Below are 141,807 nucleotides of genomic sequence, written 5' to 3' on the forward strand. Positions count from 1 at the left end.
AACACAGTTTGGTACCTCAACCTTGCTGTGGCCGACTTCATCTTTGTAGCATTTCTACCCCTCAATGTAATAAACCTTGCTTTAGACTTCCACTGGCCTTTTGGCAACTTCATGTGCAAGCTCAACACCATGGTACTTATTCTGAACATGTTTGCCAGTGTCTACATTCTGGTGGTGATTAGTGCAGACAGATGTGTGACTGTGGTGTGGCCTGTCTGGGCTCAGAACAACCGAAATGTACGTAAGGCCTTGTTTGTGACTCTGGGTGTTTGGGGAGTGGCTTTGATGATCGGCTTTCCATATTCCATCATCATGGACACAGAGCAAGCGTGTGAGAATGAAAACAAAACTCTCTGCTTAAACAGCTACGCTATTTCTGATGACTATAATGCAGAATCTCCCAACATACTGCGACAATTTCGTTATCCACCGATTATCATCGCCCGCTTCCTTGTGCTTTTTGCAGTCCCATTCTCTATCATTGTCTCCTGTAATGCTGTAATAATCCATCATCTCAGAAGAAACCACACACTGGCAAGGAAATCAGGTCGCCCCTTTAAGATCATTGTTGCCATTATCATCACATTTTTTCTGTGCTGGTCTCCCATTTATATTATGGATCTAATTGTGCTGGCGAAAGAAATGGACACTTCAAGTGGTGTCATTGGGATCCCTTTGGCCACCAATTTGGCCTTTCTCAACAGCTGCCTAAATCCACTGCTGTATGTGTTTGTGGGCAAAGATTTTAAGAAAGAAGTCTGCAAATCCATTCTAGCTGCAATGGAGACTGCCTTCCAGGAAGAGGAGAAACGCTCTCAGAGTTATACTAAGTCAGTTAGCACAAATACAACTCAGCTTTGAAAACTGATGTGTAAGGCTGTTAATGACACAAAGAACCATAAGGAAACAATATTACTTCAGAGAAAATCTTTCTAGACCTGTGTTGTTTGAAATATGTGAAAAGGTTTAATAAATATTTATGCCCATTTCACTGATCTTACAATGTTAATTTAATGGAAATGGCTAATGTCATTTGTTTCTTAAGTCATACATTAAGTTTGCATTAAGTTTGTACCATTACAGAGCTGAAAGTGATTGTAAAAGGCCTGGAAAAAAAGAGCGAGTCAGTAATTTCAAAATAAGTATTACATATGTTTCTGTTTCCTGTTCATTTTACTGGTTCTTTTAACCTTTAACAAGTATGATTTGGTTAAGTGGAAAGTGACACTTTAAACACTATCAGTGAGTATAACGTATTTGGTCTGTATGTACATTTACAACAACACCATGTGAATAATTCGATTTTATGGTAATTATTTAGCATAACAGCTTATCTCCTATTAATGTACTGTATAAGATAAATGATATGATGTTACGTTTAACAAAACTGCAGCTTTGTATAATTATTTAGTCTTTAGTTTTATATAGGCATATTCTTATATACAAGTTAAATCAAATGCCATGTCTTCAGTTCCTCTCCTCACATGAATCTCTTCTTATATTTACATTTATTATAAAATATTTACTATTATATAGGACAGGGAGGTTGAACCAAAGTTTCTGGGTTCCAAGATTAACACTATGGCTGTGCTGTTGGGTACAATGAGACTAATACAGTCTGAGGAATTCAAGGAATTTTTTGTCTAAAGATAAACATTTAGTGTCCTAGTTACCATGGTGCTGGCTTAGAGTTTAGTCCTCTTTCTTTAGGTGTCTTTTGGCAACAAAAAGAGCATGTGTTTCCCTCATCTCAGAGTTAATGTTTTTACATTGTAGCCAAGGTTCTTGTGGCATGGCAGTTATGTTTGAAAGAGACATCACCACCAGCATATGGCTCCCATGTACACTCAGCAATGTGCCCATTACCACAAGAAGTACTTACAAATATATACACATCCAAAGTATTGGAGCAAGACACTATAAGGGCCAGATACTGAGATCACCTGACACTGGGTTGAAAGCTGCCAAGCTGACATACCAAGATACTTAGGTACCATTAAGGAAATTACATCATTCTGAGCCATCCAAGCCATAGGTGGTCTTGGAGTCATCGTCTTTTCTGCACTTCTTGAGATCAGCATGTATTCAATAAAATGACCCACGGAAACCACTTTCATGCAGCAGAACCTGATAAAAGAGGATGGGTTAGTCCAAGGGGTCGCTGTGCTCATCTCTAAGAAGGATGTGAAGCACCATAAAACCCAGACCCCTTTATTCTTAATTTAATTTGTAACTTAAATTATCTAAAAACTTGATTGATTACCAGTACTTGCACTATAATAACAAAGCATCAATTCAAATTTTTAAAGGAAAGAAAAAACATAGTATATGTCAGTAACTTGAAGTACTTATTAACTTTAGCATATTTTAGAGCATAGGTGTCAAACTCTGGCCCACGGGCCAAATTTGGCCCGCAGCCTAATTACATTTGGCCCGCGAAGCCATACCAAATTACTATTAGAGCTGGCCTACTGGTATTATACAGCTAATATATATATTGTTTAGTATTAAGCTTTGCTTGTTCCATATTCAGTTTTCCAGCAAAACTTATTTGAGTCCATAAGAAAAGATTCATTCTTATATCTGGAGGAAGATTTGTTTTTCAATAAATATTAATGTTAGCCCGCGACTTTGTTCCAGTTTTGAATTTTGGCCCACTGTGTATTTGAGTTTGACACTCCTGTTTTAGAGGAATGGAAAATGTGTCATCATGTTACATACAGTTATTTTTTAGTGGATGTGATAATGATTGGTAATTTTGTTGCCCCATATTTGTCATGGTCAATGTCTATGTGTTTTGGGGTTTTATTAATATTCTTTGATTTGGTGTCATTCATTGTTTTGGTTCTCTTAGTTGTTTTCTGCTTATGTTATATTTACAGTTTCTATCTTTAGTTTTCTGTCACTGTGCCTTCCCTGTGTTCCAGGTTTCTTGTTTAGTTACTTTAGTCTCCATGATCCGTGTTCCCTTTCTGTCTCCCCAGTCACTCATGTCCCCTTGTCTGTTTCTTTCCTGGTCACAGTCTAAAGCCTGTGTGTCTTTGTTTTTGTCCTCATGTTTGTTGTGCTTCCTGTTTTGTGTTGACACTCTCTCATCATGTGTTCATTGTGTTCAATTTTGCTTCCACTGCCCTGTTATGTTCAGTTCCTCCTGTGTTCCCCAGCTGCCTCATCTTCCCTGATTATCCTGCTGTGGATTTACAGTGTAAGTTTCCCTTTGTGTCTCACCTTCATGTTCCATGTACTTAGTGTTTAGTTGTTTCCCAGTTTTGGTTTTGTTAGTTTATTCTTTGTCTCCCTTTTCTTTGAGTTTGTATTTTATGCAGCCAAAAATAAAAGGCTTGTTTTTTGTTCTACTCCGTCTCCTTAGTCTGCATTTGGGTCCACTCTCTCCTTTCTATGCGGTCTGCCAGTGCAGACCTGACAATATTTGGTCAATTCTTTTGTTGGAGCAATTGAAATTATGATTATATAGCACAAATTTAACAGGAAACACACAGTCACAGTAAAGAAACAGAGTCATTTGTCTTCAACTGTCCCATGTCACCTTTTCTTTATGTCTGATGTCCCTAAAAACTGCAGTCTCCAATCTGTAACAAACCTAGCTAATGGTGAAGCTTATTGATTTTGAGTCTGTGGTTTATGAAATACCTGCATAAACCACAGGAGTTCCTATTACAGACTTTCCAAAAAGTCATTCACAGAATCTCTTAACCTGATAAGAGGAAGCCATGTTTTATTAGACGTTCCGTTCCATTACGTTCCAGTTGTTGGTTTTCTTGAGAACTAATAATCACGTTTGTATTGACTGTCATAAAATGAAGTAAAATGTCATGTCTCATTAGGTTTTAGAGAGAACGTGTCCATCCACCATGTATGCCCTATGAAATTCCGAGTTAACTTCTAAATGTTTACCAAAAACTATAAAAAACTATATTGTGAAAAGGAGACAAATTTGCTTGCTTACGTTAGTATTTTGTTTAATTGAAACTGTAATTATTATCGTTTTTGATTTTGTTCTGTGCCCCGTCTTAATCATCACCACACATTTAAGACGTTTTTTCCTGTTCTTGATGTTGAGTTTATCCAGCATTCAGTATAATCATTTATGTTCGAAGTTATTTGGCATATTTCTGTTTTTATCATTATTATTTTTATTATTATTAAAAGTTACTGGAAAAGAAACTGCCATGGCTCCATCATTATAAGACCACATGAACCTATGTCCAGCAGTTTTTACTGGTATTTGCAGATTGTTTTCTTCTGGCTTAAGCCATGCAGGCGTGCAAATTACTGTTGCCAAACCTTTGCTCAAAGGTAGCTGAGCTGGCTGATTGTTGGGGATCGAGATCACAACTAAAGGTGACTGTTGTTGTGATCTGGTGCTATATTGAAAAAATTAATTCAATAGAATTGAATTGAAACTATGTTAAAAAATAATATAATTCTAAGAAAAACATTATAATAATATGATTTTAATATAAACTGGAGAGACAGTATAGCTAGAAAGAAAGATTGAACAAATAACTGATCAATTTCATCTGATGTAAGCAATTGAAGGACCTAGAGGAATTATTACTTTGGCAAGTACACACTTTGGATTTGTGTTTAGTAACTGGGAGAATTTAAAGTATTTAAACCTGATTGCTGGATTGTCTGATCATAACCTGATACTGAAAATTAGAAGAATTATCTGGAATCCCCCAAATGGAGTAAGAATGCTTCCAAAATGCCATTTAGAAAATTACTTAGGATAATGTGTTACTAGTTGATTTGGATGAATGCAGCCCACATTTTTCCAGACCACAAGAGAATACTACTGATATTTTTTCTATAACGTTTGAATTAGAAATGTATTCCTTTGTTAAATGACAATTTATTGGAATTGATGAAAGAACTGATAAAGGATTGAAACTGATGAAAAATCGAGATAATACACCAGATAATAATTTCTAATTATCCAATAACATAACACGCACTAATAGTACTGACCAGCAGAGGGAGCTGTTTATATGCTAAACATTCCACAAATAACAGACCTCAGTCCTGTCAAGTAAAAATCAGCCCAGAATTGCAACTTCTAAACTTCACCTAAGCAGTAAATCAAGAGTTTATATACACGCGTAATTGTGACAGTTTTGTTCTTACTTCAAACTTATGTAATTTAATGATTCAGTGAAGCCAAATCATTCTGAATCATCAACATTTTGCAATCTGTTATTGTTATTATTATTAATATATTATTTCCCCGGAGACACTCAATGTGCCTCAAGTAAGAAGAGGTACAGTGAGATTTTTGCTTATCTTTCTATAAATATGAAAGGTTCTAACTCCATTGGTCACATATATATTGGTATACTTCTGCATCTCGAAACAATACAATATCCAGCATGGCTTTCAAAGTTGCTTAAAAATATACTGTATAACAGCAGTGGCAGCAGTAAAGTATTGACAGAACATTTGTCAATGTTAAGGTGACCTGTACTATTGTGCACCCTTCTCCCACTGGTCTGTGGGTGCTTTCCAATTATCCATTTTGCTGAGTAAGGTCCCTAACTTAGAGCTGGAAGTATCTGTGTGGCAGCCATTATAAGAGCTGTTCCAATTTTCCAAATACTAAGTAAAGAAGTAGCCAACAACTATTCATGCAAACAATTAAGATGAGAAACAAAGTTGAGCAGATCATATAAATGTTTATTGTAGCTGTATTTTCCATTCCACGCCATAACCTCCTGATATATTTATAGCTTTTATAAATTTAACAAATGCAGTTTGTTAAATTCACCACACTGCTGGAATAAAATCTGCTTCTTGTTGAATTGCTTCCCTTGATAACGAACGGAGAATGCTATATCAGCTAAAGATTATGATCAATTCAATTCAATTCAATTCAATTTTATTTATATAGCGCCAAATCACAACATAAGTCGCCTCAAGGCGCTCAGTGTTCATTAGTAAAGTCCTTTGTTGTACTGCAGTATTTAGGATTAATTTTTAAAATGAGTACAGGACAGCTAGGATAAGTGATGGTTGGAGTGAATTTTATTGCTGTCATTGAAATCTTTAAGGTCAAATCCTTAACAACAGGAGGAAAGGAATTACACAGGACCCCAGCAGTAAAATATTTTTTTTAAAATCTATTAACTTTATATGATATTTATATTAATTTGATCTTTTTTTTCTTATTTTTACATTATGCTCTAAAGTAGTGATGTGACGTTCTGTATCGAGGCTGTATGTCTGTGAAGGTTCTATCGAGGCTTCAAAGCTTGTGAGTAATGGAGGAGGCGTTTCCGCGATGCGTATTTATGGGAGGAGCTGAAAATGGTGACGTCCGAAGCCTCGCTGCCCGGCTGTACCACGTGACTGGTTCATGAAGTGGTTCGGACTTTGCCGCGAGCTATGACAGCGATATATAAACCCCTCAGACTCAGAAGAGAATGGAGCCAGCTAAGAAGAGGAGGATGTCCTCCCCTGTGTGGGAACATTTTGATCTTATTCCTCCCAACAAGGTATGTAAATTTCTACAGAAGATGTATTTTCATAATACTGATGGTGCAATACAATTTATGTTAAGCGGCTTTACTTTTGTACAGGGTGAAGTGTTTGCTATGTGCCAGGCAGCTGGGATATAACAACTACACCTCATCCATGCTTAGGCACTACAGAGCTTTGCATGAGAATAAGGGGAACACCGATTGTGGCGTAAGATCAGGTGAGCCATGAAATGCCATGATAATATAGCATGCAGTAATGTTACTAAATGATATAACAATATTATACAACTGTAATAAGTTACGTGTGTGATATTTATATTTGTGCTTTGTTTTTGTTGTCTTTCCTCAGGAGAACAATCTCAAATAGATGAAGACCTGGTTAGCATGGTGATTGAGGACTCCCAGCCATTTAGCATTGTGGAGGACAAAGGATTCAAAAGATTTGTTAAATCATTAAAGTCTACCTATGTTCACCCCACTAAAAAGGTCATAAAAGCAGTGAAAATTTAGTTTTTACAGAATAAAATGTGGGCAGGATTGCAGCTCAAAGCCTCAGTGTGTAGCTGTCCATACCTCAACGTTACAAAAGCACAACCACTGTCCACACCCCAACCACACCTCACCTCACAGTAAATGATCATTCCCATTTTAAGCATTTCCAAATGATCATTTTCCATACTGCCAGTATAAATATACACAGTATACTGCCATCACTACAATATACATGTTTTACACACTCCTTTTGTTGTTGACATTTACAGGCTGTGTGCAAAAGGCCACACTCTTCAAATTCATGCCAACTAATATATTTACGTCCAGTGGATGTCCTACTAGAGCAAATGAAGCTTCAAGATGCTTTGCGCTGGGGTGAACCAATTGGATGAAAAGCTACAGTGCTTCATGAAGCGTCATCTGCCCATCACTACCTGTAATGCATGACAGCACTAAGCTATAGTTAAAATGGTGGCATAGACTCTGTTTTGCATTGTTTGGTATTTTATATGGGTATATGTTATACTATATTTCTGTTCTTTCTGAGTTACCTGGCCTCCGCTCCAGTCCTTCCTGGTTTGGCTGAAACAGGAGGCTGAGGGTGGAGCTGGTTTAAATGCAGAAGCCAATCAAATGGACTGGACCATCTATTGTGATCATGTAGGAGGAATGGGGTTCTTCTTGAATGATGGTTAGCTGTTATCTCTCTAGTTTTCACCTTTGGTGTATATAATGGTTTATTCATTTGCTATATAACTGGAGCTGTTTCTCATTTGGGAGGTCAGTTTGTTGAGTTATGGTTTGTTAAGTAACTTTTGAGTAGTTTTGTCAAGTTAACTTCTTGTCATTTTGAATTTTTATAATCATCTTGTCCTTTTTGGTATTTAATAAAACCCATTTTTTTAAAGTTTACATTTGTACCTGTGTGTTCCTGGCTGCTTGGTTTATGGTACACGGAAAGAATCAAGATGAGACACAAAAAGCATAGAATGCATGAACAAGAGGGACCTGTAGTACCGGTTAGCAGACAAACCGGTGGAGAGCAAATGAAGCCGCTGGCCTTAAATACTGCTGGCTGGTAATCCCTGGATTGCCGTCAGTTGAGCCTACCAGCTGCGTTGATGAGAGCCTTGCCCAAAAGGTGGGACTGTGAGTGAAAACAAGGGAAAAAGCAGCCACTTACCCAGCCTATGACAACTGAAGCCTTTCATTGAACTACCAAATAAACAAAATGGTACTCTCTCTCATGGCAGCACTGCTATAATTTTGTTCATATTTAATAAAATAAACATGTAGACATAAGTGGATACATTGGTTTTGGCTGCTAGTGAAAATTGTTTTCTTTACAAATAACTCTCTCACTGAACTAACACAGCCAGTCTCTCAACATGCTTGCACTCTCTGCTCATATTGCCTTCATATTAAATACATTTTTGCTTTTTAAAGAATTTATTTTAAGATAACAAACACTCCCTGGATACTCAGCTCAATGACTCAGCTTCACCAACAGTAAAGACAGCTGGAGGAAAAAGAAAACACCAGAAATGGAAAAGTAATATGATAAGTGTGTGTTCATTTCCCATCAAATTCCAGTTTCTCCAATTCATCTGCTGCAAGCTTTGAGTCTTCAGTGAATGACAGGAAAAAGAGCAAGAAGTGCCACCGTTTGGCAAATGAAGTATGCTATCTAGAACAGTTTTTTTTTTTTTTTTTACTCAAAAAGAACATTTCAGACTAATTTGGTGATGCATATTATACAAATGCATGTTACAATGAGGTCTGTCTTGTATGACCACTCTTTTGGCTAATTTAACATTTCCAGGCATTAGGAGTGTAAATGTTAGAATCAATTCAACACATTTGTACTTGTCCATGCCACTGCATGTGTTGTGATTGTATTTCTCTCTCTGATGTCCTTGTTTAGAAGCACTGATCTTCAGTCTTTGCTGAAACATTGTACTACATGCAGTTAGGCTCCTTCGCATGCTTGCTGGTTCACCTTGTACTTGAAAGAATACTTACCCGTTGTCTTTGTTTGTGCAGATTCTCTTTGGAATGACTTTCCCTGGAGAGGGATAACTCACTGCCTGTTAGCTTATCAATGTTCATGAGCGAGGTTTTGTGGAGTCATTTGGACCTGTGGGGTTACATTTTAAGCATGTGCATGATTTCTTATCTCTCTCTATGCCATCAGCAGCCCCGAGTCTAAGCTGGGCTCTTGCACTTGCAATTTCAACCTTCTGCAGGTATTCTGTTCTGTCAGCCATCAGCAGCCCCACACCATTGAAGCTCTTATTTCCTTTCTGCATCTTTCAGCCTCCACAGCTCTCTGCTCCCTTGGCCATCTGCAGCGCTGTGCCTTAACCCAAGCTCTACTTCTCTCCTGGCCTTGACATCTTCTGATCGAATGGCACTGGAAGGTGGCCACCAGGCCCAACATTCATGCTGATGCTCCAGACAGTCTGTTACTCAATCCAGCAGACTCGCCTTTAGTCTTGTTCGAGATCCTTTCAGACCTTCCCAGTTTCTCACTCTTCTCTGTGCTTATGCTTGCTATGCCTCTCAGTGCTATGCATTACTCCTAACGTGCAGGCCAGAACTGCCGAGCTTTCTTTCTTTCTTCGGCGCCCTGCTCTAATCCCTTTCACAGCTGAGGTTGCATTCCATCGAGAGGGGCTATCGGAGTCTAACCGCCAAACACCTCTAATTTCTGTTAATCAATAAACCATGTTCATTCTTTCTAGATCTCTCCTTATTGAAATGCTAGTTTTCCATTTAGCTAACTATTACCTTCAGGTGTGTTTAGGCTGTGACTAAGTTATTGTCATTAAACATATTAAACAGTGCAACTATGGTCATTTCATCTACGTCAGCTATTCTGTGATTGTTGAAGGGCTGATCAAGTCATTAGTGTGGAGGGAAAAGAGAAACTGACTCAGGACACAGCCCCGAGGTTCTCTGGTATTGGAGATGGCATGCCATAACATCCTGGGTCTTTCACTTTGGACAGGAGGAAACTGCTAAGGGTTTAGCTTTGGTCTGACATAGGAAACTGTCCATCCATGCATTCATTTTCTTCATCCACTAAATACTATGACATTAAAGTTGAATTAAGATTAAAAATAAGGTTAAAACTAACCCAGCAGTTTTAAGATGCATGTATATAATCTAGTCTTTACATTGCAGTAGGCAGACAAACTTCTTTAAATTTACTAATGATTTAGTAAAATCTAAACGGATGTGAATTTAGTTCAGGGACATCAAAATAAAGCTCACAAGTAAGCTTTAGATGGCAGAGAAATATCTTTGGTCAGTTAAAATCTGATGTGGATGCTCTTCATAGCAGAAACATCCGGAACAGATGGAACAAGCTAAATGGTATGTTCTACTCTATGCTATTATGTCTTATTGGTTGTGGGTTTCCTCAAATTGATTTTGTAACTTTACACTGGTCAAAAACCAAAGCGAGACAGCTAACTGTCAAAGTTATATGAGCAAGATTGCAAAACAGGATGTTAGCAGCCCCACACTGGTCCCCTCTCTTCTGCTTGTAGTAAAAATTCTGTTTTTTTATTTATTTATTTATTTTTTTAATTTTAGCTTGTGATGGGTACATTGACTCTTATTTTGTTCTCTTATTTCACCTTTCCTTTTGTTCTTTGTTTTTATGCAGTTTAGCTTGACTTATATTAATCTTTCATACTTTGTTCCAGGATTCTTCAAAAGTGGCTTCATCCACACCAACAACAGAGCTTTACTAAAGTTGTGTAATCTTTCTTTGATAATTTCCTGTTTTGATCTTGGAGAATTGTGAAATCATGCTGACATAACTCTGGTCGAAATAATAACATAGGCTTATTTATTAAGATTATATAAGTTAAACCACTGTGTTTAACAGAAAGTGTTGTTTTTGTGTGAGCTCGGGAGGGAAGTGTGGCAGTCCGTGAGCAGGAAGTCCGTGGGGATAGCGAATGGGCCAGATGATGCACCGAGCGATCTAGTTGAGCCGGAGGACAGGCAGGTGGCAGACGCCGAACGCCGGGTCGAAACCTGGACACAAGTAGACGGATTAAACACAGTTCCAACCAGAAGTGAATGCACGCTTTCGTGGAAGTCTAGTTACCACTGTGAGGTGATTAACGGACTGGCGTGGAGCATCCGTCAGCGCCGGGTTAAGTAGCTCTTCATGTAATCACCGCGATGGAGATCAGGTGTGCCGGTGATGGCCCAGCCCGGGGGTGTGGCTACCCGAGCATCACGCATTCCACAGACACAGGACCACGGACCATGACACTACCTGTGAGAAGCTGGGGACACATCAGCTCAAAATCCACAGTGCAGCTGCTCATGGCGTCCCCATGGCGTCCCCAAGCCTGGCCATTGATTTCTGGAATATGTTGTCACTGGCATTATTACAATTAAGTAGGGTGGCCCAATTGATAGGATAGTGACTTAAAGTAATTCACAGTAAGGTTCCTGGCATATTTGTAGCTTCTATAAACCGTTTGGTCAATGTTTCGTTTTTAAGACTGTGACTGATTTCGTCCATCTATCTGCAACGTCAAAAACAAAACACCAAAATCAAGCTTATGGTTAAGTTCAATAAAGAGAAATTCTATTCACCTGTCTTGCTGTATGCCTGCTTGTCTATTCTTTACATTATTTCCACTTTCTCACATGGTAAAACTCAGAGCTGACATCATTGCTCAAGTCAAACGATTTTATGCTTGCCTTTTGTGAATCGATCAGCTTACATTCTGCATGTCTTAAATCTCAGTGCTTTTCTGTCAAAAAATATTTTCATTATTGATTATTTAATTTGATTATTTTAGTATTTCATTATAAAATTTTAGTTTCGATAATACTCTTTGTCCTAGTGGATTAAAAAAGGGATCTTGTTACTTTTCAGTCAAATAAGCTTGTTCAACAACTTCAGTCTTAAAATTCACCCGCTCATCTTAGGGATTTATTCAAAATTGAAGGTACACTGAACCAGCATGGCTACCACAGCATTCTGCAATGACACCTGGTTTGCATTTAGTTGGACTATCATTTATTTTTCAACAAGGCAATGACCTTAAGACAATGGCCCCAATCAGAGTGCAGTGCTGTCAACAAAGCAACGGGTGGCTACTTTCAGGAATCTAAAAAATACGACATATTTAGTTATTTATCCATTTTGTGTTTGCTACATAATTCCATATATCTTGCATCATGTAATTGATGTCCCCACTATGTATCTACAATGTAGAAAGTACGAAAAATAAAGAAAAACTTTTAAATGAGAAGGTGTGATCAAACCTTTCACTGATAGTGTGCATGCACATCTGAAAGAAGAGCTTTGAAAAACAGACATTACAAAATGATTTAATTTTGTTGTTTCTTTATGTCATTCTTAAGACAGTGATGGAGACGACCAATGACTCATTTGATCTAATCGGTACAACTGCAACTGCAACTGCACCTGATATTGGCAATGATATTGGGCTGATAGACAGTTTGGTACCTCAACCTTGCTGTGGCTGACTTCGTCTTTGTATCATTTCTTCCCCTGAGTGTGACATACGTAGCTTCAGGTTTCCTCTGGCCTTTTAGCAACTTCATGTAAAAGCTGAACACCACCATCAGCTTTCTGAACATGTTTGCCAGTGTCTACGTTCTGGTGGTGATCAGTATGGACTGATCATCAGTATGGACTGATGATCCATACTGTGTTTGTGATGTGGCTCAGAACCACCAAAATGTACACAAAGCATCCTGTGTGAGTCTGTGTGTGTCCCTGATTCGTGCCACCACATCATGATTTGCTTTAGAGATATAAAGATATATGAGTCAGCGTCGGCGATGTCCCTAAACCCTAACCATTACCTTTATTTTTTGGAGAAAAGGTCATTTTTGATGCATGTTAGTAGGAATCGTTACATTCTTTGCTGACAACGCAACAATTTAGAAAAAGCAAAACTTCGCGTAGGGTTAGATTCCTCAACAATGATGGCTCAGAACACACAGGCTTAAATATTACGTTAAAAGTAACTGTGGTTGTGAAAACCAATTCTGGTGAGGCAGAGTGAGTAGGATGAACGTCATCCTGTGAGATCATAGAATATTTTAGAAATATTGCATTAAAAAGAAAAGCAAACTGACATTATTACGGGAAATCCTTCACATTTGTCCAAATCTGGTTTTGATCTGTTTGCAAAGGTTTATTTCAACAAATCTTTTTTTTTTAAGTTTAGCTTCAATCTAAATTCTTATGTTTCCACTAGAATCCGACCTTGATGCTGTTCATGTTTTAGTCACACGTTACTTTTTGAAGACACACAAGGTGTGTCAAACTTGTTTCACTACAGCGTCTTTCACAACTAATAAAGAGACGTCATTTAGATTAGAAAACAGGATGCTGACAGAAAACCTCTACGGTAGCCACTGGAAAATACAGATGATCTCATTTTGGTTTCAGACTTTTTCTGAAAGCCAAATTCAGCAGCGGTTTTTTTTCTCAGAATGGGTTTATATATAATCAATGTGTCACAGTTTGATCAGTGATTCTTCTGGAGTGGATTCATCAACAACCAACAACAGAGCTTTACTAAAGGTAAACAATATTTATTATTTTGCTGCTGTAAAATTGTCAATAATACATTTTTTTTTTTGGTTTCACTCTGTCAGACATAATTGCTCAACTTCTTCTGAATCTGTCTGAAACCTCACCTTATCATCCAACAATAGTGTTAAAAATATGACGTATGTAACTGCCTACAAATGCCATATTTTGCACATATTCACGTTAAAGTACAGAGGGTGACACTAATTAATCTTTATTAAAAAAGTCACCCTGTGATTCTTAATTATTTTAGCTAACTGAGCGCTGACTTCTCATGGTTGTCAGTCAACACAAAGCAACAAAACTGACAAAGTTATAGATGCTGCTTCATGAGTGATACATCATGGCAGACAAAGAAATACAAAATGTCCATGACCTCATTTTCCTACACCTCTCACAGACTGATAGCGTCATTAGTGACTTTCAGTTCGTATATGTTAATAGGAATAATAAAGTAACAACAAATCGTCCTCTTTTTAGAAGTATAAGTCATGAACCTATCAAAACCAAACATAAAACTATCTAAACTACCTCTTTATGTGAATTATTAGTCTGCAAAACAACAGCTGTGCATCAAGAGTTAACATATGTTATAAATGTAGACAACAGTTAATCTGTGTATATAGGTCAAACACAACTTGAGCTTTTTAGTCAAATACTTAACATAGTGACACCATTGAATATGCTATCCCAGTGTATATATGTCATAAAAAAAACACTACCTGCCATCTTTAGTAGGCTTGATTACTGTAACAGCATCTTTACAGGTCTACCTAAAAAATCAGTCAGACAACTACAGCTCATTCGGAACTGCTGCTCGAGTCCTCACTAAGACCAAAGAAGTGGACCACATCAGCTCAGCTCAAAGGTCTTTACACTGGCTGCCTGTGCATTTGAATAAAGCACCAAATCCACACTGTTTTATTTTTAAGCTTAAACTTCAAAACTTACATTTTAACTACTGGTTTTATCTACTTTTACCCCCCCCCCCCCCCCCCCCCCCCCTTCCCTTATATAGTCTCGTAAATGTATTATCTTCACTCTTTAATTCTTCCTTTTACTTAACTCATTACTACTGAAGTCTAGAACTAATTCATTTTCTAAATCTGTAAATGAATTAGTCACTGTTCATGCTCTTCTATCAAGAAATAATCTATACCAAAACAGCCAACTACAATTTTTTTCACATGTTCTGCTTTCATAGCCTTGATTATACCTGAGATATCTGACTTACAAGTGACCCTTCACTGCTAAATGCAGTCAGTGTTTAATTGAAGCAGTTAGTGTTTAAGATTTGTTTACAACTAACTAGACATTAAGTAGCAATTTAAAAAATAACTGAGTATCATTCAATGCAATTAGTTATAACAGAAAGAAAAAAATTGAAAGATGAATTTTACATAATGCATTTATATATTTATTTTTTTTGTGATACCACTGCAGGTCCCAAGGCAGTGATAGAGATGACCACTAGATCTTTTCATCAATTCAACACAACTGCTGCACCTGTTTACCAGTATGCTGAGTTGAGACATTCTCTGAACACCATGTCTATGGTTGTGTACTCCCTGGCTTTTGTCCTCGGTGTGCTCGGGAATGGAGTGGTTATCTGGGTGACCGGGTTCAAGATGAAGAAAACTGTTAACACAGTTTGGTTCCTCAACCTTGCTGTGGCTGACTTCCTCTTCACTGCGTTTTTGCCCCTGAGTGTGACTTACACAGCTTTGGATTTCCACTGGCCTTTTGGCAACTTCATGTGCAAGCTGAACACCACTATCAGCTTTCTGAACATGTTTGCCAGTGTCTACATTCTGGTGGTGATCAGTGTGGACAGATGTGTGTCTGTGGTGTGGCCCGTCTGGGCTCAGAACCACCGAAATGTACGCAAGGCATCCTATGTGAGTCTGTGTGTTTGGGTGGTGGCTTTGATTCTCAGTGCTCCATACTTCATCTTCAGGGACGTCGGACCATCGTACCACAATAAGGATATCATCAACTGCTTCAACAACTATGCTCTTTCTGGTGACGAGGACACATATAATGAGACTCATCAGGCCATGATTATCACGCGTTTCCTATTGGGATTTGTTGTGCCCTTTACTGTCATTGTCTCCTGTTATGCTGTTATAATCCATCGTCTCAGAAGAAACCGCACACTGGCCAATCAGTCAAGTCGCCCCTTTAAGATCATCGCTGCTATTATCATCACTTTCTTTCTGTGCTGGGCTCCCTTTCACATCATGGGTCTAATTGAGATGGCAAATCACATGCCAGAATATTCAAGTGAGATATTAGATGATATCACCATAATTGGGTTACCAATAGCCACCAGTATGGCCTTTCTCAACAGCTGCCTGAATCCACTGCTGTATGTGTTCATGGGCCAGGATTTTAAGAGTCAAGTCCACAAATCTATCCACAACATCTTGGAGACTGCCTTCCAGGAAGAAGTTCCTCGCTCTTATATCTATACAAATGCAACCACTCAGAACAATAAGAAGTTAGAGTCTGACACACAGTTGTAATGCGATTAAAGAGATAAATACATTGTACTGTACATAGTGACTTTAACTGTGTCTAACAAATTACCTTTTCTTTAAATTCATGGATCCTCTCAAATTATAGAGTTAATCTCTTAAGATTTAATAATATTAATTAATTAATTTTAGGAATGTTGATCAAAAGCATTCTCTTTTTTAACTATATTATATATTATTACTGTGATATTGTACAGCAAGTTAACATTTCTGGGGGCATTTGAAACACTTTGGAATGCTAAAATATTTTAGTGTAACTTCTTAACATTCTTAATCAAAAAACAAAATAATGCAATGCCTATTACGCACAGTATTCTCCATATGTACCAAAAACAAGTGAGAAACACATAAAAAGTGACAAACAGGAGCAACTTGATATATCCATCTATACTACCTGCGATTGTCTCAGTCCCTGTATCTTTTGCCCAAGTTTTTATTTTCGCAATAATTTTTGTATTTGTGTTTATTTATATTGGGTTTTGTACTTTTATTTACAAATTGTGGAAATGGATTGTTTTCTTTCTGGTTGTCTCAGTTTTGTGTTTATGTTTTCTTAGTTTTACTTATTTTAGAACCTAGTTTTCTCTGTGTCCAAAGTAGAGATGGCACGATACCACTTTTTTGTGTCCATCCATCCATCCTCTTCCGCTTATCCTTTTCAGGGTCGCGGGGGGCGCTGGAGCCTATCTCAGCTGTCATAGGGCGAAAGGTGGGGTACACCCTGGACAGGTCGCCAGTCTGTCGCAGGGCCAACACATAGGGACAGACAACCATTCACACTCACATTCACACCTAGTGACAATTTGGATTAATCAATTAACCTATCCCCACAAGCTGCATGTCTTTGGACGGTGGGAGGAAGCCGGAGTACCCGGAGAAAACCCACGCAAACACGAGGAGAACATGCAAACTCCACACAGAAAGACCCCGGCCTGATGGTGGAATTGAACTCAGGACCTTCTTGCTGTGCGGCAACAGTGCTAACCACCGTGCCACCGTGCTGCCCTATATATATACCTATATGAATCCGATATAGTGTATTTTTTAATCAATAAAATATCTTGCTGCATTTTGTATAAGTTCATACTCAAGTAAAAAAAACAAACACTAAAGCTATTCTGTTATGCCTGTATGCAAAAACTATTTTATAGTTCAGCAATACTGATCAATCTAATAAACGTAACCTACACGATCCTCCCTATTCTGGTATTTTAAACAGTACTTAGCAGAAATATTAAGCAACCTAATTAATAGGATTGCCACCAAAAAAAAATAGGGAACCACCCCCCACCCTCCGCTTCGTGATGCATTAATCGACATAATCAACTTTAATTTAATGCACGTGTAAAAGAAAATTCACAGAAATCAATTATTTTTCCACAATAATTAAATAGATTCAACATCTTTCTTCAACAGAACTGCAGACTGCACAGATGGTACTGTCCCAAAGGAAAAAGTACTATAGCTTACTAGAGTATATTAGACTTAATAGTTACTATATACAGTAATGGACTTCTATACATTTTACAAGAGATTAAAACTTTGGGTGTAAGATTCAGATAATTATTTATTAAAAGCTAGCTATTTTAAATGAGATCTCCACTTCATTTTTCATGGTGAACCGCCCCCCTTCCCCGTTAATGCCCTACCTGCCCCCCTGGCAAAACTTTGCTAGACCCGCCCCTGCACAGTTACCAGCTGTCAATAAATTCTAACAACAGCTTATCAAGCTTAAACGTGCTGCTGTTGTTTAGCAGCTGGTTTCCTCGTTCTGGCGCAAAGTTGATCAAAAACAAACAAGAGACGGGAGCCGATCAGCTGATCATTGATCAGTTTCATGATTGAAGTAGCAGCAGGAGAGGGAGGGGGAGAGAAGAGGCAGTCGCTCCATATATCGGTTGTTAAGCTTAACGTGGGAATGCTTTAGAAACATTCAGAGATGAACGTAAACACTTGCTTTACTTCTCTCTGGGATAACTTCCTCGGAGATGAAATGCTGGTTTGGTAGTGAGGCTTCAAATGCTCAACCAAACCACCGACAGGTCTTGCACTTGCATGACGCATACAGCTCCCACGTGCTAAGGTTATGAGCTGAGTTACGCCATGTCGCAAATTTTCTGAGGTGCTTTTGTGATATTTAATGGATCGGATTAATTTTTTTATTTCTCTCTGATATCCGATCCAGTAATTTAGGTCAGTATCAGACCGATACCGATACGTAATATTGGATCGGTCCATCTCTGGTCCAAAATTTGTTCATTAATTGTAAGTTTATCCTGTCTCTCCTATTTTCACCTTCCTAATTTCAGAACTCTGTGTTGTCTCTGTGTTTCTTGTCTTCTTCCTGCTTCATTTTGATAGTTTTTGTGCCTTCTGGTTTTCAGTTCAGCCCCCCACCCCCACCGATTATCCCCTTACTGTTGGCATATAACTGCGTTTTCTTTCCAGCGGTCTTCCTTGTCCCCCCCTTACTCCTTTATTGGGAACTTGCTGGTTACTTTGCTGTTTCACGGAATGGACTTTGTTTCCCTGGACTCTTTTATTCGGTCTATGTCAGCCTGCCTTTGAGTCTATCTGCGTCCCACCTGCGAAACATGAGAGTGGTGCTTCATTAGTTCTGATGGTGCTTCATTGGTAGTATCGTTTGTCACAGATGTCTCTCCTGCCTTAGGTGCCACATTTTTCTTTTGTACAGCTGACTCACATCAGCAATTAAAGGTATTTAAAGGCAGAGAAAGGTGAGTAAGCTCTGGTGCCAGAGTGCCATGTGACGGGTTTTATCTAGTGAGCTGTGTGAGTGTTTGGTGGTTGCAGCTAGTGAGCTGAATCTTGTGATTGTTTGCTCCTGCTTGGTGGAGAGGAGTGTGTTTGGTTACTAACCCTTTTCTGACTTACTTTTCAGTTTACTGGCCGACGCTTGAGTTTTGTTTTGTTTCTTTAAATGGTGATAGTGGCTTGTCCATCTCTTTTAGTTGAGTTATTAATAGAAACTTTAATAAAACTCTTCAATTTAATCATTTTGCCTCCATGTCTCCTTTTTCCGACCCGGACACTTTTTGTTACTCTCCCTAATCGCCTGGACCCTTTTAGGGGAACATAACAGCTAGTTCTACAACTCATTTGATGAGAAATCATTAAAATCACAGAAAACACATTACATATACCAGCAGAGGGAGCTGTTTTATATAAATGCTTCAGTGTTAAAGGGCAGCAGTCTAAAGAGGAAAACTGCCTTCGGGTGGCTCTGATTTATATACAAAAGGTAGATACGGGAGATGTGAGTTCTGCTTCCTTTATTTCACTTTGTTAAACAGAATTTCCGTATTTATCCTTTATGCTCATGTACACATTCTTTTATCTTTTTCTCCACAATTATCTCGTAACAAAAACCACAACATCAAATCACACTGTTAACCCACGTGGTTACTTTGTTTTCTGTCTATGAATATACAAAATAACTGCGTTATCGCACAGAGTCCTTTACAAAAACGTTTCTGAGTAGTATCATTAACACTCTGATCAGTTTGCTTTGAATCCTTTTCTATATATCTTAATCAGCAATTAGTTACTGATTACTTTTTTCAAGTAACTTGACCAACACTGCTCCCCACTTATCTGTAAGTGATCATGCACCTGTTCTTGGAGCAACTTCAGTGTTTGCCAGTAATGAGCAAAACAAGGCTTTGAGGAAAAAAATGACACATTCAAAGCCGTTGTGCAAAAGTTTCAAAACAATCTGAAACCAAGCTTGACAGTGACACCTACTGGCCACTTTTGCTATTGTCACATCTTGATAATACTCCCCTGTGAAATAATGATCCATTGCATTGCTAGCAATACAGAATTCTCAAGAATGATTTATTATTATTATTATTATTATTATTATTATTATAATTATTATTATTATTAAATATACCAGAGAATCAACAATTGTGATTAATGCATGTTTTGGAGAAATACCCATAAAAACAAGGAAGGAAAAATGCTGAGACTGTTAAAGAAAAGTTGTGACTGTAACATACACGTGTATTCTGGGATCTGGCAGCATATTGTATTGACTAGCAACTAGATGTGAAATAAACAAATTCCCCATGTTTTTCGATATCCCAGGACTGTGGACTTCTCAGTGTCAAGCAGTGTGCACACCCAGAAGTCCTGTACAATTCGTAACTAAAATGATATATTCAAAACAGAAAATACTTGTGATTGGCTATCAATGGAGAGAGGCCATGGTTTAAACTTTAGCCCTCCCTGGTTAGTCCTGTCTGTACCTTGCTGCGGTATCACAAATACAGGAGCACCATCCTCCCATAACCCCCACACATTCCTAAGGCAGCCGCTCCTTGGTTATGCTCTGTGTTAGTGTCAGGGTGTACCAGTCTACCTTCAACACCCCCCTTCACACCAAGGAGTTGCACTGAAACTGCACTGAAATGTGTTTCTAATAGTGTCTCATGTGTAAGTAGGTTTTGCATGGCCGCTTGAAAAACCTCTTCAAAAATAGATAAGGCAAGAAATATATAACTACTACTCAAACATATATAACAAAACACCTATTATCTAGTTTGCACATAAATCGGACTGGAAACTTGTTGAATAGGGGATTAATCAAAACCTGAGAGTTCAAAGTTCTTCGTAAAGTAAACAAGTGAAAAGAAAAGGTTACATATCCATGTGACTATGAGAAGGGAATTCATACAGGCTAAACTAACTTGCACACACACATAAATACAGACATGCAAAACAACATGGATCAAGAAGCCACATGTATTGAGTAACTGTGGTAGTTCATGATATAGTTTTGGTTTTGGTTGAACTCTGTAAGACCTAGTGGATAAGAAATGGGCATTTTGTTTCTTTATTTCATTCTTATTTGATGGGAATCATAATTTAGTTTTACATTCATTAACGTACATTTGCTCAGCTGCTACACGGTGATTATTGGACTGAACTTTGTCACCCAACTCCGGGCAGCGACAACTATTATGATACACATAACAAATGCCACTTTGAGTGAAAGGACAGGCAGTTACACTTCCATTTTTATTAAAAACACATTTTTAAAAAAGAAAACAAACAACTGCATTGTCTTATTTTTGTTTCTAATAGTTTTATGAATACCACCTTCTCATGGTTCAACTCCACACAGAAAGGGCCTCGGTCACACAGTCGATCTGAAAACAGGACTCTCTTGCTGTGAGGCAACAGTGTTAACCATCATGCTACCCCATATTTCAAAACTGTTATTTCCTGAAACCTTTGGTGTTCCTTTTTCATGTTTATTTCCAAACTGAAAGTCACAGTGACATCTGTGAGATATGTTACCACTATTAGGATCAGCACACAAATGTTTATATTCTTTTTTTTTGCCTGTCCTGTTTGGATCTTTAGCCATCAGAATTGTTGTCTGAAGGCTAAGAAAGATGCCAAGCGATTTATTTTACCAATTGCATCATCATGGCCTTGCCATATTGGTCCATTTGATTGACCTTTATTATAATTATGCATTTATTTGATTTGATATTTGGTTGTTACAGACGGGACAGACATGACTGGGGATAGGAGAGGGAGAAAGAATGAAAGAATGAGAGGGAGAGATGAGATGGTGAGAAAGGGGGGAAGAAAAAAAAAGAAAAACAAACAAAACACCTGGATCACCTGTATGGGGATAAGAAAAAATAGAAGAGAAAACAAACAAAAAAGAGCAACATACTAAATACAACACCATCACAATAAACTAGTTAACAGTAGATAACAGTAGATACTAAATATTGCATGTTATTGTGCAGTACGCAAGATTGACAGCGCACAATGTGCTTTGACGTAGCAGCCAAGAAGGGTGTAGTTTGTGTCTGTGAACACCCGTGTGTACACCTGTGTGCACACGGGTGTGGATCAGCACGCTTGTTTATATTCTAATTTTTCCGTGCCTCTCATGAATCGTAAAATTCCATGAACTCTATGAATCAACATGTCTTTACTTGCGGTCAAGGAAAGTAAATAATCATTAGTGAGCTATAATTATTAGTGATCTGTATGCTTGGGCGGCGGTTTTAATTTTCTAGAGATATTAATTTATGATAACTTAATTTATGATAGGCGACATTTTACTATTCATGACAAAAATTGGTTGTTGTTGTTGTTTTTTTATTTAAGGGCAGCAACAGAAAAGTTGGGACAGGGTAACAAAAGGCTGGAAAGTAAGTCATTCTAAAAAGAAACCGCTTGAGGAAACATTTTGCAACTAATTGGGTTAACTGGCAACAAGTCAGTAACAAGACTGAGACAAGATTACCTTAAATAGGCAGAAGAAGTAAAGATGGGCAAATGAAAAAAAAAGGCTATATCAATAAACTGTGGAATGATCTCAGAAATTACGAAGACTATGAATAAACTTAAAAATGGGCTTTAAAAAAAGTTTTGATTTTTGTGAGCAAAATGCTCTCATGACTCATCGAGTGAAAACTACTAGCCAGCCAATCGGTGACATGCAGTCTGACAACGTCACAATTTAGTACCTGGTCGGATCGCTTGGAACCCCAGCCGAGCAGGTTCTAAAAATGTACCTGGTATCAGGTTCTATGGCCTAATGGAAAAACCTGAAAACCATGGTGAACCATGTCAAGTCAATCTGAGTAGGTACTAATAGAATTGTATTGTACCAGAGTCTACTCTAAATGTTTGTCAGTGACTTTCTGCTCTACTTTGATTGTTGTGTCTTTTTTGTAGTTTTACTTTCCCTGTCATATTGGGTTTGGGTTAGTTTTCATGTCATACTGAATACTGCCTGCTTGTGTTTGACTTTATATTTCTTGGATTGCTTCATATATACACTACCAGTCATTAGTTTGAACAAACTTTCTCATGTAATTCGTTATTTTCACTTTCTACATTGTAGATACACACTGAAGACATTAAATATATGATAAATAAATTGATAAATATGTCTTATATTTTAGATTACTCAAAGCAGCCACTCTTTGCTTTATTGACAGTGCTGTGAACTCTTGGTCTACTCTCAATGCGCTTCATGATGAACTCCATCAGTTGTGTTGTGCAGAAGTCAGGTTGGTACACAGCTGATAGTCCTAAAATCTATTGAATCCAAAATAATGAATCACAAAATCATAACAAACTCAGCAGCTTTGGTATATATTTTATATTACCATATAATTTAAACTTATTTATGAACACTTGACAAAATGTTTTTAGTTGTTTTTGTGAATAACATTTCGATCAATAACATATTTTTAGCTTAACTGCTTTCCCACTCATATTGTAGGTCTACAGTTTACATTCTGATCACAACACATAAGGTGTTTCCACAAGCAGTTTTACAATTCCTTGCAATGTCATGGAATTATTCCATGACATGAAAAAATACAAGAAGTGGACAGTTGACTTTTAGAGTAAGAAGTAGAGTTAAACAAGACTGCAAAACAGGATGTTGATAGACAGGGAAAAACAGTTTTCATTCTGATTTCTGTTGCTCAATGCTCGATTTTCTTCTGTTGTTGGTCCCTTTAGTTATCCACCTCCTCTGCACGTCTTAAAACCATCTCAGCCTCACCCCCTTAACTTTATCTCCAAATCAGTAAACCTGAGCGAACCTAACAACCTCTTCCTTTGAAAACTTTTCCGTACTTCCACACCAGCGGATTCATTAAACACCTTGTTCTTTCTCTGCCCAATTCAGTTGTACTTTCCTAGAGATCTGGTAAGTCTTTCCTTTATGCTTTATAACATTTAAAGACTTTTTATAGGTGGTGACTTTATAGAGGTAATAATTATTCTGTAACCTAATTCAGTGTGAATGCTCTTGAGTAAAAACAAGGAAAGAAAGAAAGAAACCCATTAGGAATGTAGGTACAATGAGCTGAAAGGTTCATGTTTTACAATCTGTACTGTTTTATAATATATGCCACTGACTGTGGAAATACCTTGGTTTTCCTCAGATTGTTTCATAGCACAGCTGCCTTAGAGCACTGGTTCTCAAGCTGTGGTATGTGAGCTCCCTCTAGTGGTATTAGGATTTGACAAGTGGTATTATCACTTGTCACATCCTGTTTATGACAGTTAAAATAAATAACATTTATATAAGAAATAAAATTGTCTCGTGTGAACTGTATGTGGTGTACTGCTGTACTTTAATGTCGGTCATAAGGGTGGTACTTCAAGAGCCATATATGTCATGAGGTGATACTCATTGTGAAAGGTATGAGAACCACTGCCTTAGAGAGTTAAGAAAGAAACTGGAGGAAAATGGCAAAATAAGATAGTGATACTAAGGCCATGCTGAAGACAATGCAACAGTGCTGTCTCTCATTTTTTCTTTCTCTTTCATTTGTCTGCAAACTTTTGCAAACTTCCGGTGGATCTGCCTTGTTATAAATGGCAAAATACGACCCACAAATTAGTCTCAGTTATAATAACCTGTCAGAGTTTGATGAGGCATTCATCTGCAGAAGATTCTTCAACAACCAACAAGAGAGCTTTACTAAAGGTATGCCGTCTTTGTTACTTTGCTGTTGTACGATTGTAAAATCATCATGTATTTACTTTTTAATAGAAAACCTCTGACACTTAAGACTTTCCCAGTTTTTAATTACTAAGTCACTCATGATTAATACATTTTCAAGATTCCGCCCCCAAAAATTCAGTTCCCTGAATATCTATATGCATGCATGAATGGATGGAATATATATTTATACATATATAAAAAAAATTAAAAAGAAGGAAATTCATTTTTTACACTATTGCATAACGTAGAAACACTGACTGCTGGGATAGTTATTCACTGGAAGTGTAGTGTTAAATAATCAAATAGGCTAATTTCTTAAAATTAAGTTAAACCACTGAACTTAAGAGACAGCATTACTTTCATGAGGGTAGTGACTTTTAAAGTAATTGCCGGTAAGGTTCTTTGCACAGTTATAACTTCTTTGACCTCTTTATTCGTCAAAATGTGTTGACTAATACATCTAAACCAAGCTGCAGGCAGACATAAATGTAGGCAGCCAAATATAGCATGGTGCAAGCAGTTAGAGTAACTGCAGAAGTTTGTTATCATCTGTCAGACCTAGAGGTTAAGTAAAGGTCTTTTTCACTGAAGAAAAACAAGCAGTAATTTAATTTGGGGTTTTTTCCAATTCCATTGACATAGTGTTGCTCAACAACTGCACAGTGAGTATTAAAGTCCACATTCTCACCCAAACCCACACAGCCATCATGACCATTATGATGGATGTAATTGCCCAACGTTTAGTACATCAAATGGACGATTAGGTAAACCTGTGATTGGATTGTCAAAAACCCTTTAATAGTTATTTTATTTAGTAAACTGAGAAACCACTTTTCATGGGTCAGTCAACAAGTGGCCAACAAAGCTGAAAAATATCACCTATCATTTAAATGATCTTTTTTAATTGAGCATATTAAGTTTAATTGAGCATATTAAATACACATAGTTTAGTCTAGGTTGTATTAATGTGTCACAGTTTGTTCTGATATTCTTCTACTGCACATCAACCCACACCTGACAGAAGAGCCATACATATTTTCTTCTTCTTAAGTGTCTTATTGGATGGCATTGGCATTTAGACTAGATGCCCGCTCTCTCACACAGTCCAGCAACTCATTTGGTGTTTTCTTCCTTCGGTCTTGTATTCTGCCAGTGACGGTTTCTCGCCTTCTGCCTTGTCTTTGTTCCCTTCAATCTTTTCCAGATTTAATTCCAATTGTCCTTTTTCAGTACTTGTCCCAGAGAGTCTTGCTTGTCTCTCTGATGTTTTATTTAATGATCTTTTGGTGTGTGCGCATTTTAAAACCTCTTCATTAGTCGGTCGTTCTTTGCTTCCATACATGAAGATAGGTGTGATGTAGACATCTAGGACTCTCTTTCTTGTCTTGAAGGAAATTTGTCAATCAACTGTAGTCCTTGCAGAGGTAGCTTTCTTTCCTTTTGCAATCCAAATCTTGATTTTACGTAACAATCTTCATTACTCACAGTAATACCCAAATATTTAAACTTATTGCCTTGTTGTGTGGAATTCTTTAGTATGATGTTGCACTATATTGTCTTTCTTTTTGGAAATGATCATTGTCTAAGTTTACTTGAGATTCAAGAAAATGAATGTGGGACTTAATGTCCGTCCCACTTCTTCACTCTTCTTATATACAATAAGTATTTGTTTTCTGTAGATGTTGAATTGATTACAGTGTCGTCTGCACATCTCAGGTTATTAATGAGGTGCCCATCAACCACAATGCCTGGCACTCCTTTAATCTCGCAAGATATAATCACTGTATAGAGGAAACAGATCAGCTGACAACACACAACTTTGCCCTACACCACTTCTGAGTTTGACAAATTTCGAAACCAGAAGTGAAAATTTCTTTGTCACTTTTGATTGCCACAGTTTGTTCCAAGTGCATGTTCTTCATAATAGGTCTTTTTTTGCCATTGTTCAGAACTAATAATAACTATTAGATTTTTGTAGCTGATAGTGCTGAAGGCTTTCATGTCATCAATAAAACATGAGTACAGATATTTTTGAAGTTTAACTGCTTTTTCTGGGACGCTTATCAATATAGCATTTGTTGTTCCTTTGCGTTCTACAAGTCTGAATTGTTTTTCTTCTAATTCTGTTTCAATCAGTTCCAACAAATAAAAATTTATACTTTTTTTTTGAGGACTGCAAATTTTAAGAATAATTTAAGTTTTTCTGAAGTTCTTGGTCAGATATTTATTTTTTCGTGTTTGCGTTCAATTGTTGGGAAATTACGGTGACATACTCTTTTAGTGTTGTAACATCATTGCTGATTTGGACACTCTTCAGTTTCCTGATAACTGTGACTACATGCATACATTATGCTCAGCAGCCAGTTAAGAATTTTCATATCACATTGTGAATGTTGCTGCCACAGTAGTGCAATCATGAACTGAAGTAGCCATTAACACTGAATGGATGGATTATAATCTAATTTGAGCTGAAAACAGTGCTCTCAACTACAAGTGATGACCTTCACTGCTAAATGCATTTTATTTGCTGTTCATTTTGAGCCTTTATTGTCTAAGATTCATAACTAACTATAAATTAAACATTAATTTAAGAGTAATTAATTTATATTTCTGTGCAATATGTGAAGACAGAATTATTATCAATATCAAAAATGACTTTTACATAAATTCATGTTTTTTTCTATGCAGATCTGAAGACATTGATGAAGATGACCAACAACTCTTTCGATCAAATTAATACAACTGCTGCACCTGATAAAAATGACTCTGTGTATGGTGACAAGTATGATGGGCTGAAACAGTCTCTCAACACAATGTCTGTAATCCTTTATTCCGTGGCCTTTGTCCTCGGCGTGCTCGGGAATGGAGTGGTTATCTGGGTGACCGGGTTCAAGATGAAGAAAACTGTTAACACAGTTTGGTACCTCAACCTTGCTGTGGCTGACTTCCTCTTCACTGCATTTCTTCCCCTGAGTGTGACTTACACAGCTTCAGGTTTCCACTGGCCTTTTGGCAAGTTCATGTGCAAGCTGAACACCACTATCAGCTTTCTGAACATGTTTGCCAGTGTCTACATTCTGGTGGTGATCAGTGTGGACAGATGTGTGTCTGTGGTGTGGCCTGTCTGGGCTCAGAACCACCGAAATGTACGCAAAGCATCCTATGTGAGTCTGTGTGTTTGGGTGGTTGCTTTGATTCTCAGTGCTCCATATTTCATCTTCAGGGACACTGAGAAAATGTCTGAAAACCAAATCCTCTGTTTCAGCAACTATGCTCTTTCTGATAACTATACAGCACCATCTGTGATTCAGTTTCGTCATCTAGCCATGACTATCACTCGTCTCTTCCTGGGATTTGCAGTTCCCTTCACTGTCATTGTGTCCTGTTATGCTGTCCTAATCCATCATCTGAGGAGAAACCGCACCATGGCCAGCCAATCAACACGCACGTTTAAAATCGTCACTGCTGTTATTGTCACTTTTTTCCTGTGTTGGGCTCCCTTTTACATAATTGGTGTAATTGAACTAGTGAAATTCACGTCTGCTACTCAGAGCAACACATTAGATCTTGTCATAGGTGTCGGGATGCCTCTGGCCACCACTCTGGCCTTTCTCAACAGTTGCTTCAATCCACTGCTGTATGTGTTCATGGGCCATGATTTTAAGGACAAAGTCCGCAAATCCATCCGAAATGTTTTGGAGACTGTCTTCCAGGAAGAGGAGACACGCACTCGCACTTACACAGGGTCAGTGGTCACCAGTCAAAGCAAAAATAGCTCAGATTTGAATACTGAGGTATAAGAAACCAAATAATTAAACTGTAAATGGCAGACAATTGTGACAACTATCTTAAAAATGATTCTAAATGTTTCAAAAATATCTTAAAATGCTTTGGGGCTTTTTTACTAGCCATAGCATTAATCTGATACATGACTGCATGAATCTATGAATCACAGCAGTCCATTCAGGTTACTTTTTTATAGAACTAAAAGCAGTTATACAATGTTATTGCTTCCATTATTGTTGCCTTTTTTCTGGGCTGGACTCCCTATCATTCAGCTGATAGTATTTATTCCACCAAATGAAAAAATTCACTATGCCATTCAATTGGGATCTTTGTTGCCAAAAATTTGGTCGTTCTTCACTGCTGCTTGAATCCACTGCTGTATGTCTTCTTGAGACAAGATTTTAAGGCTGAAATACGAAAATCCATCCTGAATGTGCTGGAGAGCCTTCCAGGAAGAGGAGACACACTCTCCCAGTGACATGAAGTCAGTGAACACCAGGCAGAGCAGAGAGAAGTCAGATTAGATTACTGAGGTATAAGGCTGTATATGAGGTACATAAACATGTTAAAACCTTTAATAGAAAATTTCTTTGAGACTTTTTACTAGCTGTAAACATGACTCCAGAGTAAATCTTTATAAATCTTTATAAACCTTTAATGAATGAAATTTTGTTTAATTTTGTTCCAATAAACAAAATTTCAAATAAACCCCGCTCATAAAATTATGGAAACAGCTAATGGTACAAATGGTACTGTGATGTATTATTTCTGTGCTGTGTTGTTTTTCTTGCCTCTTTGGCTCACAGCTCTGCATTAACTTTGTGCTATTATTATTATTATTTATTTATTTTTTTTTGCTTTAACTAACTCATGAAGTCTGCCATTCATTTCCATGTATTAATAATCCGTGTTATGTTTTATGTTAATATATTATTATGAGCTGACCACCATTGAGTTTTCATGTAAACATTTACATTTTATATTAAATATTTGACATTCCTACAGTTCCATTAGTAACATATATGTCTATATCAGACAATCTCACTGATAGTTTCTCTCTTTTAAAGTTTTTTAACCCCAGGGACGTCAATAAATAGTGACAGTAATGATCCTCATTTATTCACTGTTCCTGTATTGTTTTATTCGCTGAACAAAAAGTATTATATTTACTTACATACATTTTATTTTATTTATTTATCAGCCATGGTGTGAAAAACAGTATGGGCCATTATCACAAGAGGTTATTGTCTTAGTTTGTTAAAGTTCTCTATTCCCATTCTGGTCAAATTTGGTTTCATCGTTTGTTTACAGTACAGTTACAGAGCCAAGTGACAACAAATCAAAAGACTGCTGCCTGTCAGTGGCCAAGAGCAGCCTGTATTCAGTTTGAATACTGTTATGAATTGAAACAGAACAGTTTATAACTTTATTAGTTTGTAAATAGTGTTTCACTGTTCTATTTAACTTTTGGTGACAGTAGAAAGACTGAATCAGGGGATCGTGTGGGAGAGAAAGGGAGAAAGCTGGATGAAGATGGCAAAGAGAGAGAGTGCAACAGAAATAAGTAAAAGCAGACATGTAGTCAAAGTCAGCAAAAAATTTAAAAGCCATGATCACTTCCATCTAGTTCATATTCATTGATGATGATGTCACATAACTGTATTCTAGGCAGTGTGTTACACTGATATCTAATGCTCAGCTGCAGGGGAAGAGTGGGGCAGTGGGTTGTCAGGGGAAGCTGGTAGACACAGCATATGACAATTGTCTAATCATGCCCCACCACCCACCCCCAGCACAAGAGAAATAATGGTGCAGCTGAGCTGAGTGACAGAGCAAGCTGAGCAGTAAAGTAAACATGAATATTGCAGTCTGACAGCACACTGTAAATAAAACAATTGAACTAATCACAAATCTGTGAGTGTGTGTATTGTACCCCCCCTTCTAAGAAGTATTAAAGTATACTTTAATACTTCTTAGTGTTTTTTAATTTTTAAGCTAAAAATAAAATAAATAAAAATTCAAAATGTAATACTGAGAAAACTGTGGTGGAATATGACTTGAAAATATATTGAATTAAATGGGGTTTTATACTTTAACATTGAAAGACAGCAAGAAAGAACAAAGTTTTGCTTTTGATCAGATCTGCTGTGGATTATTATAAATTTTCCTATAATATGTGTAGAGATGCATACACATAACAGCATTCAGTTGAAATATGAGCACTTTAAATATAAAGTAGCATACATACCTTGAAAAACTAAATTTTAGTTTTTAAACTCATCTTGATTTTGTAGAGAAGGTGATCAGGCTGTTTCTTCATCACCTGAGACCAGCTACACTGGATCATCACCAGCTTGTATCTTTATCCCTTTTTCACTCAGTGAAGTCTTTCTCTTTTCATGTGCACTGGTAACCAAAGCGTGTGATATTTGAAATAACCTGCTCGCCTTCTCGCACACCCCATACTAGTAAGGCAAACTCACATACAGGCTCAGGGGGACGGGGTGAATCTATATACAAAGATGAGATATTAACACTAAGAACACAAAGGAATACTCTGAATAATACAAGCTAGGCTATATTAAGTAATGTAATGTATGGCACCATGCAGACATGTGGAGAGCATGCAAACTATACACAGCAAGGTCCTGGTCACACGGTGGATTAGAACACAGCATTTTCTTGCTGTGAGGCAACAGTGTTGACCACCATGCTGCCCAGTATTTCAAAACCTTTGGTGTTCTCTTTTCATGTTTGTGTCTAAATCAAAAGTCAGAGTGACACACTGTTAGGATCGACACACAAATGTTTATGTTTACATCTTTCTGTGCCTCTCATACATCGTAAACTTTATTAACAGTATCAACAAATCTTTACTTGCTGGCAAGTGAACTCTGGCATGTCTCCACCGCGTTACTGTAATCTGATTACTTTTTTCAAGTAACGAGTAAAGTAAGGGATTACTATTGCAAAAACGGTAATTAGATTACCGTTACTTTCCCGTAGGAACGCTGCATTACTGCGTTACTAAAACCGTGATTTTCTGCGAGAATGTCTCATGACAGTGACGTAAGCGAGTGCGCCGTTGGTGACAACAGCTGTGTGCAGATCAACAGTGGATCATATATCGATTGTGGGAGAGAGTATGAGCGTGCAGCGTTTAAAGCGTGGAAGTACTGACCTTACTTTGAGTTTGATTCCATAAAAAGTGACAAAAACATTAGCGTCCATGGTGCGTGGGAAGAAAACTTCTTTTTACAGCGAAAAAAAACCCTAAACTTCCAAGCAAGCACCGAGTGCGCTATGACATAATGGGAAACTCACAGAGAAACTCGCGGATTCTTCAACTGACCGCGGCACACCTGCACCAGGGTAAACCTCCGCCTACCCTAGTCCTGCTTTACAGGTGAAAATAGAGCAACAGGACCGCTGAGTCTTTGACTTTATTTATTTTCTGCTGTGTTTTACTTGCATCTATTTGAAAGAGTGAGTGTAAACACAAAAAATATTTTATTTTATGTGCTGGAATGTGCAGAAAATAGGTTTCAATGTTAAACTAATTTATTCAAGTCAGAGAATGTTGCATATAATTAAATTTTTGCTTGATGCATAAAGTTAAAAGATTAAAACTGATAAAACAAGTTAAAAAAAAGAGACTTTTCCATTTGATTACATTTTGTATGATGGATTATGCAGAAAAAGTAGAATTGGGCTGAAAGATCTATCACTTTATTACCTATTCAGGTTGTAAATCGGGTTTTTAAAAAGTAACTAAGTAACTAAGTAATTAATTACTTTTGAAAATAAGTGATCAGTAAAGTAATGGGATTACTTTTTGGGGGAAGTAATCAGTAATTAGTTACTGATTACTTTTTTCAAGTAACTTGACCAACACTGGTCTCCACACCTGCGGGCAATTGAGCTCCCAGCATTTAAGATTAGCACTCAGCACTACTCTTTGCCAAGTGTTCTGCTAACCACAGTTAGTGCTGGCCGTGACAGCTTTTGCTTAAAGAGAGATTGTCATAGAAAGAAACTTACCTCGTGTTTTTCTCTGCAGCTGCTCAGCCGATTTCCACGCTACATCCCAGACAATACTCACCTTTTCTCCTGTCACTGGCCTTAGGCTTGGCAGCTCTGTTCTCCTCAGCTCTGGTCTGCTCAACTAACCTGCCCTCCAGCCGCCCTCATTGCATTCAACAGATTCTCTGCTCTTGGAACCCAGCCACCTCACCCGGAACTCCTACCTCCCCTGTCGCCAGTTCTCCACCTGCAAACTGTAAGGCAAACCTGCTTTGATAATAACTCCTCTGGATCGTATGGACTCAGTCACTAAATGCACTCTACTGTGCATTTAGTGGCTGTGTGTTGAGAATCCCGTGTTGAGAATCCCGCTTGCATTCCCTGAAGGCTGTGGCTTTCCTTCATGCCCCTGAGCTTAAGCCTCTGTAGTCAATGTAACAGCATCTTTACAGGTCTACCTAAAAAATCAGTCAGACAACTACAGCTCATTCAGAACTCTGCTGCTCGAGTCCTCACTAAGACCAAAAAAGTGGACCACATCAGTCCAGCTCTGAGGTCCTTACACTGGCTGCCTGTCCGTCAGAGGATAGACTTTAAAGTTCTGATGCTGGCCTATAAAGCTCTGAATGGTTTAGGACCAAAATACATCAATGACCTCCTGACCCAGTATGAACCATCCAGATCCCTCAGGTCATCTGGATCCGGTCTTTTATCAGTTCCCAGAGTCAGAACCAGACACGGAGAAGCTGCATTCAGCTTTTATGCTCCTTATATCTGGAACAAACTCCCAGAAAGCCTCAGATCAGCTGAAACACTCAGTTTATTTAAATCCAGGTTGAAGACTCACCTGTTCTCAGCTGCATTTGAATAAAGCACCAAATCCACACTTTAAGCTTAAATTTCAAAACTTACATTTAACTACTGATTTTATCTACTGTTCTGATTTTATCTGTTTTGATTTTATATACTGTTGTTTGTTTGTTTGTTAATTAGTTAGTTAGTTTATTTGCTTGTTTTATTCAATTTTAAATCATGCTTTTTATTTGTTCTTGTTTCTAATGTCTCTGTAAAGCACTTTGAATCACCTTGTTGTTGAATTGTGCTATACAAATAAACTTGCCTTGCCTTGCCTTGCCTTGCTCATGTTCAATCCAATTATGTTTGCTTCTAATCATAGCTTCACGTTAAACTCAAAGACTTAAGAAATCTTTGTTCATAGTTGATGGTCTAGTTGTCCTGGTAATGTAATTGTGTTTTGTTTCTAGTTATTGCTTTACATCACCTTTACAAATGTAATAATTCTCAGTTCATAGTTCACGGTCTAATTTTCCTTGCAGTTTAGTGCTTTGTACAATAAAGTTGTGTTATCATGCTAATCTGTGCCTCCATGTGATTTTGTCTATTCTGACATCGGCCTTGACAGATTTGAAGGTCACAGGCAAGAGGTCAGAAACAGATGGGGCATACAATTATTTAAAAGAGAGAACCCCATAGTTTCAGAACATATTTTCTCTGTTGAAGAATTTGGAAAAACAGCATCAAATGTTCCCTTCTGTGAGCAATTAAAAAGAAAAACCACAGGTCAAGTGCCACTTATGTACAGACCATAACTGCTGGTTTTACAGAAAATTTGAAATGATGTTAGTTGCATATGTTGTATAAAGTTATCAGCAGTCTTGGGGTATTTTATTTCCAGTTAAAAACAAGAAAATAGTTTTATTCCTTTAAGCATTTTTATTGTGGAAGACAGAAACATTGAGAAATTTGATGGGGGGGGGTTAAGTGCACTTGATGGATCTTGTTTCAAGTGGCAGTAACACATAACGTGATAAAGCAATTGAAGTAAAAGGTACTGTCATGTGACCGAGTGTGAACCCAGATACAGGACTCAGCTGACTGACATAACTCAAAGTCACAGCTTTACTTAATGCTGGTAAAAAAAATAATAATTCCAGAACAAAAACTCAAAGTCCTGGGTCAAAAACTCAGGACCATAAGATATACACAGTGTCGCTTATTCTCCTTCTGTTAAAGTTTCTCTCATAGCGATTCTTTCAAGAAGAGCATCCACATCCAATTTTAACCAGAATTATTATTTTTTTACCAGCATTAAGTAAAGCTGTGACTTTGAGTTATGTCAGTCAGCTGAGTCCTGTATCTGGGTTCACACTCGGTCACATGACAGTACCTTTTACTTCAATTGCTTTATCACGTTATGTGTTACTGCCACTTGAAACACCTTGAATTTCCTCAGACTTCTTTCAAAACTTAACACTGACCAAGCACAAGAAGAACATTGATGACTGTAAGAGTTAACAAGAAATTTCAAGCAAGATGGCAAAACAGGATGCGGTAATTTTTTCTAACACATTATAATTGTTATAACAAGTTGCATGGTACATTAATGACAACACAACAATCATTTTTCTGTCTCTGTCTCTTTAGAGCGGCTGAGAATTTCTCACAGTTTTTGAAAACTTTGAGTGGATATGAGTTGTTGGGGGTGGGGGAGCGTGAACATTTTTCTTGTAAAACACAGAGGGTCATAGCAAATACAGTTTGGGAACCACTACCTAAGGCTAAGGTAGGGAAGGTGGATGGCTTACAGGCAATGGCAGAGTGTCCAGGCCCATGAGCCTAGTGTGCAGGCAGTTTGACTCCCCTGTAGCCTTGCACCAGTGGTCCCGTGCCTGCAGGAGATTTCCTTGCATGCCTAGCCGAGAGCAGATTGCTTGGGGCTTGCCCCCAGTGAATCCGCCCCTGGCCCGTCTGGTCGCCCGCTCATTTCCTAGCCAGGACGCTTGGGTAATGGACACCATGCTAGCTGGGCTACACAGCGCCGTTGCAATTCAGGCCTGTCTATCTTACTCTTACAACAGGCCATTCAGATGCAGGTATGATCTGGGGACCCTGGCAACGCAGGCGAGTTCCTGGCTGCTTCCAGTCACCTAGCTTTGCTCATGAACGAGCAGGCCTTTTCCACAAGTAGCTCCTTGGCCTCTTTCTGGGTGGTACACGGCCACCTCTGACTGACTATCTCAATCCCAGCTCTGGCAGCACAATCAGGACTGCCTAATGAGGCTGCCAGTTGAACCTACAGCAATTTTGGCCCAGGGGCAATCCAACTTCTGCAGGAAGTTGGAGTAGTCACTGTGATGGTCAGGACATGTTGAGGGCCTGCTTAGGCATTCTCTGAGTGTAATTAGGCCCAGGGCTTCCGTGACTTAACCTGCTCCCAGGCCGTGGGAATCTCAGGCCTCAGTTGGATATCTTTTGCAGATGCAGCACCCACATGCAGGGCAAAGGTGGAGGACGCGTGGCCAAGGCTCAGCTGTCCACCACCTTCCGACATTTCCATAGGCCAGGCCACCCAGCTCCCTCTCCTGTCTGCTGTGGAATGCAGGGTGGCCTGGTCGGCTCTGGGGGCAGACCCTTAGGTGGTTATTACCATGACCCAGTGCTACCACCTGCAGATTTTCCGCAGACCCCCCCCCCCCCCCCCCCCATCACAACCATCACAACCTTCACCTGAGTTAGCAACTCCCAGCAGACCCTCACCCTCACAGGTGACATTGACCCGAAGGACGAATGCTTCCAGATCCAGATCCAGATCTGGCAGGGGCAGTAACGTTTCTTACAGTTTTGAGTCCTCCCCTCTCTCTCGCACCCCAGATGTTCACGCCATCCTTGCTCCTATGAGGCGGCAGGACCTCAGGGTCCTGAATTACCTGGACGACTAGCTGGTCTGCGCCATGTCAGAAAAGCAGTGCCGCAACCATGTAGCGCTGCTGGTATCCCATGCTCAGCCTCTAGGGCTGCGCCTGAATCCCAAGAAGTGTAAACTGTAACTGTCTCAGATCACAGCATTTCTGGGTATGTCCCTGGACTCCATCAGAGCTTCCGCATCTCTTCCTGCTGAACGGTGTCCGGTTCTCAGGGCATGCCTAGACCAGTTTGGTCTACCCTCTCGGTTAAGCTTGGGGCTGTACCTCCACCTCATGTGCCTCATGGCTGCCACTGTGCGCTGCTGGACCAGCTTATAGGTGTCCCACCATATCAACATGTTGGAACAGGCTGTCCTCCTGATCTGTCACTCTAGCCGTATCTGCCTCAATTTCAGGGAGTCCATGTTATCATCAGGACAGAGAGTCCCTTAGAGGCTACAGTGAATGCAAACCCCTGTCCAACTCCAGTTGTCTCACTGGTTTTTAGAAGGCATTCTGCAAGCTTATGCCTCTGCAGGGATCCCCCCCGACTCACATTTTGCCACATCATGGACATTGTGGAGGGGCATCTGCCATTTGTGCAGAAGCAACATGGTGACAGGGTTCAACCTTTACTAGGTTCTACCGCCTGTATGTGGTAGCCAGCCCCTCTTTTGGAGAACTCATGCTGGGTGCCCCTCAGCAGCAGCCTTCATCTCCACAGTCATCTCAGCATCTTGCAGGCCGACCATAAGCAGCCCGCTCTGTTGCGGTCCTCGCAAATTGTGGGACTCGTTCAGGCCAGTCTTGCATCTGGCCGACTGGTGAAGCATTCTGATTATTCCATCACCGCACAGCTGTTTTATAGGTAAGCTGTGGGGCATGGCCGGGCAGGCAGGATTATCTTAAAGAAGTATCCATGCACCATGACGAAGGGGTGTTATTCCCTGTACATATAGAAAATATAATGGAGTGGAGAGATATTTAAGTTTTAAGTTAAATTTACTTTAAAGAAAATTGAAGAAATTAGGTATTGTTAGGCTGTGTTATTGTCAATAAGCAATGCCACACGGTGTATATCTCATGGTCCCAAACTTCTTTCAAAACTTAACACTGACCAAGCACAAGAAGAACATTGATGACTGTAAGAGTTAACAAGAAATTTCAAGCAAGATGGCAAAACAGGATGCGGAAATTTTTCGCTATAACAAGTTGCATGGTACATTAATGACAAGACAACAATCGTTTTTCTGTCTCTGTCTCTTTAGAGCAGCTGAGAATTTCTCAGTTTTTGAAAACTTTGAGTGGATATGCGTTGTTGAGGGTGATCACATATTCCCTTTTTCAAAAAGAGTGAAAAGATTTTCGCAAAGGAATAAAAACATAACAACATAAACATGTCAGTCTGCCCCAGGGCAGCTGTGGCTACAACTGTAGCTTGCCTCCACCAGTGTATGAATGTGTGTGTGAATGGGTGGATGACTGTAAAGCACTTTGGGGTCCCTAGGGGGGACCAGTAAAAGCGCTATACAAATACAGGCCATTTACCATTTACCATAAAAAATCAAAGGATGACAATATCCATATGAAATACATAAACCAATTTACATAAAGACTGATAAAGGATACTTTGTTGGATATTAGAATTTTGTCATAGAAAGTTAATGACAATCAGTTTTTGAAAAGGGCTAAAGGTACCTTTGAAAAAAAAACACAAAAACAATGGCAACAAAAAGAACTATGCAGAATAGTGATAAAAAGAGCTGTATCCAAACCAGGAATATATGCAAATATTTTCTTATTGTTTTGGCAGCATCTAACTGCAGACATCAGTGACACTCATCAAGGTTGTATATTGTGGTATATGAGTGCTTATAAAATATTTAAAATGTTTACAAAATAGGCTTTCTAAATTTTTGGTCATCAACTTGTTTTCATACTTGCATTTTAATGCTTGTGTCTATGTTGTGAAATTACACCGACATGCTGTACAGGAGGACAAACAAAGAGAAAGTGTACATGTTTTTATTTTCTTACTCAAAGATGACTTCAGTAATATCATACGTCACTGTTTTAACACTGTCCCCACATGTCCCACACATGTAAATCACTTCGTAGCACACTCCTGTATTGTTATTTTTCATCTCAAGAGTGAAAAATTCGGGTTTTCTGAATTTTGGTATTTTATGTCATTAATTTATGCTAAATTTTACTCTTCTTTGCTTCTTTCTTAGCTCCACAGTATGAAGGCCTAGACAACTTTCAGTGCCTAAATCTGTGCTCATATAGAAAATCTCTACTCTGCAAGCATTACAGTAGAAATATTAAAGATTTACATACATTTGTATTGTTTCTTTATATCATCTTCACTGGTCTCAAGACTATGATGGATATAACAATTAACTCTTTCAGTCAAATCAATATAACTGCTGAACCTGATCCAAATGGCTCTGTGTATGCTGAGTTGTTTCAGTCTCTCACCAACATCCGTATTGTTGTTTTCTCCCTGGGCTCTTGCCTTGCGTGCTCTGGAATCAAGTGGATATCTGAGTGACCACGATCAAGATGAAGAAAACAGTCAATACATTTCAGTACCTCAACCTTGCTGTAGCTGACTTCTTCTTTGCAAGATCTCTACCCCTGAGTGTGATACACCATAAATATGGTCTATATGAACACATTTGTCATGGTCTACATTCTAGTGATCAGTGTGGAAATGAATCACAGTCTAGTGCACTTTACAGTGATTTCACCAGAATGTGGAGTGGACAGGTTTTAGTTGAGATACATGGAACGCATTATGAGTTTGCATATTGAGAAGCAGCTTCAGATGCACAAAACCGGGTTGGCCATAGACTCTATTTCACATGGTCCAACTGGGAGAGTACTCCCAATTACTGAGTAGAGAACCAAACCTTCTGGCCTTTGGTGTAAGTTGGTGCAGGGGTTCTGTTGCGATCGGCATACCCACTGCATACCCAAGGAGACAACTAGGAGAAATTAGCACATGGATGCAGTTTCCCGTTACTGAGAGAGGACTGCTCTTATATCAGAGTCTGAGGCATCCACTTCGATGATAAATTAGCAGTTAATATCAGGCTGGGACAGGACTGGAGTGGTGGCGAAACATTTCTTCAGGAGATCAAACACTGACTACGCTGAAGGATTCCACTGGAAAGAGACTAGTGATGTGCGATACCACTGATTTCCTTTCCAATCCGATACCAACTAAAATTCAGGGTGGTATCGACGATACTGATCCGATACCGATACTCTGTACAAAAACGTAATGTTTTATTGTATTTCATAATACAATATATAATTGTATTATGAAATTGTAATGAGAATATAGTAATATAGCTTCATAATGATCAGGACATCAGACTACTTGTTCTCATTGCTTAATAATGCAGAATTATCATACAGAAATAAAAAACCTGAAGTTGTGCACTATTTGAGCATGTTGCCTGCCTGCAGTACTAAAGGACTCCGCGAGAGACGTCTGTCTCGCCCTGGTAGCACCTGTCCCTGTCCTCCTCTTCAGTTTGTCTCAACATAAGCTCATATTCTGTGATATGATTTACTCTGAGGTGTTTGACGAGGTTAGTGCTGTTGCCACCACACCTCACTGTCTTGCCACATGTATCGCAAACCGCGTCTTGACTGTTTGTGGAGGTAAAATACGTCCACACATGACTCTGTTTACGCTCAGCCATTGTTGTGAGTGCGCACGCCAGGGGCTGCGACACATTTATACAGCCGTATTTCGCACATGACTATGAAAGGCGTAAGAGGAAGTAGTTCCTTCCAATTCGAATGATATAGTTTGTTTCCACTGCTTTCCTGTTAATGAAAAACTAAAAATTTACCCCAAAGTACTAAAATATCAATATTTTAATATGAGAATCGATTCTAGAACATAAATTACTGGTATCGGAAGAATCGATATTTCAAAATCGATCCACACACCACTAAAAGAAACTTTTGGAGAGGTTAGATGTGTTAAGAGTAAGGCCATTTTGCTGAAATCGCCGATGAAACAGCGATACAAGCTAGCAAAACTCTGGAAACATTGGAGATGCATGTGGTTAGATGGACTGGCAAGTCTACTACTACCTCACTACCTCACTACTACTACCTCACTACCTCACAAGCTTGCAGATCTAACTAAATTAAACCATATCCCACTTTTAAAGAAGGTAGAAGATGATCTGGCTAGGTGGAAATGTCTACCCATATCACTCATGGGAAGGGTTGCCGCTATAAAAATGATGGTCTTACCAAAAATAAATTATTTATTCTCAATGATCCCAACTAAACCGCCACAAGATTGGTTCAGATCTCTAGATTCATGTATGTCCAAATTCCTTTGGAAAAATAAACCCCCACGTATAAGCTTAAAAACACTACAAAAGACCAAGGATAAAGGAGGACTAGAACTGCCTAACTTTCAGCACTACTTCTTAGCCAACAGGCTTCAGTTTATCTCAGGATGGCTAAAACATACCCTCTTAGATGAACCTTGGTTAGATGTAGAACAAGCACTTTGCAATAATCTAGAGATCTCAGACCTACCATTTATCAGCTCAAACATCCAACGACATGAATGCTTTAAAAGCATCAACATCAGCTCTTCTCTGACAGCATGGTGGGAGTTTCTAAAATTGACAGCGTCTTCATTAATCCCATGCAAACGTACACCTATCTGGAACAACCCTGACATATTACAAAACAATAATATGATAAACTTTTCAGATTGGAGTGGTAAAGGAATCAAATATTTAGAACATATACTAGAAGGAACAGAATTTATCTCATTTGACGGACTAGTTACACAATATGGGATAAACAAGAAACGATTTTTAGAATATCAACAAATTAAATCCATAGTAAAAAAGAAATTTAAACCGGGTCAAGTTGAACTACAAACACCACCAAGTGTGGTTCAATTTCTTACTCTTAAAACCCCCAAATTACTATCCAAAATATACAGAATGCTTTCTAAAACAGATGAATCAATATCACTTCCTATTGCAAAATGGGAAGCGGATTTATCAGTTAACTTAGACCTAAACTTCTGGTCTCAGATTTGCTTAAAAACCTTTCATCTAATTAGAAATCCCAGTCTTCAATTAATTCAATACAAAATATTACATAGAGTGCACTATACAGGTCATCGGATGTTCAAGATGGGCTTTACGTCTACCAACAACTGCTCACACTGCCAAACCAATTCACCGGACAATTATATCCACGCTCTTTGGTTCTGTCCACCAGTTCAGAAGTTTTGGCGCGAGATATGTGAAGACTTATCGAAGTGTCTGAAATGTAACATTCCAACTTCCCCCTTAGTGTGTTTGTTGGGCAGCTTAGATAATGTCACTTCAGAAAAGAATATCGCCCATATGGTTTTCACTGCCCTATGCATAGCCAAGAAAACAGTCCTCATGAACTGGAAAAATAAAAATAATCTTAATTCTAACCAATATAGAAATTATCTATTAGATTACATTAGTCTTGATACAGCCTCTGCCACCACATCAGATCAATTGCTCTGGGCTCCTTTGATCAGCTCCATCACCTAGTGGGGGTGGGGGGTCATAGTTTGGTCCCGCCTTCACTGTTGTGATTGGTGTGGGGGTAGGGACAGGCGTAGGGCGTCGGGGGGTTCCCCGGAGGCATCTTCCTTGGGGGGCTCAACCCGGGGTAGCGGTCATGTCCGGTTAGGGGCTCTGTTGGCTCTCAGGTGACTGTTTTCTCGCGGCTGCGTGCAGCGGGGCTAGGGGAGGGTCTGTGCTGACGGACGTGGGTTACTGACCTGGTAGCCTGGCTGCCCCTGGGTGGGTCCAGGATGGGCGTGAGGTTCTGGGGGCGCTCCGTCTCTGGGCTGGGGCCCGGGCCGGGCCTCGGGGGCTTGGGTCCTGGTTGGTGTGTTGCCGGGGTTGTGGGCGGGTGGGTGCATGGGGGCCCAGCCCTGGAGCAGGGTGCCGCCGGTGCATCGAGCCACCTGGGGGGCTCTTCAACTGGTGGGGGAGATTGTCACATCTTGCAGGAGCTTTCCTCTCCTCGGGAGCTCTCCCTGCAGGAGGGGGAGATACAGGAGAGGTGGAGGAAGATCTCAGCCTGGGTGTTTATTGTCTTATGTAGTCTGGAAGATGAGTGGATGGTGGGGTGGGTGCAGTTTTCTCTGTGGTGGGGTTGGGTGGACTGTCCCGGGCTCTGTGGGGCCGGGAGGCGCTGCTGCGCTGGGCCCCGGTCTGGATGGGCCTGGGCCCCCTTTCCCTGGCAGGTCGCGGAGTATGGGGGTGCCTACTGGGGTCAGCGGGGGAGCTGGCCCCAGGGAGGGGTCACTTGCCCCTCCCTTCCTTCCCTCCCCATCTCAAGCTGCCTCCCTCTTCCCGCTCCACCACAACCACCCACACATGCAGGACCTTGGAGTAGGGGTATGTCACCAGGGTGCAGAGGAGGCTACCCCCCCCCCCCCCCCCCCCCGTCCCCTTCTGGCTGCCTCTGCCTCAATTTTATCCCACAACTTAGACATTCACATTACTCACACTCTCATTACACATACATATAGGATCTTGGGGGTGGGCACGATACACGGAATCCAAAGTACCATCAGGGTGTACACCCCACCCCTGGCGTCGTTGCCCACCTCTCAAGGTTACATACACGTAGACATTGAGGGCTAGCAGGAGGGACCATGCGCTTACCTGCTGCTCTCTGGCAGGTAGCTCCATGCACTCCTGGGTTTTAAATGCACCTTAGAACACACATGCATCAACACTACAATGAGTGGGTGGAGGGAGGTTTGGAGTCTTCTCTCACCCCCATTCTCTGCGACCTGCTGGAGCTGGGGGGCTAGGAGGAGGAGTTGGCCGTCCGACTGCGGTCTGGAGTGTGGGGCCTCCCTGCTGCTGCGGAGTCGGGGCGGTCTGCCTCCCCCCACCGCAGGGAAAAGGGTAACACCACCTGGGTCTGGGTGCAGTTCCCCCTCCAGGGGCAAGGGTACCTAGACCCGGTTTGTAGAGTACGCTTGGGGAGTGTGATCGTGTGTACAGCGTCTCTTTATGTCTGTCTCCACGTTGGTTGAGTGTGGAGTAAGTGCATATGAGAGCATGAGGGTGGGAATGGATGTTTGTATATGTGTGTGCCTGTATTTCTGTGTCTATATGTCAGGTTGGGTGTCAGGCGCCACCTCTCTGGGGACATCTTAGGCCCTCCAAGGTTTGGAGGCCTATCTCCCCCTACCACCACTTCCCTGCCAGTGGCGGACTCCCTCAGACATCGGTGCGTTGGCGGTTCTTTGTGTCCGGGGATGGGCGTCCAGGTACACACCGGCTCACTCCTTGGCGACCGCTTATCGGGGCCTGGAGCCTGGGGCTCGCTCGGGCCACTTCGGAGGTGGGGTGCCCTCGGCCTCTCGGTCTGGGGCTCGGTCACTCAGGCACGGCTGGCTGCCGGCGGAGCTCACGGGCGCGTCACTGCAACTCCCCCTGGCTTCTGCTCCGCGGCTGCTGAGTGAGCCCTCATCTGGGACTCTCCTCAGCTCTTTCTGGGACAGTGGCGCGGCTGCCCCTCTGTTGGTCTTCCTTGGTCTCTTGTGTTCTGGGGGCCTCTGGATGTCTGGAGTTTTGATCTCCTCCATACCTGCTTCATGCCCTGGAGGACGGGGCTGTGGCCCCCCCACACCCTCTAGCAGATCATTACATGAAGGAACCTTTTAAAAAAACAAGCGCGTCCATGCTCACAGGTGTACACACGGGTGATCACACCCACAAACTACACCCTTTTTGGCTCCTACCTCAAAGCACACTGTGTTCTGTTGATCTTATGTGCTGCACAATAATGTTTAATATTTAGTATTTACTGTCATATTCCCATATATCATTGTGATGTTGTTTATTCTATTACTCTTGTTCTCTTCTGCTTGTTTTCTTTTTTCTTTCTCAGCAGGTGATCCAGGTGATCGATATATGCATTTTTTTTCTTTCTTTCTTTTTTTTTCTCTGCTCATTCTGTTGGTTTTTGTTTTTTGCCCTTCTCCCCCGTCCCTCTTCTCAGCTGTTTCTCTTTCCCTCTTTCTTTCTCACCTTCTTTCCCCCAGTCCAGTCTGTCCCGTATTCAGTAAGTGAAAATAAAATGAACAATAAAAGGTGAATCAAATGGACCATTACGGCAAGGCTGGGATGGTCAATTTGGTAAAGTAAATCCGTTGGGCATCTTTCTTTGCCTTTAGACAACAATTCTGATGGCAAAAGAGCCAAACGGGACAGGCAAACAAAAACAAAAAAAAAACAAATCATCAAACATTGGATAATAATAATCACTTTTAAAAATAAATAATGTAGGATTATCTAGGTGAATAAATATTATATTTATTTATCAGCCGAATTGTGAAAAAAACTTTACAATACTTAACCGTGTGAAATAAAGTGTAAACAAGTGTGTGATGCTAAATATTAAGCAGTTGTGAGATACGTAACAATGAGGTATATTTGTATTAAAGATTATTAAATTCCAACACTTGGCCTTATGTGTGAGTATAACATGGTGAATGCTGAAATCCTCCCAAGGTGGGGAATTCCCAGACTGGGAGACCGGGTGCTGATCAGACCAGCTTGACAGCAGTTTAGGTCGAAGGTCGAGCCACTTGGGTTCATGCCAGCTATTGCAAGAAGATTCCACAAACACAGTAATAACCCAAAGGGTGAAAAGATTTCCACATTGACGCTGAAGAAGACAACAATGGTGTACGACGTGCTCTGCCCTTTCAACCTATGGCTCCACTGGAACAAAAGAGTGAGAGGTGAAAGAGCGCCCTCCTCTAACAAGATTGTGCCAAGCTCCAACTCAATGGAGCACTTGTATCAGAGTTAAACAAATAAAAAAACTATGGTTTACACAGGTTCAGTTGCAGGCACTATCCCCTCATAGCAGGTTAGGGGCAGTGTTGAGCTTTTGTTACCTAGTGGCTACACAAGCCAGGAAGTACCAACGACATGATTTGGTGTGTGGTAGTAACAGGTAAATGAACTTTTTTTTAAATTATTTGAATATATATGATTGTTTGTGTATAGATACACAAACCACAATAGCTATGTCACTAGCGATCACCTAGCACATCATTATATACCAGCTAACAACGTCAGTGACCCTACAAAAGTCACTGCTGTTTAGTTTGTGTATAAATACACAGACAATACACATATGCTTTCAATTATGTAATTTAAGTGATCTAGGTAGCTTTGTACGTGCTTTGGAATTTGTACGTGTTTTGGAGTTTGTACGTGCTTTGTCTCTAGGGGGTATATATTTATATATAAACATATATAAATAAAACCACAGGGTTTTTTTAACATTAGTCATTTCTTTTGTGCATAATTTTATATTGGTGTTGATAATAAATTAATTAAAGCAACTTCACTGTAAAAAATCAAACTTGCAGTTGTTGAGCTTACAGTCATTTCTTTCACAATTCAACAATAAAAGTTCAGTTGGCCCATAAACTCAAATACATTAAGGGTTTCAACTAATCATTTAACGTTTTGGAGCAAAAGTTGGTCTCAGATGAAATTTATTGCTGGAAAAATGAATGAATTCAAGTTTTACATGAGTTGAAGCTATTGGCACCTTTCTGTGCCTGAGTACGCATGCGCATCTCATATTTTTGGATGCTACGGGGTCTACTTTGCGCTTTTGCAAGGACTGAAAGCCACCTGGCCGTCTGCCTTAACCAAATTTGAAAACAATGTGATTTTTATATAATGTACCTTTAAAAGTTTTCTTCTATTTTTTTTTTTTTTTTGTTGCTTTGTAGATTTGTGCGGAATTCTCACGCATTACCACCAAGGATCTCATGGGGACCTTCATGACTGCCCTCGACACTTACTCACTTCGGCTGATTAAGCTGTATCGAATTAGAAAAGCTGCTTTCCGCAATGACATGGATTCCCTGTTGCAGAAGTTTGATGAACAGGTAATATATAAAAATGTATTTGTGTCTGGTTTATGAGGAACCTGAAGTTCCCACTGTAACGAAAGATACTTTATTAAATATTTACTAAATTGATGTAAAAATTGTTAGTTTTCAAAAAGTGTGTCCTGAATGGGATTATAAGCTAACAAGCAGCGCTGTGTTTGGCAGATTGCAGGTCATGACAGACAGTTCAACTCTCATCCCACTCATGGCACTTTTTGTTATAAATGTTGTAATAAGTGTGCTACATTTGTTGCACATCAAAATTACTTAAAAAATAAATAAATAAAAAAAACTGACAAAAACATGACCAATTATCTGTAATAACTCATTTCAACATCTTTTTCCTTAAGGCTGTATTTTGAGCAACAACACTTAATGTGTTTTAAAAATAAAATGGTAGGTTTATAAATGAGACTGAGTCTTATTTGATTTCCTTGTTTTAGGTCTCAAACATAGTCCAGCATCGACGAACCATCAGTTTGGAAGGGTTACCGATATTTGTTCGCGATGACGAGACCAAACTCTTCTTAACATGTCTGGTGAGTATGCAAATCTACTCAATCTTCATTTTTGGTTTTCAGAGACTTATATGTACTGTTGTTTTTTATTTTGCATAGGATACAGATCCAGTTGAGAGGGCAACCCGAGGTGTTACGGTGGGCATCCTCACTGTTCTGGAGGACTACGTGGGACCCAACTCGCAGTCCACAGTGGTCAACACTGCCATTGTTTTGGAAGAGGACATTATTCTTGATGATCTGCCAGACCTTCCCACTGCCTTTGCCTACTTGTTTGGCCTACTTTATGGGCTCAACATGGAGTTTCCCAAAGAACTCAAGTACACATTTGAAGCTGTGCAACACATTTTTATGGAGTTGACATCTACCTGTTCCCAGAGGATAAGAAGCTTCAAAACCAAGCTCTTAACCAAAGTCTAACCTATTTGACAACATGTTCAACTCAAATGCAACTTGTGTAAAACAGAATGGCAATTTGTTTTGATTTACAGTTTTTGGGTTTCATGGCAAGTTGCTCTGAAAAAAGTTAATTTCTGTCTTTAAGAAAACGGTATGGTGCAGAAAGTTCTGAATCAATGTCTTCTGTTCTAACTTTACCTAATGTAGCTTGCATGGCTGATTGCAGATTTCATGTCTAACATGTTATTATAAGATGTTGAAAGGTTTTATTCTAACTTGAGCTGTTTTAAAAAAATTTATAATCTGGTTTTATGTACATTTGTACTAGTTTTATAACCAATGTGGCGCGATACTGAACTTCACAGGAAATTGGAGTGTTGATACCATTACTATTAAAAGACAAGTGGTGGAAACATTTGTTTGAAAGTTGTTTGCTGTATGGAAACCAGATAGAAGTTGTTCACATCCTGCCATCTGATGTTTTGAATCTGTTTGTTAGTGACTATCTATCAAGATAGGTTTAATATTCTGTCTGACAACACCACCTTTAAAATTGGATGAGTAACATTTGTTACAAAAATTTTTTTGTGTTTTTGGAAGGACTTTATTTGTGGCTGAATGTTGTCAGTATGTTAAAAATGGCTGATCTCAAAAGTCAACATTGTCAGTGGTGCAGTTGTGTTTGAACACAAAGTTATTTGAAAATCAACTGTGTAAACATTCATTGGTACAACAGGGAGCACCTCATGAAAACTATGAAAGATACTTTTTCTAAACTTTAGGAAATTGATTGGCAAAACAAAAAAAATATGTTGTGTAAACTTTAGGAAATACGTTGCAAAAACAATAAAATATGAGTTGAGAAAAAGGACAATTATTAATTTTGTCAACACAAAAACATTAGCTAAAGCAACTTATCTCCTAAACTTGAAATTATAAGTTATCCATCAGAACCTAAAAACGTAAATGCAGTCGGTTGCCTTGAGTTTTTAAGTTTTAGCAACGTTTTTTTTTTTTTTTACAGTGAACCTGAAGAGCCGGTTGGGAGCCGAAAGAGTGAGCGGAGCCGAAAGAGGTGGTTCTCTAAAAAGAGACGGAATTCCCATCACTATATCCAAGTGTCTTCATCAGTTCACAAAAAGAATGCGTTGAATAAAGTTTGACTTATCTGACTGTTTTGTTTTGCTTAATGCACCTTGTAATCCGTTGTGCCTTATGATATATTGTGGTAATGTGAAGTTCTAGTATTTTTATTAGTTTGTCGTAGTTGAGTGTGGTCTAGTTTATGTTATCATCCATGTCTTCTTGTTTATGAGTCTTTTCTTGTTTGTCATATGTTATGTTAACTCCGGGTCCAATAACAGGCACCACACCCGCAGTAGATGTGCTCGGTGCTCGGTCTTGCAGCAAGCTATCAAATACGGTGCATTTCTCGGCTTTTAACAAAATGCTATACGTCGCTAGGTGTTTCATCAGATTCGAGGTGTTACCTCTTTTGCACAGTATCACCCTAAAGCACTTATTGCAGGCTGCTGAGTTCGCATTTTTTGCTGTGAAGTACAGCCAGACTTTTGACCGCTTTGCCTTGGGCATTTTTAATCTGTAGCTCTGCTCTAAAAGAACTACGTTCCTGGCCCCGCCTACTATCCTTGGAAAGGTAAAATGATTGGCTAGAATCCAAAGTGTATGACATCTCAGGAAAAAAAAGCACCGAAATAAAGCACTGAAATGTGCGCTGTTTTTCAGTCTGGATACTACTGTTATGGTTACCGGTACCCATCCCTACTCTGGACATCTTCTGCTTACACATTTTATATGCTAAGTTATCGCTAAGCTAAGCTAAGATTGGCGAGGCCAAGCTAAGTTTTGGCTAAGCCAGTGTGGGCATTCTCAGTCTACGTAGGGTTGCCAACCGTCCCTTAAAAAACGGAATCGTCCCGTATTTCGAAACAAAAGTACACGTCCCGTATTGAGCTAATAAGGGACGCACTTTGTCCCGTAATACAGTGAGAATCAAAAGTAGTCTATAACTTTTAATGGAATTAACGCTTTGTTTGAAAACATAATTCCCAGCCCCTCTCCTGATTTGTGACCAATGAGCTGACAGCACACTTTGACAATTCGAGTATGACAATTCAGATTACCGCTCATCTCATTGGTCGAGGAAAGGTCGCTTACGGAGAAAATACCGGAAGACAACAGATGACCACAACAAGAAGCATGGCCAACAGGGAAACAAACGCAGACACTGCGGTGCAAGTCTCGGATGACAGTACACCTAAAGCTGGGCAGACACTGTGCGATTTTTTTCAGTCACGTTATTCAGCTCCTGCTCAAACTGCACGATTGACTCGCAGGGGTTAGAAGTTCATAGGTCACGATGCAGGTCTCACACTATACCGCCCGATGCTCTGATGTGACCTGAGTACTCACACTGTGCCTCCATAAAATGAAGGTTATTGTCATGTATTGATATGGCTATGTCTTAAGGTGATGACCTTTGAACCGGATGTTATTGTCCGGAGGAAGCCCCGTTAAGTGGCCAGTTGTAAGATGGACAGTGTTCAATAAAGCAACATAAAGACATTATGTCCTGATTCAATTCGGAGTGCTCTGCCTAATTTAGTAATAAGGTGGGCACACAACAGTTATAACAGAAAATCTGTCGCTCGCTCTCCCTCTCTGTCTTTCACTCACACAGACACACCACCACCATCAACTTTGCTAAATTGCTAATGAAAAACATTAATCAGGCAGCTGTGATTGAGCAGCAGTGTAAATCCAACTATTTTCACGGTTGTTGTGGTCGTGATAATTTTGTGATGCCACATCGAAAAGGCTCGGATGAGCTTTCCAAAGTTCTACAAGTTGTGCCTCCATCGCTTGTGTCCAGATCACAGGCTGCACAGCTGTGCTGCTCCATCTTTTACACCAACGTCTACGTGTTTGTGCGTGAGCAGTGTGAGCACCTGTGGTGACACCCTCACGAGCGATTGATGATCAGGAGCTGGTCGTGAGGTGTTAATCGCTTCTCGTTACCCCACGTATACTACACGATGCACGATGAAGGCCAAAATCGGGCCGATCACCAAATCGGTCGCACGACTCAAAAATCGTCTCAAAATGGGCCAAAAATCGCACAGTGTGAGCCCAGCATTAGAGCAGCAATGTTTGTTCCCCTCAGAGAAAGAAAAATAGGCTGCAAAAGTACAGGGAGGAATGGGAAAAGGAAAACACCTGGCTGGAAAAGTGCACGATAACACCTATAAAGCGCACTGCACTGTGTGCCGGCGCACTTTTTCCATAGGCATGCTTCTAGTGGTGGGCACATGAAGAACATGAGGGGCGTGAAAGCTCGGGGAACCCTTAACCAATTTTTTGTCCACCAGGCCACGGCAGAAGCAGATATGGTATGTAAACACTGGTTTATTTTTTTTAAACCCTCTGGTTAAGGTTAATATGGGCATGTGCAGTGAATATCAGCGCTATGTGGCCAGAAGTGTGATAATATAATTTATTTTGTGTAATAAACAACTGCAAGGATAGGTGATTACAACAAATAGACGACTAATACATAAAAGTAATACATAGATGAATAATGATGATGAGTTATGATGCGTAATCATGGGAACAAGCGGGTTTACAAACAGGAGCAGCTGATTAGCATTAGAAAAGCTGAAATAATATCTCAACTGAAGCCAATTGTACTAAATGCACTATATGTGCACTGTTACAAGAATATTTTTGTTCTATTGCTTTCTATTAATTTATATAATTTTAAGTTAAGCAGGACAGAGTTCTTTTAAAGAAAGATTTACTTATATTCTCGAAGTTAAGCATGACAGGCTTCTGTTTAAGAAAGAGACCTGTTTTACTGTGTTAATGTTGTCATTTTGAGCTAAAAATAAATGGCTAAATGATCATCACACCTGAATCACATGATTAGTTCATTACCAGGCCTCTGGAGAACTTCAGGACATGTTGAGGAGCTAATTTAGCCATTTAAATCAGCTGTGTTGGTTTGAGGACACATCTAAAACCTACAGGGACACCAGCCCTCATGGACTGAGATTGCCCACCCCTGGGCTAGACTAAGCTAAGTTTTAGTTTGAGTTGGTGATTTTTATCATGTTTATTTGCCTCATTTTACTTTATTTAACATCATAAGTAATGGAAAGATGATTACATCTTTCCATTTCCATCCTACTACAAGCAAAGGCCATCAGCGTAGTAATAAGGTCCATAATAGAAGTATGTGGCTGTAATATGTTATGTAGCCTACTAACGTGATTATTGGTGTTTACATTAGATTGTAATCTGTGTTGTTTTCTTCATTCTGTTTTGTAGAACCACACACACATACACTCACACACATTGTCGGCGTGCTGACGCCTCTCCCGATCCTTTGAATCTGACCTGGTGAAAGACCACAACGACTGACTCAACAAACGACTCGAGACAGACTCCTTCAATTCATCAACTTCTTTATTTCAACCCCTGCGCAGGAGGGAATCAGCTCAGCATGAAGCATCTTGCAGATTCGAAGGGCAGTTCTTCGAACCTTATTTACCTCCCACCTTTCCTGTTATTCTGTTATCACGTTCACCTATACGTCATGCACAGTTTCGATCAAAACAACTTCTTCCTCATCTCTCATCTTCTACCTTTTCTTTTAAGGTCTTGCCCTATCTTTAACCCCTTTCTTAATTGCATATCTTAATTGTGCATGTGTGTGTGTGATGTACATGTCTCTGCCTGCAATGTGTGTGTGTTCCTGTCTGTACTGTGGGAGTGTGTGTGGGTCATGTCAGTGTGCGATTCGTAGGTGTCACGTGTGTGTTGCGCCAGGGGTTTATGCTCTCCTCCTTAGTTCTGCTTTTCTAGTCTATACTTATCCAAGGTGTTAAACTGTTCTTCACACTGCCCTTTTGCCCCCCTCTTGTCTACAACTTTTGTACTATAAGTATCCCGTCTGTGCATCTTGTTCCTGTAATGTTGCTTCAACTATTCTTGCTCCTAAGGTCACACAGAGGCCTGCTTAAACGTATAATGCTGAAAAGTATAATGCTAAAAAGCTATATAATGCTATATAATTCCACAACATACACACACATATGCCCACGTATGCAAGTGTTCCACTAAATCTGACAATTAAAGCAATGGAAGATCATCACCTGGCTTTGTCATTTGCTTTGAGGGTCATACTGGCATTTAACCAGTGTGATCACCACCACAGGAAACTGAGCTCTAGCATCAGAAATCAACATAACGGGATTATTTTCAAAATCAAGTACTTTCTTCTTAAAAATTTATTTTGGAATACTTTTTGAATTAGGGTTTGTAAAACAAATTGAATTAACCAGTATGTATTTTCTGTCTGAAAACTGAATTTTGACAGTGTAAGACTCAACAAATGAAGAAGACATTGAGAGACAGTACACATAGTCACAGAAAAATACCATTCGTGTTTTTTCAAAAAAAAAAGTTGAGAATACCGCCTGCAGAAAAAAACATTATATATCTACATCAGTAAATATCAAAACACTAATGCCATCATTCAAAGTACTATGCAGAGTTGCAGTGCAGCAAACCACATGATACCAGACCAGCTCAAATGCCCCGCAGCTTTAGATATGATTTTGATAAGATGGGTGCTGCAAAAATGAAGGCTGTTGGTCTGTCTAATAACAGAGCTGCAAGGAAGTATAGAGGAAGTATAAGAGGGCAGAGAGTTGAGGGTTTGCCTCCCTTTTCCATATCCTATCTCTGTGACATACAATTTTGTGCTGTTTATGTCATTGAAGTCTATATCAGTAAAAATATAGACTGAACATTAAATATGATGTGAAAGTGCCAGTATAAAGCTGCAAGCTGTTTAGTTTGTCTCTGATTTTTGAAAGAGCGCTAATGAATCAATCAAGCATGTAAAATGTCAAAAAAAAAGTTTTGGGGAAGTCACAAGTGTTTATTTGGACAACAAAAAAGTTACTGAAAAAATTAATGTTAATCAGTTTGATGTTATTTTAGTGAAGTTAAACCTAGGCTATTTCTGATTCATTGGTGTAGAGGCAAAAGAGAAACTGACTCAGGACACAGCCCTAAAATCTAGTTATAAATAGTTCTAATAATAAGTAGCTATAAAAACTTTTACAAGAATTTTGCCCATGTGTTCGATTTATGTTACTAAGCAGGACATCACAACTGTGGTCTGAAACAGGAAATGGTTTTCAGTTTGCAAAGTAAACAGTACATTTGCATTATGACTGAAACTAGCACTGGCACAAAACAGACATCTCGACACAGTATAGACTCGACTATAAATACACTAAGAGTTTTCTGTGGAGAACAAGCACAACAAACAAAAGGTGAAAACATTGACACTGACATTAAAAAAATTAAAAATTAAAACAGAAAAAAAAGAAGAGAGAAACCCAGGACGTCAGAGATATTGTAAACGACACTAAGATGTCAAGATGTTGATACAGAAATTAAACAAAAAGAGGCACAAACAGGAACACTTAGGTGACTATTGCTGGGAATAATAACACCTGACGTAAACCAAAGCAAGAAATATCATAAAAATTAAGATACAACACTAGAATAACGATAAAATAGACACACAGGAATCAAAGCTTACAATCAAAACAAGAATATTAACATTTCAAATGGAAAAACAAAACAACAAAACGCCAATTATGAGGTATAAGCTATCTAAATACAAGCTATATAACGAAGAAGTCAAGACAATCTGAATTGCCCATGGTATCGATTCAAATTGTCCTCTGGCACAGTTATAGGTATTAGTTGCTACTAAAAACAAATAAAGCAGTTGGAAGCAACGGGCTGAACCATTTTTAAATTAAGTGCGGGGGGGGGGGGGGGGGTATTATGCAATATATTAGAAAGATTATTTTATGACGACACATGCCACCACAGTAGATCCTCCCCTGATTAGTCTGAGTTATATTAACCAGTCAGTTTGATCAGTCATTTTTCTGTATTCATCAACAGCCAAACAGGAGCACTTCACCAAAGGTATGCAATCTTGTTATTTTGTACAACCATAAAATCCATGGTTATTTTCTATTCAGGAAAACACTAATCTTGTAAAATAAGCTAATTAACTAATATTGGGTAAATTAGCTAAACTGCTTGAGAGCACTGATGTGAGGACTTCACTGTTTTTTTCTGTCATAAATACAACTTGTCTAAAAAGCCTCAGACAGTGGCAGTGCGGTATGTACTTGCTGTAAAACTCCAGATATTATCTGTTATGGTGCATTTAAACCAAATTTAGAAAGTGGTTTTAGTTACATACTATGTCTACCTAATGAGGAGAATTTATGCAAAATCGTGGTGAGTGAAATAAATATAAGCGAATGTTTGTATTAAAATAGTTCAGCTTTTGTTAAAAAAAATTGTTTGGGCTGTAACATCAAAAATGTCTGTCTGTTTTTATGTGAATTAAGCGCATACAATGCAAAGGTCCAAAATGACCAAGGTATTGCGCTTCTTCAAAGACTACAATGTACCTCCTCTACCATTTAAGGTGTCTTTATATTTTGAGATTAGGATGTAGTTTTTTGTTTTGTTTTAATTTTTTTAAGTAGTCTGTCAGGCTTCGTTGAAACACAGGTGTGTCAAACGAACTGCAAGCCGGCTATATACAATTACATCTGTAATGATAACAGCAAAGTATCATGTTTTATGTTGTTAATACTCCTAGACTGTAGGGGGAGCTAGAGAGCTAGAGGGAGTTACCTCTGGGCAGAATGTGATGGCAAAGCGTTGTTTTACATTTACAAATACCTTCTCTTCAAGTAATGGTGTCATTCTTGAGAACCCCCAACAACATAAAGAAACAAGACAGCATCCAGCCCATGAGATTATTTCATGTCAATTATTAATGGCCAGTTTGTATGTGGGACTGCTGAAACCATGCAGGCAGGGACGGGTATTTATTTTGATAAGCAAATCATGCAACCATTCACATACAAAGACAGAACAGACTCATACCATTTTGTGAAAAAAGGCAGGAAGGCAGACATTCCAAAGACAAGTGTAGTGGTACAGGCCAAGTACACAGAGAGAAGGGAATTTTTTTAAATCCAAGCACATCTGGAAAAAGTGAATATGCAGGACTGTGTGCATGTAGCATAGAGCCATGGCTCAGTGTCTGGGTGTCTGGCTTCTAAAAGGCCTGAATGAGCACTTGAAGCCATTTATAGTATTGACTTGTTTGAATACAGTTTAAAAAAAAACAAAAACAACAACAACAACTGGACAGTATGGGTAATGAGCTACCAGAAAGGTCTGAGCAGCATTTCCTGCTTTTTAAAGTACTGATGATGTCATATTTGACATGAGCAGGTTAAACCAAGAGGAGGGGTTTCTTTTACCATAGGAATGCTTCCTTTTGTTTGTTTCATGATACAAAGGGATTTGTTGAATATTTTTTCTTAGATAGAGCCATTTAGTTTTAGTTTTAGATTCCTCAGCTCAAGCTAGTGGTAGTGGCTACTTGAAGGGAAATTGATAGCCCTATATATAGTCAGTCTCTGATTCAGAGGAGGAAGGAAAGGTAAGCTGTGTCACTGAATCCATGTGCGTTTGATTTTTGTTAATTGAGTTAATTATGAAGGGTTTTAGCAAGTTTCACATGTGATGGAGGTCACTGTAAATATATTGCTCATTCCACTTTCCTTATCACTCGAGTCAGACTATCTTACAGTGACATAGAATTGGGTACTAATAAAGTACTGCATTTCTTTCATAGTTATAACTTGTCTACAAACTCTCACAGAGTGACAGTGTATGTTTTTCTGCCTAATAGTTGAAAAAATGCAGGTGTACCGTTTAAGGTGTATTCAAACCAAACACAAAGGTCATTACAGTTCATTACAAGAACAGATGGTGATTCATTTGTGTCATGCTGCTTCATGAAAATCCATCATCTATGGATTTTTGTTTATTTACACCACTGATTATTTTCCTGCACCTTTTATTGATAACTTGAGTTAAAAACAAGCATGTCCCAGTCATCCCCATTACTTTTTTTTTGTAAGCCCTGTATCATAATTATAATTTAGTTTGAGATATGCAATCTTATAACAAATTGCTAATAATAAATTAGTTGGTATACCTCTTTTTTTCATGACTGCTCTTAAATTTCTTCAATTACTTCTTGGCTCACCTGAAATCTAGACCTTAATCTGCCTTAACGTTTAAATCTGTAAGTGAATTCATTACTGTTTATGTTGATTTAACTCTAAGGTCTGATATGGACAGTCTTCATTTGTGTCATAACTTCAGCTGTACTAGACTCAAGCAGAAATTTAAAACACACTTGTTCACTTGTTTTGTTTTTGTTCTGTTGCTGCAGGTCTCAAAGCAATGATTGCAATGACCCCAGAAAATTTCAGTCCAAGCAATACAAGTGCCGCACCTGATGTAGATGAGTCTTTGGATAACTTGCGTCAGTCTTTCAACATCATATCTATCGCTGTTTTCTCCCTGGTCTCTCTCCTCGGTCTGCTCGGGAATGGACTGGTTATCTGGGTGACCGGGTTCAGGATGAAGAAAACTGTTAACACAGTTTGGTACCTCAACCTTGCTGTGGCTGACTTCATCTTTGCAGCATTTCTGCCCTTTAGTGTAACATTCCTGGCTTTGCGGTTTCACTGGCCTTTCGGTAATTTCATGTGCAAGCTGGACGCCACTACAATCTCTCTGAACATGTTTGCCAGTGTCTACATTCTGGTGGTGATCAGTGTGGACAGGTGCATGTCTGTGGTGTGTCCTGTCTGGACTCAGAACCACCGAAATGTACGCAACGCATTCTATGTGAGTCTGTGTGTTTGGGTGTTGGCTTTGATTGTCAACATTCAATTTTTTTTTTTCATGCACACAGAGGAAGTGTCTAAAAACACAACTTACTGCTTCAGCAGTGTTGAGGATTTTAAATATGCAACACCATCTGTCTTTCATACCATTTCAATCACCCACTTCCTTTTAGGATTTGCAGTCCCCTTCACTGTCATTGTCGCTTGTTATGCTGTCATCATCCATCGTCTCAGGACAAACCGCAACCTGGCCAGCCAATCAAGTCGCCCCTTTAAAGTTATTGCTTCCATTATCGTCACTTTTTTTCTGTGCTGGGGGCCCTATTACATCATTGATCTAATTCAGCTGGTGGTATTTATTCCACCAAATGAAACATTTCACTATGCCTTCCGAATTGTGTTGTATGTCTCCGAGAATTTGGTCATTCTTCACTGCTGCTTGAATCCACTGCTGTATGTCTTCTTGAGACAAGATTTTAAGGCTGAAATACGAAAATCCATCCTGAATGTGCTGGAGAGTGCCTTCCAAGAAGAGGAGACACGCTCTCCCAGTGACATGAAGTCAGTGAACACCAGGCAGAGCAGAGAGAAGTCAGATTTGATTACTGAGGTATAAGGCTGTATATGATGTATTTTGGTTACTGTATTCTGTACTACTTATCCAGCCCTGGAAAAGTGGATGAAGATGGATGGATTATTTTACTTTAACTAACTCACAAAGTCTACCATTCATTTCTAGTTATTAATAAACATTTTGTTTTGTTAATATCTTATTATGAGCTCACCACTGAGTTCTTACCAATATTATGTAAACATTTACATTTTATATTAAATATTTGGCATTCCTACAGTTCACTCTATTCATTATTATTATATGTGAATGTTATATAATTATCATGATGTTACTATGCTAAACAGTCTCTCTAATAGTTTCTTTCTGTCTTTCAACTTTTTTAGGAATGTCAATAAATAATGACAGTAGTGATCATTCTTGCTCATATAATCACTGTTCTTGTGTTGTGTTATAAATATACTTTGATATGTGTATCAGTAGTATTAAATGAACACACAAAGCATTGGATAATAATAACAATATTTAATCATATGCAAACAGCTAAAAGACATTACAATTATAATTTGTGATATATTGAGAATAGGAGACACATCAACAACACACCTCTTCCAATTAATGGCTAATTAATATTATGCTGAACACAGTCCAAAAGATTCAATAAGCCACATCTCAGTGGCTACTGTCAGTTTACTGTTTTACTATGATAGCCAAGTGGCTAAAGGTAAACAGAAATTTATCACTATCCCTACTAATGAATATTCTCTTGTTTCAGGATGCATAATGAGTGCCATTATCCAATGACACATCTGCTTAACTCTATCTTTTGCTCGTTTTTCCTCCTCTTCTTTTCTTTTTTTCTAAACTGAGGACCTGCTGGCTTTGACCTTTTCTTGTCCATCTTCCATTTGAATATTATGAATGAAATGTGCTCTATTTGGAAGCAGCCCGCCCCCTCCCCTTTTGGCAGGTTGTGTGTGAGACTTAAGCACAGCAGTAGCAAGAAGGCGCACCGAGGGATCTCACATTTACTTTTCGCGTATATGTGTGTGATAGAATTTAGAAAACACATCGGTGCCAATTATAAGTCTATATCATAATGTCTGTTATTTTTGTATTTGGTGGTTTGTTTTTATTTCCTTTTATTTTGCAAGCTGGTTTTTAGATGCCACTTCGGCCACCCAGAGAATCCCTGGCCGCTTCGCCCCTCTCCTCCCTGCACGGCAAGAGCTCCTCGCAAATGGAGGGAGCTCTTATTAGAAAACCGATCGGTGCCTATGCAATCCCCAAAATGCGCTGGCTTGATGTCAAGGCAGCATGGGTGCGAGCAACTTGTTTTGTTAATGCCCACCATGATGCCACCTTGATCAATAACCCATGTCGCCCATATCAAAAACTGCCACTGCATGAAGTAAGCCATAGTGAAGGGAGCAGTAAACAGTCTAGCGCAACCTAGAAGTGCAAGTGCCTGTTCGATTCTAATGAGAGGGCTAATCAGAAAAAGACCTGAGATGATACACAACAGCTAAAAGTAGGGCCTTTTAGACAAATAACTATAAGACGGTAATCATAGACTGCTAATCCAACTAAAATAAGAGCAGTGGATACACTTCGAAAAGGAAACAAAGACTTATGTTTGAATGAAGGTGTTGAATCTTTCCAGCCAATTGCTTCACCAAAGGGCAGATCACATGAAGCCCGGTTCAACAGCACAGTACTGACACCTGCTGCTCATTCGATTTACAGCAGCCCTGCTCTGATAATACATGTGGACTCGAGTGGATATGTAATGATGTATCACTTGTAGAATACCCATATGTGTATGTTTAATATAAATACACAAACACACACACACACACACACATCTACCCATCCTCTCTGAGAATGATTAATGTTATTAGTAGGCGATAGCATGTCAAAATGTTCCTTAACTGCTGACATTATCCACCTTTTTGGTTAGAAGTAGAAATAAAAGGAACTAAGCCATGCTAGACACAATAAAAGGATAAAGAGAAGCACTGTTAAAGGACTGAGTGGGCTTATACACACACACACACACACACACACACACTGAAGAATGGTGCACACAATTCAAATAGCAGGTGACAAAGTAAATACCAAACACAGGAGACAACTAACTAGCAAACTAAAACAGGAAATGAATGGCAATAATTAAACAGGGAACTTGGATAAAAAAGTAAACATAACATGAGGAAATGGCATTGAAAGAAACAACAAAACCTTAAAAGTGGGAAAATACAGGGGAGAAAGGATATCACAAAACTCGTGGAATTAGGTACAAAATGAAACTAGACAGCAAAAAGGGACAGAATTTAAAAGAAAACCCATCTATATAAACATGGTGAACCAAACAGGGAATATCAACTAGAAAACAAAACACCATAAACACCAAACAATCAGCAACAATTCAAAACTTAGGCATAAAACCTAGTGCCCATGACAGACTCACTCTCCACCTGCATTTCTGCATTTCAGTTTTCCCCTTTTAAACTGTTGTATAAATGGTGTATAAAAGCACTGCTATTTATACACTGTTAGATGTATAAATAGCTGGGGGGGAAATGGCAGATATGCGTTCAAACGTTCTGTTCAGGCCAAACAGAAGAAAGTTATGAACTGGGAGTCTACTCCAAAAAGGATATTAAGAAAGCAGCAGTAAACGAGCAGAGTAGGTACATTTTATGTTTACATCAGTCACAGAGACCAACTTCAGAAAGGACTATTAGACCTCAGATTCTACAGGGACACATGTGAACACGTGTGAACAGGTAATAACGGAGAGCAGACATTAGTTTATATTGCAGACCCTTTGCGATTACTCAAAATACCAAACAACTCACTGTGTTACAGGGGCCACAGTTCTTTAACTTGATGCCAGTCCACACTCAGGACTTTGAGAGAAAAAGAAAGCGAGAGAGAGAGAGAGAGAGAGAGAGAGAGAGAGAGAGAGAGAGAGAGAGAGAGATCATGTGACAAATGACTGAGCCTAGCTTGCTGAATTGCGATGTGAGACAAACCCACACACACCGAGCCGGGCTTAATCGCATAAACACACCGTATCTTATGACTGCTGGTAGCAAAGCCTGAACATCAGGCGGGCGGGGAAAGATCCAGATCCAGTGCTGTGCTGATTGACTGGCTGCTGCTGCTGCTGCTGCTGTTACCTGGGGAGACAAGAGGGAAGCATCGATGCCTCCGGGTCAGTACTCGCTCATGAGACTGGACCTGTTCTCGCCATCGGGCCTCCTGCACTGAGATAATGAAAGGATGGATGGACGACGATGCGGCGGGGACAACAGAGGGCTGAAGGATGCTGCTGCAGCGACTCGCCGGGATGAGGAGCAGCATCACAACACGATGAACTCGCCGGAAGAAGCGGGAGCGGATGATCTGTCTCTGGAGGAGATACTGAGGCTTTATAACCAGCCCATCAACGAGGAACAGGCATGGGCGGTGTGCTACCAGTGCTGTAGAACACTGGCGACGGAGCACCGGGGCGCTGCCGCCACCGGAGCATCATCAGCGGCTACACCGAGGAGGATATCCGGACCGGGGGGTGTTAGGATACAGAAGGACGGGTCTGTGAGGGTGGACCACCAGGGCTGTGAAGGTAAAATATTATTGTGCCTAGAGCTACTCAGATCTAGGCCAAACCATCACTGGTCTTTTAAATAATATACGTGTGTTGTTCCAACACGTTCTAGTATAATGTTAACAATAAACCTAAAAGAAAGGGCCCCAGTGAGACTATTATAGAGGTGCGATGCAAAAATATCCTGTAAATAGCTCCGCACATGTTTTTGAGCTCACACGTGAAAGATTCATAAGTGTGTGTGTGTGTGTGTGTGTGTGTGTGTGTGTGTGTGTGTGTGTTTCCTGACCAGGTGCTCAGTTTGCATGTCAGGATTAGTCCATAATCTGCATCATGTAGCACCAAAACAACCAGTACTTAAGGCTCCATGACCTGATCTCATCTGCACAAAGACATACCATCACAAACCCCCGCCGCTCTCTCCCTCACATGGCTTCATGCGTCTCCGCTCATTTTCACTGTTTCCTCCTCAGCAAACACACGTGTGTGGGCATCATGTGGTTTCATCTCTTTTATTTATTTATTTTTATGAAGAGCCCGTCAGCCTGTTTTGTCACCTCGTATCAGATCAGTCTGTTCATCCCGCTTCATCTGATTAAAGCATGTGATTACGAGCCGAAATGCGGGCACTGATCAGATCAAGGCGTGGACTGTTGCCCTGCTTGTGCCTGAACAGAACAGGGACCATTAGTGATACATCACCCTTGTTTTTTTCATTTAGGTCTTGGTTATATTTAGTTGTTACTTCTACATGTGGGAGCCACATTCATTGGCTACAATTAATGAGAGGCAATAAAACAAAAAGAGCTAGTTAGAGTTAAAGCAGTGTTTTTAGTGCCATGCTGGAAATATAACAGAGTCAGAGAGAGAGTAGTAGCAGTGTGCCAACTGAAAAACCGCTGTAATATTCTCAAGCTACCCCTACGGGCCTTTAAAGTGTGTCTATAGTGTTGTAATCCTGATGTTATTGTACTTTATGGTGGGTCATGTGTAACATGAGGCAGAGTTAGTGTTTGTGGATATTTTTTCTAGCACGGTCGAGCTTTTAAATTGAGGGATAAGCCTGGAATCCAACCAAAACAAAACAGGTGACACTGCATGCTATGTGATATTTGTATTGCCTTATTCTGTGGGTGCGTCTGTGAACATTTGCTTAAACTAAGCACCTGATGTTGTTAGACTAAGAGCTGGTGTGTTCATGTTCGTCTATATTTACATTTGCCCAAAGAGTGCAGAGCAGACTGACTTAATGCCTATCCATCTCTGTCTTTGTAATTGACTACCTGAGGGCCTGAGGGAAGTGCTCTCAACTCAGCTCCGACGTACACACACTGTTACACAACCCTGCTGAGTCAGTGTTATGGCCTTTGATTCAATACATTTCACATCCTGCTTTGTCTTTGAGCAAATCTGAGAGGCTCAGCTGTGATGCTCATGCTGGTTTTGGCCTGTATGTCTATATGGTTATAGAATGAGTCATCCTAGCCTTTATTCCTCTGTTGCCTGTGTACTGTGACATCATGCTGCAAATAGTGGCTGCATATCAATATGTTTTTTGGATTTGTTTGTTCTTGTACTATTTTTTAAGTTTGTCAGAGAAAAGTAGAGGGTTATTTTTTTAAATATATACCCCTATGGTTCTTCAGATGATCCCCAGACTGCTTTATTGGCTCCGCCTACATACATAACACACCAAATGCTTTCATATGAACGGATTTTGAACTTATCGAGTGCAATCGCATAAATATTATTATGTAACAGTTGTTAAACGGTTTTAAATGGTTAATGTAGGCTATACAGTATTCAGCATTCTACTTCTACTCAACTTCTACTGTTTGGAGTCATAGTTGGGATTTTCATTCAGTTATCCATTATATTCTGTAATTTTGAGAATGTGTTTGCATGTTTATTGATTAATAGAGCTAAACTGTTTTACTAAGTGCTGTGCTTTTGTCTTCCTAATGCACAAGCTTAATAATCAAAGCAATTCATGTAAATAATGAGATAAATGTGTGGTAAAGGTTTTAAAGGTTAAGGACTTTTGAAGCTATCATCTGCTAACATGGCTTCAAGTTAAATCCTAACACAGTTTGTTTTAGACTCTGTTGCCGTTTAACCCACATTATGTCTGCTATGTAATACAGCATTTAACCAGGCCACCTGACACTTTTTATTACATCTCAATGACTGTAAATGTTTTTGCTCATGCCTGTTAGAAATAGATGGAATTTCATGCCAGTACTCTCCTTGACTGATTCATCTTGAAGGCACATTTGATTGTCTGCTCATTTTAGATGCAGTTGACACATCTTCACCTCAGCAGCACGGCATTCAAATCTACTGATGCGAGTTAAAGTTGTGGGCTGATGTCAGTGGTGCCATGATGTTGCATTCCTGCGTATTACAATACAAAACAGGGGTTTGTTTAGAGGGTCATCTGTTTACAGGCTGTTTACTCATGATGTAAAAGCTCTGCTGATGTAGCCGGGAGAAATGCTACATTCTTCCTTTTGAAGGGAGCGCATTCATCCAACGCGGGTTCTCGACTGGAGAATTTTGTCGTCACTGGTCATGATACTCAAAGTGATAAATAAGTTACAGCTTAGAGATTTTGTTGAAATTGATTCCAGCTTGCATAATGATGGCAAGAACAAAGAGGGCCAAAATCAGTTTATTGAGAAATCAAACTTGTTATCACTGATAAATAGGAGGTGCTTGACCACAGAGGAACTGCATATAAGTCCCAAGTGCTACATATTAAAAATCCTGTGATGATACTTTACTGTAAAATGTGACATCTGAAACAATAACACTGGTGATTATTATGCCCCAAATCTATACAACAAATAAGAGTAAGACAGATGAATTAATATTATTGTCAAGCAGACTAACATCTCATCTCACCTGATGCTTGGACAGTTTGCCAGTCCATAGGGATGGAGAAAACTGTAATGCACGTATCTAATCAGTCAATCACTGGTCAGCAATCTAAAGTATTTAGACATGTAGATATGGTCAAGACAGCCTGCTGAAGTTCAAACTAAGCATCAGAATGTGGAAGATCACGGATACAAGCGGCGGAAATGAGCTTCCTCCAAAGGGTGGATGGCCTCTCCCTTAGAGATAGGGTGAGAAGTTCTGCCATCCGGGAAGAGCTCAGAATAGAGCTGCTGCTCCTCCACATCGAAAGGAGCTAGCTGAGGTAGTTTGTGGCATCTGACAAGGATGCCTCCTGGGTGAGGTGTTCCGGACATGTCCCACCGGGAGGAGGCCCTGGGGCAAACCCAGGACACGCTGGAGAGATTATATCTCTCGGCTGGCCTGGGAATGCCTTGGTGTTCCCCCGGATAAGCTAGAGGAGGTGGCTGGGGAGAGGGAGGTCTGGGCTTCTCTGCTTAGGCTGCTGCCCCCGCGACCCGGCCCCGGATAAAGTGGAAGAAGATGGATGGATGGATGGATGGATGGATGATGGATGGATGGATGGATGGATGGATGGATAGACGGATGGATGGATGGATGGATGGATGGATGGATGGATGATGGATGGATGGATGGATGGATGAAGCACTGTGAGATAAGAGCACTAACAACTACACCACTGCACCAGTAATATTATGTTCTCTGAGAATTTCTCATCCTTGATATTAAAGACGTAAATCAGTTTTCGTAGTTGGTTGGAAGTCCTGTCAGTGCTGTTTTATTCCTAGAAAAAGAACTTTTGTAGCTGAACCGGGATTTGTAGCTGAATAATATGCTACCTTTCATTTATGCATCAAAGTTCGAGTACCTCATGCTTCTTTGCTGCTCATGATAACAGTGCTTTCTTTTTTTAATCTGCAGGTAAATACAGCCCTTGCACAACAACAGAGGTGAGTAACTGCACTCTAATACTGCTGTTGTTGTTTTTATTTCATCATCACACACTTGCACATGTTTTGTATGTGGATGTATTTACTTGTTTATAGAGTAGCAGGTGAATAGAATTTGGTATCTATTTTTTTATTTGGTATTTATATATGTTGTGGAATCCGCTTGTTGAGTGGAAATAAATGATAAATAAATTTAATTTCAAACGTGTTTTAAATGAGTGTACTCACACAAAGTGATTACTTTGGGTGGAGTTAGTTTGTGAATATTGTTTGCAGTTGATTAAATCTGAGACTTGAGCAAATGCAGATTTTCTGGAACACAACCAATCATTCAATTAGCGAGTTACTTATGAAGAGAAATATGTGGCTGTACGTACAAATAATGGCTTCTTGTCCACAATAATGACATGATAATCTTTTTAAATATTTACTCTTTGTGAATGGTTTCATTAGCTACTTACAGTAAGCTAGCAGTCAGTCACAACAACAGAGATATCATTCAGATATGTGTGTGTTAATCCTAATGTTTGCACTGCCACTGCTCTGGCTCCCCTGCCTCTAAAACTAATACCTTTAACAAATGAAACAAGTTCAAAATGTGCTTTCATTTTCTCAGTAAGGAATGGATTTCACTTTAGGCTTTACAAAGACCTGAACAGTCCAACAAAGCAAATACCAGACTGTCTCCAGTCTGAGGTATTTACACATTTTTTGCATGTTCAGCAGCGAAATTGTGGTTAGTGTCCTGATGTCATGACAACCGCTGACAGCTGGGCATTTTTTGATACAGGAATGAGATGTGCTTTTTAATACCTTGAAGTAATTTCAGATTTACAAAACTATTTAAATTTTGAGAAGAATTCATACGGAAAAAAACGCACTGCGAAAAAAATGGAGTCGACATCATGCTATGATGAGCCGGTCCTGATAGAAAAAGGATGAAACTAAGATTCTGGGTTTATCCACTTGTCACGAGCAGGGAGAGTTTCGTGGTTTGTTGTTAGTTTATGAGAAATTAAGGAGAAAACTTCTGTGTTTCATTTGCATTTAATATCTCTGCTTCTAGGTATGTGACTGCAGAATTATTAAGGGTGGTCAAATCATCTTTTTCATTGTTAAAAAATCTATATAAACTTGTGAGGCCCAGTAACGCCATAAGCCCTGAAGGACAACTAAAGACTAAAGTAGATAGAAGAGCAGTGCTCTGTCCTAGAGAGAGAAATCAGATCATCATTGGTCTACCTTAGGGTGCAAACCACAGGTAACACTGAAAAAATAGTAGCCAGGTGGTGAAAACATAAACTAGGGTGTTGATCTTGGCCAGTGATGTTCTCTCCAAGTGTCCTTGTAGCTGATGATGAGACCTCAGCTCGAGGTATCAGGATGAACTCTTAATCGTATAGGTCCTTACTTTCTGTTCTTACTTTCTGTCAGTTGTTGAAAAGGCGTGCTGGACATGACATCACAGTACAGATGGATAATGAGCCTTGATCGCTGGTATTAAGAGGCAAAGTAATGAATTATGAACCAAGCGAACAGTTATCATCAGCTCTGATGTGGAGGAAAAACTGAACATTCCTCTAAATTAACCTTCAAGCAAAAGGAAACTGTAGTATTTCTTTAAACTTTAAAGTAAACTTTGTAGTATTTCTGTAAGGTATTACTCGACAAATGTACCATTACATAAATCTAGGTTTATTACAATGAAATAAAGAAACAAAAGCTAAAATAGCTTGATTTTTAGTCGCTATAGGTAAAGCTTGTGTAGCCTCACTGCTGCCTCACAAACTCCTGTAATTTTCCAAACTCTGGGGTCTGTGTACAGTTTTTTGTTCTAAATCTGCAGCCGTTAATCCAAAGCCAGGGGTTATTTTCTCAGGAACTGAAAATCTCCTGAAGATCGACAGGACATTTTACAGAACTGTTTTCACAGGCTGAGCAAGACTTACCGTGATGAGTCTTCCAAAGCTGATATGTAAACTGACCGTTTGAAACACAGAGCGGCTGTAGCAGTTATTCTGTTTTGGTTACTTTTACAGTTCATGCCAACAGCAGTTTGACTGTCAAATATGCACACATGATAAATACCTACAAACAAATGCATGTATATATATCATTCCCACTGCACTTAATGTACATGTAAAAAAAATATCTCTGTGACATGTCTTCCAGTGTATCACACTATGTGAAGTCAAATTTGTACACAGTAAAAATTACTATTATATAGTATTTTATTGATTCTGCATTTTTAGCAGTTTGGGGTTTTTATTACTTTATTTTTCTTACTTACTTTTTTATTTTATTATTTTCTAATATATCACTAATTCTCTTTTCCTTTCCTTTCCTTGTGCTGCTGTAATAAATTGAATATGGGATTAATAAAGTCTGTATCTACTGTATGTCTGTCTATTCTACCAACCTATTTCCTCTTTCGGCTGCAGAGTTCCCAGCTGGCTACTCTGATTGACTAGTTAAAATGTCACCCAGCAAGGCCTCCTCCTTTGATGAGCGCTCTGGGAGAATGTTCACCCTTAATTAAATGTCTTTGTAAAACTGACAGTGTGCACTCTCACTGCACTATTATCAGCTGCTCTTAATGATCGTGATAATAGCTTCTGGAAATGTCTTACAGTACGGAGGGGTTGGCGTCTCTGCTATTTAGTTTTAGGAACTGTTTTGTCACTGCAGTTACCACACTTTTTCGTCCCAGTTTATTAGAGATAGCGCGCAGTAGCTTTCAAGGCGTTGAGGACTTGGATTGCCGTGTAATAGAGCTGCAATAACAGATGGACTGTCAGGAAATAACCCGAGCACATACACATGCAGTCCGCTGTAGAAGCAGTGAATGGGAAACTGTATAGACAAATCCCCGCTAAGCAGCTTTGCACCACAAATGAGTTCTCACAATGCAGTGTGTGGCAGAATGGATCAGAAAGCTACTGCAAGTTGGTGGAGCTGCTTGATGCTTGACAGGACTGAAGGCGTTCTGCTATAGCATGCAGTGTGGAATTAGCCCAGAGCTAGCTGAACAAGAGCATATGTGTGATGGGCATTATCTGCACACGGCTTCAAACAGCAGGAACTCTTGCAAATGATCTGGCTGTGAATGTCAGATGATTTGCTTCTCTTCATAGCCAGTGAACTGGATTCACCGACACGGCATAAGGCAGCCTAACGCTGTTTGCCTGATAATCAGAATAGATGAGTTCACTAAAAATGGATCATTTTTTGTTTTGGAGTTGCAGATATTTTGACATAAATATGATGATTATGTGCGCCAGCTTTAGCAAAAAGGCTGTTGTTGACTCCTCAGTGGAGCATCCTAGTCCTGTGACTCTGTGTAACCTCAGGCATTTGTGGATTATGCTTCATCACATTCCCCTCTGCCAAAGTTTAACCGTGCATACCTTGTGCTCTTTCAAGTCCTGAGCTTTAACGCCATGAAAGGGATTAGAGTTTAACATCACATCCAGTGTTTAATGTAAACAGAAAATTCAGTCAGATGTTATGTGTCTTTTCTCTGCGAGTTTAATGTTCATTTGCATTTACTCTCCCATTAAGGCTTGTGCTGCCATGAAAGAAGAGAAACAGACAGCATAAAAGTAGAGGCAAACTACTAAGGGGGAAAGAATGTTGTGTGGTTCAAAGGTTTTCTCTGTTCTATATGTGAACTCACTGGGTTCTACATCTCCAAGAAAACCAAGGTAATTGTTCCCAGTCATATGATAGTCAGAGCCCAGAGCAGCGTGGCCAGGAAACTGGATAAAAATTATGCCTAAGAGGAAAAAGCCTATGCTTCGACATATGACGTTTTGTCATCTGCACTATTTCTTATTACTCAACTTTTATGTAATCATGTGAATTTCACTGAATTCACTTGTTTTAAAATAGGTTCGATGTAGAGAACTGCACTGACATATATTATTATTATTATGTTGGTCAGTATCAGAAGCAAAAAAAAGTTCAGATTTCTGTTGTCAGACTTTGCAGGTGTGGCAGACATGCTGCTGTGGTACAGCTTGGACATGCCACCTACAAACTAACAGTTTTAGTTTTCATCTGATTTCAGCCATGCCAATATATAATGTGTTTTACACATTATATATTTTGTGTTACTTTTTTGAAGTAATCTAGTTTGTTACTTAATTACTCACTGGAGAAAGTAATTTGTTACACTTTGCATCACGTTACTTTTGTGTTTGAATTACCTGAAACAAATTGTTAGTTAACAATATAAACCTTAGACTTCAGTTCCACATGCCAACACAAATCCTTATCCTGATGAGGACACATATATGATCTTTTGCTTTTAAATTTATGTAATACGTAGATAAAGGTGAAAACAAGCCCAAGGAGACTGAAGTGATCGCCACTGCCACTGCTTTTGTTACCTGCTGAATTTGAGTGATGGCTGCTGCTTAAGTGTCTTACTCAGCTTAATAACAAGCTAGCTTTTTAAAAATCTATTTGCTAAGTGTGCAAATAACTGAAGAATGAATGTAGTACAGTAGTTACATTAGTCTGTTACTGAAAAATGTAAGGTGACCCAACACCGGTCTTGGAAGACCCGCAAGTGGTCTGAAAAGAAATAGAGGGATGTAACATCATTCAGTGAACCACTCATATTAAAACTGAAATACTCGATGACTATTGAAAAGGTTGCCATGGTCTGGCATGTTGATTTCCCTCGTATAATGAAGTATTACTATTTGGTTTCCCTCTGACCTTTTAAAACTAATATTAATAAAATAGATTAGACACATATTTTTCTTTCTGACAGCAGAAAGGATATTCCACTCAGCCCCGACTCTATATCACTAGCATGTCACTGGCATGTTGATGTTAGCAAGTTGCTCAAAATGTAGCCATTAAGAAAGGCGTTGTTGGCATCAAAATCATGATAAGTATATTTTTTCCAAAGAATGAGTAAAACATGTAAGCTTTAACATTTGATGTGCTATCTTAAGGCTTTTTAGGTGACACAGTTCCCTAACTTAGAAGGAAAACAGGACACTACAGCACAAAGCACCTGTTATCTTTGCATTTTGTGCTGTTCAGCAATTGTAATAATTCAGCAGCCAATAATAAAGGTAAACTCCTAAGAAAAAGACCCAAAATAAAGACACTCTCTTTTCCCCAACTTAAATATACAGTCTTCACTTGTGAAGTAGAAGTTGGTGCACATTGTGCATAGCATAACTTTATGAGGGAGTGATTAATGAGAGAAATGTTCGATTAGAAAATGAAATAGTGGACCCTATAGGAGATATGCCAGTAGGATGGGTAGAAGCCTCAGCTGAGGCTGTAGCTAATGTGAGCTAGCCCTGAGATCAGCTGGTGTGACTGTGACTTCCTGGCCTGGAACTAATGCTATACTTGATTTCAGTCATGACGATTATAACCAAAAGGAGACTGTTGTCTTTATTTGCAGTTATTTATTATTGAATGGTTTAGGTCTTTTTTGAAATGTTGTTGCTATTTCGCACTCATATGTGGGCCCTATGTTTGAAACCCTTGCCCTAAGAACACCATACCAGGCAAACCCACGATGGCTTTGTAAAATAAAATGACACCAGGTGGACTGTCACTGATCCTAAATTCCACCTGTCGTTGTCAAAAAGGTATATGAAATAAGCTTTTATGGTACAATTCCTAACACAATATTCTGAAAACACTGAAATCGACCGTAGTGCTAGTAATTAGTTTTTAAAAATAAAGGATTCCCAGTTCTTGTTTCCTGTTTACTGCCACAGACATGACCTAATTTCTCTGCTCCCTCTAATTAAGAAATCCTCCAAATTTCAAAGGCTTTACTAGGTAAATAGACTATGGCCCTTTGCTGAGTGCTTTTGCATATTAGAGAGCAGAGCTCGCACATTTCAGCCGTTGTTCAATTTGTAAAGCTGGAACTGGTGTTTGGCCACCCAAAGCCAAATATCTCAAGCTAGTGTGAGTCACTGTCTCTTACAGCTGGTATTCATTGCCACATTCATAGGCATTGTTACCGCCAGCCTCCTCTCCATCTGTGGTCCTTCCTAGCCTTCCTCAGTCAGACACTGTTGTCTTGAGTTTGTTTTTACCTGAACTGGTTATTCACACATACATGTCTAACTAAATTTGCTACATATTAATAAAATGGATTGAATTGTGTGTATTGATATATGGTGCTGAAAATATTAATTGGCTAAGTGGACTGTTAGTTAACTTTATTTTATCTCCAGATAGGAGATGTATGTTAACAAAAAGGAGTCATATTTCTAACAGAGACACAGATCATAGAAATGTAAGCAACTTTAACAAGTTAAGCTGTGATATACTGGACTCCAGACTGCAGGAACCTTTATGTTAAAACAGTGAAGAAGTGGCAGCAGAAACCTGGTCATATTCACAGACATACATCAATAATGTACTTAATTAGGACAGAGGCTAAATGTTTCATGATCCATGTAAATATAAGGGTCTGTGCTCGCATCATATCCTGCTAGATGTTTGGTGCTTGTAGCTGAGGTCAGGTTCTATACAAAGCTGTAGCATTACTCCCCCTGCTTCCTCCTTTCCATCTCATCATTCCGCTTGGTCGCCCGAAAGCCTGGGAACCATTCAGGGAGACTTTAAAGTAGAATGGAGACATGTTTGCTTTAGCCTCACAGTCACAGGGACAGCTCAGGTTTGTCCATTAGTCGCAATTTGTAGTTTATTATTTGTCAAGAACGTGTTAGTCTCCTTTACCTTAAATGATGAGCTCATTTTGAAAGTTTTGTTTTTCAAGTTGCAATTCAAGGAAATTACATAAATTTATAAACATATTATTTTTAATAAAGAGGATTGTAAAATACTGGAATATCTGTTTGCTCTGTAATGCCAATTTTATGCCAAGGATTGTTTAGATTATTTGTCATAATTCTCTGTAACCAAACTTCATTGCCTGGTTTTCTTACAGCCTATAAAGATGAGCCTTTTGTTCTTTAAATGAGCACCATTCTGGTCCTGATGCTGGTTTAAACTAAACACCCACTCCAGCAAAATACAGAATAATATATCTCAATGTGAGTCCCTCGATGCTCTTAATCTTTGCTGTGAAGAAAAAAGTGTGATTGAATCCGCTGTAGTCCGTCTTGTTCCATTTAATCTCATTTTGCAGATCAAATGCTGTTTAAGACCTTGACTGAATACTTTAAGGCGTGGCTTTTTATGATGGAGGAGGAGGAGATAAGAAACAGGAGCCTAAAAATCCACAAACTGAACACGTACTGTTAAAACATTATTGAGTAAAACATACTGTGGGGTGAACTATGCATTGATAATTGGTTAAATCGGGGTGTGGGGTGTGTTCATCCTGGGTTGAATATGTCTCATCTGTCAGTGGGTGTGGGCCCAGGTGGAGCTGAGACAAAGAGGTCGCATTCATTTCCCCCTGAGAAAACTCAGCCATTACCCACTGATGGGGGGGGATGTCTCATATGACTCCTCCTTCCATGAGCAATCATTGATTTGCCCTTGATCTTCATGTCTACACACACACACACTTGATCCTTGTGCCTGACCTTTCTACTGCCCCCTTTGACCTCTCAACATATCATTTTCTGTTTTTTTATCTGTTTTTTTCCTCTTTTCCTGTCTCCTGATATTTGACCTCCCCTTATTCCCTCTGATTTCATCCCATGTCTTTCTTGCTGTCTTTTCTCTCAGTGTTTTGCTTTGGTTTTTGCCCCTCTCAGTCTTGTCTAAGTGCTCAGGGCTGCAGAATAATCCTCTCTGTGATTTCTCACTCTTTTATCTTGGCTTTGGCAATGTCTGCTTTATCCACCATGACTCCCCAATTCCAGGAAAACTCAAGCGCACCATCTCCTGACCTACATGCATCAGCCTGAGAAAAAGAAAATAATATATGATTTTTTAAAGTAATTTTCTGTGATTTTTTAAGCTTTTGCTGCTGTTGCCACTGTTGGTCTGACAAAAGCTATTCACCTAGTAAGAATTTTTTGTTTAATTTTGTTTAAACACTCTAATGTTTATCCTTTTTGTCAAGTGTGTATTATTGTTGAATGAGGTAAGGTCACAACAGGCTGATTCTTGCTAAACCTGTTAAATATTAATGTGTGTTTATTGCTTGTGTTTACAACCCAAACATGTGATGAAGCCACAGAAAGTAGTATAGTGTCTTAAAAGTGTTTTGATTGGTTTGCATACAGCTGCATAAAGGTTATTGCTCTCTCATTCACAGAAACGTTCACGTAAATGACCAGCTGAAACTGCTCGAATCATTAATTTTACACTAATATACAATTATTGTACATAAAAGGTGTGACTCTTTATGAAAAAAGACAATTTATTGTTCTCGCTGACGTGGAGTATTTTACAGTCATTTCCAGCCAATAGAGATGGCTGTTTAAAGGAGATGAAGCCACTTTATGCTACACACACAAGACATGGTAAGAGGCAAGCAAGCAGCTAGTTACAGTCTTAGTGACTGATCATATATCATCTGCCTGACAAACATGAGGATACTGCAGGTTAAAATGGGAGGAGCTTAAAAAGTAGCCACACCCTAAATAAAGCCTGCTTTACTGTTCTTTTTCTTTACATGGGACCAGACTGGGATCTGACTGTATGCATATGATATTGATTGTGCATATGATCTTCATGAGGGAGTGTTTGTGTGGTGACAGAGGAAGCTGTCTCTGCAAAGAGCCGTGCAGTCAACACATCACACGTGTTCCGCTCAGGCCTGATACACTAGAGGGGATCATGTTGAATAACAAAGGGACAAATCTATATTTGTTTTTATTATGTGACAAATAGTTAACAGTTATAAAGAGTAAATGTATAATAAAGAGTATCATTTTTATTATGATCTTTATTATCAGATACAACATATTTATAGATGAATTTTATTTTAAATGATCGAGGCATGTTAGATGTACAAATGTTACATTTTATTTATTAATGAAAACAGATGATTCTAATAAACATATAGACATGAGTTAGTAATAGCATATAAACTAGTTGTTTTTGTCTTGCAGGTGATCGAGTCTCTGGGGATCATGATTTACAAGGCTCTGGACTACGGGCTGAAGGAGAATGAGGAAAGGGAGCTGAGTCCTCCTCTAGAGCAGCTCATTGATCTCATGACTAACATGGCTGAGGCTGAGAGGGAAGCATGCCTTGACGAAGGCTACGAGGCCACAGAGGAAGAGGACGAGGTGGAGGACTCTGATAACGTCTCTGGCATTCGTGGCTACAGAGATATTTTCAATGTAAGCAGCTGGTGGACGCTAATATGTATGTTCAGCCACTGATGGCTGGTGGTTAAAAAGGATACTGCCAAGAGATAAAGTAATTTTAGTTAATAAGTGTTAAGTATGTAAAAGTAATCCCCTCAAAAGCAGAGGCTTCCAGCTGCTCTGCATACTGATATACTAACAGTTTCTCTGAGCTGATATCTACTCCTCAAAGGTCATCTCTGCAAGGCACCAAACGGCTAAGAAACACAGGCACACAAGCACTATGTACAGACGTTGGCCAATTAAGAGAAAGCTGTCTTAAAGTGGGCTGATACTGTAAAAGACATGAGCTAAAACAGCTTTTTTAAATAGTGGACAAAGTGGTCACCCATGAAAACATTAATCCTATAGGGCAGAATGGAGGTGCAGTAGTTAGTGCTGGGTAAGAGCTAGAGGGTCCACCAATCAGCTATTATTGTTATTGTATCTTTATTTCACACATACACAGTACAAAACGACATATACAATTACACATACTTGCATTTACATCTACAAATATGAATATATATGTAAATACACACACGTATGTGCTCAGACAAAACAAAAAATGACTAAATGACTCGGGTAAAGTTTGTAGCATGCATGCTTGTTGTTTTTGTCTGCTTCCACTTGTCTTTGCACTAGGATGATGTCGGCGTAAATGTGCAGTCATATTCGTTGTGTTCCCACTAGTGTAAAATAGTAACGCGCATTTTCTTGTTAGTAACTGTAACGGCGTTGTAACGATAGGAATAGTAATTAATTAGATTACTCGTTACTGAAAAAAGTAACGCCGTTATTCCCATCACTGTCAGTCACATATAAAATATTTTTTGATCAAGGATTCCTGCAACAGCTGGGAGAAAACAGAACTTAATGATTCCAGTAATGGAAGACGTAGGCGATGTAATTCCCACTTAGAGCAGGTAATCACTCGTTTGCAAGTGAAAATCCATAATTCCAAATCTAAGGAAAGTGAAATAAAATAGTAATCTCTCCAAACAGACATGAGTGGTGTAAGTGTTTGGAACTATACACACTTATAAAACATTTTCTCTACTATGTGTGAAGCTAAAACAGTTCTCCAGTTCTTGAGGAAAACATCATCTACCAAGGTATTCCAGGAACAGATGCAAACAAAGAGGGCAAGTGTTTAGGAAAAATTAAACTATTAAATATTCAACATATTAAACTCAGCAGTGAAAGCAGAGCTCAGAACCACAGTGCACTCGGGCTGCCAGGCTCATCTTTGCTGGGAGGCATGCATCTCTGTTGTCCAATGGAGCAGAGTCACTGTGTCAGTCCTCGCATGCCTGTGCACTGTTTACGTAATAACTATGTACCCAGTCACACACACAAGTGCACACATGCACACCAACACTGCTCTCCAAGGAGATGCATGGGAGCGGTGTGGCAGTCTGGCCTGTGGCTTTCTAGCTGTCAGTTTGAATTGTTTTCCCCCTGAGACCATTCACCCCCTGTGCTCCTTGGTTTACCTTTTGTCCTACTGTACTAACCCCCGATGACACTATTTTAGATTAGAGCCATATTTATCCACTCAATGGAACTGTTTTGATTTTGTATTTAAAAAATATGAATTTTATGTACACTTAACTGAACCCATTATTTTCTGTTACTCCCACACTTATTGGCAGGTTAAAGTTTCTAAAATGAGACAGTTGTCTGGTGTTTTCCATGTTTAGTGAAATTTTTGCAGTCTGGACAAACGGATGCCAAGAGCATGCAGAGCGTTGGCCAAAGGTACCTTCTGTTCCTCTGAGAGAAACAAGGGCATATTTTGTCATCGCTGTGTGTGTGTTTGTGGAGCAGCAGTGTGGCTGACCTCAGGCAGAGCTGTCTTGTGAATTGTGTTCATCAGTCAATAACAGCTGTTTACAAGTGTCTTTTGGTTGGTATTTTGCTTTTATTTAATGCCACTGAGATCCATTAGCTAAGTGCTAGCTTGATACGACTATCTATACTTCATTTAAAGCCTAAACGCGTGCTGTTGTTGTAGCCGTGAAACCAGCAATCAAAATAGTCAGATTAATTATTGTCATTGTCATGCCAGCTTTTGTTAGATTGCTATACTTTAAATTATCTGATCTAATACAATGCTTTGCAAAATAATAGCTTGTTATTGTCTTAGCACAAAATCAATCAATTAATAAAGTCCTAAATGACCTGAAAACCTGATCAGGCTGTCAAATAAACAAACAAATCACAAAGAAAATCTTGAAACTTAATGAAGTGAATGTAAGCGCGTGAAATTTAGAAATGAATTGTGTGTCACCGAAAATGTATTGTTGATTGTTGTTTTTGATTTTCTTTCAGTGCAGCTGTGTGAAGTGTGAACTGAAAATCCTTTTGCTTCCTCTGTTTTAGCTGTGCACAGCTCATCTACCCAGTGTGTCAGATGCGCCCAGTCATTACCAGGCAGTGTGCCGAGCCCTGTACACAGAAACCAGAGAGCTGCGCACTTTCTTGGAGAAGATCAAGAGTGCCAAAGAGGTAGGGTCCTATGATAAAACAGATCAGGCATAACATTATGGCTATCTGCCTAATATTGTGTGAGTCCTTTTGCTGTCAAAACAGCCCTGACCCATCGAGTCTTGCTGTGGTATCTTCACCAAGATGTTAGCAACAGATTCTTTAACTCCTGCAAGTTGCAAGGTGGGACTTGTTTGTCCAGCACATCCCACACATGCTCAATTGGATTGAGATTTTGGAATTTGGAGGCCAAGATTTCAAATATCTCAACATCTCAAACGTGTGGTTGTGTTCCTCAAACCATTTCTGAACCATTACTGCTTTGTGTTACACATTATCCTGCTGAGAGAGGCCACAGCCATAAGGGAGTATTGTTTCCATTAAACAGTGTACATGGTCTGTAACGATGCTTAGGTAGGTGGTACGTGTAAAAGTACCATCCACATGGACCCAGAAGAAACACTGCCCAAAGCATCACACTGCCTCTGCCAGCTTCCTTTCTTCCCATTGGTGCCAGGTGTTCCTCAGGTTAGCCACAGCCATGCACCCGGCCAGCCATGTGATGCAAAGGAAAACGTGATTCTTCAGACCAAACCTGTTACGGCCGAGAGGGCCAGGCAGTGGGTGTGGACTCAAATGCAGACACAGAGGGAGGCAAAACGGGCGTGAGCACAGAGTTTATTTACAGAGCTGAGCGAAGTTACAAAACAGAAAACTAAGAATGCTATAACCTATGCATGCTATGAACTGTGAAAGCTATGAGCGGAAAACTGTGAGGCAAAACTGTGAACGAGAAACTCTGAGGGCTGGATTCCACAGAGGGATCCAGGGAATGGAGAAAGGGGGCAGCGGCTTGGAGGGAGGTGTGAAGTCACTATGATGAGAGGAGGAAAGTAGTCAGTGGTAGTCTCAATGAATCACAGCTGGAGGATTAGGCTATGGTGGTTTGGGCTTACGCGTCGCAGATTTGGAGTGTCAATCGAGGAGGGAGTGTCCAGGGGGTTCCGGGTGAGGAGTGTCCAAAGCAGATCCAGAATAGGCTTGGAGTGGGGAGCTGAGCAGGGAGGCAGGCAGATGGGTCCTATGGCGAAAAAGGAAAGAAAACACGGTGAGGAGAAAAAACAGTAATCCAGAGTTCTCGCAAGGGCTTGGCGGCCTAGCACTAACATGTGTTAGCAGAAGATCTGGCAGGGGTCTGTCATGAACGCTGGTCTTATATGCAGGTGACTTGATTGGAACCAGGTGTGGAAGCTGATTGGAGTCTCCGTCTGAAGGTGGAGCCCAGCAGAGTGGAAACACCCCGTATTCACCCGGACCATGACAAAACCACCTTCTTTGATTGCTCCGTGGTCCAGTTCTGATGCTCTCGCGCCCATTGTTGATGCTTTTGCTGGTGTACAGGGGTCAGCATGGGCACCCTGGCTGTTCTGCAGCTATGTAGCCTCATCTGTTACAGCCTAATTTGATGATGGACTGGCTCACAGATTTCTTCATGCTCGGAAGCTAGCTGTCTGCCTAAGATGACTGATGTCATGACAAATTGTGCTGTGTCCAAATTAAACAAGAATTTCCGTCAGCCAAAAGTCAGAAAGGCAATAAAAGACAAAACGGAGGAAAATCTGCATAACTTAAATTTTTAATGATGGATAATAACGTTATGACTCACAGCTAATTATTTAGCTGACCACTTGGCTAGCCCTGAGAACAACTAACTAACTATTGACAGAGAAGACAATTTTTATGTAACAACCATAAATCTTATCTTAAGTATCAAAGATTCTTATAAACCACCTGAATGGTTTTTAGTTATATCACCATCACTAGGCTTGACTGTAGCTTACAATACACATGAATGTGACTCACAAAGACATGAAGACAGTATGTGTGTGAAAGCCCTGTTTACTGTGTGACAGCGCAGAAGGCAGTCAGCTGATGCAGAAAGGCATCCGTGGGAATGGCTGGGGAAAGAGCGAATGAATTAATATACATGCGTGCTCAACCTACATTACTCATACTGTGATATAACCACAAATGATTCTGACTCACAGCTTTAAAAATGAAGATTTTATTGTCTTCATTTTATGGGCCACTCATTAATTCTAATATACATGAATACATGGAATAGAATGAGAACAGAAATAAAACTACTGATTTCCTTATACAAGAACAAGCTATGAGGTTACAAAGTAGCAACACATTTATGGTGACGGTGATGATTAAGAGCAAAACACTTGCAGTAGCAATTTTGATATAAACTGGTAAGGCAAGGGTGCTGTGTGCGGGTGACATGCCATGTACTGACACCCTCCCAGCTGACAGGTTGAAGTGAGCCACCATGAAAAAAATAGTGACATGTTTGTCGTGCATGTCAGACATAGATGACTAAATCTGCAGACATGCTGACTCTCAGTCTTCCAAGAGCGCTGAGTTCAGGTTCTCATAGCTAGCCTTCAGCCTGGCATGATCATGAAAACAGTCCTATTGTAGTGGCTGGATGGTTTGCACCATAATATTTTAACAAGTTGTTCTCATACCACCGAAGATTAATTCTCTCCACAGCATTTTGTTGGTGTAATGCCTGTTGTAGGCAGGGATCCTGGCAGGTGATTTCTAATAATGTTCCCTAGAGATCGATGATTAGCAGGTTTGCACAGACACAATGCAGATCTTTCTAAATCTTTCTAAAGAAAAGTCTTTGAGAGCAAATGTAATGCCAGTTGACAACGTGATTCTTTTACCAAAGATGTCTTATTGACTCATTTTTTTATTTCAAGTCATGTCTCGTTGCTCTGTTTTTATTTTATTTTTCTACCCAACCATTAAGATCACAGGCAGGAGTCATTGTGGACTTTGTTTTCCTTGGGAGCATTTTGGAGCTCAGCTGTGGGTTGGAACAGTTTCCTTAAGGAGCTGTGTGCATGTGTTTGTACGTCTCACCTCAGGGTTCCTTCCTGCTATGCACTACTGCTGCTGCCCTTTCACTGCACTGTAATGCAGCTGAATGAATACAGGGGAGGATTAGGTCAGTTACGCAACTCTCAGGAAAGGAGAGTTTTATTGCAGAGTGGAACAGGCTAAGACAGAAACTTAAATTTGAGGAAAGTTGGGGGTTGCAGTAATTGTAAACTGAAGTTGTTACCATCGCTGTGTTTGTCATTTGTTAAAACTCAATAGCATACAGACGTATTTCTTGTAGTCAGTTTTTTTTACGTGCCAAAAGAACTAGAGTCCATTGTATAGCTTTGCGATGGTTCTTGTACCACATAAAATGTTGTACCATTTATACAGAACTCATGTGTGGAACCTATAATGCTAATGCTAATGAATGAGCTTTCCATCAGCCTCAGCTCTACTTTTTGTTTTGTGCTAATTAACAAGTTTAGTAATGCTAACACATATTTAAAATAGTTAAAACTATGAATAATATACCTGTTAAACATCACCTTAGCATTGTCATTGTGACCACCTATGCCATTCTTCTCATGCAATGTCAAAAGACCTTAGCATGCTAAAGTGCTAAAGCAAGATGGTAAACATAACATGCTAAACATCAAAATGTCACCACAAATAAATTAAAAAAGTTAACATGGTAAACAGATTTTATTAACAGTTATTTACCATAAGTAAGATTAACAATTCCAGTAGCAGTTATATTTTCAAACCCCATATATATGTGAGAGGCACTAGCAAGTGAAAATCTGCGAGCCACTTCAAGGTACACTCCTGTCTAATACCCATTATACTGTTTTTTGCTAAGACATTCCTTACTAGCAGTGTTGCCAACTTAGCGACTTTGTCGCTATATTTAGCGAGTTTTCAGACCCCCTTGGGCGACTTTTTTTTCCTAAAAAGCGACTAGCGACAAATCTGGCGACTTCTGGTGTTATTGGAGCCTTATTTATGACTTTTTGACGTGAAAACGCGTATCGCTCTTACTCTCAATAAGCAGCGGGTGCTGCCATGGGCACCTTGCCCATGCCAAAGCGCTCACAGGCGGAGGATAGTCCTCCCCCAGCTGCTATCAGGGCAGGAGACGTTCAAACCTATGCGTCCAAACTGCAAATGAATCGCGCAGGAACGAACAGTAAAAGAACTGACTGTAATGCAGTAAGTTCTTTTACTGTTCAGTTGTTTTGTGGACCACAAGGTTTTAAAATATTTATAAACACACACACACACACACACACAAAGTAACTCCACCAGAGTGCCTATTTCGGGTCACTTTTGCCGGTCCAAGCCCGGATAAAGCAGCAGGGTTGGAATTGTGACATTAAAAAACAATAATTACTAAAAGATATAAATTATAAATGGATTTAAGACGTTTTTTACTGACTTTATCTCTCTTTCACGATGTTATTTCTCTCTCCAACAGCGTAGGTTGCAATTATATTAGCATGACCAATTATGCAAATTAGGCGATGATGTCATTTAGCGACTTCTAGCGACTGTTAGGACAGCCAATAGCGATTTTCCTTACTGAGGAGTTGGCAACACTGCTTACTAGTGTCCTTTGAGGCAAGAAAAATAGAATAGGATAGCCAACTGTGCAGGAATACAATCTAGGCTATTCAGCAAATGCAACAGAGGAAGTCAATAAGGGGCAGATTTAATAATGTGTTGCATTAAAAAAAAAAAAATATTATCAGTACTTACAAAGAGAGCACAGTGACAAGTTTGCATGTAAAAGATGGGAACTCACAGATTTTTGTGCTGAAGCTGTTGCAAATGTTTTTTCAGGATTTTCTTTCTTAAGGCAAAAATGATGGATACATTTGCAATATGCACTTTACTGTTTATTGCTCAAACTTTTAGCACCAAAACAAAAGCATGTCTTATTTTGTTTGTGCTTGATGGTGAAATTAACTGTGATTAAGTAAAAATGATGCTATTTTAGCTATTTTGGCCCGTTAAAGAAATTTGGCCCTAAGAATTAATAGTAAGCTGATATAAGAAGCAGCAGCATAAAATGAGCGGCATCTGCCATTTCCCCTAATGACATATAGATTCATCCCTATTTAATCTAAACACATCAATCAGCGTTTAGTCCGTGTACAGACTCGTATACCTGCTACCTAACTGTAGACTCTCAGTAATTATTCTGTAAAGAACCAAATGTGCCTAAATTCCTTTCAAACCCATTGTCCTGTTTGTGTGTTTTGGTGTTCTTTGTTAAACACATTTCAGAAAAGTCCATCTTCATCCAACCACTGCTACCAGACATCGCTGCCAAATATCTTTCCACAGACATGCCTCCTGCTGCTGAACAGCAACTGAATTAGTGGTGATTCACAGACAACTTGTGCTCCTATTTGCTCAGGGTTGCGTGCTTCTTGTCAGCTGTTAAGAGAGAAAATGAATGAATAATATCAACAGAAGGCAGAATTACTAAGGTTTTACATGCAGTTGGCAAATGCCCTGAATATTTTATTTTGTGGCCCCTTTAGCAGCAAAAAGGTTTCGTTCACATTGTGGATTACTTTTCATGATTTAATTAATGCAAAACACGTGGAAGAAGCTGCTCAAGTGGAATGGAAAATATGTTGCTTTGATCTGATCTGGAGTTTTGCTGTCCATCCAAATGAGATAATGGTGTTTTACAGCAGTTGAACTAAGCTGTTGTTATGCTCTTCACTGGCTAGATTATCAGTTATTTATTTTGATGGGCTATCATAAAGCATCAGGGACCATCTTGTTATCTTTTGATTGGAGTACTGTACGCACTGTAGACATATTGACTTGTGATGCACCAAAAAGCCTGTTGCGAGTGATATTATGTAAGCAGTCAGTCAACACAGCTGTGCCCCCGTAGGATGATGGTGAATTCTAATTTCCCCTGTGGCCTGAGGTTTTAACTCGGCAGTCAGCTGGGCAAACTCCCGTGATTGTCTTACCAAACTTTCCCCTCCGGTGACATGATCAGGACAGCATCACTGCAAAGATTAACCAGAGGAAACACATTTTCAGTCTGTCTACTGCTTTTTACAAGCTTGTTATGGTCTCATCCTGTTAATATAAAAGTTAAAGGGGAGCATTAAAGGGGACTTGCTTCCATACTTCATACTTCTTGTCATAATGTCTCAAATTATTAAATTATTAAATTATAATGTCTTAAATTATTATTATTTTCCAATAATAATAATAATAAAGATATGCATTAAGCTTACAGTTCTTACAGCTTGAGTTTCTGTGAAACTTTCCAGTAAGAAAACTATGATTTTACAGAGGGGGATCTTTAAAAGTCTGGAACTAATAGTGAGTGTTTGAAGCCAGAGACTAACATCAGGAGCTGCATAACAGGCAGCATGAGAGAAATAAAGATTTGTGTAGCTGTGAATTCAAAGCTATTTGAGTGAAGCCACTTAACAGCTTACATATGGGAACATGTCTTGTTATTTACCAAAACAGCACTTTTTATATTTGATCTTGTTCTTTTTCACCAGAACCTCCGTAAGATGGAGGAGTCATCAGAGGAGCCTGGCCGAGACCTGAACGAGTTACAGAATGCTGACTGGGTATGCAATGTTCAACCTTTGGCTGTAGCCTCAAATGTTCACGTGAAGATATCTCCATGAATTCATATATCACGGTAAACACACAGTAATCAAAGAACTTCTCAGGAACCATGCTGAGATTGATATGGCCACTGCACATGATGATGGCGCCCTGTTTCCCTGTTCTGTGTGCAAGCAGAGGCTAGCCTCTCTTTTCTACACTGGGTTCCTCTTTCACTAGTTCTTCTCCTCTCAGGCTCGATTCTGGGTTCAGGTGATGAGGGACCTGCGTGAAGGAGTCAAGCTGAAGAAGGTGCAGGAGCGTCAGTACAACCCTCTGCCTATTGAGTACCAGCTCACTCCCTATGAGATGCTCATGGATGACATCAGGTCCAAACGCTACAAACTACGTAAAGTCATGGTCAGTGTCAAAACACGTGTTGCAGCTTTGAAAATATTACTCGAATGCTGCACTCAGTGCTGCACTGTTGTTTTGATCCAGCAGGGAAACGCTTGCTTCATGAAAATCATAAGGTTGCATTGATTATTATTGGATACTGTATAACTGTGACTTTCACTAATGTGATGAAATGATGACTGCATACACTCATAAAATGCTATGTTACATTTAATGGCATCTAGTCAATGGAAATTTCACTTGATTGTTTTAGATTCTTTTTATACCAAACATATTTTCCTTAATGATTTAAATAAATAAACCTTTGATTTTATATATTTCAGCTGCATTTTACTCAAACATGGCTTCATGTTTACGAGGGCAAATAATCCCTTTTTTAGTATACTGTTGACTTTTGTTTTTAGTCTTTTAAGGCTTCAGTGTGATACCTGAAGTTGTTGTGTAAGTCCACATCTAGAAAACACACCACCACAGTTCAAATCATTTAATGAAATGCTCCAGAAAACGGTACCATAACGGGTTGCTTTGGTGTAAACTTGCATATGCATGACTTTACTCTTCCATTTGGCATTATTCATAGCAAAACTGAAAACTTCAAATAATATTTTGTAACTATTGTGATCGCTGATTAAAGTCTTTCTATTTAGCAGTGAGGAGTTGCTGCTTTTATATTAGAACCATTATTGAATATTACTAGTTTTTTGACTGTCAGATGACCCAAGCATGATTTAACGTCTTGGGCTCTGAGAACAACGCTGGAAAATTTGACAGCCTTGATGATAATTAAAAATAATCATCAATCTCAGCCTTATGTATGTGGTCTTGGGTTTGGTTGTCTTGCAACAGAAAATTTAAAAATGTCCATATATACTTTTTTTGATATTGTGTTTTTTTTATTATTTGAGTTTGGATTATTTAATTTTTCCATCCATCATGTTCTCCATCTAGTAAATGACCTCCTGAAAGAAGCAGCGTTTGTCTGAGCTAATATAAGCAGACCAATTGTTCCTTTGCTTCAGGTCAATGGAGACATCCCACCAAGATTAAAGAAAAGTGCTCATGAAGTCATCCTGGAGTTCATCAGGTCCAGACCCCCTCTCAATCCTGTGAGTACTAACAAATCTGATTGATTTAAACATTAAAACTGAGATTAAACCCATAATCCCTCTACACATTTGCAAATTAGTAAACACTCTGAAAAAATAAGGATTTTTAACAAAGACATTTCCTGCTTCTAACCTGGTGTTATTTGTGGGAAACACTGTGACTCTCATGTTGGTTTATAGGTTGATTTGCTGTTGCTAAAGCCAAAATCATCCCGATGATTAGACTTGACTATTTCCACTACATGTGATCGACTGTAAATTCAGACTCTGTAAAGCACACGGGTGTTCACGTCTCACTGCAGCCTGAATTTGGAGAAATAATGGATTCTGTGCTGATATCAATCTTGCAGCAGGATTAGCAGGCTGCTTTTTCAGCAGTGCTCTCATCTCTCAGCAATCAGGTGAACAATCAGTCAAAGTAGACCGGAAGAGGCGAAGAGAAGCAGGCCTGCGGGCTACAGCCCTGTACATTTGTGTCAGTGTTGGTATGCTCCCTTTTTCACTCTGTGCCACCCATCATCAACCCACACTACTTAGGTGTCAGCTCGGAAGCTGAAGCCACAGACTCAGCCTCCTCCCACGCTGCACGAGCGGATCCTGGAGGAGATCAAAGCAGAGCGGAAACTTCGCCCGGTCTCTCCTGACGAGGTCCGCAGAGGAAGGCTGGGTAAGGAGGTGTCCCACTTCATTGTCCCTGCTCTTGGTATCTTTTAGTCCCGTTAGTGCACACTCACGTGCACACTCCCATACACATGCAACCATACTTCGCTCTAAAATTTTAAGACGTTTTAAGCTGAAGTATGGATCTGATGCCTGCACCTCAGAATCACATAAGAAGTGTGCACTAGCTTCATTACTTTGAGCTGTTTCTGTTCTTTTATATGTTCCTACTTTGTGCCTATGCTCTGTGCTATTGTAGCTGCTGCTGCCTAACCGTTCATATTTGTGTTGCAACTAATGCCTATTATTGTTTTGTGGCTTATATTGTTTGCAACAGAGTATAAGTCGTATGCCACAATAATGCTAAGTGTCTGCAACTTCTATTAACACACTGAACCCAGTACTGTGTTGTCTGCAGTGTCTCCCCATTGGCTGACTTATTCAAAAATCCTCTTATTGCTCGTCATGAAAGCAATGAAACCTTTGGGATCTGAAATAAGACAATAAGCATGCCATTTCAATTCTTTTCTCACTAAATACCAACTTCTTGTATGTACAGTAGTAAGTCTTGACTTGATGTGCCTCTATCACAAACAATAACTGTCCATGACGTTTCTCGTTGCAGTAATTCGGCCACTTAGCATGTCTTTCAGTTTTGACGCGTCAGGTAAAGTCTCCCTCGCTGCTTACCTGGCTTTTCATCACTTTCTGTTCCCCGCTTTGTTGTGGCTGCTCATCTGTTCTGTCAGCACGAACAAACACACAGACACAGATACACACTTTTAATGCATCAATCTGCATATTGTACACACATTTCATGTTGTGCTTCATCGTTTGGTGATTGCCTCCTTTGGAGGTGAAAAATGGACCCGTGGGACACTGGGCAGTAGGAGGATGCTGATGAGAGCGAGGTGACATGAGTGGCATGCTGAACTACATCCACAGGCCATGCTTTAAACTTGTTAACCTTAAAACCAGGGAAATCAAATGAACGTTCAGACCAATTTTTTGCACGTTGAAACCTGAGGCAAAGCTTGAACATGAAAATCTCGAAAACCTTTAAAGATAAAAACCTCCTGAACCTGTCTGAGTATTGGCTAGTTAAAATATGAGGAAAACAAACAATCGGTCCTGTAAAGTCTCATATTTTAGCACACACTGATCTCAATGTGATCTCAAATATTAAAAAAAAAGGTCTTCATGTTCAAACTTTGCCTTATATTTCAGTGTGCAAAACAAAAGAAAATTCAAAAAATAATAGAAAATATATGAACAGATCATTTAAAAGAAATCTTGAAAAGTATTTGATGTGACTTTATCCTACAGACCAGCAAAAAATGAGCTTATGTTCAAAACTCACTGCCTTTCATTTGTCATAAAAGGAATCTTTACTTTGTGTAATACATGTCTTCGATTGGAAGAGATTACATCGCCTCACAGCCAGACTGAGATATTTAAAGTGTTTAGAGGTGCTACAAAACAAGAAGAATTTTATTCACAATGTTGCTGGTTTTTTTTTTTTGCATGTAGCGTTCTGAAGGAAGGATGGTAAAATTACATCACTGCTTTCTATACAAACAACATCTTCTTCTTTTTTTTAAAAAAATACTGTTGGCTGTTAAAATGATTGCAGCCTTGAGGAAACAGTTTATTCTAGTCAGTCTTCATGAAATTCCTGTACCTCCTGAAAAATATTCCTGCTGTTGCTTCTTGGGAAAAGTGTCACCTTTTCCAAGCACTTAGTTTCTTAAAGGTTCCTCTATAATGTGAAACTTCAGTAGAAATGAGCTGCCAGCTATCTAATCAAGGGTTGGCAAGGAACAGCCAAAAGCATACGTGACACCGTCAACGTCTCCAAGAATCTATACAAAAGAGTCTTTCGTGTGCAGCAGTGACTTTGCAGAATCGAGCCAGTGCGCAGGTGGACCGGTGCGCAGCCTCATGCTCTGCACAGCATAGTAAAATATATAGTCTAAGATGACGAGCTACAGGCTACCAGCAGTGGAACATGCCCAACACTGTCTCCAAATTTGGAGATAGTGTTGTGATTGCGATGAGGGAACAGTGCTCAGGTGGCCAATTTAGAATAATCCTGTGCTCCACTTTCTCTCCTACTGAAGCCAGTGTCTCTCAAAACAGCTCCCTCATTTGTGTTGTCTGTTGACCTGTGTAAAACCTTCCCTGTATAATCACTCATTCCCATATGATGTGACCATATTGATAACTCTGTACTTTGTGGGGATTTTACATTCCCGCTGACAAATTAATGAGTATGGCTAAGGGGAAATAGATTTCATGAGATTAAATGCTGTGATCACAAGTCTCAGTGAGGTATCATGTCGCTGCGCGCAGCGTTGGGCCTTCGTGATAGCTTATTGTTTTAAAGGCAACGTGAGCAGGCGGTGCTGCTTGGTTCTAATTAAATTGTCATTAAAATGTGACATTAAGTATTTTGTTGTAGTTGTGCATTAGTTGAGAAGGTTGATGCCACTCTCTCTGTGCTTCTGTTTAATGCTAGAGTCAGCAGGTGATTAGATTAGCAACAAGGGTGTGACTTGGGTAATTTGATTGGCTCCCTGGGGTCCCCTACAAAAAATTGAAAGGAAAATGTCAACTTAATCGATCCGTAATGGGAGTGATGTTTCAAATTACATAACGCTAGAATAAATTACATAACGCTGGCAAAGACCTGACACAGAGGGTAGCTGTTAAGAAACCATTCTTAAAGAAGGGAAACTGGGAGAAATGGCAGGTAGGTTTGCCAAATTATACAAGGACTGGACTTAAAATCAGTAGAAATAAGTCTGATGAATGAAACTTGAAAATCTGACATTTTCAGGAGGAGGGACGTAAAACCGCGAGTGTTCATAGTTATCTGTAAAACACGTTGGAGGCTCTGTCATGGTTTTGTGCTGCATTCCAGACAGTGTTTTTAAAATCTTGTTAAAATTGATGGAATTACAAAGAAAAACACCACAAATTTTTGATCCACCATCCAATACCAGCTAGAAATTGGCTGACAGCATGACAATGATCCCAAACAAACCAAACTCTCAAATCAGAACTCTTGCATGGTATGCAATGCAAGTGTTTGTTCTATTTACTGCAAAACTACACAGCAGATGTGCTGCCCGTCCCCGAGCCTGGTTCTGCTGGAGGTCACTTCTTGTTAAAAGGAAGGTCTTTTACCCCTCTATCTCTGAGTGCCTGCTAGTAGGGGACCAGTCGATCACTGGAGTTCTCTCTCTCTGGAGCCTATTCCATCTACCATACAGCGAGAGCTGGGCTACACCCTGGTCATGTCGTTGATCTGAAGCATGGCTAAGATGCTTAAACATTAGACATAAAAAAATCAAATGAAACCTTAACTGAACTGAAAGCTGTGGTCTTTATGCTGAACTAAGCTGAACCATCTTGACTTAGCCAGGCAACATGAGAGTGATACTAAACTTCTTCTAACCCACACAAAGACAGATAATATGTTAAAAACCATGTCTATTTTAAATCATTTTATAGACAAAATAAAAACATTTAATATCAGATTTTGCACTAAATACTTTAGAATCAAAATGACTCCTTTGTAGGGTCAGTATTTTAACATTGAGCAGTTATACGTTTCATGATGTAATCCAGACAACAGACCATTTCCCTGTAGCTGTACACGTACACAAAGTATCCCAAAGTATTCTGTCAAACACAAATCTGTTTACTACTTCAGTCACTCCATTTTATTTGGATATAAACGGCAGGTGTACTGAGTGGTCAATTTACTTGTAGCCATCTTATTAAAGGAGGTCTCCCTTTTAGGTTTCGGCAAAACTCGCAGTATGCCGCAGGATTTATTCCGTACTGGAATAGGTAACGTATGAGCAATGCTGTGGTTTGGAAGGCCATGTTTGCATTTTAACCTAATGGTCTTGTCTGTTTTGTCTCCCCCCTGCCCGCCAGCTTTAAACTAATATCTCCTCTTTTTGAATATGTGAATGCTGAGACTTGGGTGAAACAAAGAAAGGGTTTAGAATGATGGCTGAATAGAGAAAAACTGGTGATGTAGGTTCTTAGGAATCTTTGGTCATAAAAAGACTGGGCAGCAGGAACAGAGCTCGTGTTGAGACGATGAGCTCATGTGGATGCTTTTCCCACAAACAAGAGGCTGAAGGGAGAAAGGAGAGTTTCAGGGTTCCCACCAATCCTATCAGCTGTGTTTTTTATCTGTCTCTTGCAGCACTCGCTTGTCTGCTTTTCCCATACTCCCTGCCTCCAAACCCTCTCATCAGGTTGTCTTTTTGCTTTACCCAGAAATTAGTCAGAATCAGGCAGCTTGGTATTGTAGGTGGTTGATTTTAATGTTGTCTTTTCTACTTTTAGACTTTAGCCAGTAAAGAGTGTCTGTTTAGTAAATTGGGAAATTTGGTTTCAAGGACTTAGCTTTCCCTAAAAACGTTCCCTGGGGGTTGATATGGGAGAGAAGCTTTTTTTTTTAGGAGTCCACAGTTTAAATATTTCATGAAGAAGGCATCCATGCTCTGCGTGTAACACCGCCCTGCTCCTATGCTTCCCCTTAGGAAAAACTTAACCTTCGCCAACCTCTTTAACCTTTCGGCGACTCTCAAAACTCAGTCCTCTGTAACATCATTCATTGCATCCTTTCACCTCACCACCCACTGAAACCCACTACAACTTGAAAACTCTGTTCCCCCATATAACAAATGGGATAGTAAAAGAAAGATGCAAAGTATAACCTGTTTGGATGCAAAGAATCCAGAGAGGATGTGTTTTGGGTTTCGTTTCAACTGCTGTGCCTGAATGACACTCTCCTGTGTGGCTCTATGCAGATGAGTTCAGCCCACGTATGGGCAGGAGGACATCCAGCTCTTTGTCTCTCACCAACGGATCTGGATCACCCAGAGTCGAACCCTCTGGATCTCAGTCAGTTCCTCAGAGAAAGCGGCTCCTGAAGGCTCCCAGCCTCGCTGAACTGGACAGCTCTGACTCTGAAGTGCGTTTCTGTGTATTAGAATTTTATTTTTCCTAGATGCATTTACTTTGTGCAGAAAAAGTGACGACTGAAGTGCATGTGTATTCTGTGCATTCAGGATGAGATTGTTGGACGCAAATCAGCGAGCAGCTCCAGCGTGGCGACATCTCTGATGGATGACACTTCCCCAGAATCTGTGCTGGGGAAGAAAAGTGAGTCAGAAAGCCTTTCGACGCCCCCTGCCTCCTTAACTAAGCTATCTGCTGGCAGTGATCGATGGCTTTTAATCTTGCAGCCTTGCCAGTCACGTTTCCCAAAGTCTTTTCATTTGAAAGATTATTTATAATCAGTAGGTCTTGAACTAAAGATTAACCAATCAATTGCTTCTTTGCAGTTAAACTTGCTCTTTTTTTCTCTCTCTCTCTCTTACGTTCTATCTATGAACACCAGCTCCACCCATGTTCCTGCCCATCTCCTCTACACCTCAACCAGAGAGGCGTAAGACCCCCCAGAGAAGACACTCTATTGAGAAGGAAACGCCCACAAATGTCCGACCGTTTCAGCCGCCCTCCAAGCAGAGCTCCAAGTCCCTGGTGAGTCAGAGCTTCGTGTATCATTTAAAAATAAACATTTGGAAATAGGATTCAGTTCAGTTCAATTCAGTTTTATTTATATAGGGCCAAATCACAACAACAGTCACCTCAGGGCGCTTTATGTTATAAGTTAAATACACTACAGGGGCAGCCAACTGTCATGACTGATTGGGGGGTTAGGGGAGAAAGACAAGACAAACGACACACTTTGGAAGAGAGTCACAACTGGACCAGATTGAAATCAAAAACAAATCTACTAATGCGTTAGTTTCAAAGGATATTCCATCGATTGCTGTTTTGACTTGTTCCAGTGGCTGTCAGTGTCCAGTGTGGTCAAATAACTTAATAATCAAAAGAAGCAGAGGGAGAACGAGATAAGTACGTAGAGCATCAAGATCTGTAGGGAAATGAGGAAGGATTGAAACTAAACACACATGCTGTCATCTCTCTTCTGTTTGCCCCTTTCTCAGGATTTCTTCCCTCCTTCTTTTACCAGAACCATCGAGTCCCTGTATCTCTGTTAAATTGCAGGCTTTCTGTTCTTCCTCCCTCCCACACACACACACACACACACACCTCCACCTTCTCTTGCTCAGGTTGGAATCGAAATCTCACATCACTCCTGGATTCCCTTCCTTCTCCACCCTTCTCCCTCTACTCTGTGCCCTTTGTGGAGCTCCAACCCTATCGAGGTGTTTGTGTTGGGGTTGGTGAAGACACTTTTTGCTCTGTGCAGGAAGGTTTACATCCTTCGAAGAGACTCGGCCGAGGTTTGCCCGTCTCCCATCAGTCTGTCCCGTCATAATAACTGTAGCTGCTCATCCTCCTAATTCTTCACTAGATATCATTCACCTAGAGCAGGCTGAGGACATTGCTTTGGATATCTAACACAGTGGCTCAAACGTATAGCAACATAGAACTAACAAAGAACTGTCAGAGCGTTTACAGGAAGTAACAGGAAAGACGAACATAGGATCAAAGATCTCTTTTTTTCATGTTTCTGAACACTAAAAAGTGAATTTGAAGTTTCCTCTCCTCTGTGTTTCTGGTAACAGAGAGAAATGGGAAGAACCACGGTGCGTTAACTTGTCCTTCAGCAGTCAATCAAGGATTCATAATGTGCGACTGTTACAAAGGCCCTGAGGATGCCCTGAGTAGCAGACAAACACACCTTGTGGCTACAAACATATACAGCCTCCCCTTACAATAAAACCACAGTCATCTAGGAGTTCCCCTTATTTAATATTGCTCTCTTTGTTCCTTGAGTTCCATGTAGACATGGTCAAGACCACATTAGGTGCCCCTCCTATGGGCTAAGAACAGGAAACTGAGGGCCCAATTCACACTGGCTCACCAAGATTGCACAATAGAAGAACAGGTTGGAAAAACGGCGCATGGTCTGACGAGTTTCTGTTTCTGCTGCCACAATGTCTGTATAAATACTTAAGCCTGCTGAGGGTGTAATGGTTTGGGGGATATTTTCTTGGCACACATTTTGCCCCTTAGGACCAACTGAGCATTGTTTTAATGCCACAGCCTGCCTGAGTATTGTTGCTGACCATGTCCATCCCTTATGCCCTTATGAGTGTATCATGTTCTGATGGCTGCTTCCAGCTGGATAACAAATATAAAAAGAAATTCTCTTTTTTTAGCCAGTTCTTGAAGACAATCATTGCACGCTTTGTGAACACTATTTCTCGGCACTGCTGCAGGAAAAAAGTGTTCACTGTTTTTCCCACATCACGATTCTACTCTGAGCTGCCGTTTCTTTCACTGAACAATGAGGATATTTTTATGACCCAATTGTAGCCCGGACCCACTCTCAGTGCTCTTAAAGGTGCAGGAGAGTTGTGCATGTGTGTGCTGAATGAAAAACACTGAGTCCTGTGTTTTGAGTCTGCTGGGTCCACTGACTGCTGTGCGTATAATTCTTGTTGTTGCTGCAGGAGGAGTTTTGTTTTCCTGTGGAGTGTCTGTCTCTGACGGTGGAGGAAGTGATGCACATCAGACAGGTGCTGGTGAAGGCAGAGCTGGAGAAGTTCCAGCAGTACAAAGACATCTACAATGCCATGAAGAAGGGGAAGGTAATACATCTTTTTATTGCCTAGGCTAATTCTATTATAAAGAAGTAATCTCTCTTTAATAAACAGGGATTACTTACTCTTTCTAAATGAGCACAGTTAAATTATAACACCATAAGTGGGTTAGGGAAACAGTATAACTTTTATCCTGAGAAAAATGTTTTTTTGGTTCCAAATACCTTCTTTATATTTACTGCGATCTCTATATTTCTGTTGCAGCTTTGCTTCTGTTGTCGAGCCAAAAGGTTTTCCTTCTTCACCTGGTCCTACACCTGCCAGTTCTGCAAAAAGTAAACAATTTCAGATGATTATCTTCATCTTTTTCATTAATACTCTTCTGTTTATAATTATTTAAGGATCTATGGCTGCTTTCGTTTATTCCTTCTCCTGTAACTTCTGTCAATCGTCTCTTTGCAGGCCTGTGTGCGCACAGTGCTGCAAAAAGGTAAGGCACGTGGGATAAATAAGTCCTCTTCTGCAGTATCACATCTTTGTGCTGGTGACAATAAAGTGGACCTCTTTAAAATAAATAAGTAAATAGTGTAAGATACTTCCTAATGTGGCAAATGGTGGTCACTGATCTTTGGCTAATTGCTTCCCAATCAACCAAATTCAAACTGACGACACTCTTCTCTCTTGTTTTGCATCATTACTGTGCTTCCATACGCATTGTGAGGAAGTTTTATCTCTTTCATACATGCCTTCCATCTCTGACAGATGCGGCTGCCATCCAAACCTTATTCCAGCTTGCCCATCTACTCCATTGGCTCCACCAACACTCTCCCCAGGGAGAGAATAAGTGCCATGGCTTCTGTAGGACAAGGACTGTCAGTGGCTGGAGCCCCAGGTCCATCTAAACCAGGAGGGGCTGCTGCATCCCCCGCTTTGAAAGAACCTGCAAAAGGAGCATCTAAAGGTCCCAGAAAAGCTCCTGGGGCAGCGACAACAGCAGCAGCTGCTAAAACTGACAAGTCCTCCAGTAACCCACAGCGCCACAGCATCCAGAAGACTATGTCTAAGTAAGAGCTATGAACAACACTATTCAAACTAGAAATAGCAGTGCAACAATCAAAAGGAGGAGATCATACATCTCGTGTTCGTCATCACAAACTGCACACACAATGCAAAGTAAAGGCCTTGTTCATTGTAGCTACTACTGCTTGGTACAGCGTGTCCTCTTCAGTCAGAAGATTTGTTGGGTGTTGCTGACATCTAGTGGATAAAATTGCAACTACCACATCAGAAACTGCTTGGCTGATTGTCAAACTTTACCAAATTATTCAGCGTCCTTATCAGAAAAGCAGCAAGACAATCATGAAGTTTGGATTTAATTTACCTGTATTATCATGCATGACTGAACTTTTCATTAAGTCTTTTCAGGATGAGTTGTTTCATGTGTTTTTTTTGTTTTTAAACACATTTAATTGATATCCCATGGATTAAGTTAGCTATGAATGCACATTTTAGATAATTTGAAACCAAAGCTAATTCACATTGTTAATATATCAAAACAATGTTGTGTTTCGCTCCCGTTCAAGCCGAGCTCCTCTGCTGTTTCTGTCTCTGTAGGTTTTCGAAGCACGGCTCTTTAAAGTCTCATGAAGAACTGGAGCTTCCCCCAGAGCTGACGGAGGACTGGGCTACCATGGAGGTCTGTGTGGACTGCAAGAAGTTCATCTGTGACATAATCGCCTCCAGCAAACACAGTCTGTCACTGGCCACCAAGAGGGCTCGCTTAAAACGCAAGACACAGTCATTCTACATGTCCTCCCCTAAAGATAGGGAGGAGTACCATCCCTCTGAACGAACAATCAGTGAAATCTGAAACTCTGTATCTCTCCTTCTGGCTGCTTCCAGCTCCAATGGCACAACACTGGATATGATCTTACTGTATTAGTGGACGTGAGTCGGAGAAGGCTGCCTGAATGGCTGTAAGAACCTTGGTGGTGGATAGTGAGGTTTCTGGCTGCTGTGTCCTGATCGTGATCAGCTTCTCTAGACAGTAGATCTGCCAGTCTTTTTTGTGTTTTTTTTTTAATAATATCATCAATATATCAGAAATACCTTTAATGTGTGGACACAGGCATTTGACTCAACAGAGACAAAGTGCAAAGGGGACTGACTTCCTTCCTCCATGATGGTGCCACGGTCTGCTCCACCTAAACTCGCGTTCACATAAAAAGCACAAAACAGAAAAGCGATCGTATTGTAAACGAAGAGTGACGGTCATCAAAAAGAAGATAAAACTGTACATTTTGTATGGGCTATAATTTAGTTTTTTACATGTATGTACAGTAAATAATTACTCGATAAAATGTCACCCTCTGTTTTCAGTTCAGACTTTTGCTGATGATGCTCAGGGAGACTCTCACTCCTCTCTGCTATTGACAGCGCTCTTGAAACCATGCTTCCTTGAGGAATTCAAGCTAAATTACCCGTTTTATTTTCCTCCAAAGGTTGCTACACAAAGAGAAATATCACCTGCTTTTATGTTGACTATAGTGCCAAATAATAACTCCTTAAATAAATATGTCACCTGATGTAGTTATTGATTTATGCAGTGGTCTTGCTAATGGAGGAAGACCACCTCAAGCGCTCCAGTCTCTGTTAAAATGAAATATTCATGTGTAATTAGACAATGATCAAAGTTCTTTAAAACACTTCTGTCATGCTTTTTATTTTGCCATCTATAGATTGTTGTAATATATTAAACATTGCCACGCTTCAAATACTGATACCAGCCTATGTCTAAATAATCTCTCGGAGTCAAAAGCTCATGCAAACGTTGTGTTTGTGAGGGGCAGCCAATCAGAATAAAGTTGATCTGGCTCCATCAAGGCCCAGTATATGATAAACAAGGATTTTAACAAAAATATAGAGATTAAAATAAGCCCTCTGAAAAACAAAGAAAAGCATTTATCAGTGTTTAATGCTAATAAATATTATAAATGTACTTGATCAGATCTGTGCAGGTGGTTTCGATCAGGGATAAGTGACAGCAGTGTGGTGCTCCAGTTATTTAGTTTTGCCTTTCTCAGAAATATCTTATCAAAGGTGCTTTAGGGGGAAAAAAGGTCAAAACACAGCTGAGGCTATGTTATTGAGATTTCTAGTCCCTACCATTAACTGGTAAATGCCTTTTAAAATCTCTTAAACTGCACACCACTTGGTATGCACAGATGTCTCTAAGGTGCTTTTTTTGTTAATTTGTGTGGTATAAATAAAGCTGATTTGAACTTTTTCAAAAGACAAGTTATAACATTAATTAATTCTCCAATCAGTCTAAAATTATGATCTCACCACAATCTATCCCAGCTTACTTTTGTGATGAACCAGTTTTGATCAGTTGTGAAGTTACGCTTGCACCCTGACGAGCTTCTATAGGCAAAAATCTCCAACTATCATTAAATACCGACTTGGAAATGGAAGCATTTGAATGACATCACCTGTTTCTAGGCAGAAGCAAAAGCACAAGCAAAGTATCTTTGATTAAAGGGAATCAAAACATCTAACAAATGTTGAGTTCACCTGCGATCCCCTCACTCCTACTCAGAGGCTGACTGAGGAAAAACACAATTTTAGGACTGTAACAATAATAATAATAATAATAATTTCAGACATTACTATGACCCAGATGGTTCAGATTTGCCTTTAAGTATTTTACCTGAAATATGTCCATTACAGCATCTTTTCAAAACATACCTTAAACTGATGCAACGCTCTTGCTTTCCCATGAATCAAGTTAATGATTTGTTTCTGTATGTTTGCAAAGATGAATCATAATACATAAAATAACAGCACGCTGCCCAGCTTTCAGTCACTCAGAGTTAATGTTAATACAATGCCTTTATGATTTCTTTTTTGTCATTCATAGTCTCACTGGCAGAGAGATATAACTTCCTCATAGCCCGGATGTTTATTTTACACTTCATCGCATTCCACGTCTTTTCATATTTTGCCTTAAAAGATGCCTTTTGTTATCGCTCTCATCTGTTGAACAGTCGTCTGCTGTTACTGTACATACATCGTTTCAAAGGGTTTGTTCTAACGTTCAGGTGTGTTGCCTCAAAGATGACAGTGCTGACAATGAGACTGCTGTAGAGCTGAGAGGGAAATTGTCCATGTGTGAAGAACAGGAGGGCTGCGAAGTCTTCAGAAGAAACCTCTCGGTGTGACAGACAGCATCATGCATGTACTACAGTGTAGCTTGTACCTTCAGTCTGTATTACCTTCAAGCTGTAACTCCCTGCAGAGAGTGCAACAAATGACAAGTATAAACAATAAACTGTAATGCAATAGCTGACCACAGCCTCATCATTTATTTATCCTCATCATTTATTTATTCATCTTTTATTTTAAAGTATCCAAAAACATAATGCCTTGTTTTTTCAAGTGTCTCCAAGTGTCTAATAGAGTTGGTAGGAAGTCTTTATTCAGTCCTGGATCATAATTTGATACCCATGAGGGTTACTAACGAAAAGAATTCAATTTCTTTTTAACTATAAAACACCAAATCATAAAACACAACAACAACAATAATAATAATAGTAGTAGTAGTAGTAATGGTGTTGTAAATAGACAATCAGAAGAAGGGAATTGTGTATATTTTGTATAATTTTGTATGTTATAATCTTTTATAATGCCTGATTGACCGGGGAAAAACAAGTTGTTCCTTTAGATTTTATTTATTAATGAATACATCATTTGAAGTTAACAAAAGGAGTGTTAAACAGGTCTGTAAATGTTTTACTCTGTCAATAAAGTTACAAGGGGAAAAAAGTGGCATTGTTACCATAGTAACATAAAGCCTGAACTTTATCTCCGGCTCTGGTTTCGTGTTAGAAATGGTTACTGGTATTCACAAAGCGAGAAAGAGAGAAGTAAGCCACAGTTTTTGCCTGGTACCCCTGCCACGTTCTTTGTCGTGAAGCGGAAATGTTAGCTAGCGCCGAGCCTTCAGACACCAGTGCCAATGTCTCCGAGGTTCAAAGAGCTTGTGGTTTATTTCCGCAAGCAAGCTCTTAGACAGCGCCATGCTAAAAATAACCCATCTTTAAGAGTGTAACTTTGAATCTATCTGTTCATCGCTGCCTTCATTTTCTACAGGATGTGTTTATCCAGGATTCAGAGTCTGAGACTGGTAGCAGTACTGGAGGACTGTTCACACCAGCTGGAAATACTGGGACATATTCTCGCAATGCGGATACGCAGGGAAAGACCTGCACAGGTGATTTCACAGTATTACCACGATAACATCTGTCAACAGCTGCCTGCTGCTTTGATCTAGCAGTGTTGTGAAAAACTGTGTTTTGGGCGTTATTACATGACTGTGTGTGTGTGTGTGTGTGTGTGTGTGTGTGTGTGTGTGTGTGTGTGTGTGTGTGTGTGTGTGTGTGTGTGTGGTGCAGGAGAAAGCCAAGCTCAGGAAGTTGACAAGGGATTGGTAAGAAGCACAGAACACACTGAAAACAAACAAATAAACAAAGCCATTATTTATTCTCAATAATTCATCTCACTGCAGTGAATACATCTCACAGCTGATGTCCAAGCTACATTTGGAGCTGGAGGAGAAACAGTGTTTTAGCTCTCTGCTGCAGGCTGTGGAGGAAGTCGAGCAGAGGAGAAGGGATACGAACATGAAAAGGTTCTTCTTTGAATGATTTGCCAGTAATCCTGACCTTGGTGGTAAAAAAGAAGGGGGTGTTCTAAATAGAGGACAAGGAGAAAAAACACATGGAGAAATAATCAGCATCTATAATGTAAGTCACTCTCCTTTCAGGGAGGAAATGAAACAAGTGGACAAGAGAAGACAGACTCTTCTGAAACAACAAGAGGAGCTCCAACAGAAAACTCTCAAACTGCAGGTAAGAAACTGACCCATAGGGAACAACTGTGAATGAATAGCTGTAAGGGTCGAAAAAATAAGAGTTCAGTAATCCCACTACTTGGTCTCCATCCGGACCTGTATCTGCAGGTCATACACCATGAAGCAAACAAGAAAGATCATTTGTTAAAGATGAGAAGCAAAGAGAACATTAAGGAGAACGACACTGGGCTGCAGCTCAGGAAGATCCAGAGTGAGACCAGTCAGGCTGAGGCACTGCTGGAAGGGCAGCTGGAGGTAGGTCCAAATATAAGACACGCTCGGCTCTACATTTTAGATTTAAAGTCAAATGTTTAATGACTAAATAATCACCTTCATTGGCTCATCCTGTCTCAGCTGCTGAAGAAACAGTTGAAGGAGGAGGTGAGAGTTCACGAGGAGTCTCAGAAATTCCTGCTGAAGCAGCATGAGGTTGGTGAAGTAATACTATATGCAGCGTTGTGCAGCTGTGTGGCTTAGAGGCTGTACTTCAAAAAGGAGTTTTTCCTTCCCACTTTTGCCAAGTGCGTGCTCATGGGCGGTCATGTAGTTGTTGGGGTTTTCTCTGTATTATTGTGGGGTCTTTACCATACTGTATAAAGCACCTTCAGACAACTGTGTTGGGATTTGGTGCTACATAAATAAAACTAAATTGAAATTAATTAAATTAGCTTTGGAGCAGTTCACTTGAGATCGCTCGCTATTCAAAAGAAGATTTCCATCTGCTGTAATTTTTTCCCTGGTATTTTATCTGTATCCATGGAGAGCACAAGGAAGTCGCTAGCACAGAACAGGGTAGGCATCGATGACAACAAATATGACATTTGTTATAGATAAAGTCAGAAATACTATCACAGAGAGACGCGGCGGCGGAGTTGGGTTGCAAAGCAGCTTTGAGATGAACTGTGTCAAGGCTAAAGCAGCTTGAATAACTTGAATTCGCCATGTGATTGGATTCATAAGCCATCAGGAGATTTAACTAAACCAACACGCGGCCACGTCCAGATGCCTTCCTGACCGCTCCGCTCCGACTATCCACTTTTCTTGTTTTTTACCTATTTTTTGCTCTGGTTTACATCCCAAAATCCTCTAGTCTTATAGTATACGACAGCGGATCACTTGTAAACATCGGTGCCAAGGTTGCACATCTAATCTTGGACACTTTTAATCCTGACCCTTCCTGGCCGCCAGAGATTCTACGCGGCGCGGAGAACAACAAAGGACGGGCCGCTCATCCGAGGCACAGAACAAAGAAGCGCCGGGGAAAACGCGCTGGTATTAGGAACAGACTGAGACAGCAGGCGCATCGCGCACCACTGCCCAGTATCCTACTGGCCAATGTACAATCCATGGAGAACAAGCTCGATGACCTAAGAGCAAGGGTCACCTTCCAACGTGACATGAGGGACTGCAACATTCGACTCTGCATTCACCAACGAGCTGAATCGGTTCTACGGCCGTTTCGAGGTTAGCCAGGCGGCTAATGCTATCTACCGCCTGACTACCGAGGACAGTGACGTCATCAGCGAGAGACCGGTGACCAGCATCGCGGAGCATGACGTCCGAGCGGCACTGAGGAGAGTGAACACAAGGAAAGCGGCGGGGCCAGACGGCATCACCGGCCGTCTGCTGCGCTGCTGTGCTGACCAGCTAGCAGGTGTGTTCACTTACATCTTCAACGAGTCCCTGGCGAAGTCTGTGGTCCCCACATGCTTCAAAAGATCCACCATCATCCCTGTGCCCAAGAACAGCAACCCCTCATCCCTGAACGATTACCGGCCAGTTGCACTGACCTCGGTAGTAATGAAGGTGTTTGAGAGGCTGCTGAAGAACATCATCTCCTCCTCCATCCCAGACACCACAGATCCGCTGCAGTTCGCCTACAGATCCAACAGATCCACAGAGGATGCCATCGCCCACGTCCTACACACCACTCTCAGCCACGTGGACAAGAAACAGGGTAACTATGTGCGAATGCTGTTTGTTGATTACAGCTCAGCGTTTAACACAATAGTGCCCTGCAGACTGTTCACAAAGCTGAGGGATCTGGGACTTAACAGCCGTCTGTGTGCATGGGTGTTGGACTTCCTCACTGGCAGAACTCAGGTGGTGAGGGTGGGCAGGTGCTTCTCCAACAGCATCACCATCAACACAGGAGCCCCTCAGGGATGTGTCCTCTCGCCACTGCTCTACTCCCTCTACACTTCAGACTGTGTGGCCACCCATGGCTCCAACTCAATTGTGAAGTTTGCTGACGACACAGTGGTGTTGGGTGCCATCTCCAACAACGATGAGGCGGCCTACATGGATGAAGTGAAGAATCTGGCATCGTGGTGCCAGGACAACCACCTCCAGCTGAACGTCAGCAAGACCAAGGAGCTGGTGGTGGACTTCAGAAGGAGTCAGCACAGAGACTACAAGCCCATCATCATCAATGGAGCGCCAGTGGAGAGGGTGCAGTCCTTCAAGTATCTTGGTGTCCACATCTCCTCAGACCTGACATGGACTGCCCACATTCAGGTCCAGACCAAAAAGGCTAGGCAGCGCCTGTATCACCTACGACAACTGAGGAAGTTCAGGGTCTCTCCAAAGATCCTCAGGATTTTCTATACAGGCGCTGTGGAGAGCATCCTCACACAGAACATGACATCGTGGTTTGGGAACAGCTGTGTGAAGGACCAAAAAGCTCTCCAGAGAGTGATCCGTACAGCAGAACGCTGCTGCAGGATTGCTCTCCCCCCGCTTCAGGACACCTACACCAGGAGATGCCGGACTAGAGCAGCGCAGATACTGAAGGACCCGTCCCATCCTGGCAGCAAACTGTTCCAACTTCTGCAATCTGGTAGAAGGTTCCGCATCTTCCGGGCAAGGACAGAGAGACTCAAGAGGAGCTTCTATCCCCAAGCCATCCGTGCCCTAAACACACACACCCGCCCTCTCACATCATCTATAATTGACTGAGACAGGACTCTTCCAGACACTAAACCAAGGCACAATGTACATTTCAATTCCTTTAATTTTAAATATGTTTATATTGTCTATCCTGTAAAATAGTCAGATGTCTATTCATATTAATGTACAGAATTCACCTGCTTGCTGCTACTACTGCACATTCACCCAGTGTATATACTATATGTGTATATATATATATATATATATATATATATATATATATATATATATATATATAATGTTCTTCCTCTACACCCCCCCCCAATTTTTGCACATGTCGAGGAGCGTGTCAGGCTACATTTCACTGTGTGTTATACTTGTATAACTATGCATGTGACAAATAAAGAACCTTGAACTTGAACACTGTGCTCAGTTTTTTGTGTGTGTGTGTGTCCTTTCAGTTTCTCTAAAACTAAAAAGCTCTTTCCTGGTTTCCTTGTATGGATTCATAGTTTCTGTGGTTTGGGCTCATCTTTATCAAGTAGCTGATCTTTTTGTGTTTGTCATTCTCCAGAAGACTGTTTATCTCATTAATTTGATTGCTGATAATATGGTGAACCTAACTTTGCACTGTTGCTGATCAGGAGCTGCAGCAGCTGCTGCATGAGCTGCAGAAGCACACAGAGCAGATGGTGCAGGAGAAGAGCAAGCAGCTCCACAACATGTGCTTCAAAAAGGACCTGAACTTAGACAGGCTGGAGGACATGAAAATGAAGGTTGGCGGCTCACGGTGCTGAACAGATGCAGATGCTAATTAGTTCGTTATTAAGTGAATGTCAATTACTTCCTGATTTCAGTTCAAGGAGATGGAGCAGATGGTGATGGAGGACAGGGAGGAGCAAGAGAAACTGTACCAACAGCAGGCACGGATCAGAGCTGCCACCAAGGTAACAGTATCCAACACAGTTCATGCTCTTTAAGTTCGGTTCTCGTATTCAAGAACAACGCTAAGGAATACGAGGGTATTCAGCAGGCAGAATGAACATGGACTGCGGCATATTCATTCCCAACCACGGCAGACGGCTGCCCCTCTCTGAGTCTGGTTCTGCTGGAGGTTTCTTCCTGTTAAAAGGGAGTTTTCCCTTTCCACTGTTGCCAAAGTGCTTGCTCATAGTGGGTCATATGACTGTTGGTTTTTGCTGTATGTATTATTGTACGGTCTACCTTATGATATAAAGCACCTTGAGGTGACTGTTGTTTTGATTTGCTGCTGTATAAATACAACTGAACTGAATCCCTGTTTCTGTGCAGCTGCAGGCCTGGTGGAGAGGCTGCATCGTACGCCGAGGACTCTGCGGTTTTAAAAAAGCTGAGAAAGGCAAGAAAGGGAACAAGAAGGAAAGAAGGAAAAAGAAGAAATGACTTTTTGATAGTGCTGCCGAATGTCATTGACATGATCATCTGAATAAAAACAAACACTAATGCAGTATGTGAAGTCTTTATTATAAATATAATAGCAGTTACCGTTACAACAGTTAAAACTCATTCATTCATAGTCCTCTTACTCAGTTTTATGTACATAACAAAGTCACAGTTATTTTATATTAAGCAATATCAAATATAGAGACACAGGAAATCAAAATTACCTCTGGTAATAAATACTACTAAATAGTCTACTTTTAATGACCATAGGCCATACATTTTAACCCAAGCCCATATCATGACGTGACAGACATAAGATAACATTTGGTAAATGGCCTGTATTTGTATAGCGCTTTACTAGTCCCTAAGGACCCCAAAGCACTTTACACAACCTGTCATCCACCCATTCACACACTGGTGATGGCAAGCTACATTGTAGCCACAGACACCCTGGGGCGCACTGACAGAAGCGAGGCTGCCGGACACTGGCGCAACCGGGCCCTCTGACCACCACCAGTAGGCAACGAGTGAAGTGTCTTGCTCAAGGACACAACGACCGAGACTGTCCAAGCTGGGGCTTGAACCAGCAACCTTCCGATTACAAGGCGAACTCCCAACTCTTGAGCCATGATTGCCCCCGATTAGAACATTTACATAACAAACAAAAAGCTTTCCCTCATGTCAACTAAAAGAGACCAGAGCGAAAAATCAACAGTCATGATGGTCAAAATGCCCACAAAACAGCTCTTTTTTGTGTTTTATAATAATAAACTGCTTATCTGGCAGAGTTTTTGATTAGCAGAGACATTGTTACCTCTCACCTCCAGACTGAAAATGTTTGCCCTGATACTAAGCTGAAGTTATAATCGTGGCTACAGTGTTTCTTGAGTCTGCATGTGTGTGTACATGTGGCACACTTGTGAATCTTCCGTTTTAGCTGGACGGCTGGCTCATATCAACATGCATGCTGTTGTTGTCTCCAATGATGGTGTAGCTGACGTGGGAGCTGTGGATGCTGACACTCGGATGCTCTTCTGATGGAGGAAGTGGTGGCAAAGCAGCATCCTGTGCTGACTCCTGTTTCCCACCGTAGCAGCTAAACCTCATCTGACCTGTAACACAACTCAAATTAAAAGCTTGCACTTCACATGAGTGCAGTCGGCATAGCGTATTTTAAAGAGATGTTCAGCTGGCCAGGCTTTGCTGTTACACACCTTTCATGTGGCGCTCAGTTTCCTGCATGAGAGGCTGACACTCGGCCACTGTATGGGTGCCGTTTCCAATGACGCAGTCAATCAACGTGGAGTTGCTGATGTTGACGATCAGTATTGTTGACGGCGGACTCTGAAGGGCCATTGCTGTGTGACGGGGAAAGCAGGAGAAAAGGGAAGAGAAAATGAGAAGTTGTTGATCCATAGTGATGTCACAGTTTTAAGTTCCTGAATGTGCGGCGAACGTCAAAAAAAAAACTTCCATCACGCATACAATTAATATGTGTAATGAACCGCAATGCAGTACGCCTCCAGGCTCGTGAAAAATAAGTAATGGAAAACATAAAGATGGGGAAAAGGGGAAGCAAAAGATTTTACCAAAAAAGATTTAAGGAAGCCAACGTTTTATTGAACATATAAAGTTAAAATGTTACCTTGAATGTTTTTATTCTCCTTGGGCTGATGAGTTTTAGCTGTAAAGGCAATAAGAGAGGGAAGGTTACTTTTTTACTAATGACACATTATCTTTCCAGCTTACACAGACAAACTGAAAGTTCATCGTGATTATAATGACAAAACACAAATAAACAGATGTATTCATGCAATTATAGTTATGTAAAGAATAAATGTAAAATCTACCTCCAATAAAGTCATTTTTGTTCGGTTTTGTTTTTGTTTTTTACCTGAGCAACATGTGACTTTTTCACACATCACAGGGTCAAAAGGCAGGCAGAGCAGCTGACAGGCCCTTATGCAGCTCTTCTGCACCGCTCTTTGCACCAATTGGATCACGGTGGCCACGGTGGAGGTTTTAGATGGCATCACCTGGAGGGAGGGGGCACAAAAAAATACATTAAAAAAATATGAGTATGGATGACATGACGTCTTTTAAAATGAAAACGTGTTTTTCTGCAGAGGCAACTGAGTCGGCGGTTTTTTCGTCTGCAAACCACATCCCACCCGGACAGGCCACCTGTGTATTATATCTAGGTCACGTGACGTCTTCCCTACAACAAGTCGATGAGAATTTTCTTTCTTCACGAACAAAACACGGAAACCGTGCTACATCCCAAAGAAGTTTTAAACTTAAGCAAAACTACTTTAAAAGTATTTCCCCCACATTACAAATAGTGAAATGAAATACATGGTATTCTACAATAGGACATGATAACTTAGAAGAGAGGCATACTCAGATTTCAGACATGACATCCCGCCCGTTATTGAAGCAGAAAGCTCTAAATAATCTCACCTGATTTAACAAGCTTCCTTCTTTCGTCTTTGCAAAGCTGTTGTTAATAAAAGGAGACAGTGGCAGAGGGTCAGTGCTATCCATCTTTCGCCAGTTTGTGATACTGTCCTTGTGAGACGCGCTCGTACTCACGCCGACTGATAAACCGTAGTTTGGGAAAAGCCCCTGCGCATGCGCACTTTAACTCGGGGTTTCCATGCAGTTAACTTCAGGTTCAGAGGGGTTTCTCTGTAATGTTTGTATTGCTGTGGACATTATTCTGTTACACTTTTGTGTTTTATGTGATTGTGATGAGACAGTAACATTAGAGATGCTGTTAAACACTAAGTTAAAGATTTCCTTCTTTATTTTCACGCAGATGCGACCTTCACTAAACCTCGGACTTTTTATTTTCCCCTTGAAATCCAAAACATGTCCTAATGATTTATTAACAAAAAAGACACGATCAAATCTAAATTACTTATATTTTGCACTGTAGCATCGAGGCCGATAGCATGAAATGATGCAACTTCGTGCAAGTAGGTTTTGGTTTGTGGTTAGCCTGCTGAGGCTGCTAGCAGGGTAGCCTAACAGAGAAATCTTTTCAATGTGTGAGTGAAATCTTTTTAAATGCGCCCAATAAAGTCAGATATCAACCATTTGTTCTTCTAAATTATGGTATTACATGAAATAAGTATAGTTATAGATGTATATAAAGCAGATAAAGACTGTTAACAAGATAAACAATAACCGGTCATTCTCATGAGGTAATGGGGCATCCCCGCACACGCATACTGTTTCAGTGGCGAGGCAAACTGTGGGCATCTACCGTAAGCTAATATGGCACACAGCAACAAAGACCCAGAAATTAGTGTAAAATCACGAATCAACTTTTAAAATGTTTTCTTGTAATGTATTAAAGCTTATTCTAGCCCCCATGTCCGATTATTATATAAGTAGCATTTACCTGTCGAAGCTGGGCGGGTTAGAGCAGATGTTTCACAAGGCATATGTCTGATTTCTAACCCCTTGAGAGTATAAAGCTACTATAAAAAGGAAATCTAATCATCATTGCCTTAAATATAAATCGATGCCTGCTACCCGTCATGTAACCTAACAATGACCACAAACCCCTTGTTTAGCTTTTGTCAGTTAAACATGGCTCGTCATAAACTTGACCACAAAACTCTAAAATTGGTTATTGCATTACAAGTAAGATGATATCTTTCTTACATCTTTCTCCATTTCTGCACACCTGTATACATCCAGGACACAGACGGGCAAGGAAGATTACTGCAGGGGGCTGCAGTCCATCAGGAGGTTGCAATCTATCGGGACCAGAGATGGGCAGTAATGCGTTACAAGTAACGTGTTACTGTAATCTGATTACTTTTTAGAGCAATAGAGCAACAGGACCGCTTAGTCTTTGACTTTATTTATTTTCTGCTGTGTTTTACTTGCATCTATTTGAAAGAGTGAGTGTAAACACAAAAAATATTTTATTTTATGTGCTGGAATGTGTAGAAAATAGGTTTAAATGTTAAACTAATTTATTCAAGTCAGAGAATGTTGCATATAATTAAAATTTTGCTTGATGCATAAAGTTAAAAGATTAAAACTGATAAAACAAGTTAAAAAAAGAGACTTTTCCATTTGATTACATTTTGTATGATGGATTATGTAGAAAAAGTAGAATTGGGCTGAAAGCTCTATCGCTTTATCACCTATTCAGGTTGAAAATCGTGTTTTTAAAAAGTAACTAAGTAAGTAAGTAATTAATTACTTTTGAAAATAAGTAATCAGTAAAGTAACGGGATTACTTTTTTGGGGACGTAATCAGTAATTAGTTACTGATTACTTTTTCAAGTAACTTGACCAACACTGATCGGGACCAGTACCTCAGGGCACTGAGCAGTTGGAGTAACAATCTTAACAAACTAACAGGCCTAATAATAATGTCATAAAGACAAGAAAATGCAAACAAAAATGCGTTTATAACCAAAAATGATATTGTTACTTATTAAGCAAATAACAAACTGAAATAACAGTCCTTATTCACACATAATAATCGAAGAATATAATATTTCCTATAGCCTCCTTTGGCCTTGACAGCAGCTCGCATTCTTGCTGCCATTATTTTATGTACTTTTCACAAGTTTCTTTGCTTCCTTCTTTTGGATGAAACTTTTTTTGCGATCCATCTTTAAGACCACTAAATTCCAAATCTGTTCAATAGGATTTAAGTCCAGACTTTGACGTGCCCAATCCATCAGTTCCAGTACTCCAGATTCCGTTGAAGTATGCTTGGTGTCATTGTCTCGTTGGTGTACGACCCAATCAATTCCCTTATAGAAGGGTTTCCATGTTTCCAGAAACTTTCCAGAAATTTTCTGAACGGTAAATTTAAAAATAACATGGATAACAACAATAATTATATGTTATCATTAAACATATTGTTCTGATTAAAGAGCATCTGCATACAGGTGGATTTTGTATGTATTGAGCACCATAATCTGTTTTTCATTTTTGTACCACTGTTTGCACCACAACGCCAAGGCAACAGAGGCCATTCTGATTTGTTTTATGAGGCTGTGGTTGCTAGGTGAACCAGAACCCTAGAGGAAGTTGTTGCACTGTGAACTAAGTGTTTTTCTGTCTGGGGGGCTAGAAGAGGTAAGGGTTTGTAGATATGCTGAATATTTATTCTAAGAGTAATCATTAAAACTGCATTTGTTTTCCTTTGTCTTTCTTTTTTAGCTAGAATTTGCTTCGTAAAGTCACAAGCTATGGCTCAGCTAGCTCGTGCACAAGTAGCTCCGAAAAATGTCCCAAAATGCAAATAGCCCCTTTACTCAAGTAATGCCCACATTTTAAGATTGTAAATTCTGATAGCCTGAGCTTGAATTGATGACATTAACTTGGCATAGTTATTTCTACTACAGACAACAACCGTGCCATCAAAAATTTATGCTGCAGGAATATCGTTTATGTCAAGCCTTCTTTTTGTTCCTGCGGGATCATTTCCGACAGTACCTGAAAGCAGCATGAGTTTATTGAAGCAGCCAGCAGGCGCAGTCGAGAGTCCAGATAAGTGGAGAGCAAAGAGCGCTGCTTCCTGGATGGGGACGAGAGGCAGGAGAACCGAAACTCAGACACAAGCAGAGAGCAGGACAGGAGAGAGCAGGAGGGTTAAACATGATTTAGATTTTCTTTAATCCCGCAACGCACTTGGAGGAGGCGGTATCGAGACGGTCGCAGTGGCATTAGGCGTTGACAGCAGGTTATTACAGCACCAGACTGTGTTATAACACATGTGTCTGTACCACAGTAACAAGAGCACTGCGGCTGTGGATCTGGACTCAGACTGCTTCTACGCCCAGTGGTCCACAGGGAAGGTAGGTTCCGCACCATTTGTACCTGTACTGTCCACCCTCAAAGCTGTTCATTAAGGTGGTATCATAGAAAAAAGCGTATGAAAAAAGCGCTCTGTGACCTGTGCTGGTCTACAACCTTGACACAGCTGCAGATGTCTCAGATTTCACGTGTGTGTTTGTGGTTGATCGCAGTGCAGAAAGACCAGATATCAGCAGTCTGGGAATATGCATGCACAAAGGCAGCCTTTAAATCATATCTGTACCGAGCACACTTGTGATTAACTGGTGTGCATTACCATCAAGGCTTACATTTTCCCACACTGTCATTTCCTTCTGCTATGTTTCAACTTAATGTGCCATTTTATTCTATGCACCACCCACACACACACAAACACAAACAAAAACCCCAAAAAGACACACACACACATGGTGTGATTGGAAACGTACAAATGATGCCATATAAATTCTACTACCCCAGTGCACACTCTCTGCTGTCTCCTTCCACAGAACAGTGACAGTCTGTGTGAAAGCAGCAGCAGCTTTTTACCAGGCAGATCTGGTTTTTCCGTTTCTGCCTCCCAGGTCAACAATGATGCTTTGATCCCCACCACCTCACCCCACTTCACCCTGCCCTCAATGTCTGGAATGCCATTTAGACCTTGATCCGTGAAGGGTTTTAATCGCTGAATGGCCAGCTTCCACACGGAAAAAGAAAGCAATTGCACACAAAAGCATTCTAATTAAGGAAGTGCTGCAACAGTGGAGATTCGAGGTTGAATGTGAGCTTTTGGATTACAATCAGAAAGGTTTTTTTGTGTGTTTTTTTGAAGGACAGTTCTGAAAGTAAAGGCTTTGGATTAAAGATTCCGGTTGTTAGGACTTTGCATTGATACTTATTTAAATTTAGGTGCAAAGTAATCATTTGTTCCACCTTACACTCGCTGTGTGTGCAGCACTGAAAACATCACAATTACTTTTTATCCATGATCTGAAAGGCAGATGACAATCACAAATGTGATTTATCAAATTTTCTAAGATATGAAGCCTTCCGCCTGATATGTTGACTGAAAGTTACCCAGGTAATCTTAAATTCTAAACTTTGAAGTTGCTTCGGGATGAAGGCTTCACTTTGTTAATAATGCTGGAGTTTCCATGAAGCAAGGCTAGCAGGCACGAAAGCTGTAATTTCCCATGCGAAACCACAGGGGTGGTTATGCTCAGGCAGGACAGGACAGGCTGACGGCATTGTGGGACGATGACTGCAGCCGGCTCAGCACGTCTGCCTGAAAGTAGTGCAGGAGAGCAGACTATGACTGTGCAAAAATAGCAACGTGCACAGAGCTCAGCATGCCCAGCTATCGTGTGTGTTACCAGGGAATGATCATTAACACACTACAAAGGAGGACACCAGTGGCGGAGTTTGCTATATTGATTGAACGGCTCCAAAGTTTCCAGCCAACATTGATAGGCTGCTGAAGCAGAGAACATCATGTACAAGATCATGTGTGATTTCAGCAGCTGCTCAGGCTGCACAGTGTGTTTTTTAACGCCACAGTTTCCTGTGTGAGCCTGTTCTCTGTCCAACCACTGTTGTCCACGCGATTAATCTCAAATCCCAGATTATGGGGTTATTATTTCTCATGCTTTTTGGAACAGGGCTGAACCAAAAGGGATTTTTTGGAGGGTGACTTGAGTTTCCTTTAAGTTCAGACTAGAGTTTTACTCACCTTTGTCTTGCTGTCCTAAAATAAGTCGTCCATAATTATTTTTATTGTTTTCATAAGCAAAGAAGGTTTGCATTGTGGCTTTGTAGATGGTAATATGTTGGTATTGGCTGGTTAGCCAGTTCACTAATTTGGTCCAGACTGAAATCACTGGGAATCTCACATGTCATTTAGACTAATAATAATGATGTGATAATACACACACTGAAAGGCATTTCAGAGAATAAAATACATATTTCCTAGTTTTGTTTTGTTTTGTATTGGGTTTTTTTTTTTTTGTCTTTCTCTCTTTGTTAGCTCAGAGAAAGCTCTCTCCCATTTGTGGCAGTGGGCGCTACAGAGGGTGTCACCATAAACGCAAAAACAAGGTCACCATGCTGCTCCTACAAAGCCCGATTCAGAGGTTCAGCTTCAACTAAATACTGAAGCAAAGACGACGTGAAGCATCACCATTCTCCATCCATCCCATCCATTCGCTTCCGCTTATCCTTTTCAGGGTCGCGGGGGGCGCTGGAGCCTATCCCAGCTGTCATAGGGCGAGAGGCAGGCTACACCCTGGACAGGTCGCCAGTCTGTCGCAGGGCTAACACACAAGGACAGACAACCATTCACACTCATTCGCACATTCACACCTAGTGACAATTTGGATTATCCAATCAACCTATCCCCACAAGCGTGTGGGGCATCACCATTCTGTCTCGGCTAATTGCTTTTAATACTTTTTAAACTTAACTACAGTTCAGAGTGTTCAAAACCACCTTTCCCCTGATGTAATTTAGTCTCTTGAGGCATTATGTTCACAAAATCCCAACCTATAATTGCACAAGACTTTGCCGTGTTTCTGTAAAGTGGACGTGACAGTCAGTAGCCAGTTCTTCCTGTCAGGATAAATGAAGCGCTGCTCAATAACTGCGGGCTTAGTAAACACACGCCTTGGACTCTGGACTTGAAAATGGCAAGAATATATGGAGACACAACAAAGGATAATGAGGCTGTTTTCATATTACTGTAGCAATAACACATACTGTAACTCAAATTTGCTTCGTACATCACGCAGCTTTAAGCTGTGAGTAATCGTCACTCCTTTAACAAAACAATCACAGGGCATTGCTGCAGGCATAGCTGAAATCATCAGAGTTGCTACATCAGTTATCAGAATGGGATGGCGGTTTTTAGAAAGAGGGTGCAGTGTTGTCTGACAGGGAAGGGAAAGCAAAGAGTTACACCCATACTGAATAGACAAATAGATTAGTGCTGTTTCTGCTTTTTAGGAACATGGAGGCCATGGCTGCTTTCCGTTCCCAGCAGAAAGGCTAAGAGAGGCTTGATTCGTCCTCGTGACTTCTTTTCCTGCCGGCCGGCCTCGCCTCGTCATGGCCAGCGGGAGTCCCACCGTGAGCCGGGAAGCCCGGGAGTCAGCTCCGGAGACGCCCGAGGCTGCCGCCAACCTGCAGGTGTTCTGCAAACTGTGCCTCAGCGAGCAGCCATCGACAGCCACCACAGGACTGCAGAGCTGCAAGTGCATCTACTGCACAGCGGTAGGTACAGATGATGCATTCAGGTTTTTTCAGGAGCTGCTTCTCATCGTGTCCAGGTCTTCATTTGAGTCAGTGACTCAGAGTGCATGTGTCAAGCTATATAAATATACTTATTTCATTTCTCATGCGTTTAATCATTTCCTGCAGGTGCTGAAAATTTCAGGACAGTGATCCAAAACCAGCTTTTTACAATTTGGGCAATTTAGGCAAATGTCCGGCGTTTAAATTACTTGGAATGAGATTTTTTTTTCTTTTTTTTTTATTATTACAACACCACTTCCTCCTTTATGACCGTATACAGTAATAGATCCTTTTATAGGCAAATCTATCACACTTCCATTCCAGTAAAATTATGCTGATTTCAACACAGGGCTGTATGTCTTTCACATTTACCGTCTTTGAATTGTCCATGGAATTTTTTTTTCTCATGTGCTTTATCGCTTCGCTCTTTGTTTTTAAACTCACAAACTTATCCTGAGTTTCAGTTTCACTCCTTCATGTGAGATGATGAGAAGCGCTATCTTTAGATAACAGAGCTGTAATATTTATAACAGGAGTGCAAAGGTCCGCTGCTGCACTGTTCTGGTCTCAAGCGTGCCTGCCTGCATATCAAAACGGAGCCAGATAGTGGCAGGTGTTAATCTCTTTCCAAGCTCGCTGCATTTGTCAGAGCGGCACGCACAAGGTCGCACAGATAAACCTCACGTACATGCGCAGGGTACGACACAGCGAGGGAAATTGATACTGAAACACGTACTTATCTTTAGTATAAAAATGTGAACCATCTCCTTCTGTCTGCTTAAAGAGCACACCGTGTTCCTGGTGTTGTTCCAGCTCTGTTTGTGTGATCAGTGCTTCATGCTGTGTTAGGGCTGTATTCACACAGGAAGCACAGGTTTGTGCTCATGCAAAAGTTTTTCTTCTTTAAAGAATTTTTTAACTTTAATTTTTGAAAACAGCACTGCTTTTATGAACAGTGCTTCCACAGTTTCTCCTGCCTTACTCAATGTCATGGCTTGGGCAACACATGACTTTTGACTCTGTGAGCACTCGTGAGGAAGCTCTCTATCTGTGACATTTCAGCTGCCCGGTTTAACCCAACATCTTCCTTTCATTTCGTCCTGAGTAACATTGTGGCTCTCTGAGCTCCTGCACTTGTTTCAGATAAAATGCTGCTGGCGAGCATATGACAGTTCTCCCTGTCTGATTAAACGTCCAGTCTAATGCCCTATTGTCCTTCTTCCCTCTCCAGTGTTTGCAGCAGTATGTTCAGCTAGCCATAATGGAGGGTGGGGGGGCACCAATCACCTGCCCCGACATGGCGTGCCGAAAGACTGGAGTGCTGCTGGACTCAGAGGTACGGCCTGTGCAACAATGCACATAGCAGAAAAAATGATGAGAGGAGATAAAATGCAAACATGATCAGTGATCTGCGTTTTTGTTGTTGCACATTCCTCGAATGTCCCAGGTTGGTGGTTCAACCGGTTTGGTTTCAGACATAAAGGCCATTGCCGTACTTCTCAAGAAATAGGAAGCTGGACTTTCACGCTTGTCTTTTTACAGTGTGTAAATTGTGTAAATACTGCACATCCACCCTTAATCACAGTTCTGAAGAAACTAGTTTTGGTTTCAGGGGTGAATCGCTATAAATGAAATGACGTCAGATGGAAACATTAAAACAATACATAGTAAACGTTTCAGTGGGGAGGCTGAAAATGCTGACTCAAAACCACATGAAAAGTGCCCCTTCCTTAATCTTCTGCTAATCAGAATACAACTTTATTAAGACTCTTGTGCTAGGAAGTCCATCCTTTAGTAGTGTTTTTCTGGAAAATACTGCAAAGTGTGTCATTTTTAACAGCTTATGAGTTTTAGAAAATAATGCTGCAAATTGCAGATGACTTGAAGCGTCAGATTGTCAACTATGATGGTAAACAACCTCATTTTTATCTAGAGCACCATGAAAGATTTTGGTTTTGAACATGTTATCACAAGCTTCAGGAAGTCTAGTATCCAAAGTGCTGTTTTTTCCACATCTCTGAAATCTGCATCATAAAATCTGAGTCAGTAAAATAATTGAAGTACCTCTGTGTGATTGCAGATAGCTGCTTTGGCAGCAGCAGGTCAGGTGGAGCTGTATCTGCGTCTCAAGTTTGAGAGAGGTAAGCACTGTTGTGTTTACATGCTATTGTCTGATGACAGGCAGGTCACACAAACAGTCCCAGCCAGTATTTATCTTAACATGCCTGGCATATTGTGAGGCTTTTTTTGTGTTCTGTTTAATTCTGGTACAGTTTTAGCCTAGAGGTTACTTAAATTCTAGCTATCAAACAATAAAGGGGTTACTACTATAAGACACCCATGTTAATAATCTGTTAATCTGAAGAAAAGAGATTCTCAGTGGAGATAAATTGTGTACTACTGGTTAGGTAAATGTTTGTGAAGGCAAACAGCACCTCTGTGGGAAACACTGTTGACATTTATAAGCTGCAAACAAAGGGGTAGTTTGCTGTGCAGCTATATTGACATTTTCTATTTGCACAGCAATAATACACTGCAAATCCAATAACAGTTATTGTTTACTCCGTCCATAAATCATAAAACTCGTGTTATTGTAAGAACAAAAAAGTGCAAAGTGCAGTCGGTCTTACTACAGTTGTCCCTTTTGTTATCATTCATAGTGAAAGCATGTGCTGGGAGTGTAAAGGGTTTGAGTCAGCTCACAGTGATTGCTTTTGTTTTGTCTGCGACACGTCACGCTCATTTTCTTCAGAAAGGGAAAATCCCATTCTTCACAACTCCTCAAAAGCCTGTAGGAAAACTGTTGATCTTCAGAAATAACCAATCAAATGCTTGCCTTTGTTAGATAGAATTATATGTTAAAGGTGAAAATGTTTGTTTGATGTTGCTTGATGATGATGGAAAAAATATTTTGTAATGATAAAAATTACTCGATAATTAGCAACGATTACTTAATAACTGCTTCATAATTGTGGCGAAAACATCTAATAAAGGTAAAAGTAGCTGATCGTCACAATAAATAATACTTGATAATGGTGGGAAAAGGTAAATAATCCTGCCCAAAACAATTTGATAACAGTGGAAAAATCTGTTTATTCATGATGACTCACTCTCGTTGGCTTTTTACCCCTCAGCCTTAAAAGACTGATGGGATGTTGTATTTTATTTTGAAATTGATACCACAGGTGTATATTCTAGGAGGCTGGTACTATTGGCCACCACAGGTATTTTAAAATACTATGTTTTTTCTATGCGAGTTTGTCACAGTTTGTTTTATTTAATTAGTGCTTCTGCTCCTTTAAAAAAAGTTTACAGTGAATAATAACGATCGTCCTCTAGCTGTGATCTTTGATCTGAGCCACTCCAAAAATGTTCTAACCACTGGAGCTTTTGATTATCTTTTTTTTAACTCTGCTTCCTGGCATGTGGCTTTAATGCTAGTGATACTGACAGAAAGAGTTAAATTACAAAATCTTGACTATGTGCCTCATCCGTTCTTTTCCTCTCCACAGGAGTGAAGCTTGACCCCAGTAAAGCCTGGTGCCCGGTGCTTGAATGTCAGGCTGTGTGTAATGTGGAGCAGAGCACCGAAGGCCACCCCGCCGCTGTGCCCTGCCCGACCTGTCACACCGTCTTCTGCTCCGGCTGCAGAGGGCCCTGGCAGGATGGCCACGCTTGCCCCGAGCGGCAGGCCATGATGATGCCTTCTCATCAAAGCAGGTCAGTAAAGCCAGCCTCTTGGTCCGCTGCCCACTGCCTGCAGCCACAGAGCTGCACTTTGGAAATGATACTGGGCTAAAAGCTGGAGGAGGGTATTAGGTCAGGACACTGAGATAGACTTGCTGTAACCAAACTGGTGAGCAATGCATGATTGCACAAATCAGTTGCCATGCATGTGATGAAATGACAGAGGCAGATGAATTTTTCTCTGACATTACGTGGATTACATTTATTTTCAATTGTGGTGTTTTACACCATGAGGAAAATCCCAGACTTTCCTTTGACATAAAAGACCTAACTTTCACCGGTGTAGGATGTTCACAGCACACTGAATGAATCAGATAAGTGATGGGTAGCTCCTCATCTCTCTGTAGAAACCCTTTGCTCTATAAAAACATTATTTCAGGATTAATAACTTAGTGTGCCTCAGAAGCGTCCCAGTTGAGCAGGGACATTACTGCGCCGCGCTGAGCTGTGACTCTGCCAGACTGACTGATGTCACTGGGGAGTCACTGAGTTATATCGGAATTCCATTGTCTCTGTGCCAAACAGAGGAGGAGGAGGATGGGCACCGATCCAATTACCTCACTGTACAGCAGTGAAGTGATGATCCCTGCGCTGGGGATGAGAAAGATGAGTTAAAATCCACTTTTGAGTCAAACGTGGCAGCATAATATCTGGGGGGGTTTCAGCCTGCAGAGGCTTTCAGTAGTTTTTACATTTGCATTTTATCTTATATCTTATAGTTTTATTTCCCAAAACAATGCTCAATTTCCTCTTTTAAAACAAGGAACTGGTCTCTGTCTCCTGCTGACTTTGTGTTTTTGAGCAGATTTGTTGTTTGTGTTTTTTGCAGTATTATTTTCTGACATCACATGAGCTGCGATAGCTTCTGCTATCTCGTATTAATCAAAAACAGGGTTTTTTGAGGGCTGCATGACATCTAGAATGAGAGAGATGTTACCTTTAGCGCGTTTAAAGAAACGGCCTTGAGAAATATGTATTTGTAAACTCTTAACCATAACTTCAAGACTCTGCTTCCCACTTTACATTGAATAACAACCCTTCACCTTTGCCTCTAAATAAAGATTGCACGCACTGCCTGGAGGCCCTCGCGGCATTAACGGCATTCCTCGTGTGTGCCTTTGTTCCAATTCACAGGACACGCTCAGACAGTGACTCTGACATGCCCATCAAGCAGTGTCCTATGTGTGGTATCTACATCGAGAGAAACCAAGGCTGTGCACAGATGCTGTGTAAAAGCTGCAAACACACCTTCTGCTGGTACTGTCTGCAGAATCTGGATGTAAGTCTCCCCTGCTAACTAAACAATAGCTGTGATGCATTTTTCTTTTTTTCTTTCTTTTTTTCCAACTTCAAATGGAATATTTCCTTTGCTGCATAGTCACCTGTTCACGTCTTTGCATGCATGTGTATGTTGTGTTTAAATGCAGGGTGATATCTTTTTGAGACATTATGATAAGGGGCCATGCAGAAACAAGCTGGGACACTCCAGGGCCTCGGTTATGTGGAACAGAACGCAGGTGAGCCCAGTTGTAAGGCAGCAGTGCGTGGCATTTTGTGATGTTGTTATTGTCTGAATGGATTAGACCACAGAACCACCTGGTTGTTGTATACAGGGACTGGATTTGAGTCAAATCATACCAGCACATAACCTGGATTTTGGACTTCAACCCAGCTCTCAATCACCATGAGACATGGGACATAATTACTGTCTTTCAGTTTATCAGCTGCTTGGTTTATTACTATATATCACTTTAAGAATATTAAAGCCTCACATAGTTTGCTGTTTACGACTTCTTGTTTTCCCACAGTTCATTGAAGAAATCCTTTAAACTCAGCAAATCCCTAAGCTAATCTCAAATTCCTGGCCCATAACGACACCAACTATGCAACAAAAAGATTACAACTGCCCACCAGACCTACTTTCCTTCTGCTTTCTCCTCCTCTAATGCCATTATCACATGATAAGTTTGCTTGGGATCTCCAGATTGCGTCTCGGTGTGTACAGGTCGCTAAGTATGTGAAGAGCTGAAGTACAGCAGCGAAGTTGTTTCGTGCAAAACAACTCATTATAGAGCTGGTTACACCCTTGCCTAACAGGTCCTCTAAGTATGTTCACCTTAAATTATTTTTCCACCGCTGCATTTAAGTACTTGAGTCTGTTAGATTTAACCTGCGATGTTTTTTGCCGACCCTTAGTGTAACTACATATCCAAAACAATGTTGACATCGGTATATGACATGTATCTGTGGTTATTTAACATGTCACATCCACTACCACAGCTATTACTGTCTGCCCTGCTACGGCAGCATACAGTCATCCAAAGAATTATTGAGGTAAGCTGCTGAGGTTGACTGATAAAGATTGAGTCACAGTTTGGCATTCCTGTTCATCTCAAATGTGCTGTATCTGATTAAGTGGAGGCCATGCCTTTTCACTCCAAAACATGTCTCCACGGACCTCAGCTTGTGCATGGGAGTGTTGTCAAAGGGAAACAGAAAACCAGGAAGTCCACGAAGATATGTACATATATATGTGTGCCTTATTTGTTTACACATACAGGGATTATTCATATAATGGTATGTGTATCAAGTTTACTGAATGAATGATTTAACAATTTAACATGAATAAAGTCTATCAGGTTTTAACAGTTACAGTAATTTAAAACTACAGACTGTATATAAAAGAGGAACTTTGTTAAAACAACATCATTCGTTTCTTTTAGGCTTCACACTTTGAAACTTCAGCGTTGCATTTTAGCCGCCACCAGGTTGGTTTTATGGGGTCAAAAGTGAACTTAATGTGAATTAACGAGTGTTACGTTATCGGCAAAGTTAGCAAGCTTAGTTAGCAAAATACACTCATAAGCCACACAGCAAGCCCTAGTATTCGAAAAGCGACTGAGTTCTTTAGTCGCTTTTCTTGACAGTTGAAGTCCTGGTTCTGTCTTGCTGGTAAATGTAAGTTCACTTTCATTAATTTCATTTTTTTTAAGTCTCCATAGTTCCCAAAAGTTCAGTTGTGTTTACCAGCTGCCTGTTAATGTTTTCTGAATGTTTATTGCTGGGTAGGTGATGTAAAGAAGGTTTGCACCAGAACTGAATCTAAACAGAAAATGAAGACAGTAAAGTTACAAACTATAAAACCAAAACAGGGAACTGAACAACTTCTGTAGGGAGAGTCAGATGATGAATCTCTGATGCCATTATGACCAAGTCCTTTGACACAGTCATTTGACCCAGTGCTAATAAGAAGAGTAATTACAGTATTTATTGCTGTGTCTCTGCTCAGGTGGTGGGGATCCTGGTGGGAGTCAGTATCATTGTGCTGGTGACATCACCTCTCCTCCTGCTGGCCTCGCCCTGCATCCTGTGCTGTGTTTGCAAGCCCTGCAAAGGGGACAAGAAGAAGAAGAAGAACAAGAGCAAGAAGGACCTCAGCCAGTCAGACACCTCCACATCATAGCAGCTCCCTGCTTTCATCTGCCCGCACAGGATCACTCTGCTAACCTCATGAATGCCAAGGAAAGTTTAAGCGCTGCATGATGGGAATAAAAAACACTCATGAACTAATGGATTACCTTTTTTTTTTTTTTTTTTTGGAAGCCCTCTAAGTGAGCGGGTTTTCCGGACTTTTACATTATGCCTCAGTGAGAGGGCTGCTCAAAAATCACTCTTGAATCACGAGAGTGCATACTTTATATGGTGGGTGTGTAAATGTGAGGAGAATGAATGTAAGTCACTTGTCTAGCCAGTTTTCAGAGGCACAACAAGATAATTAGGAGACAGCAATAGGTGTGAATCTCCCTCGACAGGGCTCTCTTTTTCTCACCAACACACCTACACAAACACATACATGCAGTTTAAAGTGCAAAGCCACCCTCATGTGCCAAATGTCATGAAGCCAAACCAGGAGTGTTGGGCGCTCAAGTGCCTCGCTCTACAGTGCCTGGTGCTTGGTTCGATTTGCTTTGCCTTTCATTCTGTCTTATGCAAATAATTTTAGTGTTATGGAAATGGACAACCATCAGGATCCTGCATGGTTATAAACGCCGCAGTGATGCAAAACATTCTAAGGTGTTAGGAGAAGGCATCTGGAACCATGTGTGCACTGTATAATCTTTACTCATACGAAACACGATAAGGCTTCAATGGTGCACAGAGAGAACTCTTCTTCTGCAGATGCTTGTTGTTTCCACCTGGCGTATGTTCCAGACCAAAGGCTCTAAAGAGGACAGTGTGTACTTTTCTAAAGTGTGTTAATATGTATTCATGGGGAATGTGTGTATGGTGTCATTTCTACATTTGTTTTGATGTTTCGGCATCAAATATTTTATAAAAGCGCCATTGTAAATGGAAAATAAACACGATGAACTGAACATGCATTGGACAGTGACTTTGACGTTTATCATTTCTAGCCCAAACAACCCAAGGTTTCCTAGCAGAACACTGCACTGTAAGATGGTTTAAGTTATTCGCTTGTCAGTTTAATGGTATAAGTGTGTACCATAAGAACTTTGACCCATTATCTGGTCTTTTTACATCGTTGATATCTTGTAAATAGCATTATGTGGCTCTGCTCTTCAGCTGCTAAACATGCTGTGCATCTAGAGATGCTCTTCTGCTTCCTTTGGCTGCAACAACAAACGCAGATGCCTGATCAACCAGTCACATGGCAGCAACTTAATCCATGTAGTCATGTAGCCATTATCAAGACAACTTGCTGAATTCGAACTGAGCAACTGCTGGGATTTTCCTGAGAAACCGTTTTCAGGGTTTAGCCAAACTACTATTCTCTTAACAGTAACACAAATAACTACTTCTTACACCCAAGGTATGCTGAAGAGAGCATCTCTGAATAGACAACACATTGAACCTCGATAGGCTACAGCGGCTCACTAAAACTGGACAATAGAAGATTGAAAAAAACATTGCCTGGTCTCACGAGTCTCAATTTCTCCTGAGACATTCAGATGGTGGGGTCAGAATTCATATCACAAAGCGGACTTTTGATTGAACATAAGTAAGAATATCTGTGATTTCAACTTTGTACAATTGTAGTGTCACACACCAAAAGCAATGTCATGCAGTGTCAGGGGTTAAAAGACCACATGACTCGTGCAGTTAGAAACACAGTATATATTTCATATAAATGTAAATTCAAGAGGAAATGGGTCAAAGTTGTAAATTAAGTTACCCACAAAAGCAAAGCTAGGAGCTAGGAGAAACAGCGACTGACTTGGAAGTAGGAGTCACGAATGTTGGAGTGGACAAAACCACTCCAACATCCATGGCACTCAAAATGAAGGTGAGTGTGAAGATCACAGGTCACCCCACTCTAACCTTAGATAGAAGAATTTGCTACAAAGACCCAACTAGAATTAGAAAACAGCACAGGGAGTAATAAAGTGAGTTTAGCGGCGTATAAATGTGCGGGCAGTTCAGGGTCGACCCAAAGACCGAGGTAAATGTAGCAGAGGCTAAACAGGTTACCTTCAAAGGGATTTCAGTGGCACCCTGTGTGTGAACAAGAAACTGCACTCAGTTCAGTCTGAGAAGCTAAGTGGGCATTTCAGGCAGAACATTTCCACGTCACAAGACCAACAAGAGATGTAGAAAGACAGTTTGCTGTTAATGTCATATGATTGGGGGGGTCTGTGGTCAGAGGCGAACCCACAGAGAGGAGTCACTTGATGTTTTTGATTATTAGGCATAAACTGATGGGGAAACAATAGCATGGGGAAGGACATTTTTTTCACAAGATTAAAGCAAAGGCTGAGAAAGAAGAGCTATGGAGGATAGACAAAAGTCTAATGATGTCAAGACAGAGTTGGATCCATTTGATGTGGTGTCAGAGAAACCGAGCAGAAAGAAGGCAAATAATCATTTAAAAAGATTAGACTGCGTATATAAAGGAAATATGTTAGTCAGTCAGAGGCAAACAGTGGATCCTGAGAATAAAATTTATTGTTTAACATGAAAACCTGATTTTTCTCTTTAGTAGACAGATTTTCTTGTAAGTATAAAAACAACTTTTAGGACAGTCTGCAGACTTGATAAATGGATGTCTTTGTACGAAGCAGAGATGCTTTTTTGTTTTTCTGTTTTTTGTCTGATTGACAAGTTGAGCGCACAGTAAGGAAAAACAGATGTAGTGTTTCTGGTGTTTATAAGAAGCAGACCGTGGTGGCAGCATAACTTTATTGCTGACTGCAGCACACAGACACATGTGACCATTGCATTGCTTCTCTGCCAATTATTTTTTATTCCTCTAGTGTCCACTAGGTAGTGTAATTTTTCACACAAGACACAACATTCTTGTGAATATAACGACAGATTATATGCCCATAAGATTATACCGACGCACTGACACACTTGCAACGACATTGCTACTTCAGAAACTGTTATGCTGCACAAAACTTCATGGTATTGTGTTGCAGAGTTCATTTCTCTTAATTAATCTTGAAAATTAATTAAACAGGAAAAGCAGCTGCTTGTTATTCCAGTACTTATTTGTGCACATGCAAGCTATAAATAAACACAAAATGCTTTGCCTCAATTATCATCTGTCACAACTGCTGTAAACTGAGACTCATTCTTCTGCACTGCTGCTTTCTTTGTGTGATCATCTAAAGGCGCAAAACAAGCACCACTAGGAGGCAACAGCTCAGCAGGTAGATCGTTTGGTAAATGGTCTGTATTTGTATAGCGCTTTTCTAGTCCCTAAGGGGGCCCAAAGTGCTTTACACAACCAGTCATCCACCCACTCACACACACATTCACACACTGGTGATGGCAACCACCCTGGGGCACACTGACAGAGGCGAGGCTGCTAGACACTGGCGCCACCGGGCCCTCTGAACACCACCAGTAGGCAACGGGTGACGTGTCTTGCCCAAGGACACAACGACCGAGACTGTCCAAGCTGGGGCTCAAACCAGCAACCTTCTGATTACAAGGCGAACTCCCAACTCTTGAGCCATGATCGCCCCAATTTGTCCCATGATCGGAAGGTCCGGGGTTCAAATCTACCGAATGGCTACCCTGAGGTACCTGAGCAAGGTACTGTCCCTACACACACCGGGCGTTAGATTGGTGGCTGCCCACTCCTTAAATACAAAGAGTAAGTTAATAAACTATACAAAAAAGCACTTGTATTTCTGTCTGCTGCTACCATCAAGCATCACTCAGCAAAAAATAAAACAAATGAAAATCCATCAGGATTCTTCTAATATACTTCACTTTTGCCTTACAGTCAGTAACATTTTCTGCATCAGTTTTAAACAATCCAACTCTCAGATATGTACAGAAAACCCCAGGTGCAAGTCACTAACAAGTGCTTTATTAGCTCTGCCATACATAAGGCTACCAAATTTATACTAGCCCTGCCAGAAGCTAAGGCTACCAAATTTTAAACTATACCTTCACAGACAAAGGTGTCATAGTTTCTGTATCCTGCAGTAAACGGTGTTGTCAGGTACCAACAGGAGTTCCTGTCATTGTCCCACAATGAGCGCCCAAAAGACATCTTGCAGAGTCTTCTGTGAGGACTAAAAGTGGAGTTTAAACGTAAAGTTAAAGGAGCTGACTCGCTATGACTTTCCATTTCCATTCCTATGGAAGCTGATGCCTCATGTGGAGAATGCTGACTCCTAGTAGTTCCTGTCCACATTTCTCCTGGCTGAAGAGCTGAGCCCTGAAGTCGATGGTTAGAGACTTCTCGGGTTGTTCATCAGCTCTCTATATTTTTTCACACCTATTTACCTGCTCAGGACAGATCTCTTCCCTGTTCCTCTTTGTGGTGGTGCTGATGCCTGAGGTTGAGGGAGCAGCCTCTTCTAACCTCTGAGTGACTGAAGGTTCTTGGTGTAGAACATGTTGCCCATTATCCTTTACATGTTACATGTTGCAAGTAGAACAAGTACATGTGGAGCATCGACAAGATGGTCACAGCAATCTCATAACCCTGCCAAAAAATGTCTCATGCTAACTGCTGTATGAGAGAAGACCAAAATTAGATCTCTCATCCTCATTTAGTGAGTAATATCCAGAGTCCTCACTGAGCCAGACATCATAATTTATGACTTCATTGTCCGCATCTCTTTCCATTACGTGATCTTACTCAAAATTGTCATCAAGGAGTGGAAGGATACCCTCAGGTTCAGCTTCGATCTGGACTTTTCCATCCTCAACCTCAGCATCTTACTCGCCACCTGAAGAGATGTCGACTGATCAAGATCAATAATCCTGATGAATTCGATGAGGCTACCTTCTGCAGGATGATGTCGTTTCCTCAACCTGCAAGTAAACACACTCATCTGCTATTATTAGTTCGGGGATTTTCAATCATTGGCAAGTGCTAAAGCATGCCTAAATTTCATCAGAGTAATAGTAGGAATAAAACTACTGTAAACTTGTCTGTACAAACTTGTCTACTGATGACAGTATAGGTTACAACAAAAACAGGTTTAAATGTCCAGTTCTAGATGTTACAGTGCAGGCACACAAAGGTGTTGCATGCTTCAGCAGCGCTGCTCGTCATTAATGTATAAAACTTTTGTAGCTGTAACTTCATGATACATATCTGTGGTGCTGATTTAAAACACATTTTACCTGAAACATTGGCAAGCAAATGTAAAAATTGCTCTGATAATGCGAGGTTATTTATGTGACTTAAAAAGCGTTTGCTTATCCACCTTTGTTCTCTCAACAGCACCAAGAACATAAGCTAATCACTGGAGAATATTAGCTTATTTTAGCTTTTTAGCTAATTCTAGCCACAAGTCAGGTGATACATCACTTGTTGGCAGCCAAGGAGCTGATGTACTTTATTAGTTTCCTATTTTGGTTGAATTCAGCGTCACTGTGTGTTTATAGTACAGCACAGTTCCACTGAGCAACAATGATGTTGGAGGTAAATGTCTATAAATATCTACCTGACTGTCATTATTTCTGTAGGAAATAGGGATGAGTAAAGCTACCATGGTGATAAAAACTAATATTTGACTGAATGGGATTTTAATCCAGTGACTGAGTCCACATCCCTCTGACAGAAATGAACATTAAACTTGTTTCTGTAACCTGGTTGTTTTCTTAGCCAGTTTTTGTCTCTGATGCAGATTGTTTGGGGTTTTTTGTTGTTGTTTTGTTATGTTTTTTGAAGAAACTGCTTTTCAGATACATTTTTTTTCTGTGCACTCTGGCATTCTTCCTGCTGCTGCCATTTAATGGCATGCCGTTGGGCAAAAGTGTGCCACTTTCAGCAGCAGTGAGGGCGACCTGTCATGTCATATGTTTAGTCCACCAATGATTTCTCAAGTTTCATAGGATCTTCTCACTCTCCTGTTAGTTCTACGATATTTATGTTTTCTCTGCACTTTCAACACTGGCTGAACTGATGGTTACACACTCACTCATCCTTTATGTATGAGCAATGAACGTGTAAGGAAAGAAAAACAAGATTTGGAAGCACTGTGTTGCTTGGATTATATTTTTATTGTCTATTATTATATTACTATTGGCCTATGAATGTGTAAGCATTTGCGCTATAGTGGGCTTCAAGTAGCAGTGCTAAAAAGATGGACGATGGATACCTTGCAATTCTACCCCTCCGGGAAATGCAGATGTTGTAATGTTTCCAATTTAAGAGAATATGAACGCTTCTTGTTTGTTATTCCCACTCCCTGCCAGTTGGTGGCGGTAAAGCACCATTTCGTTTTAGCCATCAAAAAGAACAAGTGGTTTCTGTAGTTGTTCATGTAAAAAAAGGGACGGGCGGATATAGTAGAAAGAAAAATGAATGAATTTGTTTCACTAATTCTCTTTACAGGTTATAAAATTTACAACTGCCACTTAAAATGTGCAAACCTTCATCTGCAGCGATGATGCGGTTGTGTTCTGATAATCCATCCTACCTGACAAACCATCCTATCCATTGCTTCTGCGCATGAGCTGCGCATGCGCACAACACAAACCCGGAATTTTCAGGGATAGCGTCCCCCTGTAATTTCATGCTACGTTTTTGATATTTGGAAAATAGGTAAGTATTGATACTTTATTGCCGTGGATACTTGATTTTTTTAAGCCATTGTGAATGTTTGTTAATTTTAAAGTGAACGTGCTGTCTGCGTTTTCCACAAAATTATCGAATTTGCAGCTTCGGTTAAGTCTAGTTTCAAGTCATGATTTAAGCTTGTACACATATGATGTTATCTAGAAAGTTAGAAAGTTTGCAGTGCATTCTTGCTGAGTGATAAGACCGTTATATTCTGTTAAGTCTACTTAGGTAATGTGGTTATTTAATAGGTTAAATTGTATGCATTGTTTGCTGCACATATTGAAGCTCAAAAGAAAATGTCTGTTTACGTTTGTAGATATGGAGAAGAAATGGGAAGAGATATACTCGTTACTTTCTGCTGGGTCCTACCCTTCAGAATATGACAAGGCTCAGAGGCAAAACCTCAGAAGATATGCCTCAAAATTCAAACTGAATGGTCAGTAATTTTTTGTTAATATTAACAAATCACATATTTGGTTAAATACATTGTAAATAGTTTTTTTTTCTGTAGATGGAGAACTCTTTTTTTGGAACCAGAAGAGTAGTTAAAACCATGGACGATGCCAGGAGGATCTTTCATGGGTTTCATTCATGTCCAATAGGAGGACACACTGGCATACAGAAAACGCTAGCAGCAGTGTGTTCCGGATTTTACTGGTTTAGTATGACGGTTGACATTAAAAATTGGGTATGTATTAACTGTTTGTGTTGTAGTTAAATAGTGTTTAAAATCAGCAATTTTTTTATTAGCAACTAAAAGACAAACAGTACATTAGCAAAATAGAAATAAATATGTTTAAGTAATTACATTAATAACCTGTAGACCTGGCAGAGATTTTAAGACATCCATATCAAGTACTGTTGCTAGATTGATTGATTTTCAGAGAAAACGCCATTAAGTAATTTTATTACATAAGAATAAAAACTCATACTTTATAAATATTTTATCTTAAAGATTCTGGAATGGGACCAGTGTCAAAAAGATGGGAACCCACTGGCTGCTGTGCAGCCGTTGCAGTGTATTAAGGTAAATATTATGCCCCTTTTCCACTATAGTACTGTATACTTTATATAGGTAAAAGTTCATAGATGACATTATAAGTCTGTGTGACTAAAATGTGTTAGAACCTAAAGCCAGGTATATAATTGTTCAAGTAACCCTGACATTTGTCAGCATGCAGTCTCAAATGTCTTATTTTGTACAGATGTACAAGTGGCACTTAAAATGCACTCTATATCCAATAGTTGCATCACTTTGTGACCATTATGAAGTTTTTTTGACTCATTAAAGCTAGATCAAACCTTGACCAGTGAATGAAAAATAAATTGATGTCCAAATGAACAGTGCGCCCATTTTGCAGTGTGACTGTGAACAAGCAAAACATGTAGATTCAAATTCAAAGACGATACGGGTCGCCACATTCGGATGTAATTATATATATCACTGTTTTCAAATAATATGCACTGATAATAGTTAAGGTAATTTTGGTATTGCACGAACTTTTGCTGAATCTTGAAAACCTGTACATGTTCAGAGGCCGCGTAGTGGAACCAACGAGGGAGGAAGACAAAAGAAATTAGCGCCTGCTGGCAGGGCTCGTAGTGCGGACCGAAAAATGGCAGCGCAGGAGAAGTTCTTTGCAGGTAAACAGAGATTTTTGAAACGGTAAAGTGTGTGTGAGGGAGGGAGGCCAAAAGGGTTTATAGACCTTAAAGCTTAGTGTCCTGCTGCAGTCTGTGGTCTTTTACCACTCTTATATGATCTTCACTCTGAGTTAAATAACTTGTTTAAAAATGTATTTCTTCCCATCTTCCCAAGATGAATAATAATAATAATGAACTACCAGAACAGAGATCACAAAGTACTGGTAAAATCATAATGTCAGCTGTACATTTTTGCTCCGGGGCCACTCAGGAGGTTAATACAATAACATGCTGACCTAACTCTGTTTGTGTCATGGTTTTGACTGCACAGTTAGAGTTGTGTAAGGCTGTGTGGAGCTCGGTGTTCCTGTGTGCAAGTGCTGATGGGGAGGACGATGGAGGACTGGTTGAGGTTTTCAGTCTGCTACTGGCACTCTTTCTGTGGACCGGGTAATGTTGCGATTTAGCCAACACTCGTGCAACTCATTAAACAGTCTGAGGGTCGATGGTTACAAATGTGTCCCGCAGGCTTTGACTCATGCACACATACAGTTTTACTTTTCTCAGATCAGCACATCTCCTTTGTAATATTGCCTTGTTTTCTGTTTGGTAGGTGCCGGTCCTTTTGGAGTTCCAACCCACCACCGGCTCTGGAATAAAGGGTCTCCTATGAAATCAGCCAGGAAGCGACTCTGTGCAGCCTTTGAGTTTTTCACCAAGCTTGGAGTGAGGCTTTTAATATCTCAGAGCTGACCAGATCACAGTATAATTCCTCATTGACGTCTGTTTGTTTTCACAGGTAAAATACTACACTTTCCATGACAGGTAAGAAAGCTGAAGTTATCTTGATTTCACCCTGACCTGACAAAGTTCTGGTGGAATGTAGAAGAACATAATGTACCATGTTTATGGGGTGCATGTAGTTATACATTGAATTCATGAAAATAGCCAGTGCAGTCTGGGCTGTAGTTTTCTTCAGATATACTTAGAACTACCAGGATGCTTTGATTAGGCTCAAAATATGGTTGGAACTTCATCCATGTCACAATTATGGACAGACACAAACTCAGCTCTTACATGGCGTGGACATCTGAGTTTGGGAATGCGATAACTTGAGAATGAGGTGAGATAGGATTTTCACATTCATTCCAAAGCTGCATCTACTAACAATCAGAAGAGTTTCAGTCTCGGTGGCCTTGAATTCAAGGTCAGAGGTCAGGTTTTCTCAAAATGACCTAACATTATCTAATTTATACTGTAGGTGCATCTACGATGAGGCTGAGGGGTAGCACTGGCAGCCACCAGTATTTTTGTAGACCTGCTTCTGCACACTACCATCATGATTTTAAAATGAAAAGGTCCTGATGTGACTAAAGTGCAGACTTTCAGTTTTAATTGAAGGGTTTTAACAAAAGTATTGCATTAACTATATGAGGATTACGAACATTTTTATCCACATTCCCTGATTATCTACAGTATAATCACCTCATATGCTTTTATTTCTACATGTTTTCTGTGACAATTTTATGTATAATTGTACGGTCTGGGAGATAAGAGGGTATTTTCACTCAGTGGTAATAGTATCTGTATACTGTATTATTCTGGTGCTCTGAAATTGAGTGCTTAGCCCTGTGCCCCCGACAGAGACATTGCCCCTGAGGGCTCCACGCTGGAGGAGTCCAACCGCAATCTGGATGAAATAACAGACCTGGCTCTCAAGCTACAGAACCAGACTGGAGTGAAGTTGCTGTGGATCACCTGTAACCTCTTTACTCACTTAAGGTTAACACTGTAGTCATACCTTAAACCTCACTTTTTTCTTTTTTTGTTAAACCTGAGTTTCAGGAGCACAGAAAGTTATGAATGGTTCAGTCAGTTATGCAGATTTCTGTCTATAAACATCGTACTACAGGTACATGAATGGTGCAGCCACTAACCCTGACTGCCATGTGCTGGCCTATGCTGGTGCTCAGGTGAAAAAAAGTCTGGAAATCGCCAAGAAGCTGGGTGCAGAAAACTTTGGTATGATGGATTTGATGGTTACGATCTTGTAATGTTGTGACTCTTCTGTGTAAGTGGCGCTTTAATCGGCACATTTTTGGCTTTTTAGTTTTTTGGGGAGGAAGAGGTTTCCACTCCATCCATAACACTGATGTTGCTGTTGAACTCAATCACATGGCCATCTTCTTCAAAATGGCTGTCAGTAAGTGTGCACGTGAACAGCAGACAGGCTTTGAGTTTTGAGTTTGTCAGCTGTGTCTGTTCTGTTTCATGTCTGCGTGTTTGTCTGCAGACTACAAAGAGAAGATTGGGTTGAGTTGTCAGTTTCTGATTGCGCCCCAACAAAAGGAGCCCAGCAAACACCAGTATGATTACGGTGAGGCTTCCAAAGCTCATCATAAAGTAACCTAAGCCAATACGCTTCTTCAGTGTTGCATCTTATGTCTGTTGTTTTCTGTAGATGCAATGAGTCTTATAGGATTCCTAAAGCATTTTGGTTTGGACAGTGACTTTAAGTTAAAAATTGAGCCCAACCACACCACTCTAGGAGGACACGATATTGTCATGGCATCTGCGTGAGTCACTCTCTTGTGAAGTAACCGAAGTCTAACTTTGTAGCATGTTCATGCTTTTTGTTTGTTTTGTTTTTTTAATCATTCTTGCTTGCTGGTGCACAGTTTTGGGATGCTGGGATCGATTGACTCCAACACAGGCTATCCTTACCTGGGGTGGGACACAGATCAGTGCCTCCTGGACATCAGGAACACCACCTTGGTCATGAAAGTAAGCTAACTAAATATATAACGGTTTATTTAAAGTGATGTTAGTCAATATAAGTTAAGTTTGCTATATTTTAGGTGAAATTTACAAGATTTGGTAAACTGCAGCAGTTGGAATGATTAAATAGGTGGTTACACTTTCTTGATGCCTCGCATGTACAACAATATACAACAAATATAAATCCAGCGATCACTCTTCCTTTAGAGGTAGTGTAGGTTGGTTGGGGTCCAGTAAAAATATGTATTACTATTAGCTGAGTCCTCTGTTCACTAGCTAGCTGCTGACTGGAAATTTCTGTCAGGCAGGCACTTTTCTTCCTTCCTCATTAGGAAAGTGTAGAAAAAGTCTTTAGCAGCTAAGTGCTGTGGCATGTTTATTGTTAGCTAGGTAGTTGCTAGCTTTATAATCTGATTTGTGCTTGGGAGATGGCATACAGTAATGCTCATCAAAAGAATTGGTCTGCCTGCCTCTGATAAAATGAAATTCTAAGTAAATGTTGCAGACTGGACAGAAGATGACAGTAATTTGAGAGCTTATTAGGTTGGTTGTTGATTTGGCTACTTGGAGCAGTAGCCAGTGTTGTTTTTTTTTTTTTTTTATCTCTTCCAGTGTTGCCTGGCTACAAGTGAATATCTGATGATTGCGATCCATATTGACCGTTTAGTGTGAAACTAAAGCCTACTCAAAGATGATTGGTCAACAGAACTCTGGTCACTTACAATAGTATATTATTAGAAAATGACCAGAAAGCTTCCAGTGCCAGAGATTATCTAGTGCAGTCTGTGTTGAAGCTTGGCATGTGCATTACTGGCAGTGAGCCTTTTTCAGATAATACATTAGTACTGGACAACAAGCCAATACTTAACATTAGCTATGCATTGCTGGGTCCCCACAATATGACATGTACTCTTTATGTCTAAATCTATGTGAGCTCAAAACAATAAAAATTCTAAAACTGCACTTTATGAGTTACTATGGCTAGTTTAGATGAATCAATCATTAATCTAGCATCTGTTAGAATGATGCCAGATTAGATTAAAACAAAGCTTGGCTTGGATGAATTGGATGAAAAAGGATGAATTTTTAGATCAATGGTTTCACTGTTAATAACATTAGATGAGAGATAATCGAACTTCCTCGTTCCTCTGTGTGTCCAGGTGATTGTTGAACAAGGCGGCCTGCATCCAGGAGGATTGAACTTTGTTGCAAAGGCGCACATAGAGTCCACTGACCTCGAGGACCTGTTCATTAGTCACATCAGAGTCATGGACGCCTTTGCAAGAGGACTCAGGAACGCCGTTCACATCATTGAGGATGGGGTTATTGCTAGTATGATGCGGGTATGTGTGCAGCTACTTGAGTGTAAAGTATACGTTAATAATATTAATAGGAAAATGCAAGTTATGTGTAATGTTAAACAGGAGCGGTACTCAAGCTTTAGTCATGGCCTCGGACAGAAGGTGGAGAATGGTACTGCCACCTTAGAGGAGATGGAGGTAAGACTCAGCTTGAGCTTATATTTAAACTGGAGTTTATATTTGTAGCAACTCTACATGATGTGTCTTTTTGTTATTTCAGGATTTCATCAAGCAGAACGGTGAGCCAGAAGTAACATCAGGGAAGCAAGAAAAGTATGACTCCGTCTTTAACCACTACATATGATCAAAACACCTCTGCATATGCAGCATTGGCCGTCAGGTGATGCCTTACTTGTAGGAAAGCCCACTCATTTTCAACACTGTACTTTACTTAGTCCTGTCATGCATTTGTAGTCACGCAAACTTTTGAAGTGACACTTAAATTCAATAAAAATGTTGTCAATATGTGTTTGAGGAGTTGTTGGCATGCGTTATTATTGTCATACACTGTTATTTCATGGTTTCTATAGCACAGTGTGTACCTGGTGAATTTACATTGCTCAGATATATTAATCATTGACTAACAATTTAGTCATTTTATAGATTCAACACTAGTGGAAGTAATATTCAGAGCGTTTAATCACACAAAAATACTAAAATCACACAACAAAAGTATTCATAAGTCTATAAAAACAAAGGCCCCTTCCAGAGCTGAAGCTAACAGCATAAATACCTCTTACCTGTTATGTGTTGGTGTAGTTTATGGACTGATCGAGTAGTTAGTTTCTTGATTAGTTTGAAATATTTAAGAAAAAAGGAGTGAAATAGACACTATTATTAGTCCCAAGTAACACCTTCAGACAGTTACAAGGACATGTTTTAATTAGCAGTGTTTAAAAAAACACTTCTAGTGAGAAATGCAGCAAATGATTTAGAGGCTGGAGTTATAAAATACTGCGCATTTCTGCATGAAAACAGACTTCAATAAAGATCTAATCTAACATATGCAGGCTGACTTAGGTGTTTACATGTGAGATGAAGGCATTTTAACTCAGACTGTGTTGTATGTATTAGAACATCACACTTTGTAACTCTTCATATATTTTTTCTATATAATTTGAACTCTTACAGACTGAAGCAGCTTTTTAATCCTACCCAAACAAACACGACTCATTATCACAGCTTCTCCAGCTGTGTGATATCGTCGATTTGATTGATCGATTGATTGGATGTGTATTACGTAAACAGCGCTGACAGCGCTGTCTTCAGTAAGAGCTCTCACTCTGCACCTTTTCCCGGATAACAGGGCGTGTGATTCAGGGTTTAAACCTGGACTGTGAAGTACCGCTTTGACGAGAAGACGGTCGACGTTAAAACTCTCACTATGGTGTGTTTTAGTCCAGGCTAGTTATATTTGTGATTTACTCCGTACTGGCGGCTTTTCTTATCTGCTCGGGTCAGAGCGCGTGGGCAGCGGTTATGAGTGACGCGGAGCAGGACTCCTGTCCTACATGAACACTCTTTGCTCCCACTCAGCCTCTGAACTGTAGAAAAGAAAGAAAGCGCACCTTTTCCACTGACATCAAATCATACTACCATCCTACTGGACCGCCGTCCAATCAGCAGGCCAGAAGAGGCCCGGTGCCGGCGTGATCAACCAATCAGCTCGTAGCGTGAGCTCTGCTCACCATCACGTCTGTCCTGATTGGAGGGCTGAGCAATGGGAGCGGCGGAATGTGAAAGCAGCCAATCGAAAGTGGTCCGTGTTTGTCATTGTCATAAAATATTCAGCAGCATCACTCCGGCTGTCTGTGACCCGGTGACCATGACTTACAAAGATACCTGCTGGTTCCGGGCTCACTAATTTACTCCAGAGGAACCTAAAAAAAATATACAATACAACAATTATTATTTGAACCTTTTTGTCAGCCTAAAACTTTTTTTTCTTCTTCCTACTTTTGAACTTTAGCCTTAATTTACTTTTTTGTAAATCAAAAAAAAAAAAAGAAAAAAGATGTGGACTTTCCTGGGAATAGCAAGCTTTACGTACCTTTATAAGAAGTCCAACATGGTGTTGAGTTTTGCTCAGAGAGACCTTGCGATGGTTGCAGCCTTATTCTTCACAGCCGGCCTGCTGCTCTCGTATATCGCCTATTTTCACGGCCAGAAGCTCCGAGTCTCTCGGGTGCTTAATTTCTTCCTGAGCAGCCTGTCTTTGTTACCTGTTATCAACCACTTAATCCCCCAAACTGCAACGCCGAGGAGCGAGAAAACAGAGAAGAGCTGCAAGAAGGTAAGACACCTCAGCTGGACTCCTCCAGGTTTAATTATGGGAACAAAGGGACACACGGGGTGATAACAGTCAGAAAACTAGATTCATTTTCTATTCAGGTCAACTTATGTTTTATAGAGAGAGTAAAAAAAAAAATCACAGAGATTTAACACAAAGTCGGTTAAACTTGCTTTGGTACTCATGAAGAAGATCAGCAGGTGCCGGATAGGGAATAATCCACCCCCCACCCCACCCAAAATAGAAGAGTTTAAAGGTGGTGGCCCAAACCACTTCTCTTCTTCCTCTCCAGACTTGTTTGTTGCTAGTGTAATTGTCACTGCTGGCGGAATAATAGTGGGGTTGCACAGGTAGCCCAGAACCTTCAGGATGGCAAATTCATACGTGCCTCTACAAAAAGGTTCGCTGTGTCCCCCAGAACAGCCTCAAGAATGTGGATGAGGTACCAGGAGACAGCCGCTGTTGGGAGACTTTTGGCCTGAGTTTGAATCCAGCCCCCACTGTCGTGTCATTTTGTTCTCAACAGATTACACGGTGTGAAGATTTTCAGCCTGTTCACCAAGAGCTGGTGTTTAATTTAAGTGTCCCCCTCCTTCTTTTTTTTTGCCTCTTTTTTTGCCTCTTTTTTTTGTTTTTTTGAGCAGCTGTATTGAACTCTTCTCCCCCCCCCCCCCCCCTCTCTCTCTCTCTCTCGCTCTCCCGAAAGCCTGGAAGTTTTGAAGTGTGTCCGGTCAGAGCTTATATGACTGTTTTACACCTACATTGAAAGTGTGGTTGTTCTTAGGGCCGGAGAACAAGGAACAGAGTGGAAACGGGCTCCTCTGCCTCACTCGGTGCCTCAGCATCTGGCTCACCTGGGGAGCGGGACCCGGATGTGGTGATAGTTGGGGCAGGGGTTTTGGGCTCGGCGATGGCGGCCGTCCTGGCCCGGGATGGCAGGAGTGTTACGGTGGTGGAGAGGGACCTGAAGGAGCCGGACAGGATAGTGGGGGAGCTGCTGCAGCCTGGAGGATATAAAGCACTCAGAGAGCTCGGACTGGAAGGTCTGTTACTTCACAAGCACTCACCTGTATGACAGTTTAAGCCTTTCGCCTCGGAAACTATTTTTCAAAAGCAATGAGGTCAAAAGCCGATTATTATTTCTTTCTTTGTGGCTTTAAAATATTTATCATGCCCGTCATATATTTTTGCTTTGCTGTGTTCCCTGAGTGGGCCTCACTGAAAGGTGATATCGCGTATTTCCATACACCTATCAGAATTAAGCAGTAAATTTAAGGTAAAGTTAAGTGAAGATAAAGTTTCACGTTATCATAAAATGTTTCATTTCTTAACCTCCTAAGACCGAACTCTTCCATGGCATGCATTTTTAATTTCTCTTTGATATTTGGGCTGATTGGGACCTGATGAATGTAAAAACAAAGAATTATCAGATTTTTTTAAACTTAATTTTTGTTTCTAAGATAAATGAGAGCCACATATGAGGATATTTGTTTAAAACTTCGATAGAACAGTAGTATAATGTCCTTGTAAGTGGATATCAGGCCCTTGTAAACAAAAATTGAGCATTTTTGAACCAAAATTGAGTATAAATAACCCAAAATGTGATGTCCTCATAGGGTCCTAGGAGGTTAAAGAAAAGAAAAACAAAGCATAACATGGTTCCAACACCAATACTAGCGCTGATACTAGCGATATTTGGCTCGATCCTCCCACCTTTTAGAGAATAACTGTTAAAGACAGAAGAAGATAAAGATAAAAAACTTTTCATATTTCCCATTTGATCTTCATTTAGTCGTTTTTTCAGCACTCAGCATGATGTTGGCTGGTTACTTTTTGCTGGGGGTCCGTCTAACGTTGTGTTTGGGGCTCCATCTTGCTGTAAATGATACTGTTAGAAACTTAAAGCTGCGGCAGATATTTAGAAAAAGCTGCTGCTTTCCCCTCTCTGTTCTAAACGCACTAGTGTAGAGTATGCATACATAATATGAACTTTTATTAATAAATATAATCCAGCAGCTCCCTCAAAGCTTTATGAAATTATACTTGGAGCAATACTTCTAGATCTCGATGTCACTCTTTAAGGACATCAAATGTATCCTGTCAGTAACTTTGGACTTTCAGTGCGCACCAGTCATTTCAACCTGATCCTGTGTTATTTGACCCACCGTAGCCACTTTTAACCTTTGCGCCGAGTCATCTGTGGACTAAATAAATAGCGAATATGCGATGTGTAATAGTTATCTGTTTCTGTGTTCGGCTTCAGGTTCAGTGGAGGGTCTGGATGCTCATCTGGTGCACGGCTATGTGATCCACGACATAGACAGTGGCGCCGAGGTGGAGATCCCCTACCCAGAGCAGGAGAAAAACATCCACTGTGGCCGAGCTTTTCATCACGGCCGATTCATCATGGGCCTGAGGAGAGCCGCCATGGCCGAGCCAAAGTAAGCAGAGTCACGAATAAGAAATATTTTAGGTGCCAAGTGGCTGATATGAACAGAAGAATATAGGACCTGCTCTTCTGTCCTACATGATTGCTCTGAGTAATAATAAGAATCTTGGTTTACTCACTGTATGTCTTTATACACAATGACAGACTTTCAGTTAGAGAGATTTAACATTCAGCTAAATCAGAGACACATATTGCGCTTAAGGAGTCAGTCTTTACTTTTCTATGATCTCTCTGCTCTGTGGGCAGGAAAGTCCAGGCGTTTCTAACTGTCTAATTGCGCCCCCTAGTGTCACATTCATAGAAGGCACCGTGACCAGTTTGCAGGAAGAGGATGGCTGCGTAACTGGAGTCCAGTACAAGGATAAAGAAACTGGAGACATCAAGGTGAGAAGAGGGAGCTCAGTGGTACCAGCAGAACTGTTAGACACCGCCTCGTGTTTCCCTCTTGCCTGCTGAAAGAAATACCGTATTTACATCAGAGGGTGTGTGATGACTGTGTGTCCCGCAGGAGGTCCACGCGGCTTTGACTGTGGTGGCCGACGGCTGCTTCTCCAAATTCAGAAAGAGCTTGGTGTCCGGGAAGGCTCGCATCTCCTCTCACTTTGTTGGATGCCTGATGAAGGTACGTGGAGCTCAGGCTGAAAGAGTGACGCGCTGAAATGTGTTCTGTTACTGATGAATCCTATTCATTTTTTTCCCCAAGAGTATATTTTTCAATTTTAAAACAAGAATTACAAATCACACAAAGGTGCACAAAACTAGAAGAAGATGAAAAGCAGTCTGCAACCAGCTGTAAGAAACTGTTGTGACTGCCTTTCCATTAGAGCTCCCACAGAAAACTGAAAACAACGTCCCAGAACTGTAAAACTCATAACCAAAACTTTTAGGGGTGTAGGGTGGGGTCATGTTGGCAATCCATGAAAATATGGCATACATCCTCCCAAGGTCTTCAAGGTCAGCCCAATGATTTATTGGTTGAAAATCAATGCAAAGCCTTATTACTTCAAACCTTTTACATTTCATACCTGCCTTTCTTTCAAGTTCACCACAAAATATGTTATATTTTTAAAGACTGTATAGTAAAGAGAAATACCTAGTTAGTTAGCATTAATATGTAGTATAATAATAATATATGATAAACAATAATAATAATGAATCCACCACTTTTCTCTGCAGGACTGTCCGCAGTTTAAGGCAAACCACGCTGAGCTGGTCCTGGCCAATCCCAGCCCAGTGCTCATCTACCAGATCTCCTCCTCTCAAACCAGAGTTCTCGTGGATATCAGGGGGGAGATGCCTCGTAACCTGCCAGAGTACATGGCTGAGAAAATCTACCCACAGCTGCCAGGTGAATGATAAAGAATTTATTTATTCTTGAAGGGTTGTGTCTTTGTGTGACAATCCCTGATAAGCAGAGAGAGAAGAGAGAAAAAAACACTGCTGAGTGACAAATGAAGGTTATGTGGAGATCAGAACAGTCAGACCGTGGTGCCAGAAGCAGGAAACCATTCAGAGTGCTGCTGGTGAGGAGAAGGTGCGCACCTCCCAGGAAGCTGCAGTCGACAGAACTGACATTCACGGTGTGCTCTGCTATTCAGCTGAAATATCAAAGCCACAGTATTAAAGCAGCCACCCCAGTAACCTTGACACAGGTCCAGCTGGAATGCTGGAGTCAGGCTCACTGATGAATTGATAAATGTACATTCAGAAACCAAAAAAAAGCTTTTTCTTTTTTTCCCCTGTGCATGTGCGCAGCGTGCACCTTTGGGCTTTCATCCACAGAGCTGGCTCACTGACCGACCTCCTGCCTTCTCCCTTTCTCTCCTTCCTTCAGAGCATCTAAAGGAGCCTTTCATGATGGCGCTACAGAACGATCGACTCAGGTCCATGCCTGCCAGCTTCCTACCGCCCTCCCCTGTCAACAAGCCAGGTACTGAAGTCTTATTGACTGACTGATTTCTGCTGGAAGTGGCCCGAGGTGTGTTTGTGATTTTGTGATTATGTATGTTTCCGTGTAAGGTGAAAGAAACAAAAGAAAAGAGCTCTTTGGACTAATTAACAGTTCATTTGTATTTGAGGTAAATAAGGATTTTATTGACCTTTTAGGAAACAAGTAGAATCCGGGGTAAGAAAGGCTTAACTTAGAGAAACCATTTTTTTGGAATGCGTCAAAGAGAGACAAGTATAACTCTTAAAGATGTGCTTCGCTTCCAGCTGAGATGTTTGCTAAAGTGCCGAAAATTAAAAAGACCATCTGGAGATAAGATTCGAGACAAACAGCTGTCTGTTGTTCGCAGGCGTGCTCCTCCTGGGTGATGCTTACAACATGAGGCACCCTCTGACGGGAGGAGGGATGAGTGTTGCTCTTAATGACGTTCGCATCTGGAGGAGTCTGCTGAAGAGCATTACCGATCTATATGACGACGGGGCCGTGCTGCAGGTGAGCACACATTTGCTTGCTGTAACTAGAACACCTTTCCCCAAATTCAAAGGATTATTAAAAACAAAACAAAACTGTGTAGTGTAAAAATAACAGAAAGCACATTCATTGATTTGTTTTTTCTAAGTCACATTTTGTGTGACTGCAAGCCGCAGCTATATTTATGCTGTCAGATTTTCTGTGTCCTTTTATTTCCTCTGCTGTTGGTAAGAAGCTGCAGCCAAATGTGTGCAATATCACACTTTTTTTCCCCCCTCCTCTTCTCAACAGGCAAAGAAAAAATTCGACTGGGAACGCAAGTCATCACATTCTTTTGTGGTGAATGTGTTGGCCCAGGCGCTGTATGAGTTGTTTGCAGCCACTGACAGTGAGTGTCTGCCTGCCTCCGTCTAATGGCACATGAAAAGCACTGATGGAAGATAATAAATGTTGGCTTTTATTACTAAATTCAAAATCTGCATTAATTGTACTTTGGATTCTCATCCATGTTTTTCCTGTTATTCAGATTCTCTTCATGAGCTGAGAAAGGCCTGCTTCCAGTACTTTAAGCTCGGTGGAGAGTGCGTTGCTGGGCCTATTGGACTCCTCTCAGTGTAAGTGCTAAACGCTTTCCTCCACAGCAAACCAAACTGAACAGAAGAGTTTGACATTTGCGGAAGTTTACCTGGTTGCCTTCACTATCCCTATTCAGTATAGGAATAGTGAGACTTGTGACATGTGACATTACAACAGGTACACTGCTAGCTTAGCCTAGCATAAAAGCTTGTTTCTGCTGTCAGATCCTCCAGAGCTCACACTGCATGCATCTCTTTCAACTGCTGCTGGGAGGTAGTTAATGTCTGATCACATAAAGAGTTTCTCATGTAACACCCAGCAAGTGTTTACATATACTACACATTTGTCAGTGAGCTTTAGAGGAATCTGTGTTCAGAGAGCCATGCTGGCTTTTTCCTCACTGCTTCAATTTTGTTTGTCTTTGATAATTTTCAAAATCTAAAAGCACTTTTAGATATACGATTTAGGGGGTTGTAAGTTTGACTTTTTTCTTTTTTTTGGACAGATTGTCGCCCAAACCCCTGACCCTTATTGGACACTTCTTTGCCGTGGCGCTGTATGCAATCTACTTCAACTTCAAGTCTGAATCCTGGAGCACCAAACCCCGAGCTTTATTTAAGAGCACAGCCATCCTGTACCGAGCCTGCACAGTCATGTTTCCTCTCATCTACTCTGAAGTCAAGTACCTGGTGTACTAGAAATAAACTGCGGGAACACTTAATGGGCTCAACTGGAAGAAAAAAAAGTTGACTTCCTGCTGAAAATGGCACTTTTAGCCAGAATTGTTCTCTTGATGATTTTCTACAATATTCTTCTGCCTTACTGAAGATGGTTCTACATAATGCCTTTTTCAGCTCTGCGGTAGCTTCGTTTTGTGCTCACCCACAGTCTGCCCTGTCTCCCAAGAGGACCGGGGACTACATTAGTGACAGTTATTCCTGCCAAACCTGAATTTGATGAAAATACATTGCCTCTTTTTTTTTTGATGATGCGGTGTTTGGGTAATTTGGACAGTATTTAACGTGAGAATCATTCTGCTGCACTGATGATGACAGTGTCCTACAGAGGATGTTGTGGAAATTGCCTGTAAATTGCACTTTAAGTGAATCTAGTGTTGTGCCTGTTTTCATGGAGGAAAAAGTCTAAAGACTGTCAAACTTTGTCTTCTACTGTTTCCCCTTTAAACAAGACTGTTGCTTTAACCTTATTGTTGTAATGCGGGACGTTTTATAAGACATTTATGTTTCTTTACTCTGACTGTGCAGCTATTTGCCAGAAGATTATAATTTCAGAACCCAATAATGATCCCCAAACTGTTTTACTCGTGCTGGATGTCCATAAAGACCTGACACAGCACGAATGAATGCCTCGGGGGACATTTGGATTGTGTGGGACCTGAAACATCAGGAACAAGTATGAAGCATGAAGCTCAGGCATTTGTTTCCTCTGAGCTGACGGACAAGGAACTCGAGAAGATTCAGCACTGCTGTTTACCCGTGTTTGCCCGTTTTGTTGAAATAAATCATGACACAATTTTGTCAGTGTATCATTTTTACTGCAACTTAATTTGTTTGTCTTTTTTTTTTAATACTAAGATGTCTAATAACAAAAAGAGTGACTATACCAAGGACACAAATGGACACTATTAACTGTGATCAGTAGGTGAGGCTCACTCACAGCTGCAGGATCCATCGTAGCAGCACAGCACTTAATATCCATTAGAATATGATGAGGTTTTCAAAATTAAAATGGTGTCACATTTTATTTTATATATAAACGATGTATAAATATACAACTGTAGGGAGACCAAACCAAGTTTTGTTTATTAAACCAGATCGGAGGAGAGTCCCCTGTGATTTAAAAATACTTGATATGTAAAATTAAAAACTCAAAAACACAGAAATGAATATTGGATTGACTGAATTGGTCAGTCTAGTTGCATAACTTAGCTTTAAAAGTATTTCTCCCCGAGTAGCTGCACCAGGTAACACTGAAACACGATCATGACAAGACAAAGTTTATGATTTTGCATTCAACACGTAGCAACTAATAATCTGAAACTGCATGAGTGTCATTACCACAGTGGCACACTCCAGACAGCAAACACCTGCAACCTTATCCTTATCAATCGGTGCAGCCTTAACCACACGAAAGACAAAAAATTAAAACAGAAAACAA

The 141,807-nt window shown here is 40.3% G+C and overlaps 11 protein-coding genes and 1 long non-coding RNA gene across 24 annotated transcripts in view; 10 read left to right on the top strand and 2 right to left on the bottom strand.

The window, feature by feature from the left end:
* The window catches only part of LOC147318512 (chemerin-like receptor 1), a 1,047-nt gene extending 186 nt beyond the window's left edge, over positions 1-861 (top strand). Inside the window, exon 1 of the mRNA XM_086309856.1 lies at positions 1-861. This exon is cut by the window's left edge and continues 186 nt beyond it. Within this exon, the coding sequence (XP_086165982.1) occupies positions 1-861 (861 nt within the window).
* Positions 862-15,056: 14,195 nt separating this feature from the next.
* On the top strand, positions 15,057-16,118 carry LOC147318513 (chemerin-like receptor 1). Its single transcript, XM_086309857.1, has one exon. It carries the CDS (start codon positions 15,057-15,059, stop codon positions 16,116-16,118), a length of 1,062 nt encoding a protein of 353 aa, XP_086165983.1.
* A 7,621-nt stretch (positions 16,119-23,739) lies between these two features.
* Positions 23,740-30,367, top strand: LOC147318514 (chemerin-like receptor 1). Of its 3 annotated transcripts, XM_086309859.1 has the most exons (3): positions 23,740-23,847; positions 24,548-24,633; positions 27,340-30,367. In XM_086309859.1, the coding sequence occupies exon 3, from the start codon at positions 27,354-27,356 to the stop codon at positions 28,449-28,451; it is 1,098 nt and encodes a 365-aa protein (XP_086165985.1). In that variant the 5' UTR covers positions 23,740-23,847; positions 24,548-24,633; positions 27,340-27,353; the 3' UTR covers positions 28,452-30,367. The 3 variants fall into 3 exon arrangements, with proteins under 3 accessions (XP_086165985.1, XP_086165986.1, XP_086165984.1); XM_086309860.1 differs by lacking the exon at positions 24,548-24,633 and having other exon boundaries at positions 23,742-23,847; XM_086309858.1 differs by lacking the exon at positions 23,740-23,847 and having other exon boundaries at positions 24,522-24,633.
* An 8,174-nt stretch (positions 30,368-38,541) lies between these two features.
* LOC147318515 (chemerin-like receptor 1) lies at positions 38,542-57,521 on the top strand. Of its 2 annotated transcripts, XM_086310481.1 has the most exons (2): positions 38,542-38,622; positions 56,523-57,521. In XM_086310481.1, exons 1-2 carry the CDS (start codon positions 38,548-38,550, stop codon positions 57,519-57,521), a joined length of 1,074 nt encoding a protein of 357 aa, XP_086166607.1. In that variant the 5' UTR covers positions 38,542-38,547. The 2 variants fall into 2 exon arrangements, with proteins under 2 accessions (XP_086166607.1, XP_086166606.1); XM_086310480.1 differs by lacking the exon at positions 38,542-38,622 and having other exon boundaries at positions 56,466-57,521.
* Positions 45,938-47,565, top strand: LOC147318516 (uncharacterized). Its single transcript, XM_086310482.1, has 3 exons — positions 45,938-46,143; positions 46,590-46,685; positions 46,764-47,565. Exons 1-3 carry the CDS (start codon positions 46,024-46,026, stop codon positions 47,082-47,084), a joined length of 537 nt encoding a protein of 178 aa, XP_086166608.1. The 5' UTR covers positions 45,938-46,023; the 3' UTR covers positions 47,085-47,565.
* Positions 57,522-60,522: 3,001 nt separating the features above from the next.
* Positions 60,523-97,334, top strand: LOC147318517 (protein spire homolog 1-like). Of its 6 annotated transcripts, XM_086310488.1 has the most exons (19): positions 60,523-61,107; positions 64,930-64,958; positions 73,982-74,215; positions 76,607-76,732; positions 83,152-83,223; positions 83,459-83,623; positions 84,640-84,726; positions 85,264-85,393; positions 86,012-86,053; positions 89,194-89,244; positions 90,222-90,385; positions 90,483-90,576; positions 90,815-90,957; positions 91,554-91,727; positions 92,904-93,041; positions 93,258-93,328; positions 93,456-93,483; positions 93,756-94,057; positions 94,608-97,334. In XM_086310488.1, the coding sequence occupies exons 1-19, from the start codon at positions 60,765-60,767 to the stop codon at positions 94,861-94,863; spliced, it is 2,649 nt and encodes an 882-aa protein (XP_086166614.1). In that variant the 5' UTR covers positions 60,523-60,764; the 3' UTR covers positions 94,864-97,334. The 6 variants fall into 6 exon arrangements, with proteins under 6 accessions (XP_086166614.1, XP_086166615.1, XP_086166613.1 ...); XM_086310489.1 differs by lacking the exon at positions 91,554-91,727; XM_086310487.1 differs by lacking the exon at positions 89,194-89,244 and having other exon boundaries at positions 90,815-90,956; positions 91,523-91,727.
* LOC147318518 (uncharacterized) lies at positions 77,339-78,242 on the bottom strand. The gene is made up of 3 exons (XR_015131383.1): positions 77,879-78,242; positions 77,668-77,792; positions 77,339-77,585 (listed from the first exon to the last, which is right to left on the bottom strand). It is a non-coding gene; the product is annotated as an uncharacterized LOC147318518 (long non-coding RNA).
* A 462-nt stretch (positions 97,335-97,796) lies between the features above and the next one.
* On the top strand, positions 97,797-103,274 carry drc9 (dynein regulatory complex subunit 9). Of its 4 annotated transcripts, none has more exons than XM_086309866.1 (10): positions 97,797-97,918; positions 98,145-98,265; positions 98,447-98,481; positions 98,560-98,682; positions 98,818-98,902; positions 99,013-99,159; positions 99,259-99,333; positions 102,438-102,569; positions 102,651-102,740; positions 103,105-103,274. In XM_086309866.1, the coding sequence occupies exons 2-10, from the start codon at positions 98,146-98,148 to the stop codon at positions 103,213-103,215; spliced, it is 918 nt and encodes a 305-aa protein (XP_086165992.1). In that variant the 5' UTR covers positions 97,797-97,918; position 98,145; the 3' UTR covers positions 103,216-103,274. The 4 variants fall into 4 exon arrangements, with proteins under 4 accessions (XP_086165992.1, XP_086165989.1, XP_086165988.1 ...); XM_086309863.1 differs by having other exon boundaries at positions 98,576-98,682; XM_086309862.1 differs by having other exon boundaries at positions 97,898-98,021; positions 98,576-98,682.
* A 7-nt stretch (positions 103,275-103,281) lies between these two features.
* Positions 103,282-105,809, bottom strand: LOC147318520 (uncharacterized). The gene is made up of 5 exons (XM_086309867.1): positions 105,676-105,809; positions 105,110-105,251; positions 104,861-104,899; positions 104,430-104,573; positions 103,282-104,327 (listed from the first exon to the last, which is right to left on the bottom strand). The coding sequence occupies exons 1-5, from the start codon at positions 105,757-105,759 to the stop codon at positions 104,149-104,151; spliced, it is 588 nt and encodes a 195-aa protein (XP_086165993.1). The 5' UTR covers positions 105,760-105,809; the 3' UTR covers positions 103,282-104,148.
* A 2,429-nt stretch (positions 105,810-108,238) lies between these two features.
* rnf144b (ring finger protein 144B) lies at positions 108,239-120,441 on the top strand. Of its 2 annotated transcripts, XM_086310491.1 has the most exons (9): positions 108,239-108,327; positions 108,983-109,049; positions 112,024-112,290; positions 113,543-113,647; positions 114,392-114,452; positions 115,824-116,031; positions 117,193-117,337; positions 117,486-117,575; positions 119,348-120,441. In XM_086310491.1, the coding sequence occupies exons 3-9, from the start codon at positions 112,126-112,128 to the stop codon at positions 119,519-119,521; spliced, it is 948 nt and encodes a 315-aa protein (XP_086166617.1). In that variant the 5' UTR covers positions 108,239-108,327; positions 108,983-109,049; positions 112,024-112,125; the 3' UTR covers positions 119,522-120,441. The 2 variants fall into 2 exon arrangements, with proteins under 2 accessions (XP_086166617.1, XP_086166616.1); XM_086310490.1 differs by lacking the exon at positions 108,239-108,327 and having other exon boundaries at positions 108,733-109,049.
* Positions 120,442-125,955: 5,514 nt separating this feature from the next.
* On the top strand, positions 125,956-132,360 carry LOC147318522 (uncharacterized). Its single transcript, XM_086310492.1, has 17 exons — positions 125,956-126,094; positions 126,429-126,548; positions 126,624-126,800; positions 127,068-127,139; positions 127,648-127,756; positions 128,088-128,206; positions 128,370-128,482; positions 128,556-128,581; positions 129,401-129,538; positions 129,669-129,778; positions 129,867-129,959; positions 130,050-130,133; positions 130,218-130,332; positions 130,435-130,540; positions 131,695-131,877; positions 131,959-132,033; positions 132,116-132,360. The coding sequence occupies exons 6-17, from the start codon at positions 128,140-128,142 to the stop codon at positions 132,197-132,199; spliced, it is 1,194 nt and encodes a 397-aa protein (XP_086166618.1). The 5' UTR covers positions 125,956-126,094; positions 126,429-126,548; positions 126,624-126,800; positions 127,068-127,139; positions 127,648-127,756; positions 128,088-128,139; the 3' UTR covers positions 132,200-132,360.
* A 1,325-nt stretch (positions 132,361-133,685) lies between these two features.
* On the top strand, positions 133,686-141,155 carry sqlea (squalene epoxidase a). Its single transcript, XM_086310493.1, has 11 exons — positions 133,686-134,188; positions 134,970-135,228; positions 136,449-136,626; positions 136,922-137,018; positions 137,143-137,256; positions 137,811-137,982; positions 138,469-138,564; positions 138,932-139,074; positions 139,345-139,441; positions 139,580-139,667; positions 140,135-141,155. Exons 1-11 carry the CDS (start codon positions 133,910-133,912, stop codon positions 140,325-140,327), a joined length of 1,716 nt encoding a protein of 571 aa, XP_086166619.1. The 5' UTR covers positions 133,686-133,909; the 3' UTR covers positions 140,328-141,155.
* The last annotated feature ends 652 nt before the right edge of the window (positions 141,156-141,807 follow it).

Source organism: Aulonocara sp. 'chitande type north' Nkhata Bay, linkage group LG11 (genome assembly GCF_057382095.1).
Source record: "Aulonocara sp. 'chitande type north' Nkhata Bay isolate Kocher_YH1m ecotype deep benthic linkage group LG11, A_spYH_male_GT1.1, whole genome shotgun sequence".
NCBI lineage: Eukaryota > Metazoa > Chordata > Actinopteri > Cichliformes > Cichlidae > Aulonocara > Aulonocara sp. 'chitande type north' Nkhata Bay.

Coding starts and splice junctions, on each gene's coding strand:
- LOC147318514 (XM_086309858.1), top strand. CDS start 24,522: ATGGCAAAATACGACCCACAAATTAGTCTCAGTTATAATAACCTGTCA. Junction 24,634..27,339: donor ACAAGAGAGCTTTACTAAAG/GTATGCCGTCTT, acceptor TTTTCTATGCAG/ATCTGAAGACATTGATGAAG.
- LOC147318522 (XM_086310492.1), top strand. CDS start 128,140: ATGGGGAGGACGATGGAGGACTGGTTGAGGTTTTCAGTCTGCTACTGG. Junction 130,333..130,434: donor GATATTGTCATGGCATCTGC/GTGAGTCACTCT, acceptor GCTGGTGCACAG/TTTTGGGATGCTGGGATCGA. Junction 132,034..132,115: donor CCACCTTAGAGGAGATGGAG/GTAAGACTCAGC, acceptor TTGTTATTTCAG/GATTTCATCAAGCAGAACGG.
- drc9 (XM_086309862.1), top strand. CDS start 97,974: ATGTTAGCTAGCGCCGAGCCTTCAGACACCAGTGCCAATGTCTCCGAG. Junction 98,266..98,446: donor GCAGGGAAAGACCTGCACAG/GTGATTTCACAG, acceptor TGTGTGGTGCAG/GAGAAAGCCAAGCTCAGGAA. Junction 102,741..103,104: donor GGATCAGAGCTGCCACCAAG/GTAACAGTATCC, acceptor GTTTCTGTGCAG/CTGCAGGCCTGGTGGAGAGG.
- LOC147318516 (XM_086310482.1), top strand. CDS start 46,024: ATGGGGACCTTCATGACTGCCCTCGACACTTACTCACTTCGGCTGATT. Junction 46,144..46,589: donor TGCAGAAGTTTGATGAACAG/GTAATATATAAA, acceptor TCCTTGTTTTAG/GTCTCAAACATAGTCCAGCA. Junction 46,686..46,763: donor AACTCTTCTTAACATGTCTG/GTGAGTATGCAA, acceptor TATTTTGCATAG/GATACAGATCCAGTTGAGAG.
- rnf144b (XM_086310491.1), top strand. CDS start 112,126: ATGGCCAGCGGGAGTCCCACCGTGAGCCGGGAAGCCCGGGAGTCAGCT. Junction 114,453..115,823: donor GCGTCTCAAGTTTGAGAGAG/GTAAGCACTGTT, acceptor TCCTCTCCACAG/GAGTGAAGCTTGACCCCAGT. Junction 117,338..117,485: donor ACTGTCTGCAGAATCTGGAT/GTAAGTCTCCCC, acceptor GTTTAAATGCAG/GGTGATATCTTTTTGAGACA.
- LOC147318517 (XM_086310488.1), top strand. CDS start 60,765: ATGGATGGACGACGATGCGGCGGGGACAACAGAGGGCTGAAGGATGCT. Junction 83,624..84,639: donor ACAAACTACGTAAAGTCATG/GTCAGTGTCAAA, acceptor CCTTTGCTTCAG/GTCAATGGAGACATCCCACC. Junction 91,728..92,903: donor TTCGAAGAGACTCGGCCGAG/GTTTGCCCGTCT, acceptor TTGTTGCTGCAG/GAGGAGTTTTGTTTTCCTGT.
- sqlea (XM_086310493.1), top strand. CDS start 133,910: ATGTGGACTTTCCTGGGAATAGCAAGCTTTACGTACCTTTATAAGAAG. Junction 134,189..134,969: donor CAGAGAAGAGCTGCAAGAAG/GTAAGACACCTC, acceptor GGTTGTTCTTAG/GGCCGGAGAACAAGGAACAG. Junction 136,627..136,921: donor GCCGCCATGGCCGAGCCAAA/GTAAGCAGAGTC, acceptor TGCGCCCCCTAG/TGTCACATTCATAGAAGGCA.
- LOC147318513 (XM_086309857.1), top strand. CDS start 15,057: ATGACCACTAGATCTTTTCATCAATTCAACACAACTGCTGCACCTGTT.
- LOC147318515 (XM_086310481.1), top strand. CDS start 38,548: ATGATGGATATAACAATTAACTCTTTCAGTCAAATCAATATAACTGCT. Junction 38,623..56,522: donor ATCCAAATGGCTCTGTGTAT/GCTGAGTTGTTT, acceptor GATGTAGATGAG/TCTTTGGATAACTTGCGTCA.
- LOC147318520 (XM_086309867.1), bottom strand. CDS start 105,759: ATGGATAGCACTGACCCTCTGCCACTGTCTCCTTTTATTAACAACAGC. Junction 105,252..105,675: donor AAGGAAGCTTGTTAAATCAG/GTGAGATTATTT, acceptor CCCTCCCTCCAG/GTGATGCCATCTAAAACCTC. Junction 104,574..104,860: donor GGAGAATAAAAACATTCAAG/GTAACATTTTAA, acceptor CCCGTCACACAG/CAATGGCCCTTCAGAGTCCG.